Source organism: Syzygium oleosum, unplaced genomic scaffold (genome assembly GCF_021117445.2).
Source record: "Syzygium oleosum isolate NSW1041296 unplaced genomic scaffold, Sole_v2.1 Sole_v2.03, whole genome shotgun sequence".
Taxonomy (NCBI): domain Eukaryota; kingdom Viridiplantae; phylum Streptophyta; class Magnoliopsida; order Myrtales; family Myrtaceae; genus Syzygium; species Syzygium oleosum.
The window spans coordinates 17039163-17171040 of record NW_026607487.1 but is presented as its reverse complement, the minus strand read 5'-3'; the positions used below and the strand labels follow the sequence as shown (position 1 = coordinate 17171040).

General features: G+C 41.1%; 11 protein-coding genes across 16 annotated transcripts; 6 read left to right on the top strand and 5 right to left on the bottom strand.

Annotated features, from left to right (window-relative positions):
• The first annotated feature begins 3988 nt into the window (after window positions 1-3988).
• Window positions 3989-7085, top strand: LOC115672020 (uncharacterized). The gene is made up of 2 exons (XM_030593760.2): window positions 3989-4655; window positions 6400-7085. Exons 1-2 carry the CDS (start codon window positions 4105-4107, stop codon window positions 6842-6844), a joined length of 996 nt encoding a protein of 331 aa, XP_030449620.1. The 5' UTR covers window positions 3989-4104; the 3' UTR covers window positions 6845-7085.
• Window positions 7086-11701: 4616 nt separating this feature from the next.
• On the bottom strand, window positions 11702-15772 carry LOC115672028 (protein NRT1/ PTR FAMILY 2.13). Its single transcript, XM_030593769.2, has 5 exons — window positions 15368-15772; window positions 14976-15193; window positions 13580-13839; window positions 13154-13495; window positions 11702-12691 (listed from the first exon to the last, which is right to left on the bottom strand). Exons 1-5 carry the CDS (start codon window positions 15618-15620, stop codon window positions 11839-11841), a joined length of 1926 nt encoding a protein of 641 aa, XP_030449629.1. The 5' UTR covers window positions 15621-15772; the 3' UTR covers window positions 11702-11838.
• A 14067-nt stretch (window positions 15773-29839) lies between these two features.
• LOC115671761 (rust resistance kinase Lr10-like) lies at window positions 29840-30550 on the bottom strand. The gene has a single exon (XM_030593396.2). It carries the CDS (start codon window positions 30548-30550, stop codon window positions 29840-29842), a length of 711 nt encoding a protein of 236 aa, XP_030449256.1.
• A 4218-nt stretch (window positions 30551-34768) lies between these two features.
• Window positions 34769-41349, top strand: LOC115671850 (protein PTST homolog 2, chloroplastic). Of its 3 annotated transcripts, none has more exons than XM_056309592.1 (9): window positions 34769-35675; window positions 35968-36015; window positions 37366-37510; window positions 37827-37962; window positions 38115-38350; window positions 39208-39353; window positions 39436-39583; window positions 40892-40960; window positions 41058-41349. In XM_056309592.1, the coding sequence occupies exons 1-9, from the start codon at window positions 35035-35037 to the stop codon at window positions 41151-41153; spliced, it is 1665 nt and encodes a 554-aa protein (XP_056165567.1). In that variant the 5' UTR covers window positions 34769-35034; the 3' UTR covers window positions 41154-41349. The 3 variants fall into 3 exon arrangements, with proteins under 3 accessions (XP_056165567.1, XP_056165566.1, XP_030449362.1); XM_056309591.1 differs by having other exon boundaries at window positions 37827-38019; XM_030593502.2 differs by lacking the exon at window positions 35968-36015 and having other exon boundaries at window positions 34771-35675; window positions 37827-38019.
• A 54-nt stretch (window positions 41350-41403) lies between these two features.
• On the bottom strand, window positions 41404-46722 carry LOC115671851 (ultraviolet-B receptor UVR8). The gene is given in 10 exon segments (XM_030593505.2): window positions 41404-41873; window positions 41965-42060; window positions 42266-42352; window positions 42452-42583; window positions 42723-42887; window positions 43087-43245; window positions 43613-43827; window positions 43829-44098; window positions 45628-45887; window positions 46240-46722. Coding segments are annotated over 10 exon segments (1929 nt in total). The 5' UTR covers window positions 46582-46722; the 3' UTR covers window positions 41404-41670.
• Window positions 46723-55890: 9168 nt separating this feature from the next.
• On the bottom strand, window positions 55891-58266 carry LOC115672045 (homeobox-leucine zipper protein ATHB-54-like). 3 transcript variants are annotated; one of them, XM_056309593.1, is made up of 4 exons: window positions 57950-58266; window positions 57698-57875; window positions 56772-57166; window positions 55891-56408 (listed from the first exon to the last, which is right to left on the bottom strand). In XM_056309593.1, the coding sequence occupies exons 2-4, from the start codon at window positions 57828-57830 to the stop codon at window positions 55995-55997; spliced, it is 942 nt and encodes a 313-aa protein (XP_056165568.1). In that variant the 5' UTR covers window positions 57831-57875; window positions 57950-58266; the 3' UTR covers window positions 55891-55994. The 3 variants fall into 3 exon arrangements, with proteins under 3 accessions (XP_056165568.1, XP_056165569.1, XP_030449658.1); XM_056309594.1 differs by having other exon boundaries at window positions 57698-57861; XM_030593798.2 differs by having other exon boundaries at window positions 57698-58266.
• Window positions 58267-62837: 4571 nt separating this feature from the next.
• LOC115671880 (uncharacterized) lies at window positions 62838-70670 on the top strand. Of its 2 annotated transcripts, none has more exons than XM_030593548.2 (11): window positions 62838-63081; window positions 63725-64080; window positions 65353-65430; window positions 65507-66075; window positions 66705-67340; window positions 67480-67634; window positions 68714-68925; window positions 69038-69171; window positions 69246-69598; window positions 69682-69785; window positions 70197-70670. In XM_030593548.2, the coding sequence occupies exons 2-11, from the start codon at window positions 63798-63800 to the stop codon at window positions 70265-70267; spliced, it is 2595 nt and encodes an 864-aa protein (XP_030449408.1). In that variant the 5' UTR covers window positions 62838-63081; window positions 63725-63797; the 3' UTR covers window positions 70268-70670. The 2 variants fall into 2 exon arrangements, with proteins under 2 accessions (XP_030449408.1, XP_030449409.1); XM_030593549.2 differs by having other exon boundaries at window positions 63718-64080.
• A 745-nt stretch (window positions 70671-71415) lies between these two features.
• LOC115672088 (NADH dehydrogenase [ubiquinone] 1 alpha subcomplex subunit 2) lies at window positions 71416-74077 on the top strand. The gene is made up of 3 exons (XM_030593852.2): window positions 71416-71653; window positions 71766-71872; window positions 73788-74077. Exons 1-3 carry the CDS (start codon window positions 71568-71570, stop codon window positions 73871-73873), a joined length of 279 nt encoding a protein of 92 aa, XP_030449712.1. The 5' UTR covers window positions 71416-71567; the 3' UTR covers window positions 73874-74077.
• Window positions 74078-76581: 2504 nt separating this feature from the next.
• LOC115671927 (AP2-like ethylene-responsive transcription factor At1g79700) lies at window positions 76582-79707 on the top strand. Its single transcript, XM_030593623.2, has 7 exons — window positions 76582-77373; window positions 77865-77956; window positions 78070-78158; window positions 78284-78357; window positions 78444-78494; window positions 78631-78707; window positions 78833-79707. The coding sequence occupies exons 1-7, from the start codon at window positions 77102-77104 to the stop codon at window positions 79423-79425; spliced, it is 1248 nt and encodes a 415-aa protein (XP_030449483.2). The 5' UTR covers window positions 76582-77101; the 3' UTR covers window positions 79426-79707.
• A 5389-nt stretch (window positions 79708-85096) lies between these two features.
• Window positions 85097-91945, bottom strand: LOC115671928 (uncharacterized). Its single transcript, XM_030593625.2, has 13 exons — window positions 91786-91945; window positions 91587-91648; window positions 90968-91045; window positions 90803-90884; window positions 90362-90432; window positions 89495-89596; window positions 89204-89293; window positions 88548-88622; window positions 88234-88266; window positions 87552-87629; window positions 87249-87314; window positions 86662-86774; window positions 85097-85484 (listed from the first exon to the last, which is right to left on the bottom strand). The coding sequence occupies exons 1-13, from the start codon at window positions 91838-91840 to the stop codon at window positions 85463-85465; spliced, it is 927 nt and encodes a 308-aa protein (XP_030449485.1). The 5' UTR covers window positions 91841-91945; the 3' UTR covers window positions 85097-85462.
• Window positions 91946-100182: 8237 nt separating this feature from the next.
• On the top strand, window positions 100183-105843 carry LOC115666643 (ubiquitin-conjugating enzyme E2 2-like). The gene is made up of 6 exons (XM_056309872.1): window positions 100183-100445; window positions 101163-101296; window positions 101432-101457; window positions 103672-103761; window positions 104267-104355; window positions 105585-105843. Exons 2-6 carry the CDS (start codon window positions 101172-101174, stop codon window positions 105711-105713), a joined length of 459 nt encoding a protein of 152 aa, XP_056165847.1. The 5' UTR covers window positions 100183-100445; window positions 101163-101171; the 3' UTR covers window positions 105714-105843.
• Window positions 105844-131878: the final 26035 nt, after the last annotated feature.

Here is a 131878-nt window from a genome sequence, read left to right as displayed (position 1 = left end):
AATTAGCTCAGTTTAATTAGAAATGGTATGGTTTAGCTAAAAAAAGGGACGTGGGAAATAGTGAAAAAACTCGAACTATTTCGCATTTTGTCGTACGGCTAAATTTGGAAAGGGAAAGGCCGATTTTCCTCTCTCCTCCCGAGGATTTTCTTCTCTCCCTCTCATCTTCACATAACTTGCTTCTTCAACCTCCATGAAAGTTCAACCAAAAAAAAAAAAATCTCCATGAAAGGGAGAGTTTGAGCTAGATCTCTTTCTTCCTTCTCTGCTTCCTTTTTTTCTTTGGTTGATTTGGTTATTTGTTCTCTTTTTCTTGCTTTCCTCCCGTTTTACGGAACTTTTCTCTAGATCTGAAAGCCTATCTCGATCTAGTCTAGATTCTTGGAATTTTGCACGTATGATCTCGGGTTTCGCTTCCAATTTCGTTGATGGACAAATTCAATACTAAAGAAGATCGGAGCTTTGTAAAGATTTCGCTTTCACATATGTTAGATTAGTGGAAATTGATCTAACGTTACTTTGAAAAAGAAAATTGGAAAGGGCAAGTGAGACGCATATGCAAGCCCATTATTCTCCATCGAGTAACTCCATCATTCCCCCTGTTCTATACGCTCTCTTGAAGATTCATTCAGTCAATCAATTTCTCAGCTTGAAACCATCCAAGCAGATTCGACAGATCAAGTCGCACCGCGAGATTCGATCTCATTCAAGGCTCGTTTTCCAAAGCTGCAAGCCAAGACAAAAGGATGCCTGATGCCATCATAAACTATGCACGGGGTTCAGCTTCATCTGCTGGGGGCTTCAGCTCGTAGTTTAATTTTTGCTTATGGCGTTCTTAATGGACAATTACATTTGTCATGCCCCTAGAGGTGGTTTATTCTGTGCATCCACGTGATGCTTTTGCTTTGCTAAATAACCATGCTTTTCTTTAATATTCTCCGTGTTAATTAGCCCCCTAGAAATAAGCTTCCCCTATTTACGAAAATATTCTTATGAAACATCTTCCGAGCGCGCACTGCTGGTTTGAGCCCTAGCTCACCGGCCGCGCAGACACCTCGATTATCAAAAAAAAAAAAAAAACATCTCCCGCGCTTACATCTTCCGAGCGCGTTGTAATCACATTAAAAAAATTTCTTGAAAAGTGAATAACATAGTTCTATATGTGCGTGTACACGCAATAAAGAGGGTCCAAAAAGTAATAAATAATTGGTAATTTCGATTATTGATACCAAACATTTTTTTTTACCTTTAACCCGATATAAAATAATATGATATAGGAAATTCCGCTTTGGAATGTGATGTTATTTGATATTCAAAATATTGTATTTCATAACTTGCATAACTTTCCAGATATGCCTTCGCATTACTTCTTTGATTAGGTTCCACTAGATGACCCTCCATTGATTGGTCTAATGCCTTCTTCTGTATTTATCATTCCGAAGTATAAAAACATTTGATCTATTCAATATGCTTTTAATGTTTTAATAAGTTTGTTAAATACGACTGACCGAATTGTTCATCTTTTGCTATATCAATAGAAATCCACAATTTTCGAAAGATTAAGCAAAACCATTTCATTACAAATGCATGAATCGTTAAACAATGGAAATAAATCATTAATAAAAGTCTACAGCTCAAAGAAATTGCATAAATATTTACGAAAAGAAAATATTTTCAAAATTGGAAATCTTTTTAAGAAGGTTGTTATAGGAAATAAACCTATCAGCACTTTAGCATCGAAAATTTAAACAAAATTATTAATTTACGCGCTCGTTCATGCACACAGCATTTCTAAAATAACCAATCTAGAATATTCGGGGGCAAAAAGAAAATTATTGAAGTCGCTTAAAAATACGAAACCCGCTTTGTTTTATATAATAATATCAATACGATTGTGTATTTAGTGGTGGTAATACATGGTTATTTTAAGTCCATGCGAACCCCGGCCATGCAAAAAACTAGACATAATTAATGCAGTCATTAAGCGGACAATATGCTAGACATAATTAATGCGAAGCCTAAGATGTGATTTACTATTCATTTCCGACTTAATCATGCGACAAATCTCGTGTTCCCAAAGCATCCGCGGCTTAAGAATGATTGCGACGCACTCCGCCCAAAATTTGCACGGAAACTTCCACGTCCGGCGCTGAAATCAACGAAATTCCCCGGCTCGTTTCCTGAAATAATAGAAATTAAATAATATAATATTCTTTATTAACAAGTGGCACGACGATATTAATGAGCCCAATCATGTAATTGAACTAATTTATTTGTTTTTTTAAAAAAGGCGATAACACATATCGTGGATACGAAAGCGACTCGTCAGGTAAATCGCTATATTTATATATAATCACCTTAATTAATTAACATTCGCCCACGAGCACTTTCAGAGAAATTTCATAATCGAACCAAAATAAAAAAAGAAAAAGTTAATATCACGAAAAACTTCAAATTAATGTGACAACTAAAAATTCTAAACCAGTATATTTGTGACAAATTTATCCTACGTTAATTTCCGTTAAATTAGATTAATATAACAAAAAATCACAAACTGGTAAACTCCAAATCTGTACACTCATAAACTGTCATGTGTCATTTAACTTAGCAATTTGACGGGAAAATTTAACGAAAACTAATGGAAGGTAAATTTGTGACAGGTGTACCAGTTTGAGATTTTTTATGGTCAAAAAATTAGTTTGGGATAAATTTATCACATATGTATCAATTTAATATTTTTCGTAATATTAACCTAATAAAAAATATAAAAAAAAAACCCTGTAAACGACGGCGGAGTCGGCCGAGGAACGTGGGCAAAACGACATCGTTATCTACTAGGATGAAAACACAAAGGAGCTGGAGATCGTGGGCCCGGGATACATTCTTGGATCTGAATTTAATTTAGTTTAATAAAATCGGTTGCTTTGTTTAATGAGCGAGTCCAGCTCATACTACTTGTCCGCACGTTCTCTAATTTCTCTTTTATTTTTTTTAAATTCCTGAAATTGCGTGCTTTCAGTTTTAACAGTCTGTCACCGTATAACTAACGCCCACTTACTTTTCCCCACTTTTCTATTCCCTTTGTGTTATTTTATTTTTCATTTTAATTTCTTGACTCTCGTGTGCGCTTGTTATTTGCGCTGTTTAAAAATACCAGAAAAGAAAACAAAAAGGACTTTGCTGATTGATGGATTATGCCCCTTGCATCTATAATTGAAAATCTTTTGTCCGATTGGATTATTCCCGAAATATAAATGGTGTTTTTTTTTTTTTTTAAGAAAAGCGATGACATTTTAAGATATTGAATGTCTCGTGATTGATAAGATATGTAGATGACACTATATTTTTAGGAGCTTTCGAAAATTTCTATAGCTTTGTTTTCATGTTTTTGCATTCTGTACGAGCGAGTCAAGTAATAAGCAAAGATGGAGCCGTTGCCCTTTTTTACAAGAATATATAATAATTAGCACGACTCACCATTGTACATTCGCATGTGTATATATATATCAGGAAAAGGATCCAAAGCATAGATATGGTAATATTTCAACAAAAGGACATTCAATAAAAAAAAATTCAATAAAAACTCAACGCGAAAGAAAATAATTCAATAAAAAAAATTCGATAATAATTCGATAAAAACTCGACAATAAAAAACGCGTGAATTGCAATACTCATGAAAAGAAAAATAAAAGGAAAGAGGAAAGTAAAAACGAAAGAGTAAATAAAAAAAACTAACAGTGACCCGGGAGACTTCTCTCCCCGTGGGAGTGGGCTGTTACGGAAACATTATCTCCGAATGGGAAAGGGAATCCTGAGGCGCGTATCAAACGCAAAGATTTGCTGCAGCTTAACCGCGTTTTTGGCTCCCACTTCCCCAGCTGAGTTGACTCCCGGCCGACTCGCCGTTTGTCCTTCCCCTCACTCCCCCTCCCCCCTCCCCCAACAACTCGCTCACTGACTCACTCCCAACGACCCGCCCAAAAATCGCCGCCGCCGCCCGCTCGCTCGCTCGCTCGCTCGCCCCGATTTAAAACCTCGCGCCGTCTTGTTGAGATAATCCCCGAAACCGCGTTCCCCCTCTTCCGCCGCCGGTGCCCCGCGACCATGGGCGTCGATTACTACAACGTCCTCGGTGTGAACCGGAGCGCGACCGACGAGGACCTCCGGAAGGCGTACAAGCGGCTCGCCATGAAGTGGCACCCGGACAAGAACCCGATCGACCACAAGGAGGCGGAGGCCAAGTTCAAGCTCGTCTCGGAGGCCTACGACGTGCTGAGCGATCCGCAGAAGCGGCAGATCTACGACCTCTACGGGGAGGAGGCGCTCAAGTCGGCCGACTTCCAGCCCCCCTCCCCGGCCTCCGCCGGCGGGAGGGCGCGCGCCAACTCGTCGTTCCGGTTCGATCCGCGCGACGCCGACGATATATACGACGATTTCTTCGGCGGATCGCCCGGAGGGCGGCGCGGCGGGGGGAGCAGGGCCAGGGTCTTCGGGGAGAACGTGGAGAGGAACGGGAACAGGGAGGCGAGGCGGGATCTGCCGGAGAAGAAGAAGCCTCCGCCCGTGGAGAGCAAGCTGGTTTGCAGCTTGGAGGAGCTTTACAAGGGCGGAAGGAGGAAGATGAGGATTTCGCGGGTTGTCCATGACGAATTTGGGTAAGTCTTGTTAATTAGTTGCCATCTTGTTCATGATGATTGTTCGTCTCTTTTGGCATTGTTTCTCATGACGGTATGATTTGCTATCTGCTAGCTTGGTAGATGTTTCAATATGCAATTCTTGTTTGCTTTTCTTACTGTTGAATTGAGAGAAAGGGTGGAGACGTTTTTCTGATTTACGATAGTCCGCATTGACTTAGGTAATTGCCTAATTGGATCTAACTGCCGAAGCCAGGGGTTGTCTTAAAAGAAAATAGCTTTACCTTTCTGTGTGAATTTTTTGAATGATATAGGTGAGCTGACAGTGGGGTAAACTTTGAAAAGTTTCATCTCCGGTCTGCTTCTTTGAAGATATGCAGTCAGTCGCTCGCAGATATTGAACATGGTCACTGCGACTTTCCCTTGGTTTATTTGTTGTTGGGTTGCTTATCCTTCAGAGTTTCTAGCTCTCGGATGTCAGGACGATGACTTTTAGTGGGGACTGAACACATCCGATGAAGAGAGCGAACGAGTGAGGCCTGTGAATTATTTTGCAATCGAGTATATCATGTGGAGCTAATAATTCTCTGCAGAATGTGAATTTCATAGTCAGATTGAAATTTGCAGCCATTGCTAAACTTCATAGCAATTACTTTTGAATTGTTGTCTCCTCAATTCATTTACTGTCCAGTTATTGGTCAAGTCTCCAGTGTAGCTGTGTTAATCAGAGTCGTGGATGGTCGCGTCAATTGAGCTGTCTGATTACCTTTGTAGATAGTTTCACGACATTTAGTAATTGGATGGTCGTGTCAATTGAGCTGTCTAATTACCTTTGTAGATAGTTTCACGACATTTAGTAATTGGATGATCGTGTCGATTGAGCTGTCTGATTACCTTTGTAGATAGTTTCATGACATTTAGTAATTTGTTGCATACAGATTGCTCTTATCTGTCACTGCTGCTTAAATTTTCTATTTTTGTCAATTTGAAGAAATCTTTGTTCTGTGTGGTTGGTGAAAATTTTCTCTGGCTTTCTATTTTTGTTGAATCGAGCTGAACTGTCCTTCTAGACACATATACCAACATTCCAACTACAAGACTTGATAGTGAGGGAAACTAGAGTAACAGGGTTTCGTTTTCACATGGTCCACTTGATTGCACAATTTTAAATATTGTTCCTGCTAAATTTGGTTTCTCCTTTTTACATCTACAGTACATGGGGACCAGATCACATCACTTTTTGTTGATACTTGCATTTTCCAGTTCCATTCTATTTGTGTCCAGAGTAGGTTAATGGCTTAGAAAGCCCACTGTCTAGACCCGCTTGACCCTTAAAAAAAAAAACAATCCATGAGATGGTGCAGTTCAGTTTGTCAACTCAACACATACATAAGTCTGCTTTTACATTCTGATTATTCTGAGTTGATGCACATGCCGAAGTAGGGACAATTGTGTAATTTTAGATATTGGTTCCGTATCTAAATGAACACGTGGGACGTTAATTGAGTATGCTCTGACTTTACGTGGATCTTTCTTAGTTTAGTTTCATATACTGTTTGATTATAACATAACCTATGTACTTTCAGAATTTCAGAATCGTGGGAAGTATATACTTCAGGTTCTCTCCCCTGAGTTATTTTCTTTGGGCAGAAATCAGACAATATACAGAACTTTGTCTTAGGATCGCCCTCTGAATCTTTACTGTGTGTGGAAACTCTGGGATATGCTCTCTTTTTTTCCTGACATCCGAGACATTCTTATGCAGAAATCCGAAATCAGTTGAAGAAACCTTGAAGATAGATATCAAACCCGGGTGGAAAAAAGGAACAAAGATTACTTTTCCTGAGAAAGGCAACCATGAACCCGGTACCATACCGCCTGATCTAATATTCGTCATAGAGGAGAAGCCGCATGATGTTTTTAAGAGGGATGGCAGTGATTTGGTGGTCACCCAGAAAGTGACATTACTGGAAGCTCTTACTGGGAAGACTCTCAATTTAATGACCTTGGATGGGAGAAATCTCATCATCCCGGTAATGGACATAATTAGACCCGGATACGAGGTCTCGATCCCGAATGAGGGAATGCCTGTTTCGAAGGAACCTAGCAAGAAGGGAAATTTGAAAATCCAGTTTGACATTGCGTTCCCACTGAGTCTCTCTGCAGAACAGAAATCCGACTTGACGAGGGTATTAGGAACTCAAAGCTAGTTATGTTTTCCAGCTATGGCAGTGAGACTTCATTAACGCTGATTGATACAGTAAGTTCAGTTGACTGTAAATATGTCATGTCGAGCAGATGCTGTGCATAGTAGGGGTTTTGAAGGTTGCCGACAGTGTTGGTATTGTTTTAAGGCGTAACAGGATAATGAAATCTTGGCTATTTTCCTGGCGTCTTTGAGATGCATGGATTAAATTCTGTACAATACTAATAATAGATTATTATTTGGAAGCCCTTTTGTTCTGTGTCTTTGGAAATTAACTCGTTCTGTCATTTCTTTTCAATGCGCATTCGACCACAGTTCGGTCTGTGCTGCTCAGGTTGGGTAATTTCCATCCACGTGGTTGTTAGTTTTATTGATTTCGACATGCCTATTTATTGTGGTACCAAGAGTTAAATGGTCTTTGGGCGATCCATTTTTGGTCGCCTATCACTTAACAAGACGATATTAGATACACACCAACATGGCTGGATTTGCACCAACATAGCAATTGCCTAACAAGTTTTACGATACTGACGGACTTTTGAGCGGTAGGCTGTTCGACCAATTGAATTTATTTGCTCTGACCTATGCGTGGACAGAAAATTAAATCAAACGCCCGTAGTCCCAGAGAGAAAAAGAGAGCAGATAATTGCACGGTATAGGCAGCAAAAAACAAGGAAAGACGAAGAAGCGAATGTGGCCTCGGCCCCGACAGTCCAAATTCCAAACTCCTCATTTTTGGGTCCTGTGTTGGGCCCCGAAGGCTTTGTCACGGGCTCTGTGATTGCAATGTACGTCAACTTGATGGGCCTGTTCAACAATGGCGTCCTTCTTTCTTCTCGGCCATAAACATCGATTCTATTGCTAACTGCGAACGATCCAGCTCGAATTGTATGGTTACCTTTGCTGCATATTGTTGGATTGGTCCTTGAGCCCTAACTTTTAAGACATGTGATTTGTGACCATCAACCGGCAGAAGAATGTGCTGCGAAATCATACGAAAAGTATAAATTCGTCCATACAAAGACGCTCTTGCGTTTCTACTCCGTCGAAAGTCCAAGGAAGGATTGGATGAACTTGAAAACCTTTTGTTTTTTTTACTGTCAATCTCTCTCGTCGTCATCTTCCTGAGGAAAAATTATACGAAGCGCACACTCTTTATCACGTGGACTACGAACAGTGAAATGATCGAGAAATAGACAGCCGCTTTCATCAAGCATATCATTAGTAATGGAAATCCAAAAGCGTTCACTAACACTAAAAAGATATGAGGACTCGGTCAAACAGCTCAGACACTGAAAGATCCAAAACCATCATTCTATCAGAAAAGATTCTTCATAAGCTTAAATGTGTTTATGTCTGAGGCGGGTAAAACTCGATGAACCAAGGCGTCTCTCCCACGTTTTCGACACATACAAATGAGCACAACAGCGACGGGTTGTTCTCATACGTGCTTATTATCGAGCTTTCAATGTCACCGTGGACCATGTCTTCCCGCATCGTACAAAGGAGAATCCTTCGTGATCAGAGAAACGATTTCCTGTGCGATTTCAACGGTGATGGGTGGCATTTGAAGTAGTGGAGGAGGAGGAGGAGGTGGGGGGGATCGAGGACGTGGGCGGGTCATGTGTGTTTGGCTTGTTACGGAAAGGTGGGTGGAATGGTTTCAAGAAAGATCGTGCAGAAAGTGAACCTTGAATGTGAAGGACACATGATGTTCAACGGACGACACATCGCGATGCCACTCATAAAGAGTGTAAAGCCAAGGATGGATCGGTCACTCGATGGGAACGGCCGGTGGAAACTGGAAAGTGGAGGATCGGTGATGTTGATCGCGAATGGCAAGCAAAATTGGAGTTCCCCTTGATTTTCTTTTCCCCTTTTTTCGTTCCTTGTATGATTTTGATTTTGATTGTGATATGAACAAAAGTGGTCCACTTTCCCCGATGGTACCAAGCCTCTTGCGGGAGTTTCGGTTTGCTAGAATTCGATAATTAGAGATTTTATCTGAATATAGTTCCTTTCATGAAAGCATATCTCAATAAGCATCCTGATTCTCCTTAATTTGACATTGTAACTTTCTCTTGATCTATGGCATCTCATCGTGATTTCGTGTCGTAAACCCCATTGAATTTGGAAAAATATTTGATGATTTGGTTTAAATTCTTTACTTAGAATCTATCTGACAGTGTAAGTTATTCAGTTGGAGCGTGTGATGTATTTCCCGTGTCCTCTTCAAGTTAACACTTTTTTCACCGGTAAGCGGGATGGAGGACGGAAATGATTGAAGTAGTCCAAGAAGCACGATTCTCACACGACATAAAAAGGATTATATCGTCAAACTTAGTCTATTAATAAGAGGACGTGATGTGTTAGAGTCCCGCAAATAAAACATTAACAAGCGACATTCGACACTTAAAATTTCTCCAATTGCTTCATCCTTCATGCTTCCATTGTTTCGGTATCATTTGGGAGATGACTATACGAGCTTAAGACGGCTGTGCAAAAGCATCAACTTCATAGTAGGACCACATGATCTCAGCATGTGCTCACTCTTCAGTAAGCAATATGGGACCAGGTCAACTCGACTAGGTGCATCACTGACCTTTATTGTCACCACACAATCAAACTGGTCCTCTCTAGTGGAAGTGGACACTCTGTTTGGAACTCAGAAACAATCGCATGAGCGGGGTCAGATTCGATCAAGAATCTTTTACAATTCCATACAACGTCTCTTACCAGCTTAGATAGATAGATCGCCCATGAATTAATCATAGTCCAAATGATTCGACCACCGCGTGAAAGATTCTCCTTCTAAATGGCAGCGTGTCCCCGTCAAGTTTGTTTCTTTGATGGGTCGAGACATTGACATCATTTTTCGTACGCACCATAATGTGCTAAAGACAATAAAGAATTTGGGCTTCATGTGCTCCGAATCCTAACATGGTAAGGACCACAAGAGAAAGAGAATGAGGTCCATCGCATCCATTATTGGAGGCTAAAGCGCTCCGTGGACCACAGGATATCTAGTTGTTTGATCACTGTGACCTACTCGGCACCTTGTGATCGAACTATGACTACGTGCTTGGGTCCACTTATTCCTAACGCGAACGAGGCTTTGCTATCTTACCTGACCGGATTGTTACATGGAGCTTCGAGTTCATTTCCCTAGAGCTTATGATATACAAACAACTCGACGAAAGCATCATTTTGTGTTGGGTGACGTTATGATAGATCTTGTCAATTACATATATGCCATGACGCCACGTTATTTTTTGGGTGATAATGCGAATGTAATGGATGACAATACAAGAAACTTAGACAATCATCCAAACATTAAAAAGAAGAAGAAGGAGACGACATTGTTACCATTCATATTGTTCTCCTAAATCCACCATTCCAAGCGAGTGACCTTATACATGTGGAACTAGCAAGCTAGTTAGGTCAAAGTACTTCCAAGAAGTGCGTGCCTGACCTCTCAGCATATCTTCTTCACTAGTGCCACATATATATGCCAAACTCTTGGAAGGCATGCGCAGTCACACAATGAAAGTCAGATACGGCATCTTGGAAACAATAAGAAGAAAGAGACGGAGAAACTTTTGTACTTTTTGTGTTTGGTCCTAAGCATGGCATTAAAGGCTTCATCTCAATTTTCATCCGAATTTCGAGACCATCGGAACGTAAAAAAATAGATAAAGGGTATTCCCTCTTTCTCGGAAGGATAAAGATTCGGGAGAAATTAGAAATGCGAGGCGAACCAATACGTTAAAATAAGGAACGCGTCCGTGGAACCATCGTCCCTGTATATCAAACGGACAGACCGCGAAGGCCCTCATAGAAGTGAAAGCTCAGTTTCTTAATACAAATGAAAACTATAAACTTAATACGAAAGTTAGTAACTAGGTCGGTAAGTTACTAAAATGGAAGGGGACAAACCTAAAAGTTGTCGAAAGTTTACTCGGAGAAAAGTCGACGAGACAAGCAAGTGTCCCGGCAATGTCCCGGCATCCTCGTGCTGAAGATAAAACCTAAAATGATTGCATATATATAATAATATTAATACCTTTTTTGGCTAAAAAAATAATATTAATACTTATGGTGTTTGAAAGTTGTCCGATATATGCAAATGAAATAGACAAGAAAACGAATGATTGAATTTCTTGAATTGAAATCGATATATGGCAGCCTTCTGGTGCGCCTGCGTGGTAAATGACATTAGATTGTGTTGGACAGAGGTTCCAAATATAGTAAAACGGGAAATATAAAGCAAGTAAATTTGATTATTATTAAGAGATGGCGATGCTTAACAACCCTTCACTTCAGTCCAGTCCAACAAAATCCTCTCCTAAATATGTACTTGTAAATTTGTCTCTATCATAAGGGTTTCTTACGTGCTTCATAATCGTTATTTTGGGATCTCGTTTCTCACTTAATGGTATATTTCTAGGATGATAAATGTTGATCACGCTAAACAGTCGCTCTAGTCTGGTCACTACGATCGCACACCGAGGAATACGTCCAATGGAAGTATCGCATGGAATGGAGCAGTCCGATTGCATTGGAAGAAAGAAACTAGCAATGCAAGGCATAATAGGACGGGTTTACAAAGACCGTATACTAATTGATGTGGCATATTGCAAATGGTCAATTTAAACAAGTTGGCAATACACAACAGTTGATAACAATCTGCAATATCAGCTAGTATACATACTTTTCCAACGTGTCTTAGAAAATATTGCGTTTCTCAAAAGGATATAAATCATATATGTATGAATCACCCGTCGATGATGGACGACATAATATGTCGATTCACTTGGGTGTGATGAGTACAAGGAAATATTGTCCAAGGGCATGATCAAAGTACGTGTAATGTAATACAAACTGTTTCATGACCATATTAAAGTAGGTCTAATAAGGCAAATTAAGCTTATAATAGCTCTGTTACATTTTTATTTATTCCGCTTCTCTATATACTAAATCTACATAATCTATCTCCTTCTATACATTCGTCGCGCTACTTAGCTCAACATCTTTATTATGCTGTAGAGTGCTCTTGTACCGATATCGATGAGCGACGACCAAGTAGTACACAAAATTCACGATCCCCATTCCTGCCAGAAGAAAGTAGTAACAGTCCAATCTCCCGACGTTGAGATCGTTCGCAAGCCAATTGGGCTGACCATCTTTCCCGGTCACGCGGTGCACCACCGTGACCACCAGGCTACTGAGGTAGCTGGAGCCGGCAAAGGAGCAGAAGAACAAGGAATTCGCAATGCTCCTCATGTTGTCCGGGAATTGCCGATTGAAGAACTCAATCTGCCCAATTATGTTGAAGGCCTCGCAAAAGCCCATGAGGACAAGTTGCGGCGCCAGCCAGAAGACCGAGATCGGCGCGAGGGGGTGCGATTTAGCATAGGCCCTCCGGTCCTGTTCAATCAGGCCCGCGACCGCCATTGACAGGACCGAGAAGACGATCCCGATCCCGATCCTCTGGAGGAGTGTGATCCCGCCCTCGTGCCCGGTGACCTTCCTAAGGGCAGGCACGAGGAGGCGGTCGTAGAAGGGGATCCACAGCCCGATTGTGAGGAACGACATCACCATCAGCGAGCCGGCCGGGATCTGGAACCTCGGGCCGAGGTGGCGGTCCATCGTCAAGGCCTGAGTGATGGTGAACGTGCCTTGTTGGGTCATGGCCGTGAAAGAGACGATGCCCGAAGCCCAAATTGGCACGACCCTTACAAGGCACTTGACCTCCTCTACTCGTTGGACGCTGCACAAAGTCCAGCGGCTCGTCGGAGTGCCTTCGGCTGTCAGGTCGTTTTCGACGATCATAGCCGCTTTGTTTAAGCACCTGGCCACAGGAAGGGAATTTTACTAAGTTAAATTGGTGACCGTTAAAGCTAGTTGATCAGGTTTTTTAGTTAATCAGGCAGTTCCCAGCTAATGGACTAATTTTAAGCATCACAACTATGCCAAGTTAAACATATCATAATTCAAATCTTATGTACATTTATGTTAAGTGTCTAAAACTAGCAATTTCATCAAACCTTGGTGGTAATAGACTGCTATAAATGGATTGGCCAAGTGTGTTTGATAAAGAATGTCTGTCCATCTTCACGTGTATCATCTTTTCGATGATATCAGCATGTATAATATGCACCAACCAAGATCTTGTGGATATATGTACGTCACTTTTTTGCTTAAGCATCCGATCAATAGATTATTATCAAAAGTTTAGGAAATCAAAATAGTATTTATTTGAGAAAAAGACGTGGAACGTGATGCAGTGGACAAAAAGAGAGCAACGCATAACCTGAACTCATCTGTGAGCGGAAGCTTCGACAGTAACGCCGCCTCCTGCGCCGGTGGGTCGTAGTATGCCACCTTCGCCACCTCTGACCCGCCACCATCGACATCCGGGATCCTCAGCCGCCGCTTCTTGAAAGCTGCCGCGAACACCTGGACGATCTCGGTGAACACGCTCCCCTCAGGTTTCACGTGCATGTAGATCCTCGTCCCGAAGAAGAAGAGCACGATGGAACAGAGCATGAGGATCGTGGGTATCCCGAAACCTACGACCCAACTCACCGAGTCCTGGATGTAGACGACCAGCGTCTGAGTTATCAGCAACACGACCGTGAACGACGCGTAGTACCTGTTAAATGGGATCAATCCAAAAACTTAAGCGGTTAGGTTAAGAAAAATGAATAAAGGAACCACGCGGATAGATAAACGGTACCAGTTGTAGAAGCTGTTGATCCCTCTCACTCCTTCCTCGGTGGCAGGATCGAACTGGTCGACTCCGAAGGGGATGCTGCACGGCCGGATCCCGCCAGTGCCGATGGACAAGAGACCGAGGCCCAGGACGAGGACCCCCATCTGGCCTCCTGTGGGGCTGACGCACGGCGGGTGGGAGGAGCTCATCGACTGCGGTGGGGCGGTGCACCGCGGAGGGTGGAGCTGCGGTAGCCAAGCCGACAGGGTCATCATCAGCATGCCCTGGCGATTTTGAGCGTTTTAGATGGTGGGGGACATGAAGTTTGAAGAGCTCATTTTTAACCATGTATTATTGATTATGCAAGTTCACATTCACAGTACTTGGCTTCAATTTTTGTTCTGGTTTTATTTTCACTTTCGAGTTTGGTCTGACGAATATATCCTTTAGTTGGAGTTATATTATCAGAATTAATCAGCTATCACTAAGAAATTTTGGAGAAATAAATTTATGGAAGTTTTATTGGAAGGAAGATTTTCCTTTCAGGTGAGAGGAAAAAAATCATACATGCTGAGATAGTAAAATTAATGATCAGACATAATGATAAAACAATGCGAAAAATGTGAATGGAGCAAATATACACGATGGAAGCATTCGACGAAATTTCATCACATCAATCTATAAATCAAAACAAGTCTTAGTACATTCAGCATCATTCGTATGTATACCATTAAGGGTTATTTCTCCCGGTACCTCATGAAAGAAATTTGTATAAATCGCTTTAATCGGCCGAATTAGGTCATTAATCATTAGCTTAGCTCATTAATCCCATCCGGAATAGGTCAAAGGGGAAGTGATTGCATGGCCAAAGTGGAAACTCTCATCTTCCTAATTTGCCACTACACAATCAAAACACGTGAAAAGCATCGAAGTCCAAGACTCCAAGATGAGCAAGCAGATAGAATCCTTGAGAGACAACAATGAAGACAATGGGAAATATATAAAATAAAAGCCACCAAAAGTATACTGTCACTTGGACCTACTTCTCGTGGAGTGGTACCACCACGTTTGGGCTTCTTCCACGTTATGAACCTCAATACACGCATGACCAGCACATGTGGGTCAACGTGCATATAATAGACCATCAAGGTAAATATAATGGTGCGTTCGATTCACCTTTTGTCTGTAACCCCAGAAAAAAGAACGAAACGTTTTGATTATATATTAAAAACACCAGAAAACTCGGTCAAATTTTCTTGTTGTTCGTCGTAAAGAAGACAACATGCAAGAGCGGTTCTAGCTTCTTTTAATCTTTAGTGATGCACCGAAGTATGTGATGATTAGTGGACTTTGTGATATGAAGAATTCGATAGGAGAAACCCGTGGAAATTATTTGGTTTTGTCGGTGTTGGTTGAATACCAGAAAAGAGGCGAAGGATGCGAAGGCGATGGTGCGGAACCGGCCGGCATAGGCGTCGGAGATGAAGGCGCCCACCAACGGAGCAAAGTTGGTGATGCCGAACCAGATGTTGATGACGTTGGAGGCCGTCACCTGGTCCATGCGATACACCCTGACCAGGTACACCATGAAGTTCGCTAGCAGTCCAAACGTTGCCAACCTCTCGAATGTTTCGTTTCCTGTAATTCAAAGGAACAAAAAAGGAGAGATTTCGTCAGCTAATACAGAGAAGACGAGATACCACCACCCATCCAGACGATGAAATCTCTAGAAGAATGGAACTTTCACGTGATGAAACTCGTAAAAGAACATAGATCTTCGTTAGGGTACGAGAGAGAGAGAGAGAGAGAGACCTAAGATGTAAGGCATGGCTTTCCATCCACCAGGCTTCTTTTGGATGGCGGCGGCGGAGGCTGCCTGTGCACTGAGGCACGGCGAAGCTGCCCCATGCCCGTTCATTTCGTCGGAGCCCTTGTTCTCCGGAGAATTCGGTGCCGGCGGCGGCGATGAAGGTTTGACAGGGAAGCATTTGGTGGAAAGAAGCAAGGAGAGAGAAGCAGTTGAAGGAGGCTTCTTGGTGCTAGTGTTGTTAACCTCAGACCCCATCTCTCTCGTTCTTCTTCTTCTATAATCTCTCTAACAATCCTAAGCCACACACACTTTTTTCTGGAACTTGGGAGATTTTAGTGAGTTGGAATGATCTTCCCGGTCGGCCCCCTTCCCAAGAAGTCTCACCACCCGAGTATAAATAATCACAGAGAGAGAGAGAGAGAGAGAGAGAGAGAGAGAGAGAGAGAGGTGGTGCATGTTTTGTACAGTCGACAGGTACTGAGGAGGGAGAGGATGATCAAGTGGCTGACGATACCACGATGGTTACTGTCCCACGGGAAATTACGGTCCGAGGCATATGTTTTGTCTGCAACGTGACACTCCTTATCTACACGCATGGTTTCAAACGAAATCCGTTCCACTGAAATTTGTCCTATTTTGAGGTGAAAAGCAATAATTTTGATGCAGACCCATTTCCACTTATCAAGTTTTACGGGCAAAATCAATACGGTAGTGCGAGAACTGCACAAGCACTTCCCTTGGCAGGACCTTAGCGAGGATTCTGATATTCATTCATCGTATCAACTGTCATTCATTTGATGCAGTAAAATGAGTCTCGGCAATAATTTATGTCAAAATGTTCGTTTAAGTAGAGATATATATCTTCGGTGAGTTAAGTCCTTGCCGTGAGTATACAATCAAATTACATGACCAAATCTTTACCCTCTTACTCTTAGATGACATCATTTCTTTTCGACTTTCGGGTCAAAGTAGATTGAGATGATAGCCAGAGGAAAATATCTTTCTAATTTCACCCGACATGGCTAATCACGAGCTCTTAAAATATAGATTCCATGTTAACTTTAAGGTTAATACCACGAAAAACCCCAAACTGGTACACCTGTGATAATTTTATCCAAAACTATTTTTTTGATCACTAAAAACCCCAAACTGATAGATTTGTGACAAATTTACCCTCCGTTAGTTTTCGTTAAATTGAATTAATACAAAAAAAAAATCACAAACTGATACTCGTGTGACAAATGGATGGTAAAACATAAAATCGGTATATCAGTTAACTGTCACGTGTCATTTAACAAAAGCAATTGAACAGTAAAATTTAACGGAAACAATCTGAGGATAAATTTGTCACAAGTATACCAGTTTGGGGTTTTTTGTGGTCAAAAAAATTAGTTTGGGGTAAAATTATCACAGGTGTACTAGTTTGGGATTTTCCGTGGTATTAATCCTTAACTTTAATATCAAGATACATACCGAATTGATTAGACCCATACCTTCATACTTCTATACCTAAGACCTTTTCCACTAATCCTGTGCTTCAAATCATATTAGAGCAAGGATTCTTGAGCAGGTTGGAGATGGGAAAACTAACCAAAAATTTATTAAACTTATTGTAATTGTGTCAATTCAGTCCTTAAACCTTTGCAATTGTGTCAATTCAGTCCATTCGGTCAATTTTGGCCGATCGGCAGTGGCGTGGACGTCGGCTGATGCTGACGTAGATAATTTTTTAATAATATTTTATTTTATTATTTTCTTTTCTTTTATTTTCTTTTTCCTTTTCTTTTTTCCTTTCTTCCTTCTTTTTTTTCCCACTCGCCGGCTAATGGGCGGGGCGAGCCTCGCCAGGGCCACCTTCACACGCGACTACTCCTCGTGATATGGGCGCCAGGCATGGGGGCTTTGTGTGAGGCGACCTTGCCGGACTTGGGCGAAGGCGGCCATGGCCTCGCCAATTGCGGGTGAAGCCGCCTTGCTGGTCACTGTGGGGAAACAAAGAAGAAGGAAGAAACGAAAAAAGAAAAGGAAAAGGAAAATAAAAAATAAGAAATTAATAAAAAGAATTATAAAAAAATTTATAAAAAAATTCTCTACGTCAGCGTAGGTCGATCAAACTGGTCGAATGGACTGAATTGGCATAATTGCAATAGGTTTAGACTGAATTGGCAAAAAAAAAGATTAGGACTGAATTAGCACAATTTTAATAAGTTTAAGACTTTTTTGGTAATTTTCCCCTTTTCATTAAACCTTTTCCAAAATTAGTCTATGGGATAAGTGTACTAGAAGTTCTAAAACTTGTCACGAAGATGCAATTGAGTGCTAATAATTTTAAAAGGTGCAATCAAGTCCTTATATTAACTCCATTCAACTTGACAAACGGAAAATGTTAACAAGTTTTAGGACTTGATTGCACTTTTTGAAAGTTTTAGGACTCAATTGCACTTTCGTGACAAGTTTTAAGACTTCTAGTACACTTATTCAAAAAAAAAATGAAGAATTGTTTTCAAGGAATAAAATGCTCCATGTATTAAAACAGTCTAGAATTTTTTTTATCGATTTTGGCTCATAGATTTATTTGGTTTTATGTAAATGTGAACTGGACTAGTGCAACTTCAATTGCGTTGGCCAAATTAAGGCATCCTCTAAAAAAAAAAAGTGAAAAAAGGAGGAAATTGACTGCAACTGTTTATTCGCTGTGGGCATGCCACTTTACCTACCAAAATGCCATTTTCAAAATTCAATTGAGTTTCTAGCATAACCTCTCTCTCTCTCTCTCTCTTCTGAGGTGAGTAAAAAGTGCGTTTGGTAACTATCTCATCGGAATTGAAATGAAAAATGAGAGCAATGATTTTTCTCTTTGACTGTGGACAATTTGAGATTTCCTGTTCATGTTCGTTCCCATCCCCCTACTTTAACCAAGATGATATGGTGAAGAACGGGTTCTAGTTTTGATACCAATTGATCAAGAACGAATGAAGCTCTTGTACCAATTGATGAAGAAGGGAAGCATGCACTAAAGATGGAGTTAGAGTCATTAGAAAAAGGGGAGATAGAAAGAAGGGGGAGGGGATAGAAAGTGGGGAAAGTCAAAGGAAAAGAAAGGAGAGAAAAGTCAATTCAGACCGGAGAGTAGACAGAGAGATATTCCGTCGCAAGATTAATTTCGACAAACACAAGTATACGATTTTCGTAATCCACTTCTAATTGGCAAAAAAATATGAAACTTTTCAACTATACACACATATATATACATGTAGAATCATATATAGTATTTCATAGTTTTTTAAAACTTAATATTTTAAAAGATTTAAATTTTGACAGAAAAGTTAAATGTAACAAAAAGGGTTAATACCACGAAAAACCCTAAACTGGTACAGTTGTGACAATTTTACCCCAAACTATTTTTTTGACCACAAAAAAACCCAAAACTGGTACACTTGTGACAAATTTACCCCGAACTATTTTTTTGACCACCAAAAACCCCGAACTGGTATACTTGTGACAATTTTACCCCAACTAATTTTTTAATATTATTTTTTATTTTTTCGAATTTTTTTATTTCTTTTTTCTTTTTTCTTTTCTTTTCTTTTTTTCCTTAATCTTCTTTATCTTCAATTTCTGGCCGGTCGCCGGACCGGCCACCGGCCAGAGGCGGAAGCCGGCGAGGCTCGACCTCACCAGTGCTGGGCGAGGCCGACCTCCCCAACGGCCGGCGGGGCCGAGCCCTCGCCAGATCTGGTGAGGCTCGACCTCGCCTAGCGCCGGCGAGGTCGAGCCTCGCCAGGCGGCCGGCGGGGCCGAGCCCTCGCCAGCGGCCGGCGGGGCCTAGCCCTCGCTGGATCCGGCGAGGTTCGACCTCGCCGGCCGGGCGAGGTCGAGCCTCACCAGATCCGGCAAGGGCTCGGCCCGCGGTGAGCCCTCTCTAGCGGCCGGCGAGGTCAAGCCTCACCAGCGGCCGGCGAGGCCGACCTCGCCGGCTTTCTCCTCTGGCCGGTCGCCGGTCCGGCGACCGGCCAGAGGTTGAAGATGAAGAATATTAAGGAAAAAAAGAAAATAAAAAAAATTAATAAAAAATTCGAAAAAATAAAAAAAAATAATATTAAAAAATTAGTTGGGGTAAAATTGTCACAAGTATACCGGTTCGGGGTTTTTTGTGGTCAAAAAAATAGTTTGGGATAAATTTGTCACAACTGTACTAGTTTAGGGTTTTTCGTGGTATTAACCGAACTTATAACCCAATTTCCTTTTATTGTTGCATCATAATAATATATGGCAAGTGAGTATTTTAATTTTTTTTTGAAAACCGGTGAAGAAAGTGGTCCGGTTTCCATGAAATATGAGTGGTCAAGAATGCTCCATTATTGGAAAAAAAATGACGGAGCCATTAGCTTAGCAATATCCTTTTCAATAATCAAATCATCATTTAGGCTTATGAAACAATTGTCGGGAAAATTATCAAAAAAGGCCTAAATCTATTATTACGCCAATTCAATCATAAATTTTTTTTTTTTGCTAATTCAGTCCTAAATCTTTTACAATTGTGCCAATTTTGGCTGACCGACAGCCGATGCTGATTTTTTTTTATTCTTTTCTTTTTCTTTTTCCTTTTCTTGCTTTTTTTTACCCATAGTGACTGTCGAGGGCTTTGCGACCCTCGCTTGGGTTTGTGTCAGGCCATGGCCGCATTTACCTGCGCCCGGCCCTGTTGACATGGGCAAAGGCAGCCATGGCTTTGCCCGTGACCTGTGAGGACCTAGTGATGCCGGCAAAGGCAGCCATGGCCTCGCCAATCGCGGGCGAGGCCGACTTCACTCGCGGTTGGCAAGGCCATGGCGAGGGCTACGACCCTTGCCGGCCATTGTGGGGACAAAAGGAGGAGGAGGAGGAGGAGGAATACAATAAAATAACAATTATTTTAAAAATTGTGAAATAATATAAAATATTATTTAAAAATTCCACGTCAGCTTTGGCCGGATGGCTGATATCCACGTCAGCGCCGGTCGGCCAAAATTGGCCGGATGGACTAAACTGGCGTAATTGCAAAATGTTTAGAATTGAATTGGCAAAACAAATATGTTTTAGGACTGGATTGGCATAATTACAATAGATATAAGACTTTTCTGGTAATTTTCCGGGCTGGAGATCGGTATCAGCCGATATGATGCGGGTATCTGACTTAAGCCTCGATCGATTATTCAGGTTTGGATTTAACGGATTCAGGATTTGTCCTCAGGAATAACCAAAGTGGTTGGCCGTCCTGTCCTTCAAGTGGGGAGATCAACATAACCGGAGCCCACGAGAAAGCTCTTTTTGGCCAGCTAGTAGCAGTTTACACGAGTCTTTGCTTAATCGCATCGAACATTAGCCACATTCACGTAATCAAACAGTGCCTAATTTTATGGGAAGAAGGGAAGAAGTTCAGACCACTTGAAAACTTCCATTAGTAGATGGGGGGGATGGCTACTTGTTCCAACCCCTAAAATGTTTATCACCAAAGAAATTGTAAGTTTTCAACTTTTGGGCCTTCAACCAGAGAGTAGGAAAATCTGCAATGGAACAATTTGCACGAGCCTTACGGCTGGCATCCACGTTAGTAATTTTCGGCCTAAATTAACCGGATGGACTAAATTGATACAAATGCTGGTTTATGACTTTTTTTGATACTTTTCCCCTCTGATGGTATAATTACTGATATCAATGATACTGGATAATACAAGAGCCGACTAATAAAATTAGTCGATAAGCCGGATAACGACACTACTAGTACTCAGCCTTTATGTCTGGTGTGTAGTGTCATCACTGTAGTATTAATTAGTGCAACGACATCGCGCATTGGACAAAAGTTTGCGGATTGTTCGAGTTTTTTTTATCCTTTGATAAATCTAGGATGTGTCGAAACTCTATAGGGCTCTCAAATGTGACCAGATGTCTTTGATGCCAGTTACAACTCAACACATTACTTTGCGAACCGGCTTTGCAATAGCTAGCCGTAGCCTCTCTAGCATTGTTCTTTTGCAAACGAGTATTTATGTACCTAGTATTAACCTTGTAGTTTGCATTGGTATATTGATTAGTGTTATGTATACGTTCTCGATTATGAAAATACAATAAACCAATCCTTACAAAGCAGATGCCGAGTCGCACCGCAAAATTATACCATGTGTCTCATCACGTGACAATCATAGAGGGACAATTATACATGAATATGTATGGGGATTGTATTGGTTTGGGGCCAACAAACGGCAAAACTAAGATGGGCCTCGATTCTCGGGCCCATCAACTGGGTAGTTTGACAGGGCTTTTTCAAGCATTAGGCCCATAATCTTTTTGCATCACACGTCTAACAAAGAAAATACACGAACCAACGTTAAATAAGTACTATGTTACTGTCATATCCATAAATTCGAAAAGTTAAAAGAGCTTATACATAGTATATCTATTTATATGTGTATATACTACATATGAAACCAACTTTCGGAATTTCGGTGTCCATTTTTTCGAAAGATTAAAGCACTATTATCTCGTCTCAATCTCAGATCTCCTACTTTTTACGAAACACCTATCATTACTTTGGAATTCATATCCACGTTCCCTTACTAAAAATCATCCAAATTCACCTTGAATGCGAGCATGCACATAATGTGTATAAAGGAACTAGTCTTTTGTAATTTAAATTTTTTTTTAGCCAAAAAGACCGATTCATTTCGCAACTTAGACAGTATCTCAAAAAACCTTATTTCCGTAGTACAACTCAAATTTTTTTCATTATTATAATCTTTTCACAGGCAAAGCGTGTGTATTTTTGCTTGTGTAAATTAAAAGAAGAGTCCGTGTTGAAAGTTATCGATCGGAAATATTGGTTCTTAAGCATATGAAGAAGTATTTTATGTGCAAATGACGTGGTTAAAATGGCGTCGTTTTGGTCCCAATGTCAACCATGAGAATGTCGTCAGAATTGACATAATCATTATTTCTATAGATGAATTCGATAATAAACATTGTCTGACTCTTTTCACATGCTAGCTCAATTCTTGAGTTATCACAGCCTTTTGAATTGCTTTTCAATTGCAAGACAAAGCTTATCTTGTGAACCTTTCTGCAGCATGAAGCTGGACATGATCGTTCGTGGCGGGTGTTACAAGTACACGTCCCTAGTAGCACGACAAGAAAGACCAATGAGACAACGTAGAGGTGTGGAATTGAGAGGAATAACCAGTCCCTCTCAGCCTGTGGGCAATTGAGAGAGATGTTGAATACGAAGACTTGGGGTCGTCTATTGAAAAGCCCATGTCAACCGAACAAAACAAAATCAATCAAGTCAAGAATGTTACGGGAGTAGCGAGTAGAACCCAACATCATCACCATCTCTTTTTGGCAAGAAAACATCCCAATTGACAACCCATATATTTAGCCGTTCTACCACATCATTTCATATTTTTGAGAATTTTTCTTAGATAAGCAAATTATTTCACATTTTCAGAGATATTTATGATGTTCATGGATTTTCTTATTTCTAAGATGACAAGAAAGCCGTCTTAGGAATTGATGCGGACCTTGAATCAAATTGAATCCATGTGAATTATGAATCAATGGATTCTAATTATTAGGGATTGCATATATTCAATTCAGACGAAAAAGAAATGTTAAGAAAAATCGAAAGAATTATCCACTCCATTCCAGCATTATAGAAGAAAATTTTTCGAAAGTCATTAGAGTAAAAGAGTTGAACTTTATAGTTCCCTCACCATCTTTGGGAAGAATCTTATAGCGTGTTCAATAGTTTGGTATAATTAGAAGACTTCAAAGTCACCGAAAACAAAAGGTAGTAGGGTTTACCAGGAAAGAATCTGAGTCTAACTGATGCGACCTTTCGCTGGTTATTGATGTAAGTATTGACGAACCAAGATTTAGGAAGGTCCTTTCTACTTTATCTGTTTCTAAGTACTTAAAAACCATATGAAGCAACTGTAACGAAAAGAAGTTAATTGTTTTGGTAATCGGTGAGACGACCCAAGTATCGAGAGCAGCATGTGCTTTTGCTACTTTTCTTTGTATTCTCAGTCCTAATAATCAACTTGTTTTGCATCTGCCATTCAAGAGTACCACGCTAATTTGGCATCAGGTTATGGCTCTCCGTCTGCATATCTCTGAGTGACCGGGATGTCGCGCGTTCCTTATTAACATCACTGTCTGGTGGGATGTTTGCTCAGTAGGTAAACTCATTCGGAGGGGAGAATAATGAGGAATATGAGGCTTGTTAGGAAGAATGTTAAGAATGTTAAGACACCATCGCATGTCTCATCATTGAGTGAACACACAAATTCCCATCACATATAGGGATTGGGCTTTTGTAGTTGAACATCAAATTTTATGCACTGATATGATGTCCAAATTCGGCACCTGAGGATGATTGAATTACTGAAGATGATCACCTTCTATGTTGTCCTTAATAACAAAGTGAAAAGATTTGCAAATTTGAGTTTGTCTATGTCGGTCGTTGTGGTGGTTAAACTGACTTATGATGTTTAGAGGGATAAGGACACTAGGAGTGTCATAACTTTTATACGGCGCTCACTTGAGTGCCATAACTTTTTTTTTGCTCATTTAAGTGTCACTTCCGGCCAAAAAAAAATCACTTGAGTGCCATTTCTGGCAAACCATCCTACGTGGATTTTTTTTATTAATTTTCCATCCGACGAGATTTTTTAAATGTTTTTATTTTATTTTTGAATTTTTCTTTTTCTTTTTTATTTTTCTTTTCCTTTTTTTTTCAATGCCGGCGAGGGTCACCGGCAACCCTTTCCGGCTGCGAAGGCCTTGCCCAGATTGGGCGAGGGCCGCCTTACCCTTGGCCGCGAGCCTTCTTTGCCAAATCTGGCGAGAGCCTTCGCCGCCTCGCTCGCAGTCGTGAAGGCCCTTGGCAAGGCCATCGCGATCTCGCTGGTCGCAGGTGAGACGGCGAAGGCTCTCGCTAGATCTGGCGAGGCTGCCTCGCTCGCGGCCGCGAGGGCCCTTGGCGAGGCCATCGCGGCCTCGCTGGCAACGGGAGAGGCAACGCCTGCGGTCGTGAAGGCCTTGCCAGTCGCCCAATCTGGGCGAGGACTTCGCAGCCGGCAAGGGTCGCTAGTGACCCTCACCGGCATTGAAAAAAATTTGCAAAATTAAAATAAAATTCAAATTCAAAAATTCAAAAAAATATTAAAATATTGTCCACGTCAACTCCGGTGAAGCCACGTAGGATGACTGGCGTCCAAGTCGGATTTTTTGGCTGCCAAATGGCTGATAGCACTCAAGTGATCATTTTTTGCTAGAAGCGGCACTTAAGTGAGCCAAAAAAAAAATTATGGCACTCAAGTGAACGCCGTACAAAAGTTATGGCACTTTTAGTATCCTTATCCCGATGTTAAGACTTCTGTGTCGACAATCTAATTATACAGTAAGCCAAAACTTAGTCCGCTATTAACTAATATAGATATTATTAATGTGTAATTTATATGTATTATGGGGTATTTATGTAATTATGTTTCTATCTGTACCCTTTTTGTAATTAGTCACTCCTATAAATACATATCATATAACCCTAATTAGGGTTGAGCCACCATAAACGCTTTGTCGTTGTTTTCTCTTTGTCTCCAAACATCAACATGGTATCAGAGTAGGAAAACGAATTGAATTCTTCAACATCTCTACCCCAAATCAACATTTCCTTTGTTCCAATTACTATCTCAACAATGTCCAATACATCTCTAAATTTTTCTTCTTCTCTACCATCTCTTGACCCACCATCTTCTTCTTCTGTTAATCCAAATTTCCCATCGCCTCCCGATAATAGGGCGCCCACTTTCCCCCCTTCTTCCCTCTTCACTACTGCTCCGATCTCTACTGCTGCTCAAATTACGGCTATGCAATCATCCTCGTCGTCTCTTGTTCTTCCCAACATCACAAGTCTCATCTCCATCAAACTCGATGCAGACAATTATCTTTTGTGGAAATCTCAGTTTGAATCTATTTTAATCTGTAACGATCTGTTGGGCTATGTGGATGGTTCTTTTCCATGTCCGCCGAAGCTTATCAATGATCAGACTGGCACTATAGTGGTCAATACTTCATATTCCACTTGGGTAAAGACAGATCAATGTATTCTTAGTTTGATCAATTCGACCCTCACAGTCGAAATTTTCCGTGAAGTTCACGACCTTTGGACATCTCGGGAGATTTGGCTTGCTCTAGGACAACGTTTTACCGATCGCTGCGCGGCCAATGAAATTGGACTAAAATTGGATTTTCAAAATACCATGAAGAAACCCGATCAGTCAATGTCTGATTATCTCCAGCATCTGAAGTCAATTGCGAACTCTCTCACCGCAATCAATTGCTCTGTCTCTGACAAGGACTTGGTGATTCAAGTCCTCAATGGGCTCCCATTTGAGTATAATCCTTTTGTCACTATGGTCACAAACGGCCCTACAATTCTCTCGTTTGGTGATCTGCGGTCACGCCTCCTCATCCAAGAAGAACGATTTCTCAGAAAATCCAATGCATCATCTTCATCTGATATTCATCATGCTTTGCTCGGTCATACCACTTCACCCAGTCCACCGTTTCGAGGATCTCGAGGTGGACGTAATTCTAGAGGTCGTAAATCTGGTCGGGGACAAGGTGGACGATTCTCGCGTGATAAATCGAATTAGCAATCTTCCTATGATCGGTTCGGTTCGCAATCATTATCGGCTCCCTATGCCTCCTCCACCTCCTCTGGTCGGTATGGTAACAACGTGTATTTTTTTTTGGTCTCACTTCTCTCCTCTGTGTACATGTGTGTGCGATGTTCACGGGGATTAAATCTCGGACTTGGTTTTGCTCGGCCCCAATCCCCAACCCCTTTACAAGCAGGGTCACATGCCTATTGGCAATTGTATGTATTGACTCGCCTAGATCATGATATGGGTAAAATAAATGAATTATAATTAAGGATCAAACCATTAGCCGTGGTGATATACCCAGGCGACATTGGAAACGCTCTGGAATAGAATAAAACATCAATATCTAGTATGTGAAAAACTGCTTGCTCCTGGAAAATCCCAAAGGAAAAAGTGTGACTGTTTTAGATTCCATGAATCATATTGCTGAAAGATTGCGAGATCCTAGCGACATTGGAAACGCTCTGGAATAGAACAAAACATCAATATCTAGTATGTGAAAAACCGTTTGTTCCAGGAAAATCCAAAAGGAAAAAAATGTGATTGTTTTAGATTCTATGAATCATATTGCTGAGAGTTTGCGAGATTCTAGTGACATTGGAAACGCTCTGGAACAGAACGGAACATCAATATCTAGTATCCGAAAAACTGCTTGCTCTAAGAAAATCCCAATGGAAAAGGCGTGACTGTTTTACATTCAATGAATCATTTTGCTGAAAGGTGCGAGATCCATTTAAGGTCTTCTGCTTGGTATTTTAACAGTAGGAGTACTGAATCCATAAAAAATTCAGGACATGATATTTACATTGTTGGGCTTGCAAGGAGCATAAGTAAATCCCGGTTCAAGTAACATAGGTATAAAGGGGAAACATCTAAAACAGAGATTCGATGCACCCAATGAACAATACAATTCAAGAAGCATCATCACCAACTAGTAGCCATTGCATGAGCATGTTCCGTCCATAAAATGGTGGAACCTGTTTGCATCCCTTATGACTATAGATCTTCCAGTTGCCATGGAGATTTACTCGATCACAGAATGACAATCTCCACAAATGCAAATATTCATAAATACCCTGATAGATTTTGTACTAGAGATGCTTCTAAGGCCAAAAACAACAGCAATTTTCTCACTGTTCTAAGGCAAATATTGTTCCTTTTGTCCCTCCTCCACATCATGAAGAACAAATTCAGTATTCGGAACATAACCCAGTTTTTTTATATGACTGGCCAATTGTTCCACTTAGTAGTGATAGATCTCCGATGCCTTTGGTGTGAAGTGTCACCCACATAGAACTCAGGAACTATATTTTTCACCTCACTCCAGTTACAACCGGCTTCTTTTGGAAGTTTTTTCAGTTTCATCTTCTTTCTGATTGCTGCTGTATCTTCCCATAGATCAGCTGACGCATACATATTCAGTAGCAAATTATAAGCAGGAGGTTTGTCCCGTTCCTACTAAAAAATCATTGCTGCAGCTTGTTTTGCAAGTTCAACGTTGTTGTGAACTCAGCAAGCTCCAAGAAATTTATGCTAGACTAGTTTATCAGCCCTGGAAGGCATTGAATTTATAAACTGAAGGGCTTCGACAAGGGATCTGATATGCTCGATGAGTCCACCTTGAATGCATAATGTTTGATTTTGAGCATATGTTTTTTGTACATTGCCTAAAGTGTTTCAATCCATCATAAATCAAACCCACATGGCTAAACGAGCATAAAACAGCAATACAGGTGATCTAATTTGACCTCACACTGGCCTCAAGCATTTTATGGAATGTGTCCAGAGCTCTTGTAGCAAATCCATGTTTTGCAAAACCAGTGACCATTGAAGTCCAAGTTATAATATTTCTCTCTTGTCTCACTGAAAACTCGAAAAGCAGCTTCATGTGTTTCCACACCTTGAATACATAGAGATCAAAGCATTGGAAATGCACTTATTTGAGTCGAGCCCTGATTTTACCATCCTTGCATGGATCTGCTTCCCCTTACCCATAACGCCAATGTAGACAGCTCCTCTTAGTGTAAAAGCACTCATTCCGATTCCTCCCTACTCAATCTTCCAAACTTTTAGCATAGCCCTCAACAAGGATATTATAATAAAACAAATTCTTTTCATTTAGTGCATCAAAAGCTCTCTGCATCTTCCATGTGGCCCGACCGGCAATACATGCTAATTAGAGTTTTTACCCATGCAAGTATCACAGGCAAAGCCCACTTTCATAGCTAGCGCATACACATTTGTTTTACCATATCTACATCACAAGTACTTCCACAAGCCTTGAGAACACTAGCAAATGATTGCTTTGGCCTCACTGGACCTTTTGTTTTCCCGAAAGAGTTTGATATCCACCTCATTCTCTTCAGTGTGCGCATATCCTGTGATTATCGTTGTCCAGGACATCACATTAAGATCTTGCATCCGACCAAACACCTTTCTCGAATCATGAAGCATGCACTAGCTACAGACTTCACGTATATGTCCACCAAACTGCATCCAACACAGATATCCGAAGCAACCCAGACTGTATTACCCAGGAATGCAAGGGCTCCCCAGGCAATTGTAACTCCAACTCCGGCATGCCAACAAAACAGCTATGTTAGCAAATCCATCTGGCACAGGCCCACTCACCAGCATATCCAAAAAAAAATCAACAGCTTTCTTTGGACACCCCAACTGAGTACATCTTGTCATCATCAAAGTCCAAGCAACCACATTCCTCTCGAGCATTTTGTCAAACACCTTATGAACTGAAACGAAACGAAATCAGCACTATCCTTTGCAAACGTGTCAATTAATGCACACCCAACACACACATCAGAATCAAGATAGCCTCCTTTTTATTATCACCCCGAAACTCTTATCACCCATTGATGCATTCTTCGGAACCGAACAAGCCAGAGGGAAAAAATCATATGAACGAAAAGTATCGACTGCTTATTTTTTTTGTTTTTTGGTTGAAGTATTGACTGCTTCAAATGCGATGTGGTTATTAGAATAGCAACAGATCATGGAACTCCAAGAAACCAAATCCCTTTTATTACCCATGCCCCTAAAAGTCCTCGGCGCCTCAGCCCAGTCATTGGATTTTGAGTAGAGACTGATGAGCGAGTTAAGAATCACCGAGTTAGGCTAAAGCTGGGATTGAGCGAGCACGCAATGGACACACCTTCCGAGCGCTAACCCTTGGGAACGAATGCAGGACATGAGGAGGAGAGAGAAGGAGAGGAGATCGGGATGGGACTCATCACGGTACAGGAGGTCGAGGTGGGAGATTGCTCCGCGGAAGTGGCCGACATCAAGGTGGGAGATCGGGCGGCGGTCGAGGAGCGAGGGTGAGAGGTTTTGGCGGGAAGGGGAGAGCTTGATATTGGACGGTGGAGTGAAGAGAGAGAGAGCGAGACTCATTGGTCCATACAAGTCGAGCTTGGTCTGTCATATAAGGAGCACTCGGGAAACAAGAAATGTAAACAGAGCCATGTGGCAGCTCATCTGCAAAACACAGGATGTAACAAACGCTAAAATCATATACGTTCACGAATTACATGGTCAATTATGCTCCTGACGGAACTATGTTTATGTTACATACATTCAAACATGGAGAAAAGAAAATCATACAATGCATGATTCCGTAATTTCATTGCTATTCTAAAATCGATATCGTTCACAAATTGTTGGAGCACTTAATGTGGTTGAGAATGATTCAAGTTCTATTTCAGTGTCCATATCATCAACTGGCTTCTCGAATGGATACAGAAGCGGTTTTGGAGGCAGTCACAATATATCAATATCTCCTTCAAGCATGCTCAGGACTCTACTCATTGATGGCCGATCATCAAGGATTAACTGTATACACCAAAGGGCAACTATTACCATCTTCCTCGATGTCTCCCTTTCCCCTTCTACTTCTTCCATTTCAACCTCGTTTTCTTTGCTGAGTTGATCATAAACCCACAAAGGAAAATAAACTTGACTTGAACGCTCAATATTTGCCTTAGCGTTTTTCCTCCTACTTGCCATTTCCATCAGCAACATTCCAAAACTATAGACATCAGCTTTATACAAGACACCACCAATGTCCTTGTAGAATAGCTCATGAGCCATATATCCCAAGGTTCCTCTTGCAGCGGTTAATGACACTATGTCGTGGTCCACAGGATAAAGTCTTGCAAGCCCGAAGTCAGAAACTTTTGGGGTGAAATTTTGATCTAGAAGAATATTGTGAGTCTTGATGTCAAAGTGTAAAATTTGTATATCACATCCCCGATATAAATATTCTATCCCTCTAGCCACACCAAGAGATATCTCATATATTTTCTTAAAATCAAGAGAATCATCCCCATCTTTAGAGAAAATGTGTTTATCCAAAGATCCGTTTGGCATGAAATCGTACAGGAGAGCTTGTTTAGAGTTGTTAAAGCAAAAGCCAACAAGTTGCACCACATTAACATGGTGGATCTTTCCAATAGTAGTCACTTCGCTCATAAAATCTTGGCCATTAGATTTTGGTTTGTTCAAAATCTTAACTGCAACTTCATTGCCACTTCTAAATATTCCTTTGTATACGGAGCCATAACCTCCTTCCCCTATTTGTGTTTGAATTTTTTTTTGTGATTTTCTTAATGTCCAAGTAAGAGTACCTTATGGGAAAAAAGTTGTTATGAGCTTGTAAGATACAATTTTTATTTAAATTTAAATAAAATAAAAATAAGTTAAAAAAAGGAGGAAAAACCAGGCGGCAAGGGCCGCCCCACCATCACCGAGAAAGGCCGACGCGACGGTCGAGGAATGGTCAACGACGCAGATCGGGCGAGGGTTGCCGGCCCTCACTTGCGATTAGCATGGTTCGCCGACCCCTAGCCAGGGCTTGGCAACCCCCGCCGACCACTCTTCCACTATCGCTAGCCTTTCTCGGCGATGGTGAGGCGGCAACAACAAGGGCTACAAATCCCTAATCGCCTAGTTCTTTCTTTTAAAAAAAAAAATATTTTTCAATTTAATTTAAATAATATTTGTATTAAAAACCAGATTTGGATTAAAACGAGGTCGTTTTAGTATTGTGTTTTGTGTTTTAGCCACGTCATTACCACATAGGAGAAAGAAAATATTTAAAAAAAAACTACATCAGCATTTGCTGTTAGCCAAGTTGGACGGAATTAATGGAAGCATTCAATCGAACCAATTTGACAAGTTTAATAACTTGATTACAATGTTCGTAAGTTTTGAACTCAATTGCATTTTCGTGACAAGTTTTAAAATTTTAGTGCACATGTCTCATTCTTTTTTGGTTGTCCCAAATTAGGGATGTGCAAAACGGATCGCCCAAATCAGGAACCACCCAGACCGGACCAGCTGGTTTGGTCCGGTTCTCGGGATTGTCAGTCCAATTCCCAGTTCCAAAGGGAACCGAACTGGACCGACTACATATATATTTTTTATTTTTTATTTCTTCAAAAAAATTAGTAAAATGTGAACTAAACTTTAAGTGAATCACGTTTTTTTATTCGCTTTTTTCAATTTGAGAATCATTACGTACATATCACTTAATTCAACATGAAAAGATAGCATCACGTAGTGAGATAAAAAAAAAGTAATCGATTTCATTGGACTGGACCGGAACTGGACTGGATTGGACCGTCAATTTCATTCTTTCTTTCCATTCCTCCATTACAATTCCCACCACGCCACGCACTCCATCACAATTAGGCTGCGCATAGCAACCATTCTATGCCCGGGAACGGATTCTGCTCAGAAATGATTCTTTTTTTATTCCGTACCCGAAAATAATTTCTAAGCATTTGAAAGCGTTTGGTAACTGCCCAAAATTTCTATTCTTAGAATAGAAAAAGAACATAAATGCGTTTAGTAACTACACAAAATTTCATTTTATTAATAATATTTTGAATTTTTTAATATTTCTTTCTTTTTTTTCCTTTTTTTTTCTTTCTTTCCCTTCCCTTCCTTGGCCATGGCCGGCGAGGGCATCGCGGCCCTCGCCGCCGCCCTCGCTGGTTGCAACGGCGAGGTCGGCCTCGCCTTGGCTGGGCGAGGCTCGACCTCGCCGTCGCCTGGGTTGGCGACGATGAGGTTGGCCTCGCTAGATCTGGGCGAGGCCTCGCCGTCGCGGTCGCGAGCCACCCTCGTCGGCCACCAGTGAGGGCCACGATGCCCTCGCCGGCCCTGGCCTGTGGCCTGTCGCCGGCGGCCGGAGGGTGGCGGGCGGCAGGTCGAAGAACAACAACAAACCAAAACAAAAAAGAAAATCAAGAAGAATCAAAAAAGGAAAAATTGATCTAGAATCAAGAAGCTCCTTTTTTTTGCTTCTTTATTCTATTCCAAAACTGATTCTGGAAATAATTTTTTTCAAAATTGTGTCCGGGCACAAAAAATTTAACAAACGGATTTCTGTTCCCAAATTGATTCTGGGAATAAACAAACAGAAATTTTTACTATTTGGCAAGTTGCCGAATGGGCTCTTAGCGACAGACGATGCCGGAGGGGCGGGACCGTCACCACGTGACCGCACGGGTGGTTATGTCCCCGAATTATGAGGCGAATCAGGAGCTAATAATGAGCTCAAGATCCGGCGCCGGTCAAATCCGAGAGGAACCGGCGCCTCGTCTCGCCGCTATTGTTTTAAAACAGAACGGGAATCTCGTCCTGTCCCCACGCATCTGATCTGACCACTCCATTGCCACGTCACGTGCCTCTCCTTCGCTCCCAGCCTCCCGATGGATCACACTGACGGCCCTTGAAGAGAAGCAGAACCAAACATAAATTCATTCTAGAGAAAAGAAATTCGAGTCCGTGTATTTCTTTCGTTCGGTTTCTCGAAAAAATACCGTAAAAAGATTTCAAATTATACCTACTATGGCACATTTGCACTAAACTTATTCCTATAACACAAAAAATGCCAAACTTGTGCTTGTATAACACATTTATCCTTCATTAATGTTCCGTCAATGAGCACCGTTAAAAATCTACCCACATAGACACTGGAAAACAAACAGTATTGACATGGCGCTCACATGACTTAAGTGAAATAAAAGTGACGTTTTAATTGAAAAATCATCTAACGGAACCTTTACATGTACATAGGTACAAGTTTTGAGTTCTTTATGTCATATAAAAAAGTTTAGGATAAATGAGTCAAATTGGGCATAGTTTGGAGTTTTTATGTAAATTCAAAATAAATGTATTACAGTGGATATAATTTGAGATTTTTAGTAGCTTTTTCCTAAAAATCAATTAACCAAACTCTTAGGTAATGTTTAATTTAATTTTGAGCACTTAGCTTATATTCTCTTATTAGAACCAAAATCCGATCAACCGCAAGGCCACTTTTTGCTGTTGTGATTGTAGACATCAATAGCCATGTCAACCAAATTTAAAAAGTACTAACAAAGAGCAACACGGGGAGAGAAAAAGAGCAACCATATCAATTAGAAGAAATAAATTAGTTTGAATCAAAGACATGACTAAATTGATCAAATTGAATATCATCTAATGACATCGTGAAACGGTTTTGACATTACCCTTACGTAATCAATTTACTTTTATCTAATGATGTGAAAAGTTTATAAGTTATGTACGTTAGGATTGAGCATTGATTTGATTCAACTCGAGAACTGGATTGAACCGGCTGGTTCTTGCGGGGATCGTTCGGTTCTCGATTCTAAATTTTTGGAACCACTCTTGACCGATTCGATTCCAGGTTCAGTACCTTAGAGTGGATTGAGACTAACCCTACTTTCTATCTTGTGGACCTCTTGTTGCCACCTCTTCCTCTTTCTCTCTTTTCATCTCATTTTCTCTATCTCTTTCGTTCGTTGCTCAATTGCTTAACTCACGACTCTTTCCGTTTCTCTTGTTCGTTGCTCGCCAATTGCACCCCAATCAACACAAGGTTTGGGTTTGTTTGTTGCTCACCAGTTGCTCGCTCTCTCACTCTCTCTATCTCTCTCATTCCCCGTTGCATAGATTTTGATTGTTTTGCGCAAGTGTTTTACTTCTCCGTTTTATTGTTTAGTATCGTGGTTAAAACATTGCATACTGATGGATACGCACATTGAAAGAGTAAGAGCCATTTTTTCTACTATGTTCAGATAATTCAACCAGTGTACTAGTCAAGCAATTAGAACAAATCTCGATCTACCTCTGAACCTACATCTGGGTTTTAAGCTTTTGATAACTAACATGTAAAATTTGCCATTTCAAGGAATAAAGAAAAAAATGAAACAAAAAAATGGGAGCAAGACGGTTCCCGCGTTGACTCTGGAATCGAACTGGACTGGTAGGTGCAGTTCCATGGTCAATAGGGTCGGTTTCAAATTTCAAAAATTAGATACCAACCGTGACAAAGTGCATTCCGGGTTTGGATCTTGGAAACTACCGATCCGGGAGCCCATCACCATTAGTGTTCATGTCAACGAGCGACCATAACGTTTTGCATCGATTAGTTTTTTCTTTTATGCATCGCACTAGATAAAATAAATGCATTTTTTTTGTGTTGGATTTTCTTAACGAGCACTTCCAGGGCACTTATCGTGCTAATTTCTCTCGGGCTATGGTAATTAATGTCTTGAAAATCGAATCGGTTCATAATTAATTTGGTTTTTAGTAAGGGTTTCAGTTTCAGGGGCATCTGCTTCCAATCCAAACATAGAACAAAGGGCTTCGATCAATTAGTTAATCGATGCTTTATCAAACTAACTATATATATCCTGTGGCTGTGACTCCCACGCAGCGCTCGTCCCACGGTGCCTTGATTAACTGTCACGCTTTTCCGTAGCCATTGTTCGTTGCTTGCCCCGCTCGCTCTCGTCTTGTTCCGTAGTACTGCCCGTGGGCCGTGGCTTCTTCCCATCTCCTCTCTTTGCTTCTCGCGCGCGCTTTTCTTGTGGCCACCGCTGTTTCAGCTCCCCACTTGTCCGGCTCGCGCACCGACTGTTCGACGAAATGCCTGAGCCATGCTCTCCTTCAATCCGGCTTCCCCCCACTTCGTCGTGCTGCGCCATTTCTTCCTAGACGCCGGCGCTCGCGCTTATCCGCCTCCTCTCCTCTTGGTTTTCGACCCGAGAACCAGAAGAAGGAGAGCTGGGGCGGAGGTCTTGACGTTGAATCTCGTCTCGCCTTCGAAGAGCGGTTCGTTGCTGGGGAAACCTGATAACGGTAGGAGGAAACGTCGTCCTGTTCGTGGGGGTTCTGGGTTTGCGAGGAGGTGCAAGAGGAACGGGGAAAGGGAAGGGGATTGGGATTTGGAGGCTGAGATTTTTGAGTTCATGAGGGATTCTGGGAACCCCGACTTGTTTCCCACCAAGAAACAGCTGATTGATGCGGGGAGGATGGATTTGGTCGAAGCCATTCTGCGGCAAGGTGGATGGCTTTCGTTGGGCTGGGATTTGGATGGCGAGGACGAAAGTATGGTTCAGGATGACTGCGACTTTAGGGATTTTGGGTCTGCGAAATCGGACGATTTCGACTACGGGATACTTCAAGAAAGGATTAATGAAAATCAAGAGAGCTTAACTTTGGAGGGCAATGGCAGCCCGGGGGTTTCTCCATTTTCTTCTAATTTCTCTGGTTCAGTTTCTTCGTCCTGTGGATCCACGTGAGATTCTTTCGTGATTTCTATAGCTAACAATTCTTTTTTCTCTTATATATCTCTAGTGCTCTGTAACCGCTTGCAAACTTTGAGAGGATTCTAGATTGGCATTGCGTTCTATTTCTATATCTAGAACACACTATAGAAAAGGACATAAGCCGGGGAAAGTCCTTATATTACTTTTATGTGGCAAGCTAGAGGCTTCAGATTAGAATTTTAATATGCAAGTCTGAAGTTGCGTCAATCTTGTTCTTCCATTATCCTGAAGTGTTTTCATTTCAGTCTCCTTTGTTAACAGAAAATCCGCTGTTCCTCTCCCGCCTGCTGCTAGTCCAAGTTGTAATCGGTAGTCATCTATCACTTTCCACGTTCGTAGTTTTGAAAATTCATAGAGACATTGACATTTGCTTTTGTCAATCAGCCGATATCATGTTGTATTATAGCCTTTGAGCAGTGGGTTAGCATTTGTCAGCATCACAATTGTGACAATGAATAGCAATGTGTTTGGACTTCCTGAATTTATTTTTTTCCCAAAAGAGTAGGAGGAAAGGAAGCGTCTCGAAGTGAATTTTTTTTCGGAGCAGAAAAACATCTCACATGAATAATCGGAGCACGGATAGAATTCTAAATAACTCAATAGTGACATGGAATAATAGTTATGTTTCTCTATTGTGACCTACAGGTCATAGGTTTAAATCATGGAGATAACATCTCTGCAAAAGCAGGGGTAAGGTTGCTTATGTTTAACCCCAAACCCCACAATGTGGGAACGTTGGCCTTGGAATGCCCAAAAGTGACAGAAGAGGGGGTTGTTGGAACTTTGTTGAGTGACAGAAACCAACGTCCTTAGAGCTTTCTTCAAGACTTGTGATGAAATTTGGGAAACACAGGAGTACTACCATTACTGATAATCGTGCCTTCTTTTGAGCGAATGGACGATGAGGAACGGCGCCCTTATATTCTAGGAAAAATGAACTATTTCATTAACTTATGAATCAACTAGGATGTAGGTCCAAACCCAAACATGTGGTCCAAATATGATTGTCTGCATGGAAGTATGGGGAACTGACTTACCAGTCCTGTGAACCACTAAGGCAATGCCATGGGATTAGATGGTGTTTGGTGGTCTATCAAATAGCTGCATGACCATCCCAAGCCGATCAAACGAGCCTGAGGGTCATTCTCTACTCCTCAAACGATTCATGGGGACGGAAGGAGCTATTAATAATGTTCAAGTCACATAGCCATGGTTTACCCAACAGAATTTGGTTTGTGTTTATTTAGGACTTAAGGCACAGATGTATGAGACTGTAGAAGTGATTCTGTTCAGGGGTTTTTTAGCATCTATTATGCTTGTAGGTGAATCTTCAAAAAAAAAAATAGATTGGTACAACGGCACTTTTTTTGCCCCTTTTTGAACTTATAGCATTAGAAAAAGATGTGGTATCATGTATGGCTATATATGCTGTTGGATTCGAATGGTCTGCTAATTTCGTCAGATTAGCTGGTGGCTTTTTGTTCTTTGAGCTAGTTGCGTCTTTCAATCTTTTTATCCTCTTCTATGGCTTTTCTTTTCGTACGTAGGTTTTGATCTTCTCAACTATCTCAAATGTACCTTTCAACATTTTGGCTATTTTCCGCGAGCTCGGATAGCTGGACAAACAATTAATATGGTTGGCACTATCTGTTACTGCAGGGGATCTTTATCCGAGGATAATTCTGGAATTGAAGGCATATTGAGTCGGCTGGAGATAGAGAGAGATATAACATTCGGTGTTGGATTGAGAGGGAAGGGAAGTGATGTTAGAGATGATTGGCTTGTCAGAACTCAAGCTGATGAAGTATGTCGATTTTGATTGTAGATTCATTAAATTGACATCATCTTTTCCAGCTATGTAGTGAGAAATTGTTTTGGGCATGACATGATTTCCTTCTTCCGTGTCTTCTGTTGATGCATCAATGCACAATTAAATATGCTAGAAAAATTGCCCGTTAGAATGTCTTCATGGTTGTATAATGTCATAACTTTGAACTGCTCTGAATTTCAATAGGAGGCTTTCATTTCCAAAGGCATGCTTTTTATGTATCTTTTAGTAAGTTGTAACTTCATCCATAAGATACTAAAATTTCTTGTTTATGCATGTTTTCTTGTAAAAGACAGTTGCTAGACGTGAAAGTAGCAGCGAATCTACCTCATTAAACTCCAAGGACATCATCAATGAGACAGGGAGAAATTTCAGTCAACACAGGACTTCTTTGGATATTAATATTGCGAGAAACTCACTTCAGCCAGGTACATGGAGAACATGGAGTTCTCAAAGGGTTGGATGTGTAAATTCTGATTTTGAAGGTGTGCTACCTACTATTTTGAGGTGGGAATTTGGGTCAGGTTCTTGCCTTCTAACGTGTAAGTTAATGTTATTTTCTCGTTGGTGCAATCTGCAGCTGCTGAAATAGATGTCGCAGCATATAGACTCGATAAAGACAAGGAGTTCAAAAAAAGTGATATTCTTAAATTGAGGGAGATAAATGGTGATCCTTTAAATAGACAGAAAGAGTCTAACATTTCTGCTGGAGAAGCTAATCATAATTTCATAAAGGATCGGCTTCAGCACTTAGAGTTGGAGCTTTCGTCTGTACTTAGTTCCTTGAGATCTAAATCTACCATGGACGAGCAGGAGGTGGGTAATTGCAATACAGTGCTCTTTTTGTACATAAGCTTTTGTGTGCTCATTCGCGCATAAGTTCTCACAACTTCATAAATATAGTTTCTGGAATCCTGTAGTTATGGAAGAGATTAATAATTACATGACAGGTTTACACACCCAGCTATCTTTCATGAAATGCTTGTTTCATCTGTCATCCACATGCACGTGGTGCACTGATCTAGCTTGTTGTAGCATATTACTGCAACGGGTACATCAATTGATACTTTGCTGAAATAGTCTCAAGCTAGGTGTATTATATGGCTCTAACATTATTATGTGAGCTGCTGAGCTTCATCTATATAGCAATAGGAGCAAGTTTCTTTGTTTTTGTATGATTCTAAGATTATAGGTAGTTTCACTTGATCTGTAGTGGAAACGTGCATGTAGTTGACATGCACAAGGAGTTCAGTTCCCACTACTTGGTCTTTTGTATGGTTGCCTCTTGCAATGGGAAAAAGAGAATCTCTCTCTCTCTCTCTCTCTGCAATGGGGAAAATGATGGAGGCAATCACTTAAAAGAAATCGGTTCGCGAGAAGTTGCCTTCCTAGTGATATGGTGACATGGGATTTTCGTCATATCAGTGAGTCAACATCAGCTTTTCTTTTGTTCAAATGGCAGAATCAATTGTTAAGAAATAAAGTGCAGTCAGTGAGAGCCAACCTAATTTCTCCGAGTGAATGGACTAAATTTTCACCTCCATGACTTATGTTTCCTAGCTTGAGTGAGATTAATGGTGCCTTCATTTTATGAGAAAGCATCTCCAGAGCAAGTCGATCTATCTTACCAGATCTCCATTTCATTTTTGTCATGCATTGTTTCTCTTTTGCAGAATCTCGAGAGCATCTCTGATGACCTGCAGGAACTTTCTGATGCTTGGGAGTTTCAAGAAAATGAGATCATGAATTCCAAAGACAAAATGCGTTCTATGCGTGCAAAGTTAGCTGTTCTTGAAGGAAAGATGTCTCTGGCGATTATGTGAGTTAGATTTCCCTTCAGCTGACAAATTTTTCCTTTTTCGTGATCCTAGAGAATAACCTTTTTAATTCCTGTTACTCAGAGATGCTCACAAGATTGCAGAAGAGAAACAGAGGAAGATTGATGATGCTCGTAGAGCTCTACAAGTTCTTCGGACGGCTTGCATAGTTTGGCCAAATTCAGCCACAGAGGTGCTTTTAGCTGGGTCATTTGATGGTTGGGCCACTCAGGTTAGTTCGCTTTGTTGTGATCTACGTATTCGTTCACGGTAAACTTTGAAGTAGTTGTGAAATTCTGTCGCGAACCTTTTGCTTTTGCCCCATAAATTTGCTTTGACGGTTTAGCTAGTGGATTTATCGAAATCGAAATTTTTTTATGAAGATATGCGTGAAAGTTAATAAATCAGAGTAGGCAGACATCGTCTATGAGCTAATTATTAAACTTATATGCAAATTTTATGTCACGTTTCAGAATATTTTACTGAGACATTTCCAGAGAAGTGGAACATTTTGTTAAGGATAATGACTCGATTGACAAACCGCCAGACACTTATGTTTCCTGGAAGAATTGCCTCTTAAACATCTAAAAATATCAGGAAGGACACTCGGGCATTTATTACATCATGTCACTTTTTCTAATTAGTTTGTAGATCAAGACACATTCCGAGCCACCTCAGAATTTAGGATGCTTAATTAATCAGCATGGGTGTTTTTATTAAAACTGTGAAACTATGCAAGTAAATTGTCAAAAACGAGACTTTACCGGGCAGATTGCAAAATGAAGGAAGTTTGGTACTTTGCAACTATCACTTCACTTCAAATACGACATTTCTATATAGTGTTCAAAGCTAGTAAGGACTGGTATTCAAATGGTTGCGGATGAAATGGGCAGTCAAATTAGATTCTACCTGCAATAACATGTGAAATGCCCGTGGAAGTGTATATATGAGTCTTATATTTCAGTTTTCTATTCAGTTTGCTTGTGGAAGTTTGGTACTCTGGCCATGAAAAAGCCTCATGGCTTTATATCTTTTGCACCCAGATTGGATAATATCAAATTGATTAGGGCACATGAATCAATCTTTGTTACTCATAATCTTCAAGTTTATTAAATTGTTGTTCTATCCATGCCGAGTAGGAGCACGGAGCATTTTTGTAGGATGCTAAAATCTGCGTGGTCAATGCATGTCAGGTCCATCTTGCCCCAAAAAATCACGCAGTCAACCTTTTGTTTGAAGGATCATAGTGATTCTCAAGCCTTTCGGTGGCTCAACAAATAACGTGATAATGTTTCTTCTTTTTGTCTTTGTAAAAGCTTCATTTTTTTAATAACACGGGATCTAAACATTTCGACTTGACAAATCCTCACCGATATGGATACGCATATTATCCCCTCCATCTGCACTGGTTAAAAGAGAGCGAGTCAAGATCTGCTATGTATGAGTTGAGAAGTTCTTCAGACATTTTAGATTTTCGTTCTGTTGTGCATACGTATGAGTAGCTTGTCTAAATGATGCTCGGTAATGTGCTTCATTGCAGAGAAAGATGGAGAAGTCAAGCACCATGGTTTTCTCTGTTTGCCTCAAATTGTATCCTGGAAGATATGAGGTAGGTCTTCTCCCAGTTCAGTCTGAGACGGTCTAAAATTACAAGCCCTTGCTGTCTCTGGACAAGCTTCCCAACCTTCATGATCTTTTTGATGCAGATAAAGTTCATAGTCGATGGAGTATGGAGGATTGATCCATTGCGGCCAATTGTTCATAACAACGGATATGAGAATAACTTGCTCATTATCACATAGCCATCCGAAAGAGAGAGCTGACACAAACATTTGCTCGAGAAGATTCAATATCCTTTAACCGATGGAGGATGATTACATAGATCTTTCTGCCCTTTTCTTTTACACAATTGTAAAGCTATGCCAGGCGTTTGATATATATTTATATCTCTTTTAACCGCATTGATTGCCATCTTATTCTAATGAAGGAATTTCTACATGTTTCTCTGGGAAAAGAACTTTCCATCTTGTACCTAGTTCAAATGTTACAGTCTTGAACGGAAGTTGGTCGATGATTAATGAGCAAGTGTCACAAAGTCAAGAAGAAAATAAACAAGTCTGATGCTAACATCTGCAATACAACTATCTGTAACTTGCGCAAGAAAGAAAAAATGCCAAAACCGAATCTGTCTCTCATCAGTCAGAATTGCATTGTCGTTGTGGAGATTTCCCTCCTCATCCTGTACATTTATAGGATGATTTCTATAATTTGGCAGATTGATGTAACGGATGCCTTAACAGCCAACCGCCAAGAGATTGACTAATCATCTTGATGAAGACCGTTCGAAGTGCGACTCATTATCACAAAGGTAAAGCCACTTCCACAATAAATACTACATTTTGCCCAATGATCTGAAAGTGTGTCACCTAGACTCACTTCTTGAGGTTCAATCCAATCGCAAGTACTTCCCAAGCCAAGCTGGCCATGCTCACCCCATCCCCATGTCATTACTTCCAGATCCTCTGCATTTCAATCAGAACAAAAGCAAGGTATTGGAGTTTCGAAAATGTGAATGTCTATTTCTTTAGAAGGAAAAACGAGCCGATATCTTGCCTGTCACTAGAGCCGAGTGTTCAGCTCCCGCAGCAATCTGCATGACCTTTTTCCCATCAAAACCAGGGACTCTCTCTAGAACCATCGCTGATACATCTGCCAAAGCAAAAGGCAATGTTAGTCTTCAAGATCATTATTACCAAAAAATCCGACGAGGGGTGGTACTGTCAACTTGGACAATTTTCTTTGGCGCCTTGTGACTAATAATTCATAAAGTAAAGTCTAGTTCATGAAAAACCGTGTGATCATATCAGTAAAAAATTTGCACATTTCTCATGTATTTCATCTCAAAGTGCACTACCGGGTGTATGATTGGCCAAGCCCAGCTTCTCTGGGTTTCCCAGAATACCATGGCGATTTCCTCTGAGAATAAAAGCTTCACCTCCATCTGTGTGATAAATACAAACACAAGCTTGTCAATGATGCGCTGTCGAGAAATGTCATGAATAAATAGGCTGGATTTTGATGCAAAGTTGACTTGATGTACCCATTAACACCAATGCGTGATTCCATCCAAGTGCAATCTGCTTGATCGGCAACGAAGAAGGCAACTCTACAGGAGAATGAGCATCAGAAAAGCCAGGGAATCCTCTTCCCCAAGTGTATGCTCTTCCATCAGCTTGTAAGATGAATCAAACATGGGAAGAGAAAAAAAAAGTACTAATCATCCCTCTTTTTAAATACACAATTACATACATAAATGATGAAGAGAATACGTGATCGAACAAATCAAGCAAGATGCAGTGCGAAGTACTTACAGGATAATGCTGCGCTATGATCTCCACTGGCGACTACACTTATGATCTCAATGTTCTCCAGTCCTTGGATAGACTGAGGTAGACTGGTCGATTTTGTATTACAGGTAGGACCAAGCTGACCACGTTTACATGACCCAAATCCATAAACTTGGCTTTTGTGATCGCCTGCATGGATTGCGTTTCATTTATAAGACAAACAAAAAGAAAGTGAATCGAAAAAATCATGGCCGACTAGCCAAGATATTTCGACAGTCAACTTCGACTCGACTACTTGATTACCCAGAAGAACAAGTCTTTGTAGAGTAGCTGCCTCTTCCCAGCAGATTTAGTATCATTCATTCAACCAGATAGTAACTCTTCATACCTTTCAGCAAGACAAGCGAATGGCGCATGCCGCAGGTTATCTGATCAACGTGCATAGACAAGAAATATGAGACCTCGACAGGAGAGGAACGCGACTCATGGTCTCCGTGACCGAGCTGACCGAAGGAGCCATCTCCACAAGTGAACAGGCGTCCGGTATCTATGCAAGGGAAATAGATCAAAAGATGAAATTCAAGAAAATCAAATCTTGAACCCACAACAGGGTATGTACACAATTGAATCGCAGAAAACACGGAATCCTACTCACGTTCGACGAATTAGTTAGTGAGACTAAATGAGCTCAGAAGTGAATTGGTGTTCTTCGATGATGCCAATTAGTCTCTGAAGAAAGAATTGGCGGTTACTGATACATTCCATCCATTACTCTTTGACACCAGAGACCCACTTAGATTCTACTCATCGAACTTGGACATGACAGACAGATCTCCCAGGAAAACAAGGAATTTGTCGCTTCACAAAACTCTCGAATGAAATGCCGGAAATAAGGAAAAAAAATAGCTGATCACCTGAGACAAAGCCAGAGTGGCTCCAACCAGCAGAAACACCGGTGATGAAGTAACCCTCCAAGGACGTAACGGCCTTCGGCGTCAAGCAACTGCTCGTCACCTCACCGTGCCCGAGCTGCCCGGAGCTGCCTCTTCCCCAGCTGAACACCCTCCCACCTGTAAAATCCCAGAAGGCGAATTGCCTCCAAAAGGGAAATTCAGAAAAGCGAAACGATGTCGAAGAGGGAGGTGAGGCGAGTCGAGTCGAGTGGGGTACCGGAGGACAAGGCGATGACGTGGGCGCCGCCGCAGGCGAGGAGAGAGATGGAGGAGGGGAGAGACAGGGAGAGGAGGCGAGGGAGGTGTTCGTCGCCGAGCCTGCCCGTCCCGAGCTGGCCGTCCGTGCCTGCCCCCCAACTCCACACTTCCTCTTCTCCTCCTGCCGCTGCTGCTGACGGCGATGCTTTCGTTGCTTCTTCCATCATCTTCTTCTTCTTCAATGGTCGGCTCGATTGAACAGAGCTCAAATTGCGACAGAGAGGCGCTACTAAGTGCTCGCCCATTCATAAGCAATTTACTGGCCCAGCCCAGATTAGAAGTACGCCCATTATTTAATTTTGACTAATTTGCTTTTATGGGAAATACGTCAATGAACCTCTCTTACATATTCTTGTTTTTTTCAAGCTCTCTAGTCGATCTCATATGTTCTTCGAATGAATCGGTACGATGAACAGCTGTGTGCTCTTTACCAATTTGAACTTGGACCTGAACTTCAGGATGGAGAGCACTGAGGAAATAAGTTCATGGGTCTATCGATCATCTTACAAACTAAGGAAACAGAGCATCTTTCAAATTCGAATTTTTTCACACCCACTTCGTCTTCTTTTCGTATTACCGGCACCGTTGGTAAAGGATCATGCTCATCTTCTTCCCATTCGTGAAACACTCTAGTTCAGCCCCCTGCCAACTCGTCCGGTTTGTTCTTCTTCCTTCTGCTGCCACTGTATCTCGCCAGGACCGTCTTCATGCATATGATCCGCAAGCATAAGGACAAGGAAAACACGTGAAATGCGACTTCTTTTGCCGGTACTCAACTGGGATGCGGAGTCATAGATTTGCGCCGGTAGATGTAAGGGCAACTACAACAGCTCGGGAGCAGCTTCAACCACCCTCCGAACAACCCATGTCATCAAACTTTCTCGGGTAAACCGCGAATGGAATGACTTGCGTAAACACAGACAAACCATTAGGAAAGTAGGTAGGAACAGGATGAGGAAATGCCCAAGTTCAAGCGGTCAGGGGTACAGAACTCGGCGCCATCAAGAGGACCTTAAAAATGCAATCCCCAAAGACAAGTTCGTCGATACTGAATTGTGATGCAACAAGTATGTCTGAGAATCCCTCCTGGGACGGGACTGCAATTTTCTTTTCGGGGCACCAAATGAATGGAGGGTCACATATCAAAAAAGGGTTCAAAACGGAAGACATTAATCGATTATTTATCACCATGAGGCAACAATTCTGCCGGCAATGCTCCACAGAACCACACAATATTGCAAAACATCTTCGACCTTTCTGTTCCCTGGGGAAAATGCCCATGTCCAGACTACCTGCCAGATAGAGCTCGCATGGATATTAGATTTACTCGGTGAAACCAAACTTCTGTCATTCTGTGCGACCCCCTCCTTGGCCTTGAACCCTCTTTCATGAGCACATTTTCAACTGAAAAGAATTGGCATCATGGTGGCACAAGTAACGTGTCCGTACACCTCGGATAATGCAACTACGACAGAATTAAACATTCCATTCCATTCCATAAGACACCAAACACCTTGAACTAATTTACATCAGAAATAAGCAACTCAATTTCAACCATACAGACAGAACCTCGATCAATAAAGAAGAGGGCACTTGCATTTCTAATAAACTATGAAGCATCACAGAAACTAACAAACCGTCTAACATCTCCTAATTCTTGATGCCTGCACTTCCTGCTCAATCGCAGACCAAGTCACATTCCCATCTCTAACAATGACTCGCGGATTTAGAGGATGTCGTCATAAGCTACGATTCCTCTGCCTTGGAAAGGCGCTTCGAGTGTGGATTCGCTGCCACTTCCCTTTCGAGAGTTCACTATAGTCGAAGCGAGCTTATTACCTCGTCCATGTCTGCTCAGAGGTACCTCGGCTCGCAAGAGCTTCGACGTAGAACCATTCTTCTCCTCCTTCGTTCCAACACCGGCTCCAACTCCTTCCCTCCATTTGGCGAGCGGATCGGTCGCCCATAACACTTGTACCTGCACCAAATTCCCCATCTTGAATGACAGGTGCGCCAAACAACGCAACGTACAAAGAAACAAACGGAATTCTGAAGCACAAGGAGGTAAAGTTTGGATTTTTAACAATTGCGCACCACGAACGCTCGCCAAACATGAACGTCCGGTTGCAATTAAATAGATTGTGGCCCAAAGAAGACAGAAACAGCTGACTTTGATAGCATTCGTAGATAAATATTCACGCTCAACGTCTCGCATAAACCAAATTCAAATCAACCACGCCAAAATCAGATGAATTGCCGAATTGCGTCCCAAAAACCCGCACTTTATCACACCCCCACGCAGTAAACTAGGCCAAACGGGAAAGAGCTACCTTCTGGGAATCGACAGAGACTCCGAAAGAAGGGTCGCGGGAAGCGGCGATGGCGGCGTCGGCGGAGTCCTTGGACCTGTAGGTGACATAGCCGACGTCGTCGCCGTCGATGCGGATGCGGGAGATGGCGCCGTAGATCTCGAACCGGGACTTGAGGTCGAGGACCGAGCAGTTCGGGGACAGGCCCATCACGACCAGCGCCGGAGGGGGCGACGGCTTGGGAGCCGGCGGGTCGTCGGGGGCGGAGGAGGGATCGGGGCGAGGGAGGTGGCGGCCGCGCTTGGAGATGGGGGAAGAGGCGGCGGGCCGAGAGAAGTAGGGCTTGTCCCTCTTGCGGCCCATCGTCCCTCGTGTCGGCGTCGGCCTGAACCTCGGGGAAAGGCGGAGGGGGGGGATGAAGGAGGCGGCCGGCGGGCGGAGGAACGCTGGCGTTGTGCGGCGGAGACCGGACTGGCACCGGGAAACGAGACTGCTTGACCAGGTAAAACAGATAGTTAGATTAACCAAAAGTTTTGAAGGAAACATAAAAATAAAAAAAAATAAAATGAAAAAGTTAAAGTACTTCTTCCTTTCTTTCCATTCTCAGTACAGGGACAGTTTTGAAAAAAGTTTTTTCCTTTTTTCTTACATTGTTATAAAGTGCTTTTAAATGATACGTGAACCGAAAATTTTAACACTTATCCCGAAAGTACAATTAAGTCTTGAAATATCAAATCTTAAAACTTATTAAATTGGTACAATTCGAATCGTTCCGTTAACTCCGTCCAATTTAACTAGCGGAAAAATGCTGATCTTACGTGACAATTACGTAACTTGTCCAAATCCGATTTTTAATACAAAATTTATTTAAATTAAATTAAAAAATAAGCTAAAACAAAAGGGGGGGCGGGGAGGGAGTTGGAAGGGCTCGTCGCTGCTGCCCCACTATCCTCGGGAAGGGCCGGCAATGGTGGGGGAATGGTTGGCGAGGTAAGCCAAGCCTCTACCAGGGGCCGACAACCCTCGCTAACCGCAAGCAAGGGCCGGTGGCTAGAACCGAACTGGCAAAGGATATAGGCCCAATTCCCTAAAAAACCCCAAACTTTAACCTTTGTCCCAATTATATCCCAAACTTTTTTTTGTCTCATAAAAAACCTCAAACTTTTACTTTTGTCCCAAATCTACCCCGTTTACTATTCATCTAATTTTTTAATATTATTTTTCGAATTTTTTTCTTTTTCTTTTCTTTTCTTTTCTTTTTTCACCCTCAACCTCCGTGGCTGGCCGCGGTCCGGCTGACCGGCCAGAGCGAGGAGCCGGCGAGGTCGGCCCCGCCGCCGCTGGCGAGGCTCGGCCTCGCGCCGTTCTTCAGGCGAGGCGAACCTCGCCGGCGGCCCGGCGGAGCCGAGCCTCGCCAGATCCTGGCGAGGCTCGGCCCCGCCGTTGCTGGACGAGGCCGACCTCGCCGGGCAGCCGGCGGGGCCGACCTCGCCGACCCTCGCCTCTGGCCGGTCGCCGGACCGGCGACCGGCCGGAGGTTGAGGGTGAAAAAAAGAAAAGAAAAAAAAAGAAAAAAATTCGAAAAAATAATATTAAAAAATTGGATGAATAGTAAACGGGGTAGATTTGGGACAAAAGTAAAAGTTTGGGGTTTTTTATGAGACAAAAAAAAAGTTTGGGATATATTTGGGACAAAAACTAAAGTTTGGGGTTTTTTAGGGAATTGGGCCAAGGATATATATATATTGAAAAAGAGACATGAATATCTATCTCAGCTTAGAGTCAAGAGACATGAGGTAGACATTGAAACTAGCAAGAAATATTGAAAGAGAGGAAAACAAAAATCTGACTTTATAATAGAAAAAAGAGAAAATACCACCAAAAACCCCAAACTATACCACTTATGATAAATTTACCCTCAACTTTTTTTTGTGGCACGAAAAATCCCAAACTATACCACTTGTGACAAATTTACTCTAAACTTTTTTTTGTGACACGAAAAATCTCAAATTATGCCATATGTGACACATTTATTTACCCCACAATATATTAGCCCATGGGCATTTTCGTCTTTTTCCTTTTTCTTTTTTTTTTTCTTTTTTTTTCTCTCTTCCCTCCGCTGGCCATGGCGGACGGAAGCCGGCGAAGGCAGCACTCGCCGGCTTCCCTCCGCCATGGCCGGCAGAGGGAAGAGAAAAAAAAAAGGAAAAAGACTAAAACACCCATGAGCGAAAGTATTATAGGGTAAATATGTGACATCCCAAAAATTTCGTCCGTTAGTTTAACGAGCGTACGTAACGGAACGTTACGTGGGAATTGAAATAATCGACGATGAGCTACGGAAGCATCAACTTTGGAAGACGCGGACGCTATTACGAAATCACCGTACCGTCACTTTGTCAACCACCGCAGGACCATCCTACAATTAAGTTCAGTCAACCAGCGAAGGAGAATCGTCCAGCAAAGCCCCAAGCCTCTGATTTTTTCTTCGCTCTTGCCGACCTATTCTTCTTCTTCTTCTTCCCTTCTCATTCTGTACTGCCCAAACAGAACCTCTTCCTCCGTTGGTTTTCTTCTGTTCTGAATTCCAGACCTTCACGCCGCCAAGTTCCTTCTCACCGTGGGCTTGAGGTGCAACGAAAGGCTTGAGAAGAATTTTCTGTGGTCCCCTCTCCATTTCCGAACCGCGCCGCGCCGTATTCAGCCGTTAAGGCAAGTGAAATTCTGCCTCCCTATAATAGATCGGAATGGGTCGTATGTTGGCGTGGCTTTAGGATATTGATGGAAATGGATGGTGGTGATGGAAATTAGCTGCTGGTTTGGGTGTTTTTGAACACCAAATTCGTGTGGATCAAGTCATGAGTTATTCTTGAACTTGAGTTGTGATTTCCAGATTCGGTTTCTACTGGACCTTTACTGCTTTCCAATTTTGTAGAGATTTCTGTGGTTATAATTTTGCAAGACTCCCTTCATGAAAGTTGTTCAAAACATCTGGACGTATAACATATTTTAATTTCAGAATTTTTGGAGTTGTTTTGGGTAGCACGAACGCCAGATCTCTAAGCCGTGCTTGACTGCCCTGGTGCTCTGTTTCAGTGACCTTTCCACATTCTTGAATTTTTATAAAATTTTATAGAATGATTCTGAACAAACGTCCTTCACAAAAGTTTTTGAGGATATATTTCTCTACAACATATTTAAATTTTAGAATTTTTGGAGAGGATTTGGATACTGAAATGGACTCATTTTGAGAGGCAAGGATTCTGTCCCGATGAACAGTTTTTAGTCTGACTTTAAGCTCCCGAACGAGGCATTTAAAGAAATAATTAGACTTTGAATCCTTCATCAAAAATGTTTATCAAGGTGTCTTCGGTGACATATCCAAAATTTAGAATTTTTAAAGTTCATTCACTATCTATTTAAGTCTGATTTTAAAACTGGTGCAAGGCTACCCAGTTTTACAAATTTATAAAGATTTACTATTTTCCACGTGAAATTGTTGGAATCTCAATTTGATATCTTCAGGAGATGAAATGTATAAACTCTGATCTTTCCAATGAGTCATGCTAGACCTTGATGTGATTAGCCACGTGTCGTGGGATGTGTTGTTGACGATTAGTCAAAGCGGTGCTTTAGTGAACAAGACCGCGAATGCGACTTACAATATGTCCTACTAAAGTGGTAAACTGTGAATGATGTGATATTGAGAAAGGATGATTGTTGTTGATGAACTGTGTACTACACGAAATGATTAGTTTGTGTGGGCTTGCTGGGTTATTAAATGCCGTCAGTCAGTGAACCAACGATGCCCCAAGGAGCCGTAGGGAATGCGGGATGCCGTGGTCAGTGGACTACGATGCCTAGGATGAGAATGCCCTAGATGCCCCGGGAGTTTGATCGGAATGCCGTGGTCAGTGGATCACGAAGCCTGCGCGGGCCGTTGAAAATTCCGGCGTACACCGCGGCGAATCGGAGTGCGCACCGAATCCCGCTAGACGAGAGTTTTCCTCCTTGCGTGTCCGGCGAGCACACTGGGCCTGTGACTTGGAATGAGATAATGATACCCAAGCAAGAGTGAAGTTGTGTGTGTATGTTTGAATCATGCTGTTGATAGGATAGTGATGGGAGTAGCACTGTACATAGCCTCCTTAGTATGAACTCACCCTTGTATCACCCATGTTTATAAATAAAGAAATGTTGAAGTTTAGTGCCAGTGATATCTTTATTGTTTTTATTAGTTATAAATTCAAGTTTTAAATGCTATTTAAAAAGAAAAGAAACGTTTTCGTGTGCGAACTCTTACAATCGCGTGAGGTTAGAATGACATATAGGAAGGGGCGTGCCTGGGATGCCACAAAATGTGTCACAGGTGGCATAGTTTGGGGTTTTTTGTGTCACGAAAAAAAATTCAGGGTAAATTTGTCGCAAATGGCATAGTTTAGGATTTTTGGTGGTATTTTCTCTAGAAAAAAATGGGGTTGGAACAAGAGAAGAGCCTCTTTTTTTTTTTTTAAGGACCATAAGGATACTTATCACAACTTTAGATGATTGGGTACACTGATCAGAAGTACGGCTTCTGGGTGACATGTAAATTAACATATCTAATAGGGTCGCGCATAGGCTCCTTAGAACGAGAAACAATTTATCGATCGTCGGTCTTCGTTTCCCTCGTTAAATTTGATGGAGCGTAGGAATATGGACCCTTCGAGGTAGGCATTACGTGGCTCACTAGGTAGGTCGCTCATCCTTGCACTAGTGGATCATTATTCAATACGAGCAGCTTAAAAGTCGGGATAGAATTAGACGGTTCGCCTCAAGGATGGAGGGACCGGATGTTTGACCGACCTGACCGATGGCATGGCGGAGATCCGATATAAATGTGGTGGGTCAAAGTTGCTTAAGGTCACTTCAGAAACCACCCCCGTCATCAGCCTTGGACGGAATCCAAAAACCTGTGCAGTGTTACATCCAGAAAACGTATAGAGGCCCAGGACTGAAAGTCCAGCCAACCTCAGCTCACACACACGCTCTCTCTCTCTTCTCTTCAAAACACACGCGAAACGGAGTCTCCCACCTAGGAAATCTGAGGACCCAAATCGCAATTTTAGGGCGCACACGAAATCATTTCTGTTTTTCTATTTTTCTATTTTTTTTGTTTCCAGGAACAGATTTGGAACAGGAATTGTTTGGTAATGCATATTCATTTTTCTATTTCTGTAACAAATTTCTATTTCAGAAATAGGTTTGGAACAGAAATCAAAACTAAAAAAAATTTACTTTTCTATTTCTGAAACAGAAATGAGAAATATAAACTCTTCTTATCGCTAGCCCTCGCTACTAGCCGGTCACCTTTTGCTGCTCGCTATTATTGCTGGCCGCCTCCCGCCACTGTCGGCCGCCTCCCGCCACCGCCGACCGTCTCATCCCACCGCCATCTTCCGCCGTTTGCCGCCGCCCAACGCCGGCCGCAACCCGCCCATCGCTGCCTCCCACGTCCTTTGCCGCCACCTGCCCGCCGGCTCCTGCCCGCCGTCCACCGCCGGTCGCCTCTTGCCGCCGACTACCGTCCTAGGCCGGCCGCCACCCGCCATTGGCCGCCGTCCTCCGCCGCCGGCTACCGTGCTCCACCGCCCGACGCCAGCCGCCCTCCGCCATCGGCTACCTCCTGCCGCCGGCCGCCCCCGGGTGCCCGGCAGCCACCCACCACCGACCTCCGTCGTCCTCCGCTGCAAGTCGTTGTGCTCCATCGCCTGACGCTGGCCACCCTCTGCCGCTGGCTGCCATGCTCTGTCGTTGGCCGCCGTGCTCCACCACCCGACACCAGTCGCCGCCCGGCACCTATCGCCTCCCTCCGCCACCGGCCGGCCATCGCCCTTCGCCCCCCGCTGCCACCCGCCGTCCTACGCCGGCCGCTCGAAAGGGAGAAATTTTGTGTTGTTATCAAATAAATTTTTATTTCGAAAATAGAAATTTTGTGTCGTTATCAAATACGCATTTTTGCTTAAAAACTCATCCATAAAATAAAAATAAAAAAATTTATTTCTAGCTAGAAATTGATTTCTGAAACAGAAATGTTACTATGCACGTCCTTAGCTTTTCGCTTGAATGTGTATGAAGCGATGGACTGGGCTGTGTACAGCCCTTCATCGGCCGTTCAAGTTGAACGGTCCAACGCTGAGGAGCAGCAGGAGTTAACAAAAAAAAAAGAAAAAGCAGCAGCAGCAGCAGCGACAGAGATGGGATCGGGGCACGTGGACGAGGGGGCCCCGCGAAAGCGAACGGCCCCTGCCGCGTGGGTGTCGGAGTCGGGTGGGCCATCGCCATCGACATCGACATCATCATCAAGTTTCGAGCGCTGTGGGGACTGCAGAAGAGTCTGGGGGACTCTGTCAGACCCAGACCAGAGAGAGAGATGCTCGTGGGACGCTCGTGCGTCGTCAGTGCGCAGTGCAGCTGCAGAGGCCCACTGGGCCTTCCTTTCATTTTTTTAATCCTTACGAACTGAAACCCCCCCTCCCCCGGGCGGCGACTGCTCGGACATAGACGAGTCCGCGTCCGCGTCCCCACGGCGTGGCCCGCAGGAATCATCTCCGTCTGCACCATGCATCGGTCGCCACTTTGCATGCATGGGCGACTCGCTCTCGCGGTGGGGGGGGGGGCCCGACCTGAGCCCGACTCCTCCGAGCTTTCGAGTGGTGAAGGACGACCGGGGGTTGCGTGGCGGATTTGGGATGACCAGTCTTGGACGACACGTAGGTCGTGGATGGTGGGATGCGCATCGCAACACCATGCTCTTGCTCTTATCTATCTTTTGGTTCTTGGACGCCGAAACCGGGGCGGGCGCATGTCAATCACAAGATCGCGTCATAAAAATTCGATTTAAAACATGGCATGATCTGTTGAGAGCGCAAGGCTTCGGCTAAATCACCGAAGAAAAGCCCAAGTCCGAACCTATTAACATATTCAGTTGAGCTTATCTTCATTTAAAATGTTAAGTTAATAGATTATGGGCCAACTATGATATATTAACCTCGGTTCTCCGATATTCACACGTGCAACCTAACAATCTCCCACTCACGTGTGAGTTTAGTGTTAGGCCTTCCGCATTAACTTATATCAACTTAACCACATTGATTCCTGAAAAAACAACCAATTGGAAAAGTTATATTCATGTCTCTAATCTTCCGATTTACCAACAAAACAAAAGAATTATAACATTTGATCCCTTTATCAACAAAAAAAAAATTGTGATATAATGTTTCTAGATTCCTTCATTTAGATATTAACAAAACACCATAATAGATTGGGAGGTCCATCAATCTTCTATCGGCTCTCACACCAATATCTTTCGCCTTTGAAGATTGCTGAAAGGGAGCTCAAATCTGAGCCTACTGAATTTACATTCACTCAAAAACTTTAGCCAATGAGTTGTGGGCCAACTACAAAATATTAATTGCTTCATATTACATTAATTTTCTAATATAAGACTTTTTCAACATAATTTACTCGTGTATCCTAACACGATCTGATAATTGTGTTTACTTACACCATACGAACATGACTCGAAAATTAACCGATTGATTCGACGTGACTAAAGTAACAGAGATTAGACGAAGCCGAGTGGACACAATCGCATGGTACTAACTCGTTCATTTAAATGGGCTATAATGGTGATCGTAGCGTGACGGAAATTATCACCCCCGGCCGCAACAGTCAAACTATCTACTGTGATCCGCTTTTTTTTCTTTCTACCAAACGAACTTAGTCATCAGTTTCCCACAATAAATACGTACGGCTTTTTCTTGGTTACCTATCCTCCTTGGACACGAAACACTCACTTTCATACGCAAGAAAAATGTATGCTTTGAAACATGTCTCACCAATCTCCCAAACGGGACGAAATTCCCACCGGGACACGAGTGATTCAGATGTGATGTTTGTTTTCGCAGCATGACCTGCACCGGACTTACGACATTGCACCCGACTTATGACGTCGTTTGTTTATGGAGTTTATTTTGCGCACTCGACTTTCCATTCTTAGATTTATGTGCGTTTAGTCATTCACTATTATTTCACTTTGCACGGACCTTAAAAGTGTTATTTTCATGTCATCTCCCCTCTCTTGGTAGCTTAAGACTTTCGATTGGACTTTCTAAGAAGCGAAGCAAGAGCTAGATGTCCACAATGATCGAGGGAGGAGTTTGTAAGGCTATGCAAAACTTAGATCGTGACGATGTCAACATAGTCAAAATTCGATCAGAAAGAGGTGCAATAACATATCGGGTACGCCCAGCGAGGATTATTTGTTGCCCTCCCTAGCCACTTAGTGCGATTATTTTACAGATGACAGATAATTTATGAAACTTTGCGGGAATTTTTTTTCCGCTTTCTGAATTAGGGAATTGCAAATCTGAGTTTCTACCGTCTAATCGAGGTCGAATTACCATCGCTAATCTCTGGTCACTAATCACGCGGGACCTTCTTGTCAAATCAAACATCGAAACAGCACCAGAAATGGGCATATTCTTCTGCCCGGATGTGCAAATCGAATCAATCAAATGACGCGGACACACCCTGCGGATCTCCTTCCTCTCCACGAGATCCAACAAACAACAAGTGGGGTCGTTTTCCGTTTCCCTCAATATACAATCTCGAGCTGCGATGCACTGCACATTCGGTGACGACGACCTAAGGAACACATTGCATCACCAGGTTCACATGCCATCTTTAATGGGCGAGAGAGAGCGAGGTTAGCGTTATTCCCGGGCGACGACTCAGCGTCCGTCCAGCGACCGGCTTACATGAGCGAGAAAATATCCGGTGGCGGACGCAATCTCGGTTCACACTGACGGTTCCATGTGCACCATTATAGTAATGGAATAAAGTAAGGGCGGGGGGGGGGTGTCGATTATCATATTCCATTTGATTAATGCCCCAAAATGACAGAAGCTGTCGACGTCTCTAGCATAAATGGAGGTGCTTGAAAAATGCATCGCCGATGGCAGAAGCTACAGAGGATTTGCATAAGCCCATTCCCATTTCTTGACTTTTGAGTCCCTTTCCCATCTCTTTCACGCTCCGTGGCGGGGCCTGGGACTGCGACAGAAGTGTTAAAGAAACTGCGGGGAAAATGGTGTGCACCATTTCTTGGGGACTTTTATAATCCCGGGTCGCTTTCACCAGCTTCGTTTCGCGATTTGTCCTGTTGTCGCCTACCGAGCGAGTCCATGGCTCCCAGGTTCGTCAATGGGTTTCTGGAGAGCAGCACCCGGTGTCCGACCGCTCAGGGCTCGTTTTCCCCCGGCTCAAAGTAGCTTTAAAATCAGCGGAGATATTTCTTTCCGCAGATGGGTTGTGATCGTGGTTAAGTGTACGTTTTCGTAATGAATAGCTACTTGATGCATGCCGACATTGGAAGGTCGGTCCGTGAAAAGTCCCGAGCCTTGTTTTCTAGCGAGAAGTTCTGAACATGTTTGTGCATTTGATTCATTTCTATGGAAAGGGGGGTTTATTCAATGGCGAGACTTGAATTCCAGATAGACATCAACTGCATCAGAATCTGGTTTAAGTGAAACTAAGGCCACAGATTCAGCAGCGGAAAGTTGTGATGCGCTTGTTGCCTTGATTTTGTACTGTCAAGACTGATATTATCGACTCACAAAAGATGCCAACTCTAGAAACCACCAGAATTTACTTCTTCTACTTATAGCTAGATGCATCGTACCAGAGCCTACCCTTAAGATGCATGGCATTTGTCCTGTTAACATTTCGTTTACTCAGTAAGACGAGGACCAGAAGGGGTTTTCTTCAGCTGGGAAAGTAAAATTGCAAGAAATTGAAGGTGGGTTCTGGTGGAAGGTGTATCCATCTTCAAATCTGGGAAGGAATTCCAGGGGCAAGAGGATCTTGGCGAAACTATCATCCTCGTCCTGCGAGAAGTCCGAGCAGTCTGGTTCGAATACGTGGGAGGAATTTGCGGGCTCTAGCACCGACTCCGAATCGAACACGTCGCTCTTGGCCGAACTCGCGTCCTCCTGCTTTAAGATCGTGGCATCCTCGTTCGAAACATCCTCGAGAGTTGAGGGCGTGGTTGTTTTCTTAGTCACTCTGTGCAATGAATCATCAACTTCGAGCGATCTCTCCTCGCTTCCTTTTGCTCTGCTCCTCAGTTTGTCTTTGAGAGAGAGGACCTGATCAACAAGCAAAACATAGACGAATTGATGATGAAATTGTAGCGAAAATGATCCCGAAGCCAACCAATCCCGAATCGAAAGAGGAACTAATCTCACAATGTGACTTGCCGGATCAGTTCTTCGACTCACATCTCGCACGTTAAAGTTTGGCGCAATTGATATTTTACCAAATCTAGACCCATAAATGTTGCATTCCTCTATGTTGTTATCCTCCTCTCAAAAGGCAAAGATTGATTCAGAATGTCACCCCAACCATATTATAGATTTTATCATCTGACATACCTTCTTGCAAGCTTTAATTCCCACGTGACATTGCTATATTCAATGGTTCATAAATTAAACTAGAGAACATTTCATTACCTCCCCTTTCAAATTCTCCTTTTCTTTGATAAGCTTGTTGTGATCAGCCTTGAGGCTCTCGTAGCGAGCTTTGAGCGAATCGAACTCCTTCTCCAGCTGCTTGGTCTTGTACCGGGCTCGCCGATTTTGAAACCAGATTGCGACCTGCCTCGGCTGCAGGCCGAGCTCCTTGGCAAGCTGGATCTTCCTCTCAGGCTCGAGCTTGTTCTCCACCTCGAAGTGCCTTTCGAGGAAGTGGACTTGGTCAACCGACAGTCGCCGCTTCTTCACAGGGGGCTGATAGCTTCCTTCGCAATAGTCCTCTTCGATGGTTTCTTCCTTCAGATCAATCTGTCGGAGGTACTTGGTATCTCCTCCTCCAGAAACGTCCTCAAAATTGACCATTGATTTTGAACCTGATATTTCGACAAAAGAAGAAGAGCATTACATTTAACATAATCAGCAAATTTACTGAAACCCACATCAATTCGAGGTAAGAAAACAGAGTGAGTGCATGGATGAAAGAACCCTCACTTACTAGACGCAGTGGCACATTAAAGTCAGGGAAGATGAAACAACATTAGAGTAAAAAGTGAATCTTTGGACTGTTAATGTGATGGTTAAGCAGAAAGCTGGCATCTTTTCTTCAATAAAGTAAAATACACAACAGGGCCAGGGATCGCTCTGCTTTTTCAAGAGGAAAAAAGAGATCAAGAAGAGGACTGGAGCGGAAAAGCAGCTTTGAACTTCTCCAGTTCTCCCAATAGAACAAGACCCAATTTGCCACAGCTTCCACAACCCAGTAGGGCTTGACGGATCGCAAGCCAAAGAAAGAAAAATGTGCTTAAGATACCAACGGAAACGAAACAACAAAAACCTGAAAGAGAATGAAAACCCAGAAAGCGACCAAAAGAAAATTCGCAGTTCCAAATGTACAGGCTAATTACCATGATGAGCCGTCGAAGAAGAAGGAACCCAGACGGACTCAAGAGCCTCAGAAGAACTTGGCATCAGCGTTTCTTCATTAGCGAAAGCGTCCGGGTCTGTGTCGGCAGAATAGGGTTCTTCACTGGCCATCATTTTTTTTTTTCTTTTGTTCCTCGTACCGTGCCTGTGAATTATGGACTTACGAGAGAGAGCATTAAGTGGCCATGATTGTGGTTCTAAAAGCAAAAAGATCTTTGCTTTTGTGGGACAACCTTGGGAACGTATCAGGCCTGCACTGGAGACTACTATAAGAGGCAGTCGTGCGCGCGCGGAGAAGAGCCGAGTACTTCGCCCACAAGAGAAAGCAAGGATTGTGGTGTGGGGAAGTATGGGATTCGTTCTTTCTTTTCTTTCCTTCTTTTCTTTCTGGTTGAAGGAGAGCTCGAAAGCTGAGACCCCTTTCTTTCCTTCTTGCTTGTGTTCTCGGTCTGTTGTTGTTTTCCTTTCCTTGAATCTAAAGATGAAAACTTGAGGTGGAGGAAGAGAGGAGAGGAGAGGAGGGGAGGAGAGAGAAATTCCTCCTTGGGAAGGAGAGGGTTGCAGATTCTTATATATTGACTAGCTTGTTGAAGGTACATTGGGCTTTCTTTTCTCCTCGGGCAAAATCGACAGGTTTGGCGATTTTACGATTCGGCCCCTGCTGCTAACCCCTTTGGTTAGTGAAGAAATTAAGATATGTGTAAAAACACGGGGAAAGTTACTTTGATTTGTGTCGCTTGTAAGGGATAGAAAAGTGACCAACATGAGGACAAGCCCGTTCATACCTTTGTCCATCTTAATGTTTTTCAACCGAACACGAGAAGCCAAACTCATCCCAAAAAGATTAGCTAAATTCTACGATAATTATGTCAAGATAGACTCTGATTATAATTGGGTTGACATCTAATATCCAAGGGTCTTAAGTTTTATATCGCGCTCAAGAGTTATCATGAGTTCACGACGGCGCATTAAATAATTGCACCCATTGGTTTCTCAAGAAAAACGAGCATCCAATATCAAGATGGGAACCCGACAAAAACAATGGTTTTTGTCTCAATTTGCACACGAGAGATCCATCGCTAATCGAACTGAAGATTTCTTAAACTGTATAAGCACGAGTCTTGTCGAGGCAAATGTCGTATCAAGTCCCGATCATCTCGTCGAATGTCGAGTTTGGTATAGCTAGTCCCTAGTTCTTAGAAGTTAAATTGGATCTGGTAACTACAAACCAATGTCTTAAGCAGCATTTGAGCTAATAAAGTGGCTCATGGAAGTGACCACGAGCACTACAACCATCTCAATCAACAGGCCTCCGTTGCTATCTTTAGCAAATCCGTAATCATTTGACAATGAGATAATGATCATTAAAGGCGACACCTTTCCTAGCGAAATTGAAGGATGATCAATGAAGAACCGGATGATTAGTTGAGCTAAAAGCTCGTGATTAAGATTTATGGGTTTCATTGCATAATCCTTCCCCCCTAGGAGAAAAATGGACTAGGGGCAAAGTGGTAAAGTGGGGGGAGGGTGTAGCGGGGGTGTAGATGACAACGAGGTGAGGGGAGAAGAGAGAGAAGACAAAAGCAACCCGTCCAATCAATCGCTATCGAGGGGTAGGATCGTAATTGCATCGGGGGGAAATTGAAGGCGATGACTCATCGCCCCCCCCCCCCCCTCCCCTACCCTGCCTATGAGCTATGATCCCTTTATTTTCCTTTGTTGGCCACGACCTATGCTTTTTAATTAAGGGATATGATTTTGACAAAAAATAAAATAAATAAATAAAATTAAGGGATATGATCAATGGGGGAGATGATTCTCGGGTTCGTAATAAATTGTAATATTTTTTTTGGTAATTCTAATGTAAGTATAAAAATACATAAAATTTACAAATTTTATAGGCAAATGATCAAGAATTTACCCTTTTTGGCGATCTGATGACAGCCGTCGTCAAGGATCTGGAAATTCGTTCTCCAAGGGGCCCTTAAAAACATTTCAAGAAATTTCTTCATTTCTTTTTGGGTGATGCATTTGTTCCCGTCCAAGTTCACACAATAATTCCTTTTTTTTTAAGCTATCTATAATCATTCAGGTATCGGAATCTCTCGTCATCCCTCTTTACGAGTTAAGGCTATCTTGATTACCATATAAAACTATCGTGATATAGAAATAGAAGTTGCGATTTACATTTATATAAAAGCTAGACTGAAAATGAACCTTGATTGTGATAACATGTGATGAGAGATCGATCTCGGGGGGCCATAGTCAAGTTCCATTTTTGGGGGATTCTTTCATTTCTTTTAGTATATAGATCCATCTAATTTGGAAATCCATAGCATCATGCACGTTGCAATGAAGGATGGTCAGTAATGCCACAAGAATTTTGAACTTTTGTTTGTTTTTCACAGTTAGATACCATAATTTCTTTTCGGTTTAATCAAGTGTCTCAACTTTTTACATCGAGCTCGATGCGGCGCTTTTATTCAGTGAGGCGCCTGTCATTTGTTAAAATAAAATAGGAAACCATAAGCCATATTTAAAAATAAAAAAATCCTCAAATTCTTCTCCTGGTATTTCCAGAGAGGCGGAGATCAAGTATTTGGCTGGTTTTACATGGTTAATTTACTCCAATTTTCCTTTTGTGCATTGTCTACGGTGGGAATTTCTAAAGAGGGTATGATTGAGGAGTATCACATATAACTATTAAGCATTTTTTTTTTTTAAATTTTAGCAACGGGTGTCTGGAATTTTTCGAGCGCACGATCAATTCCCACTTTATATTGAGATATACCACAAGACAAAATAAGTTGATCGAGAGCATGGCAATCTCTTATTCCACACACGTACAGTAATTTTCGGACGATCACAGGCCCGTGCTCGTAAGGCGGCCCCGCCTCAGGTGAATGCGCAAATTTTTTCATTCGAACCTAGGTTTAAAAGGAAGAGGACAAATATTCTCATCATTCGAGCAATCCCTCAAAATTCTAGACAAACAAACTCTAGAAGTAACATATTGATTTTCCAAACACTGATTGTGCGCAAAATAAGAAGAAGTAATACGTCGAAAAGTCGCAATTTTTTTCTTGTTTACCTCATTAATCAATCAGCAATTTGGAGGGCATCTATTAATAATAATAAAAATCCCTGTGGAAACAAGTACAAAGGAAGCTTTCATTTCTCCTTTATTTCTTTTGCAGACCTTTCCCGACTCGATCGGCCAAGGCCGCTCTGCGACCTACCGACCCGCCGCATCACCCCGCACCCAGTTTTGAATCGCTTCCCCGATACGGCCGCTCAATTCCCGGTCGGATACGACCGAACCGCGACAGCGACACGGTTGGAATCCCGGCGTCGCGTTTTGAAAAGCAGTTTTTTCACAGTGCATCAGAAGCCCCATCTGAATCATCAAAACAACCGAGGCGGCGGTCGGTCCGAGGAAATGAAAGACGGAGCAACTTTCGATTCCTCAAGAAAAGGGAAGGGCGGGAGAGAGGGAGAGAGGGAGAGAGAGAGAGAGAGAGTCTGCTCGACTTTATGGAGTTGTTTTTAAGAGCTCGTGCAGGACGATCGTTTGCCTTGAGGCGATGGCTTTGCATAGAAGACAAAGCAGATCGACTTTAGACGATGAATAGTTTTTGAGTCTCTAGTGAGGACCATCCCAACCTGTGCTGTACAAAGAATTCAAAAGATGATGCTGGGAGTGGGAGGCATGCCGGTCATTGGGCGGAAACTGGCCCTTTTTGGTAGTGGTTGGTGGGGAAGATGCGGAGCAAGTAAAAAGCTCGGAAACGTCAGGAAAATGTCCCACAGACGCTCGTGGGTGCGCAGAAACTTCGTTCAGAACGTTAAGTGGGCGGTCGTCGTGATGGCGAACGAGGACGTGGCGTAATCGAAATGGTCTAGAATCACCGCCCGTTGAATGGATGATACACAGGATGACGTACATACACAGGTCTTTTCGAAGAAAAGACCTCGTAAAGATAAAAGAACGAATTCTGTTGCCCGGTAATGCAATGATGGTACAAGGTTATCGTCATTCTTTTCTTAGCTAATGTTAGACGTGTAGGTTGTAATTTCAAGGAAACATATTTTAGGTTGCGTATGTCAATTATTTTGTATCAGACAATAGATTCTGTTCAGAAATGATTCTTTTTTATTCTGTATCCGAAAATAATTTCTAAACATTTGAAGGCGTTTAGTAATTGTCCAAAATTTCTATTCTCAGAATAGAAAAAGAATAGAAATGCGTTTGGTGACTACACAAAATGTCTTTTTATTAATAATATTTTAATATTTCTTTCTTTTTTTTTTCTTTCCCTTCCCTTTCTTGGCCAAGGCCGGTCGCCGGCGCCGGCGAGGCCTCACCGTCACGGCCGCAAGCCGCCCTCGCCGGCCTTGGCTTGTGGCCGGTTGCCGGCGGGTGGCAGGCCGAAGAACAACAACAAATAAAAAAAAGAAGAAAATCAAGAAGAATCAAAAATGGAAAAATTGTTTCAGAATCAAGAAGCTACTTTTTTTTTCTTCTTGATTTTGTTCCAAAATTGATTCTCGGAACAATTTTTTGCAAAATTGTGCCTGGGCACAAAAAATTTAACAAATGAATTTCTACTCCCAAACTGATTCTAGGAATAAAAGAACAGAAATTGTTACTATTTCGCAAGTTGCCAAACAGCCCTTAGTAGCCTTTTCTGTTGTCCCGGGGAAAAAAAAGGGAAAAATAACACAGATGGTTCATGAATTTTAGTCTAATGTATAATGTGATTTTTGAACTTTTAATTTATTTAATGTGATCCCTAAATTTTAGCCTAATATTCAATGTGGTTCTTGAACGTTTGGTACATGCTCAATTCAAAATTAAGGACTAAATTGAACATTTTCATGTAGTTCGGAGATTATATTGAACATGTACCAAATGTCCAGGGATTACATTGAATATTAGGTTAAATTTCTGGGATTAGGGATCACATTACACACCGGACCAAAGTTCATGGATCGTTTGTGCCATTATAAAAAAAAAAAAAGAGCCTTCATGAATCCGAACCGGCCCATATGGCATTTTCGGGTCGGGCCCATTGGGCTCTGCACCAGCATCGGCATCGGCCGAAACAGCAGCTGAAGCACGTCGGCTTTCGCTTTCACGTTCACGTTCAGATCCCTCCAGCACAAATTCAGTCGCAGGGCGAACTCGACGTACATCTCCGAGCAGGTGAAGCTCGCGCTCGCTCATCTCCGCGCTCTCCTCCACCGGCCGGTGCGCATTTTCGCCGTCGCCCGGCTCAGATCGCGTCCTCCTCTTCGCAGCTTGCGCTTCGGTTTCCGCTCCGCGAGATTGGTCGCCGATCCTCTCTCCGGGGCTCCGATTTCGGTACGTTTCACAGGCGCAACCGCATTTGGTTTAGATCCGGTTGGATCCTCTGGCGCTTCTGATCTGTTCTAGAGGCTCCTTTAGTATCATTTGCCCTGTGAATAGTTTTTTTGCTGCTTTTGATCTTCGTTCTGCTTCGGTCTTGGTTAGCGGACTGTAGATGCTTTGCTTGCTACAATTCCGATGCGTACGGGCGTGCCTGTTGACCTTCTTAGTCAAATTAAGAGTGTTGGGGATGAGGATGCTTAAGGGAGTTGGAGATCGGGCTTTGGTTGTTACCTATTTTTTCCCATTGGAGCGGAGCAGATGCTGGGTAGCCATTGATGGGCGCTCGATATGAGTTCATTTGAGCTAAGTAATGTTTGAAGTTCATTCTCTTTGATGTATTCCGCGGAGGATGCATGCTCTGGCTAATTTTGGGCAGATTAGTAGATAATCTATATCTAATTGAAATTGGCATTGGGTAGGCTACCGATCAACCTAAACCAAAAGGCGTCCACTGCCTCTGATTAGATGCCGATTGACGATAACTGGATGAGGCGACACCTCTTTGAAGCATTAGATTATGCCAATTAGTATGTGCCTTTTACTATTGGTCTATAAACCTGACGGATGTCCTGTCTTCTTCTTCTCGAGGTGCCAGGATACTTACATCTGCCAAGCTTCATCATAACCTTCAGGCCCCGATATTTTAGCAGCGTTTTGCTGTCCAAGCAATGAATTTTCTGCTGCGGCCCTCACCAACTGTTGCTGCCGAACAACCGAGTGTCAACGGAAGCAATACCGACATGCATAAAATGTCAAGACCTGTGGCGACTTTAGAGGGTCTGATAGCTGAAGATTCGTTTCCACCGTTTGATAGCGCTGAGGATTCTGGCGGGGAGGCTGCTAGATATGAGGATGTGAGCATTGTCGGTTCAGGTACAAGCAGTGATGCTTCTCTCCTGGGGAGCCATTCAGATGTTTCTGAAGAAGAAGGATGGATAACCATACCGTCCAGTAAGTCCTAACCATCACACTGGTTCTTTTAAAGTATATTGTTTTACATGACACTAACTTGAACAAGCACACGAATTTTTTTATTGCCATGTATGAGCTTACGTGTTCAAGAAGTGCCATCCTTCACTTTCAATGATCTTTCGGCATGTATTATCAAGAAGAGTTTTGCTTCTCGTTTAGTCTAATGCTTGCTGAAGATTTCAAGAAATTTTTGAAAGTTTTGGACTTTCATTTGCCTCATGGAAAGGGCATTGAACGAGAGTGGGAAAAAAACATTTAATGAGATATTGAGTGCCACTTGCACCTGATGAAAAGGCGTGCAAAGATATAGTGTAGCTCAAATGACTAGGGATTTCAAACAAGGTCCACCTTATGAAGTACATCCTCGGGACTTAGTCCTATATCCATTGCGCATGTACACATCGATATAAATGAGATGAGCAACCTGTCTTTCTTTCTTGATATAACCCTAGGTCTTTAGACTCATTTGATTATTTGGATATGGACCATGGAGGGTAGTTTCATTCCCATTAGTTGACGTGTGTGGCAAAGTGAAATGAATTTTAATCAGTATGAAGTTCCAAATTAATGCCTCCCTAGTTACTGCATTTTTGTAATAGCAGGCAATTGTGGGTTTGAATTATTGCCACTCGTTTGATAAATTCCGGACCTTATATATAGTATGTAGTAAAAAAGAAACACAAGAGTAACTTGGAAAAAAAATAGTTCAAAAGTTAGCCTTCTCTTGCATGCGATTGAGACTTTTACATCTTTGTACAGCACTCTATTAAGATTTAGAACAAATTTGTTTCAGCTTAAATTTTTCATCTTGTTAAACTGAATTTTGTAAAGTTATAGGCTTAATATTCTAAGATACATGTGACATTTAAGAAAATTTGGAAGTGTCCAATCTGATTCCGCGTCATTATTAACTGGAAGTGAGATTGCAATTTTTGGTTCCACATCTATCATCGGGACTCCTCCTTTCCCATTCTCCTGCATATCTGCTAATTCAACAAGGCATATTCTGATAACATGAGATGGAATGTCCTGCAATTATGCCATTGACTAAGAGTCTACGAATGAGGTGGCAAACATTTAACCATATCAAAGTTATTTAGGATAACTAGTGTGAGGAACATCATCTTGCTGACCTCCTACATTGCTTGAAGTTCTTGTTAACTGAAGCTTTTGTCCTCTACCATGATTGACACATCAAAGCTTCCCAGATTTATTGATTCTCTTGCATCGATTCTTAATCTCCTCATGCAGAAAAACTCGCCGAGAATTGGATTGATGCTCAAGATGTACATTCATTGCGCTCTTTGGACCGTTCTTTTGTTTTTCCAGGTATCTGAATTTGTAGTAATCTTTCTTCAGCTCATGTGGATATTGTACTCACTGTGTTGAAATCAACTTCATCCAGGTGAACAGATTCATGTGTTGGCATGTTTGTCAGCAAATGAGCAGGATACTGAAATTATTACTCCCTTCAAAGTTGCTGCCGTTATGAGTAAAAATGGTATTGGACAGAGTGGCAGAAAGGTGAATGGACTTCTTGGGGATGGCATGGATGCAGTGTCGGATAATGCAGAAGTGCATGCAGATGGTCAAGATATAGAGCAGAATGGCGTAAACCAATTAAAAGGGAATTCTGATGCTCAAAAGGACTTTACTGCTGGTGAATCTCTGCTTAGAATGGAAGACCAAAAACGAAAGACAGAAACGTTACTGCAGAAATTCAAAAGTTCTCATTTTTTTGTCAGGATAGCTGAGTCAAATGAGATGCTTTGGTCAAAGAGAGGAGCTCATAAGACGTCTTCTCACACTTCTGTCAAGGAAGATCAGAGTTCTACCGCAAATGAGAGCAGCATTGCAAAAGATATGTCACGGCTCAATGCAATTATAGATAAAGGGAATTTTGATGCCAATGTCTGTGGTGGAGTGGCAAGGAATACCGTTCAATGTCATTCTCTTGCTAATGGGGATGTAGTGGTATGTTTGACAAGTCTCCTAGATTCCTAATATGTTTTTCTGGTCGTGTTGCTTCTTAGATAATTGGAGAAGTTAGATATTTTTTCACACATCGATAGAATGGGAATTATGTCTCTACCTTGACAGTCATCCCGTCAAACCAAGCTTCATTCAAGTCCAAAGCACGATAAAATATGCTTCGATTCAAGGATTGTTTGTCGGACTTGATTTTTTTAGGGCCTTTGAGATTGTGAACTATGCCTTGTATGCGTGACATGCCCCTCCACTATAATTCCTTACTTCCGTTTTGTGCTAACATAAATTATACTAGCGCCGGGATGGTTAGCACATATGCAATATGCTTCTCCTCCTCTCTGGGCAAACATTTCAACCCTTCATTTGGTTTGTGAACCCTACACAATGATCTCTTGGTAATTACTAACTTTTCCTGAAACATACACAGGAAGTCTTTTATTTTAGTGTTATCTTTGTCATGGTGTGCACCAATCTCCAACTTACACCAGAACTTCTGGAAGCTGTCCCTGTGATTTTTTATCAGTGTCATATATGACATGCTGGATGGATTAACTACTGGAACTAGCTAGTTCAATTGGTCATTTTCATTCTGTTTCTTCTTTGGAAGGATGCAGGTTCTTCTCCAAGTGAATGTTGGCGCTAATTTGTCGGAAGATCCTGTCCTCGAGATTCTTCAATTTGAGAAGCATCAGACCAAAAATGTGTCTTCCCATAGCAGGGATGATGTCTTTCATGCAAATCAGGAACCTTGTGGAGAGCTATTGACTTGGTTGCTTCCCTTGGACAATACTCTTTCTCCACCAGCTCGTTCGTTATCTCCCCCACCTTTAATTACCAATCCTGGAATTGGCAGTACATCTCAAAGGCCCAACCTTGCAGGCACCTCTGGCTCTCAGCTCTTCTCTTTCGGCAATTTTAGAAGCTACTCCATGTCTGCAATTCCCCAAACTACTGCACCACCACCGGCACCTGTCACAACGCCTAGCTCTAAGCCCAAATTTGAACTTGAAGATTGGGATCGGTTCTCATACCAAAAATTTGTGAAGAACCAAAAGACTGATAAAGAGGAGCTTTTATCTTTTAGAGGTGTCTCACTGGAACCGGAGAGGTTTTCTGTTTGTTGTGGGCTAGAAGGTGTATATATACCAGGAAGAAGGTGGAGGAGGAAACTTGAAATTATTCAACCCATTGAGATTCACTCTTTTGGTGCTGACTGCAACACTGATGATCTCCTTTGTGTGCAGATAAAGGTGTAACCTCTGCCTCTTAACTTAATCATGTTATAACTAGCATTTTATTTCTTATAGACAACTGTATACCTTGTGATGTGTTTTCTGAAATCATATGAATCGGAGGATTCTATGCTAATGCTTGAACTCACTACTGCAGAATGTTTCTCCAGCACATGTACCAGAGGTTGTGGTGTATATAGATGCTATAACAATTGTGCTTGAGGAGGCCGTGAAAGGTGGACCCCCACTATCCTTGCCCATTGCATCTATTGAAGCTGGAGATGAGCATAGTTTGCCAAATCTAGCTCTCAGGTTTTCCTTACAACGCCTATCTCTTTGTGCCATTAATTTCTTGTGGTCATAACATTTCTGTGATGGTCATCCTTTTTGCGATTGGCGCAAAATGATAAGTGAATCTGCTATTCAGTAGAGAACTTGTCTTGTAGGATTCCTAAACTATTATTCTCAATCACGCTCCAATGTGTGCTCTAGAAGAAAAGTACACGCTAAAAAGGAAGATTTTGCCTAATCATTAAGTGACAGCATGCAGAAATGCTTTGTGGCTTTTCAAGCTTGTCTCACGTCTTTCATTGAAGTAATGCTCGTTCAGTCAAATAATTTTGGCTGATAAGTTGTGCGAATGATTAGTAGATAGCCAAAGAGATGCCTATGCTGGCAACAAGGTTGTCAACTGGGTACGTTGGGGCCACAGACCATTTTTAACTGATCAAACTGGGTCAAAACTGTTTCTACTTGTTCACCTAGGTAGTTTCAGTTCAGAGAAGAAATGGGCTTAGATTGAGGTAAGAACCCTTGACCTGGCGACATGGATTCATCAGAGGTTGGTGCTCCGTTGATATAGCTGCTATAGCTTCTATCAAAGGATCACCTTACTGCCATTGCAAATTAATTTTCCCTATCTGGTCGGCTGCAATGTGGGGCTTGCTGTTCCCTTTGAACCACCATGGTACCAAACTCATAGTGAGATTGCATCTGATGTCATTTCTCTTGACGCAGTACCAAAACGACAATATAAAATATGGCTTGTTGGTTCAAACTCTCAGGGTGGGGTTGGACCAGCATGTGGACCCTTGATTGTTTCGTCTCTGTCCAGTTTCAAAAAGTATTGGCTTTCAGACTCTTCTGAGTTTCACCATTCTAATCTGGTCATGCAAGTGAGAATATTTAAGACCATTTTTTTTGGAAAATGAAATGTCAGCCGGTTAAATAAATTTAAATGCTATAATTTTTTTTCTGGTTAAATGATGACATGAGGTTTTTGACCATGCAGAGTTCGGTAATCGCTGATGAATTTTAGACATTTAAATTACTACTTTATTATAGATCCGTACTCCCATCTCCTTATGTAGAGTCATTGATTTTCATTGCAGGAGAGGTGAAGAGCACTCTTTCATTCTTAAACCAGCAATTTCTGCATGGAAGAGGTTTAGTGCTCAGGATCGAAAAGGTACTCAGTCGTCACAGCTTATGGGCGGAACCGCATCAACTCTGCGTGTTTCCTCTAAAATTATAGAAGGGAAGAGTAGTCCTTCAGCATCCGATCACTATGCAGTAATGGTATCATGTCACTGCAACTACACTGGTACTTATCATGCTTTCGGATTAATTTTGCTTCTCAAACTCTCATAGAATTTTTAACTGCTTCATTTATTTGAACTTCCTTTTCTTTTGCATAATTTACGTGCTCTATGCAGAATCAAGATTATTTTTCAAGCAGCCGACAAGTTGGCGACCTCGTATCTCGAGGGATATTATGATCTCTGTTGCTTCTGAGATGTCAAGAGAATGTCCTGGACCAAATGGTGTGGTCCCGCAGCTTCCCGTGCAGGTGTGACATAATCTGAGGAACTCTTTATTAAATCAACCGTTTGTTGACACTTACCTGAATTATTCCAATTCCAGGTTCTAACACTCCAGGCCTCAAACTTGACATCAGAAGATCTAACTATGACAATTCTTGCACCAGCTTCATTTACTTCACCTCCTTCTGTACTCTCTTTGAATTCCTCGCCCACGTCACCTATCAGCCCATTTTTAGGGCTTTCTGAAGTTGCTGGAAAATACAGCAGCCACGCACATGGCTCTACAGTGCAGAAGTCAAGTGTAGTGGCTCCTTCATTAGAAAATAAGAGCGACGTTCACAGTGAAACCAAATTAGTATCTTTAAATGAGCAGGCTTCCCCAGTATCAGATGCTATTTCAACTTCCGGTTTCGGTTGCACACATTTATGGCTGCATAGTAGAGTTCCATTGGGGTAATCCTTCAATTCACTTATACTTTATTTCTTCCCATTATTAGTCACAGTGGTGATTGAAAGAGTCCTCATTTTAATCTCAGGTGTGTACCCTCTCAAACAACGGCAACCATCAAACTTGAATTACTTCCTTTGACTGATGGTATTATTACGTTAGATACTCTGCAGATTGATGTGAAGGAGAAAGGTAACTTCATTATCTCACTCTCTCCTTGCCTTTTGATGCATGAGTTGTCGAAAGGAAAGCATAACATGGCCATTGTGGCACCTTTACTTTGTGTTTGGCGGTACAATTGCTAGCATGTCTTGATAGGGCATGTCGCTTAATAACCAGACTTTGGGAATCTTGTGTGGAGAACGAAAAGCACTGTATGGGTATTTATAAGTCTTTGCAGTGGTGTCATGCATTTATCAGGTGCTTCTTGTTGCCTGCTTGACATTTGCTGAGCATCTAATATTACTGTTGGGAACTTCTTGGTGAGTGTTGATGTGAAGATCGAGTGTACTCATACTATGTTGTGTAGCCGTCCTCTGTCTTGCCCTTGGATTCAGATGAGACTTGAAGATCCTATCTATCTGCTTCTTTCGAAATTCGCAGGTCTTACGTACATTCCAGAGCACTCACTGAAGATAAATGCCACTTCCAGTATTTCCACGGGGATTATTTAGAATCCATATACTACAGACGGTTATTCTTTCACACCCCTTATAACCGAGTGAGAAAATTCAAGATTCGGCGCCAAGCCATCAGGTAGTTGCATGGCGTGTTCACGCTCTCGACGTGTAGCCTGATATGTGCCTCCTTGTTCCATTGGTGCTTCGGATGGTGTGTCGCTGCGTTGAATTGAATATGAAAATGAGTGCATTTTGGATGTATCGCTTGGGATCACGAGTTGTATAGCAGGATATGAGGAGAAAAGCATTCTTTGTAATACCCCATGGTGGGATGGGACTTGGCATTGTAGATGATGAACTTGAGAGTGCGTGGATAGTTACCTCATTGCAGTAATATCTCTGAGAGACAGAATGACAAATAGCAAAGAATACTCGATTCTTGCCGTTCGGCTTCGAATCTCCAGGATCTCTTCTTTTCAGTTACTGGACTTTTCTTCTTTATTCGCTCGGATCGATTTCTGATGGACGGAAGCGGCATTTGTCCACGAATAATGGATGAGCAGAAGGTTTGCGATTCGAGTGCTGTTGTCTGTCTATGGAGTGCGGAAGTTTTGTAAGGAGTTTGAAGACCGTTATGCAATTACGAGGAAGATATACAGTTGCCTACTGAATTCATGTTTGTTTATAGTGAATGAAAGGGCAAAAATCAATAATGAAACTACGACTCCGGACGTTTTACAAAGAAATCACGTTTGTCGTACTATTCGCAAGAGTAAATAGCTATCAACTTGTTATGCTCGTCTATCGCGCCCTACTTATTCTACTAAACCCAATTTTTGGTCATAGATTCTAAACTCAATTGTTTATTAACTCGCATATAATGTCTTTATAAATATAATCAAACCTTGAAGTTAAGGATGTATCGTGTTTATTACATTAATAGTACATTTATGTTGCGAAAAACGAATTATTTGAAAAATATTTTTTATAGAAATGATCACTCGAATTATTTACAAAAATGAATAAACAAAAAATATGTTCATCGTTCTTAAAATTATTTTATCGATAACGAAAATATTATTAATTGGTTAATTATTTGAAATAATATAAGCAATCATATTAAAAAAAAACTTTTACATTTTTTATTTTTCGCAAAGGAAGAATTAATTGCCCAGTTTCCCATTCATTTACGAGACGAGTGTGGTGGCATCTCAAGACTTACCGCACGCAGAAACAGCGAAGCGAAGCGGAAGAGGAAGAAGAAGCAGAAAGCGCGAGCTTCGTCTCCTTCGCAGCAGCACATCCGTCTTCTTCTTCTTCTTCTTCTTATTCTTCTTCAGAGAGAGGGAGAGAGATGGCGTGGAGAGGGCAGCTGTCGAAGAACTTAAGGGAGCTCAGGTTCCTCTTTTGCCAATCCTCCCCCGCCAGCTCCCCCGCCAGGTTCGTGTTTCCTTTTGCCCTCGCCCCTCACTCCGCGTCGTTGAGTTCGTCCGTCGATCGTTCATGTGTTTTGCGGGTTCGATTTGGTGGTTTTGTGGGGGTGGGTTATTAGGTCGTTCGTGGAGAAGAATTACAAGGAGCTGAAGACGCTGAACCCCAAGCTCCCCATCCTGATCCGCGAATGCCGCGGCACCGAGCCCCAGTTGTGGGTCAGATACGGTAATTGCGCCTTTCGCCCCCTGCAATCGTTTCGCTCCCGTTCAGTTTAATGTGATGTGCAATCCTCAAGAATTCGTAGTATTTCGCGTGCGTTGCCGTGCGAGAAATTCGACTCGTCGTCGGGTAAGATTAAGATCGAATTTTTGTGGCTAAATTGTTCGGGCTTCCTAGATTAACAGCTGGGTGTACTTGTGTTTAGAGCGTGTCCGCGCTGAATTGGTGGGTCAGGGGTCGGAATTTCGTGGTTAGTGATGGATCAGGGCAGGCATTGTCTGGAGAAGAGGAAACTGGCTATTTTGTGATTAGAATAGATGATAGCCCGACATGCTGCCTCCGTGGGTTGTAGATTGGGGCATTTTGGACAATAGAGCCGCTGCCGGCTTGCCATTACATTTGTAGATGCGTTCCCTCTTCTAAATGATTTTGTGGGTTGCTCCGCCTTGGTGCCTCTTATTGAAATCTTTATATATGCTACACGAGAAAGGAGATTGGAATTGCTTACCATTTTGCTGTCGGTACTTGGTAGATTTCCAAATGCAAGTTGATTCGGTTGTCTTTCTGAGGGAACTTATGGCCTCTGTCTCGTGCCAAGTTAGTTCTACTTGTTGGTTATATAACTTTGTAGTGAAATGTCCTGGAACTTGAAGGTCATTAATGCTGCGGATTATGACTTGGAGAATTGCGTGGAATTTTGAATGAAGCTAGAAGTACGTTAATGATTGGCCCAATAAGTGCCTTATACTTTTTGCTAATTGTCTATTGGCGGTTGATATTGTGTAGCAACTTAACAAGGGGGATTCCTGGAGTTGTTAATTACAACTCTTGAAGTGGTTGAATGATTTTTTGAAGTTACTACTGACCTTTAGCAGTTCCTTGGAAAGATAGTTCCCAAGTTTTGCCATGTATGAGGTAGAAATCTGTCAATTTAATCGTTTTCAACCACTATGGTATATCTAGTCATTTCATCTTGCAGAAGCTTCTCTGCGGTTGGGATTTCTCTTCATCCTTTGTCTCACCTTTACTTGCTATATGTGCAAATATGAAACTGCATTTACCAAAGTTGTGTGAGTTTTGATGTCTCATCTTCCCTCTTTCTTCTTCATTAGAAACTTTTCGACAGGCTTTATATGAGAATATCAAACAATAACTTGTTACCCCGAGTTAATTTTTTTGCTTTTCAGTTGGATTATTTGTATGAATATCCAAAAAATGTAGAGAACAGGTCGACAGATATGATTATCTCTCATCATGGCACGACAACTAACTTCAGTCGATGCCACTGTTATCCTCTAATCGATAATAGTGGTTTGCTGACTAAAGGATTTCTACGAATCCCATGTATTGCCCAAATTTCATGCCATATTATGTCAAGCTTGTAGTTTTCAATGTGTTCTTGTATTTAAGTGTGCAGCTTGTTGGTTTATTGATGTTGTGAAACAAGCTAGGGCATGAACAGCAAAGAAATACTCTAACAGAGTATCGAAGTCCTTCTTTTTATTATAATTTAAGTATGATGAACAGTGCCTTAAGAGAACATGGTTTCAATCTCAGTATAGAGGAGGTATGCCGTAGGCACAACCAAAAGGAGATCGGAAAAATTTAAATTCAGTCAGACAGCTTATTAATCCATTATGGAACTATGAAATTTTCTTTTTTGAGAAGCAAAGCAAAGATGACAATTTTGCTTTTATGATAAAGGTTTAGCTTGGTATCTTAATTATCACTCCTAATCAGCACATCTTATGATAATAATTTTAGCTTTTTAAGTGACCCCGGTGATTTACCGGCTGTAGGTGCCCAATTACTATCCAAAGGAAGTTTTGCCTTTATCTTCTGTTTGTGTTCCTTTCTCTTCTTGCCTTAATTGAGTATTCCTGTGAAACCATTAACGTATTTAATTTCTTGTTTAATTTAGACTTCGGTGTGGAGAAGGGCATCCGTTTGGATGGTTTGAGCGAGGAGCAGATCTTGAAGGCACTCAAAGAATTTGCAAAACTGTAACCCGATAGTTTTGGTTGCGCCGTCCTGAATGAAATAAATCATTTTCTGTAAGGACCATCCTGTTAACTGTTTGTCCTTTCTGGGATGATTGCCGGGTGTTGGAACTTTTCTGTTATTGATCTGTTTGCAGAATCAATCTGCACATCTGCTGCAAGTTCAACAGATATGGATTATGGCTAATTGAAAATGGTCTTTTGGGGACTCGAGCTTGGTCGATGATCTTGATTAATGTGCAGCTTAAACTTGCTTGTTATTGGAATTATCTCTCTTACTTAGGGCCCGTTTGATTCGGCTTTTCAAATACAACTTGGGAGAATGCAAATACCTTTAGGTGAAAGCCACTTGGGGAAATGCAAGTGGTGTTTGGTAAAAAAAAATTTGTGAAGCTACTTTGGCCTAAGTAGTGTTTGGTAAATTTTTTTTTGCAAAGGGCTTTGGCAATTTGTATTTTTAATATTCCGGTTTTGCCCCTATTACTATTCATCTTCTTCACCGGCGAGGGTGGCCGGCGAGGGCGGATCTGGCAGGCGAAGGCCCGGCGAGGGGCCGGCGAGGTCGCCTGACCTAGGCGACGGTCGCCTGGGGTCAGGCGACCGCCCAGGCGCCGTCGCCTGGGTCGGCGGTCGCCCGGGGTCAGCGATCGCCCAGCGACCGCCGCCCGGGTCGCGCAACCTCAGCGACGGCCGCGCGACCCGTGCGAGCGCCGCCTTGGTCGCGCGACTCCTGCGACCGCCGACCTAGGCGACGGCGCCCCGGGCAGCCGCCCGACCCCAGCGGCCATCGCCCTGGTCAGCGACCTCGCCGGCCTGTCGCTGGCCAGATCCGCCCTCGCCGGCCCTTCGCCGGCCACCCTCGCCGGCCACGTGAAGAAGATAAACAGTGACAGGACAAAACCGGAAAATTGAAATTTGAGTGAGAGCAATTTGGGAAGGAAAAATAGGCTTCAGCATTCCACAAATGCTGGCTTTCGGCTTTCCGAGTCCGGAAAGCCGAACCAAACGGTTCAGTATTTTGGGAAGGGGCTTTGGAGGCCGAAAGCCCCTTCCCAAAGCTGAACCAAACGGGTTACTAAGGTACGGCCGATTGGGCTGTCCTGCTGCCAAATTCAGCTAAAGTATCTTCTCAAAGATGAATGTGCGATGTGCTACAGCTTACCTTGAGGTTAATAAGCAAGCGCAGCTTTTTCAACCTCCGTCGAAGAGCCTAAGGAAGAACGTGAACCCGCATGGAGTAACTTAGTTATTTTAGCGTACGAAGGATGCTTCACAGGAAAATGCAATTCGCCAAGGATTGAGAATAGAATCGTTTTAGTTCAGCTTTCGAGTGGATGACAAATCAACAGGGGCAAAAAAAGGTGTTGAACTGTCTTCCTGCCTCATTATCTCCGAAGTGTCGACTTACTCTGCTATGTTGCAGAAGAGCAATGCTAATGCATTCGTGTACTGAGATGTGCACCATCTGACTTGACTTAACACAGGCGACATCTTTGTATACGGATCGATTAGGCCTAATTTATGGATATATTTGAACTATCAACGGATTCTCCGGGCTGTATTCTTGCAACTTATGAGATGCAATGACTGATCAAGCGGCTTGACTACAAGGAATCAGCGGAGGAGAAATTTCGCGTTATGTATGGTAATCTGTCCGACATTCAGAGTTCGCCAAAAGGAAAAAGGGCGGGTTTCCCCCCTCGGAACTCCCACAAGAGCTCTCAGCGAGAGAAACTCCCACTTCATAATAGATGATTCATTATTATCTTAAAGAAACTCTCAACAGCAATCCGAGCTCTCCACGGACGAAGAATCCTAAGGAAACGAGAACGCGTTCTGAAAAAGGTGGCCGAATCGGTCGCAAAAGGTTGTCCTCTTTCTTCTCCTGGCGACAACATAGTCCATTGGTCGCCATCCCTAGAAACAAAAACCTCGCAGGCTCCTTTTGGAGTTACTAATCCTAGAAGCAAACGCCACATCGCATTTCTGTTTTTATTGTCTCGTCGCTAGTTCGCCCGTGGGTCTTCATTGCTCAAGGAAATCAGGCAAAAAAATCAGGAAAAACAGAGAAATTTAGCAGCGTCCCCTTTGAGGGGTATAACTCTTTACTATTCTCTTGCGCTCCCTTGGGATTTTAGACAGACCAATGATTAGTTTCGTCATATGATAAATAGGAGCTTGATTTATAATTCTAGGTAAGCAAGCCGCTTGACTGAGAAACCGAACAAGATATTCTCGTGCATGCTTTCCTTCTTTCTCTGGAGGTGATGTGATGGCTGTTATAGTACTACACAGAGGGGAAAAGGCCAAAAAAGAAAAGAGAAAAGCGGCATTAATTTTATATTCGACAAATACTGCTTTTAGAAAGTGCAACCCAATCGGTCCTAATTACATTATACATATGCCAGATCGATCATGAAGTTTTCAATTTTGCTAATTTAATCATAAATCTTTGCGAAATTTCAATGTAGTTCATCCAGCCAATTTAACGAAAATCACTGACATGACGGTCCAGTCATCACTGGTCCTCTTGTACGACATACGGCCACGTCCTTCATTTTCAATGAAAATTGATTGAAATAACTACATTAGAATTTTGTGCAAAGATTTGGAACCAAATTGATAAAATTGAAAAGTTCATGACTGATTTGACATCGATACAATAGGTTCGAGACTGATTGGACAATTTTCCCCTTAGATTGTCATTGGAACTTTTGACCTCCTATTAGCCTCTCCTAGACAACAGAGCGAGCATGAGGGTTATATTTTCCTCGACCTCTTCTTATTTGAGAGGATACAAATATAGGAAATCGCCCACATGCATAAATGAAAAGAAGAATGAAGTGCGTATTTTCTATATCCGTAACCCACCAATCAGAAATTTGGCAACAAGAAATGCCTCCTCGGTTAGCATCGGATTCAACGGGCAGTTGTGGAGTCCGATCACTGGCATGGCAGGCGGCGGCTCCTAGTGACCGTGGAGGCACGTCAGAGCTCTCCGTCTCCATCCCTGCACCCTTTTGTCCCCAGTTGTCGTAGGTTTCATCGACGCTCCATTTGTCTCCACCCAACCAATCACAATAAGTACAAAGAAGCAAGAGAAACAACAAAAACACTGGTATCGTATATAAGCACCCTCCATACCTGTTCGGTCATCCATTACAAAGAAGCAACAGCAGCAAGAAATTAAGCAGACTGATCTGGGACTGAGTGTGCCAAGAAGGAAGAAGATAAAATGTCGGTGGAGAGCATAATCGTGGTGAAGTCGGAGTTGAGCCCAGGAATGAGCGTAAGGCGACCCTCGTGCATGGCGGAGTGCGACCCTGTGAGCGCGATCGGCAGGCGCGTCAAGAGGAGGAGGCGAGTTCACGTCAGTGATGGCAGTTCTGCTGCCGCGGGAGTTCCAGCGGCGGGAGATGATCAGAAGAAGCATCATGAGGTCGATGGGGTTACCGTCGCCGCGACTGCGACCATCAAGAGGAGCTCCAAGTACCGGGGCGTAAGCAGGTCGAGCTAATTATTTGTGTGTGCAGATTGATATTTGTCTTTTGAAGAATGATTTGGAAATAATTTCAAGCCGTCGTAACAATTTCATATGTTACTATCGTGTATATGAATGGAATGTTTTCTTGAGGAAAGTACACTTCCATACCTATGTCTCGTTGTATGAACTCACACTTCTAACACTGTATGTGATCCAACATATTATAATTGCCTCTGATGGTTTTGGAAGTCTGCTTGACAATAAAATTACACAAACTTATGCACTTTGATCCATGTATGCTCAATTCTTCCTTTACTTCCCTAAAGTTTGTGATACTTTGCCTCAAGAACTAGAGCTGAGTCCTTATGACACGGATAATGTCAGATTCAAATTCAAATCACATTAGGGCCACATAGCCATTGCTTTCTACTGGGGAAGTAGGTACCTTTCTCTTTTTCATTCTTGTGAGTGTTAGTTGAGACATGAAGCTAAAAGTACATTGTTTCTTAAGCAGACATAGATGGACTGGGAGGTATGAGGCTCATTTGTGGGACAAAGGGTGTTGGAATCCAACACAGAGGAAGAAGGGAAAGCAAGTTTATCTTGGTGAGTGCTTGGTCCATCCAATTGACTGTTTACCTTTTCATTATTTTCTTTCTTTCAGTTGGGTTTTTGTTCTTGATATATTTGATATATCTGAAAATATTGGCTATGAACAGGCGCTTATGATGAAGAAGAATCTGCCGCAAGAGCTTATGATTTGGCAGCACTCAAGTACTGGGGAAGCTCAACCTTCACTAATTTCCCTGTAAGATATAAATTAAGAAGGATCAGCTTAACTTGCATCCCTTTTCCTTTTTAGTTTGGAAGTTTGAATTGGGAAAAGGAAAATGATCATTTGTTTGCAACTCCTGTTGCCTCCTCAATTTGCAGATATCAGATTATGAGAAGGAAATTGAGCTTATGAAAACCATGACTAGAGAGGAATATTTGGCTTCGCTAAGAAGGTAATTAGCCCTTCAGCTGAATAAGTCGACCCAGTTTCCGTCATACATTCAGCTATCATAATGTAAATCGATTTTCAAATGTACAGACGAAGCAGCGGTTTCTCAAGAGGTGTATCAAAGTACAGAGGAGTTGCAAGGTAATAGAGTGCACCTGGAACTAATTTTCGTCTTAACGCTCTTTGAAGTTTGCTGCGAGTTCAATGGATTGACTACTCCTTTAGTTTGAGGAAGCTCCATAATCGCGTCATATGTTCTTGGATGATGAAATTGCAGGCACCATCACAATGGGAGATGGGAAGCAAGGATCGGCAGGGTGTTTGGAAACAAATATCTATATCTGGGTACTTACAGTTGAGTTTTGCGATCAAAAATTTTTCCTTAGTTCTTTGACTTTCCATTTTTGTTTAAAGTTCTGTTTGTACGTTGAGGGAATTTCAATCTGACTGCTTTTGCTAATTCTGTCGCCCTTCTGAAGGTACACAAGAGGAGGCTGCTCGTGCATATGACATCGCAGCAATCGAGTACAGAGGGATCAATGCAGTGACCAACTTTGATTTGAGCTCATACATAAGATGGCTGAAACCAGGACCAAATAATTCTCATGCTTCCCAGAAGCCTCAGTTAACCTTGCACTCTGAACCCGCACCGACCTCCTCGAACCACGTCCATGGGGAAGAAGAATCCAAGCCGTCCATCCTCTTTCGCTCCAATTCTTTCGTGCTCAATGATCACGCCACTCCGATGAAACTAGATGCAAGCACAAATGCAGTTTGTGTCTCCGCCAAGTCAACTTCTCCAACTGCACTGGGACTGCTGCTCAAGTCATCGGTATTCAGAGAGCTAGTCGAGAAGAATCCACGTTCGCTTGACGAAGAGAAGGAGGACCCTACCAAGGACTTCATGCAGGCGGGCGGTAGGGCTAATATCAGGGGAGGCTTTGGCAATGAGATTGGAGGTTTCCCTTTCATGTTTACACCAGTGGGAGAGAGTGAGAGTATGCCGGGTTTGGAATCATGGGAAAGTACGATGCTTGTGGGCAATAGAACAGAGCCATGGAATTGGAACTAAAGTAACATCTGTCTTCTTGCAAGCACAAGCTAACCGCTGTGCGCTTGTTGTATCAATTGACTCGAAGCAGCTTATGCTTTACTCTCTCTCTCTCTCTCTCTCTCTCTCTCTCTCTCTCTCTCTCTCTCTCTCTCTCTCTGTCTCTCTATGCACATGCAGCTGTACCGGTGCCGCAGTAGCATTTGATTCTGATAATGAACAGTAAAAATGCATTTAGTTGTCAATCAGTTTTCTTACAGAAGGTATAAAGAGAGCGCAGTCATTGGTATATGGATGATCTGCAACTGCATTCGGTAATATAACAAACAGAACAGTCCGCAAAGCCAGTGGACTATTATTAGACACACTACGGAATAAATTCTGCAACAGACTCTGGTAAGAGCATGCACATCAATCAGGAGGTGTAATCCCAAGATGGTTGCTGTTAAGTCACGTGGGCTTTCCCCCTCCTCTCTTTCTTTTTATTTTATTTATTATTTTATGGTTGATTATTGGTGTTTAGGGCTTGGCCCATCTAATGTATTTTAAATAGAAGAAGTGTGTCAAACCTAGTGACACACCGTATTCTCTCTAACGCCGCTCTCTTCTCTTCTTCTTCTTCGCCATTTTCATGGTATCAGAGCAAGGGTTTGTTTCATCCATTGTTTTGATTGGCCCTCACCTTCTTCTCCTTCTTCTTTTCTTTTTTTTCTTTTCTTCTATAATGGACATACAACATCATGGCTTCTGAGCCACAGATTTGTGCAGCCTGCCCAGTGGTGTAGGCTGGTCTCCTTGTTCCGGTCCAGGGGTGCCGGTTTCTTTGCGTAGAGACCTAGCAAGTGTCTCCCTTTTCTTTTGCAACAACAATGGCAGGAGATGATCGACAGAAGGAGGTGAAGACGGGTGATGTTTCTACGAGCTCCAGCAGTACCGAGGGTGTTGTCTCTTTCCCAACGAGACTGTCCGATGAAAAATTGGAAGGAGCCCTAAATTTTCAGATTTGGCGAAAAACTATTCTTGTCTGTTTAAAAGGTATGGGTAAGGCTAAATACTTGACTGATTTGCCTCCTGAGTCTACCGACCCTAATTATTTGAGTTGGGAGATTGAAGAGAACCGTATCTTCGGACTTCTTTTAAATTCCATGGATCGCAAAGTTAAGGTTATGATTGCTAATTGTCCGACGGTTCGAGATGTGTGGAATCGTTTGGCACTACTATATTCAAACACCAACAACAAATCTCGTGTGTGTGATGTGTTGAAGAGATTATTTCAACTCAATCAGGAGGAGCGGCCTATTCAAGAGTTTTATACTCAATCAAGTTTCATGCCCTGTTTGATGAACTTGATTTGTTGTGGCCGATTCCAACTAGTCCTGATGAGATGATTGCACAGAGGGAGCAGCTTGGTGTTATGTGTTTCTTGTCGGGTCTTCATCCCGGACTTGAGCCAATAAAAAATCAGATCCTCTCCGAGAGGGTTCCCATATCTATTTCTGAGGTCTATAATCGGCTAAGTAGTGTTACCATTGGGGCTCATACTCCGTCTGTGCAACCAGAATCTAGTGACAAATCCGCACTGTTCTCTTTTTCTAGGAGTGGTGGATCACGTGGTGGTCGTGGAGGTCGTGGTGGCCGTGGTGGCCGTGGAGGCCGCGGTGGTAGTAAGGACCAACGTGTTTGTCATCATTGTGGTATGCCCGGTCATCTAATGAGCAACTGTTATAAGTTGCACGGTTATCCGAGTAGTAACAAGGTGGCTAATGTCTCGGCACTTGCATCTTCTGAGATCCAGGAGTCCTCTCCTGCTTCCGGGAGGAGAATGATTGAGATGACTGATGAGGAGTTTGCACGGTATACTCAGTTTCAGGTGGATGGGCAGGCTTCTACTGCTACATATGCACAGACAGGTAATCATACAGCACGTGTTTCCATGTCTCGTGGCAAATGGGTTGTTGATTCAGGTGCTTCAGATCACCTGACAGGAACAGTAGGTAATCTCACAACCTATTCCTCTTCATCACATGTTAGTGCTATTACTGTGGCGGATGGTTCTTCAGCAATTGTAAAAGGGAGTGGGACTTCTAGTCTTACATCAAATTTAACATTATCTTCTGTGCTTTATGTTCCAAAGTCACCTTTTAATCTACTATCGGTTAGTCAGATCACAAAACAATTGAATTGTTCAGTCTCATTTTTCCCTGATGGTTGTGTTTTTCAGGATCTTTTGACGAGGAAGGCCATTGGTAGAGGAAGGGTCGAAGGAGGAGTCTATGTTATTGAAGCCACACCACCGTCAGTAGCCTGCTCCACCACATCCCCTAGTCCATATGAGATTCACTGTCGTCTTGGCCATCCAGCTCCTACCACCCTCCAGAAGTTATATCCTCAGTTTAAGAACGTTTCCTTTGAATGTGAGTCATGTCAGTTTGCTAAGCACCATCGTGTGTCTTATTTTCCTAGAGTCAATAAAAGAGTCTCAGCTCCGTTTGAGTTAGTCCATTCAGACGTATGGGGTCCTTGTCCTGTCCTGTCAAAGCTTGGCTTCAAATATTATGTAACTTTTGTTGATGACCATTCACGGATGACATGGGTCTATTTAATGAAAAATCGTTCTGAGGTGTTCCAAATTTTTTGTGAATTTTATGCTGAAGTTCGAACTCAATTCTCCACTTCTGTTAAGTGTTTGCGCAGTGATAATGGTCGGGAATATTTATCACATCAATTCATGTCGTTTCTTTCCCGTAATGGTGTTGTCCATCAAACTTCTTGCCCTGATACACCTCAACAAAACGGTGTAGCAGAACGCAAGAATAGGCATCTGTTAGAGGTTGCTCGTGCTCTCTTGTTCCAGCACAATGTCCCTAAGTCATTCTGGGCCGATGCAGTTTTGACCGCTTGTTATCTTATCAATCGTCTTCCTTCTGCTATTCTCAATGGAGAAATTCCTTTCCGTGTGTTGTTCCCTACTAAATCTCTGTTTCCTCTCTTTCCAAAGATGTTCGGGTGTGTGTGTTTCGTTCGTGATACGCGACCTCAGGTCTCTAAACTCGACCCTAAGTCTCTTCGTTGTATTTTTCTGGGCTATGCTCGGCATCAGAAAGGTTACCGTTGTTTTTCTCCTGATCTAGGTCGCTACGTTGTCTCTGCAGATGTTACCTTCCATTAGTCTCAATCTTATGGCACCAAGGATGATTCTCCATCTACTTTCTTGGAGGATGTTCTTGTCCATCGGTCTCGATCGAGTCCTACTTATGAGACATCATCCACCCCCACAGCTCAATCCACTGACGTGTGGTATGGTCGTATGTATCATCGGCGGCCGACTCCTGTGATTTCTTCTACCCCATCCAATGTGCCTTCTGATGACTCATTGGATCCTCCTCCGAATGCATCTTCGCCAACGCCACCTCCGCTGGATACCTCTGCATTGATACCGGATCTCCCCTCAGATGATGAGCCTATCGCTCTCCGTAAAGGTATTCGTGCTTGCCGTGATAGACCTGTTTATACCGACTCTTATAAGGGTTTATCAGTTCAGACACAGGCGTTGATTGCCACTTTGGATTCCATCTCTGTTCCACGATCAGTTTCTGATGCCTTGGCTCATTCTGGTTGGCGTGCTGCAATGGTGGATGAGATACAGGCCTTGGTTCAGAATGAGACCTGGGAGCTTGTTCCTCTTCCCACGGGTAAGCAAGCTATTGGTTGTAAATGGGTTTATACTGTCAAGGTTAATCCGGATGGCTCGCTTGCTCGCTTGAAGGCTCGTCTTGTTGCTAAGGGATATGCTCAACAGTATGGTGTTGATTATTTTGAGACTTTTTCCCCGGTGGCTAAAATGGCCTCCGTTCGGTTATTTATTTCTCTGGCAGCCTCCCATGATTGGATCCTCCATCAACTTGATGTCAAGAATGCTTTCTTGAATGGACATCTTGACGAGGAGGTGTATATGGAGCAACCTCCTGGGTTTGTTGCTCAGGGGGAGTCTCATAAGGTTTGTCGGCTTTGTCGCTCCTTATATGGTCTCAAGCAGTCACCTCGTGCATGGTTTGGCAGGTTTACTACAGCTGTTGTACGGGATTTTGACATGAAGCAGAGTATTAAGGATAGTTCTGTTTTCTATCATACTTCTCCTGCAGGTTGTATTTATATGGTTGTCTATGTGGATGACATTGTGATCACTGGCAGTGACTTAGCAGGCATTTCTAGGCTCAAGGAGTTTCTAAACAGTCAGTTTCAAACCAAAGATCTCGGTCCTCTAGGATACTTCCTTGGTATTGAAGTTTCTAAATGTAAGAATGGTGTTTTTCTGTCTCAGAGAAAATATGTGTTAGATTTATTGCAAGATACAGGGTTGTCTAGGGCAAAATATTGCGAGTCCCCTATGATTCCTGGTGATAAGCTCATGCCACAAGAAGGTGCCCCGATTCCAGAGCCTGAGAGGTATCGTAGATTAGTGGGAAAACTCAATTATCTCACTATGACTAGACCTGATGTTGCCTTTCCAGGTTAGTGTTGTTAGTCGGTTTATGGCCGACCCTCGTGTTCCTCATTGGGAGGTCGCTCTGCGGATTGTAAAGTATCTAAAAAGGATCCCTGGGAAGGGTGTTATCTATCAAAATCATGGACATTCCCGCATCGAAGCATTTTGTGATGCAGATTGGGCTGGATCTCCCGCTGATAGGCGATCTACATCTGGTTTTACTATATTTATGGGTGGTAATCTTGTCTTGTGGAAGAATAAGAAGCAAGATGTGGTTTCTCGGTCTAGTTGCGAAGCAGAGTATCGCTCAATGGCAAGTACGACTGCTGAGATTATGTGGCTGCAGCAGCTTTTGACGGAGATAGGTTATTCCGTTGATTATCCTTCTAAATTATGGTGTGATAATCAGTCAGCCCTACATATTAGAGATAATCCAGTTTTTCATGAGAGGACTAAACACATTGAAGTTGATTGTCACTTTGTTAGAGATGCTTTGCTCAGGAATGTCATCGAATTTGGATATGTTCGGACCAGTGATCAACTTGCTGACATCCTTACAAAATCGAGTACTGAAAAGAGGACAGAGTTCATTTGTAACAAGCTGGGCATGATGAACGTCTATGCTCCAGCTTGAGGGGGAGTGTTAAGTCACGTGGGCTTTCCCCCTCCTTTCTTTCTTTTTATTTTATTTATTATTTTATGGTTGTTTATTGGTGTTTAGGGCTTGGCCCATCTAATGTATTTTAAATAGAAGAAGTGTGTCAAACCTAGTGACACACCGTATTCTCTCTAACGCCGCTCTCTTCTCTTCTTCTTCTTCGCCATTTTCAGTTGCGAAGTCACCATCAATGAACTCAAACCGACAAGACAGTCGATTGAAGTAGACGCAGTTGATGCAAACCTACGACCAAAATGAAACACTATGTACCAGAATCAGACATACCCATCTTGAATATTTACATTTCAACAGGTTATTTCCCTTACTTGGAACGCCACTTGATCTACAATGTAAGTTACAAAGAATTTCCAGCTGGCTGCATCCTGTGCGCAAATCCAAAATCAAATTTAATATGAAGAGAGGACGAATCTACTATTGCAGGACCTTTTATAATGTCTTCCCATATGTTGTGCATGTGTCTACTAAACAGAAATATAATGTGAATGGAGAGAGAGAGAGAGAGAGAGAGAGAGAGAGAGAGAGAGAGATTGAATATGCTAGAATTATTTCATTATCATCTCCCAGAATCCCAACACAAAGGGGCAGAAACCTACTGCATCAGAGGTTTTCACACCATAACTGAAAAAATAATAAAAAAGAGCGGCAAAGAACATTCGGTATGAGATTCACTGAATTATTACTTTGACGGCACCAATCCACAACGCCATAATAACTCTCATTCTCTCAATACTTCGGAAGAGAATTCCATTTATATACCAATCCACCATTAAATCTGCAATGAGGACTAATGCTGCCAAAGTCCAACCTTGAGGAATCAAAAGGTGGCATAACAAGCACATGTACATCCATGGTTAAGAACCACAGTGCGAGGTCCACTTAACATTACTCTGCGATCAACACCTGGTTGAGCTAGCCCTGCACATAAATAGACAAATTTGTCTATTAGCTAAGACAAATAAATATATTACATCCATATCGCAGCATCATCAGTTCTAAAAGGCACATGGCAAGTGAGCCAGACAAACAGAACCAGTACCATGTAGTGGTAAAACGAGCACAAAAAAGACAAACTCAACCAGTATCTTCTGGCAATAAACAAATCACTGACAAGATAAACAAGTAGTCAGCATAGTTTTAATGCAACTATTCAACCAAGTTTGGACTGCGCATAAAAACAAATCAAGTCTGCTGCAGCATAATAAATAGCATTACATAATAAATAGCATGACAAAGTCATCCTTGACCTTTTCAAACATGGCCAGATAGCACCTTAGTGTAAACAACAATCTTTCCTTAGTGTTTCTGCAAATGACCATGGTAATACTACAAGTTTAGAAATTAACTATTTCCCAGTCATGATCTCTTCAGAAAGGACAGTGGACATGTAACTTCTATAAATTCCAGAACCTTCTTTTTCCCAACTATGGCAGCTTTATGATGCAACTACTCATAATCCCCAGAAAAAAAAGAAGAAGTGGTTAAAAAGACAGAAGAAAGAAAAAGATCTGACACTTCATTGCATGACATTCATCCATGCCCACACCATCAAATATGAGTGATACAAAGCAATTCAGAACGTTCTCGATGCCAATAAATCTCAAAGTGAACTTTACGCATATGATACAAGGTAGATAGATTAGTCCAAAAAAAGGGCAACTTGAGAGTATTTGCTGAATGGAGCTGCATAAGCAAGCCTAAGTCAAATCATCTAACCATCTTACTTAGTACTCTTCACCAACTTTCAATGTAAACCTGATAAAGTTAAATATGCAAAGACCACAAAACACGACACAACTGGGGACTGGGATTATACCCAAACACAAGAATACATTGAAAATGGTCTATGCTTTTTATGCACCTCTGCACTGCAATACCACAGTAATAACATGCAATCTGCGTCTGTGAGAGTAATAGATGCTGCAAGTGATTTGCATACGAAATATAGGCTAAAGTTGAAATGAATCCACACGTGTAAAGGGAGGAAAGAGTAAAAAGATCAAGCAAAACAAGTATTCTAGGCATGTGCCCACAAAAGGGAAGCATTATATGTGTGATGGAGCAGTAAAACATCAAAAAGAGTTCTATATCATACCTTGGCAATGGCTTTGGTTTTCCATTTAATCTGTCGACTCCATCTTGCACAACAGCATCTGAAGCTGATATATCAATACTTAAGGTCAATGCATCAGCAATGTCCTTCAGACCCTGAGAGCAAGGAGCAGATTATTGATATCAAACGCCATAATACCTAATTCAACCACTTTTGCAGAGGCATAAACGACATAGCATATTATCTGCCACAGGAAAAGAGACTTCTTGGGAGGCAAAAATTCCAAACTATCAAAAAAAGTCTTAAGACTCTTAACAGACCATGTTTAATTCAAAAAAAGATTCTTCCCATAAACCCAACACTATTTGCAGATAGACCTTTTCTTTCCTACTACAGACCAAGAATGACGTTTGTTAGCCTTGAAAGAATGAAGGTCCGTGCAATGTCTGCCATTTGCACTCACCACTTCATCCATTAACACTTTCAACACCAAATAAAAAAAATTACAATCTGACAAATTGTGCATCAAAGACAGCAGGGCACAATATCAGAAAACTTAATAGACCCGAAGAACCCTTTTCTTCACTTGGTAGAAGTCAAAAAGTCAAAGTTCAAGGGAAAGCAGGAACCTTAAGACTTGGAGTATCCGCATATGAGAGTAATCCTCGAGACGATCCTGAAATCTTAATTTGCTCCTGTAAGAAATATTTTAAAAAACTGTCAGTCGATAGACAAACTCTTTAAAATTCCTTTCTATAAAAAGGTTCCAACAAATGAAGAACTCTTTTCTTCACTGGGAAGTCAAAAGGGAAAATAGGTGGGGAAAGCAAGTCAAGATTCTATATGCTGATATATGAAATATCAGAACCGTTGGTCAAAATGATTAATTAAACAATTGCAGAGAGAAGGTAGGAGGAGGAGGAGATGACAACCTGCAGCATTTTTGGCATTTCCACCTTCTGTCCACTGGCCACACCACAGAGATACCTCACACCCTCATTCGCCCAATCCTGTCGCCACACAAATACATACTTGAACTTCCATGCGGGTAAAGAGGCAGGACTGAGGATAGCAGAATAAATTCAGAAATTTCACACCAGAAGAATCACAACACTAATACTAATCGAACGTCAAGATAATTAGTTAAGCTTAAAAGTATTTAAGCCTAATCGAGCGTCGAGATAACTAGTTCAGCTTAAAAGTATTTAAGCCTGTAATTTATTGCATAGCAAATAAAAATATGTATGATTCATACCAAATTTTGTCCAGAGAGATTGGTAGTGCAGGAGCTATACCCAAAAACATTGACACACATAGCCTTTCCTCATTAAGCAACACCAAACCAACAAGAACATGACAAAATATGACATCAATTTCAATACAAAAGATAGATAAAATACACATTACAATTACTCTTTTTTTATTGTGTTGGATAGTGTCCAACCTAGTCCGAGAGAATCCCAAAACAGAATCTCCCAAGTTCAACAGTTATAATGACGCATACTGATAATGGATACGCTACACACACACGAATAAAAAACAAAATGCTACATGATTCCATGTGCGCGTGTGCATGTGATCACAGAATTTCATAATAAGAAAGGTTATTTTGACCTGCTTGTACTCCAGTGATCCCATTCGTACATCCTACAAGCACAAAAATAACAGCAATGAGGAACTTGCCAGATTGAGATTACCATGTACATACAGATGCAAGTTGCTTAGGGATCAATCAGAAGCATTTGATTCTCCCTTCGAAAAACAGTTATTGATAAGGGGCAAAAAGTATATTAGCAGCAACCAATGTAATTTCACTTTGAAAATGTTTAAATTGGATCTAAGAAATATCGCATTTCAAGATCCTCAAACTGTTTCATGATTTCATCACTCTGGAAAGTCAATGAGAATCTCAGTAAACTAAAACTCACCAAATTGGAAACCATTCTCTGCAAAAAATCCAGGTCACCACCCAGACCATCAAGATTGGCTTTAACAGAAGAAACCTGAGTCAGAGAACAAAAAATAGCTGATTAAGAAACTGCTAGAATAGAATAAGATGCTCTGTTTGTTTCATGGAAAATTAATGATTTGGAAAATATTTTCCCAGAAATAATCGCTTATATCACTTACAGAAATGAATGAATTGCAAAGTATTTTCATCATCCACAAAAAATATTCAGACATAAATTATTGTCGATATTGAAAATATTTTCATTGACTAAATATTTCAAGCGGTACAGGCGATCATTTTTAGGAAAATATTTTCCAAATCATTCATTTTCCACGAAACAAATGGAGCTTATAATTAAAATTCAAAATTTGAACAGAACTATAAAGCTGTAATCCATGCCATGATATGTACCTGACCATAGCACAATAAGAACTTTAGAGACTTAACAATGTCTAAAAAAAAATAACAAGACTTATATGGCGCTTAAAAGTTGTCAAGTACAACCAACCAAAACCTTAATGAATTACTTTTCCAGAACAAAATGGTACCAAGTAAAGATGATCTCATGTTTTCTGGATATCTACAACTCCAACAGTTCAACTGTGCATATAAATCAACGAAGAGAGAAGATACCTCATTCTTTATTTCTTTCGATAGCTCCCTCTGGTCATCCATTTTGCCATCCAAGTTCTCAATTCGCTGGGTTAGATGTCTCTTTGCCGCCTGTCACAAAAGAATGGTGAAAATTAGCCCATTAATAAGCATCAGAAGAAGATGAAGAAATCAGATGGTAGAAAATCAAAGAGGAAATAACAATTAAAAAGCTCTTAATGCCAACTAATAATTTAAATTTTGAAGTCATTCAAAGCAACGTACTGCATAAACTATTTCCTAAAATCCACATAAACTAAAATGCGAACTTACGTTGAGAGCCTCTGACACATGCTCTAGATGTTGGGTCAAGTTTGCCACAGCATTGGCCATACTGCGCTTAGTTACATACATGAGATCTGAGAACGAAAGACCCTGCAATTGAAAGAAAAAGAAGATTACTCCATGTAGAACATTGCTTGTAAGTTAGATGACAATGGGCATTAGAAAAGTGAGTTTAAAGAGAAAAAATGTAAATCTCTCAAATCAACAAATAAGATTGAGTAATGAACGTTATAAAAGTGATTGATGAAATCAGAATATATGGAATGCGATCAATGAACAGTTTATAATGCAGGGATAACTACCTTCATGCAGAGTGATTAAAGATCAAAGTTACAATAAGCAAGTCAGCCATTCTTATATTCTATCCCTGGGTTGGGCATGGGGGGTCGGTGCAAGGACCGCAAATGAATTTAAGCTTAACTTGGAGTATACCTACGGTTTTTTTGATAAACAGAGTAAGCACCGAAAATTAAATTTTACGGCACTTAATGTCATTAGATGCGGCTGATAACCTGTAACTGCACATAACTTAATTGGTTGTTTAAATAATAAATAACTTAATACAGTAAGTAAGAAAGGGCTTACTTAACTGGTTCTGTAACAAATTATTCATGAAATTGAAATCTTACCAATTATTGGGTTAAAGACATGGTAAGTAACTAGTAGAATCTATTATTCAATTTTCATCTGTTATCAAACAACTTTTTATTTTCGTTTTCAGTGATTAAAAACTTCAACATCTAATATTCTGTACTTAAATTACCAAACACTTAGTATTCAATTTTAGGAAACGAGCCCTCGGAGATGTGCAAAAGAAGCATGGAAACCTGAAGCAGTTTTGATATTCCTAAATACCTTCCACCACATGTAGCCATAACCCAGTGCCCCCAGTGTAGCTGCTGGAACAACCATAGAAGTTAGGTTGCCTGGGGAACAGTGAAAGGAAAAGTATATCAGAGATGCTTCATTAGTAGCATAAGGTGAATGCACGTGATATGGAAAGATAAAGAACCTTTAAGAACTTGAATGTTAGATAGATACATCATATATATACCACATCAAAATTTTGGATGCATGATAAAGATAAATATAGCGCATTCTCCGACTAGTTTGACTTGGAAGGCAATGCCTGGCTATGGGCTTCAAAATCTTTAGGGCTGTGTGGTGAAAGGGGAACACATATGTTGCAAAGGAGTGTGTGTGTGAGTGTGTGTGTGTGTGTGTGTGTGTGTGTGTGTGTGTGTGTGTGTGTGTGTGTGTGAGAGAGAGAGAGAGAGAGAGGGAGAGGGAGAGTACCCATTTGGCTAGAATTTCCATTCAGGACAGTTATTTGACGTGCAGAGGCTAGCTGTCGGACCTCCATTGCCAATCGACGCACCTGAGCAGAAGGTCAAATACCCAATTGTTAACCCCACCACGAAAGCCATTCATAAGCAGGATGTTTGTATTTATGTCTATTACCTGTGCGGCAACAGCATCAGCATAGTCTGTATCTCCATCTGGTTGGCTACCAGATTTTTCTAATCCCTTCACCAAACCCTGCTTAGGGCACAGGAAGAAAATGCCACTAAATCCCAACAGAGTGGATCGCAAGAATGACAACAATTATCACTCATACTGGCAAAGTACTCATCTTAAATACCAGTGTACAGGTAATTGCATAAAAAATGGCTATGGTCTTCCACTCCTTACCCTCTATGTGCTAGATCAACATATTTACCGAACATAGATGAAGTCATAGAACGAAAGAAGACATTGATTGCCGAGCCCAACATTTCCAAGACCAATCCAGCAGAGACCCAGCTCAAACTTAAAACCTATTCCAAGAACCTCAAATCTCAGGCACGCTCTTGACCAATTCCTCCCTCTCTCCAGCTCCCGTAACCCCATCTCGAACCCCCCCCGCGTAAAAATCAACACAAAGGCCGTGATCAACGGGGGCCGAATCGCACTCAACGAAATCGACACAAAACAAGAATCGACCGCTTCCCTTTCTATACTAAACACTCAAAGCTAAACAATACGAGCCGAACTTTGACCGCGAGAAAGCAAAAGTAGCCGGTTTTTTCGGCATCCGTACCTGGAGCTCGCCCAGCAAGTCGGACAATTTCCCGTTCTGGAACAGTACCGTGCCAGTGTAGCCTGCAGAAGAGAACGAACCACGCAGCGCTCTCAGATCGCGAGGACAGGATCGCACTACTAATCTACAAGTAAGCGATTAGCGAGCGCCGATAGAGAGAGAGAGAGAGAGAGAGAGAGAGAGAGAGAGCTGAACCAACCAGCTCCGACGAGGACCAGGATCTTCGAGAGCCCTATCCCAGTTTGCATAGCCATGGCCGCTCTCCTCCGGTGGTGCTGCGGATTCGACGAGAGAGCGAAACCGACTTCGGCTGGTCGTTGCGGAGCAAGGGAAAGAAGGCGAGCGGAAGAACGCTTTCGGGGGGTGTCGTGGAATTTTTATGGCGTTGTGCAGAAGCATGAAAAATTCAACTCCCGAAGCTGCAGGTTCCGGCCCGGACGAAGACGACGTCGTGCTTGCAGCTTCCCCTGCCACGGACGAGACGACGCCGTCTTTGAAAGCGATAAAGCGACCCCAAAAAAAAAAAAGGGATAAATTTATATTATTAATTCTACAGAAAAATGTTGTATACCTTATATATACAGTTATATAAGGTATCTCTACATTTTGGTATAGGTGATCATCCGCGAGACCGGCCTTAAAGTTTTCGACCAAATCCTGCCATCATTATTTTTATGAAGCATATAATTTTTCGAGTTAGGCTTTTCATTGAATACCCTTATCCAAGTTCACACGGAAATGCTTTGGGCCTTTACAGCTCGAGTCGGGCTTGGGCAGGCTCGTGGCCACCCGGAACCACGATCGGGTCTATTTTTCAAGTCTCGCGATCCCTTTTTCCTCTTCTTCTTCCTTAAAATATACTCAACCGGCTATTTTATAAATATCCTATTAACTGATAAATGTGTTAATTATAGTTCTGTTTTATCTCTCGAGTATTTTGATCTTAAAATTTTGAATATTTCTCATCTTATGAACAATATTGTAATTTTTCTCTTTTCAAATATACGCACCAGTTCTCAATACCGTGTAAATAATTTCTTTCCATTGATGAATGCCTCAAATATTCCGTAACTAGGCGATTTTGCATAAGTTCCCAAATGTCAACTTTTGCATGCATGAAAAACGCATACACTTCTGCTAGTGTATCCAATATTTTGTTACTTTTTTTTGGTCGAAAAATATTTTGTTACTTAGGGTGCGTTTGGCAACCATTTTATTCCTGAAAACTGATTCTACTCAGAAATGATTCTCTTTTATTCCATGCCCGGGAATAATTTCTAAACATTTGAAGGTGTTTGGTAACTGCCCAAAATTTCTATTCTTGAAATAAAAAAATAACATAAATGCTTTTGGTAATTGCATAAAATTTTTTTATTAATAATATTTTGAATTTTTCTTTTTTTTCTTCCCCTTTCCCTTCCCCTTCCTTAGCCATGGCCAGGTCGCCAGCGCTGATGACCGGCCACAGGCCAGGGCCGACGAGAGCGTCGCGACCCTTGTCGGCTACAGGTGAGGGCGTCTTGAGGCCTGGGCGAGGGCGGCGGCGAGGGTCGCCCACATCAGATCCAGCGAAGGCCACGATGCCCTCGCCGACCTTGGCCTGTGGGAGGTTGCCGGTGATCGGCAGCCGGCAACCAACCAAAGACCAAGAAGAAGAAGAAGAAGAAGAAAAAGAAAAAAAATTTCTTTTCCATTTCTGATTCTTATTCCCAGAATCAAGAAGTAACTTTTTTTTTGCTTCTTGATTTTGCTCCAAAACTGATTTTGGGAATAAATTTTTGCAAATTTGTGCCCGGGAATAAAAAATTTACCAAACGGATTTCTGTTCTGAAACTAATTCTGGGAACAAAAAAATAGAATTAGGACCCGTTTGGAAACGTGCCAAACAGTGAAAATTTTTGTTCTTTTGTTCCCAGAAATAGTTTGGGAACAGAAATGCGTTTGGTAAACTTTTTGTTCCCGGGCACATTTTTGCAAAAATTTGTACCCAAAAACAGTTTTGGAAGAGAAACAAGAAGTAAAAAAAAGTTGCTTCTTGTTTCTCGGCACAATTTTGAGAATGAGTTCTTTTTCTTCTTTTTCTTTTTTTTCTTTTCTTCTTTGTGTTGTTCTTCCCTGGGCTGTGGCCGGTCGCCGGCGACCGGCCAAAGCCCAGGGCCGACGAGTAGGGGTGAGCAACTTGGACCGCCCAAACCGGGACCGGACCGGACCGACGAGTTTGGTCCGGTTCTCGGGACTATCGGTCCGGTTCCCGGTTCCTAAAAGCGGAACCGGTTTCGGGCGGTCTGCCTTCCGCCCAAGGGGAACCGGACCGACCGACTATTTAATATATATTTTTGTTATTTTTTTCTTTAAAAAAATAATAAAATGTGAACTAAACTCTAAGTGAACTTCATTATCATAAATTCATTGATAAAAAATAGTAAAATGCGAATTAAACCCTAAGTGAACTTCATTGACAAAAATTAGTAAAATGTGAACTAAACCTTAAGTGTTTGACCAAAAAAAAAACCCTAAACTCTAAGTAACCGGTTCCCGGTCCTAGAACCAATCGGTCCGGTCCGTGGTTCCCAAAATTGGGAACCGGTTCTCTCGGTCCGGTTCCCGGTTCCACCTTGGAACCGGACCGGACCGGGAACCGCTCACCCCTACCGACGAGGGCGTCACGGCCCTTGCCGGCGAGGGTGAGGGCTGGACCCTTGCCGGCGAGGGTGAGGGCTGGACCCTCGCCGCCTGGGCGAGGTGGCTCGCCGTCGATCATGGCGAGGTCAGCCTTGCCCAGATCGGGCGAGGCCGAGCCTCGCTGTCGCGACTGATGGCGAGGTCAGCTTCACTGTGGGTCGCGACGACGAGGCTCGGCCTCGCCTGATCTGGGCGAGGCCGGCGGTGAGGCAGGCGGCTAGGGCGGCGGCGAGGGCCGCGACGCCCTGGCCTGTGGACGGTCGCCAGCGCCGGCGACCGGCCATGGCCAAAGAAGGGAAAGGTAGAAAGAAAAAAAAAGAAAAAAATATTAAACAATTTAAAATATTATTAATAAAAAGAAATTTTGTGTAGTTACAAAACGTATTTCTGTTTTTTTCTATCCCAGGAATAGAAATTTTGGACAGTTACCAAACGCCTTCAAATGCTCAGAAATTGTTTCCGGACACAGAATAAAAAAGAATCATTTCTGAGTAGAAATAGTTCCTGGGCACAGAATGATTGTCATGCGCACCCTTAGTCACTATTTGGCAAGTTGCCAAACGCAACCCAAGAAGAAAAAGAAGAAGAAGAAGAAAAAATTATTTTCCTTTTCTGATTCTTGTTCCCAGGAGATTCTGTTCCAAAACTGATTCTGGGAACAAATTTGTGCAAATTTGTACCCGAGAACAAAAAATTTACTAAATGAATTTCTGTTCTTTTTTTGTTCCCTGAAACAAAAGAATAGAATCAGTTACTATTTGGCCAGTTATCAAACGCACCCTTAGAAGGAATAAAGTCATTTGTAATTAATGGCGATAAACACGAGCTGCGTAGGAAAGAAAAGTTGTCCTTTGATTTGATCCGAGAAAACGAAACTATTTTTTTTTATTTTCCTTTAAGTAGTAGCGTTTTTAAAGTTATATCATTTTTTTTTTGCGTTACTTCGAATTAATTATTATTTTTTAAGTTGCTTCGCACTCCAATGTGTTCAGAAAGCTGAGATGTCATGATTTTTCCACGTTTGCATCTTGCTAGCTAATGATATCAATCAGGTAATCATGATCCTAGTCATCGATAACTAAAGTAAGAATATCATGAAAAATCTTGAACTGGTATATTTATGATAATTTTATCCAAAACTAATTTTTTGATCATCGAAAATCCAAACTGGTACACCTGTGACAAATTTACCCTCCGTTAGTTTCCGTTAAATTTTACCATCAGCTTATTGAGTAAAATGACACGTAACAGTTGACGGATGTACTAATTTGGAGTTTTATCCTCCGTTTGTCATGGGTATACTAGTTTGTGATTTTTTATTATTAATCCAATTTAATGGAGAATAAATTTATCATAAATATACCATTTTAGGGTTTTTGGTGGTCAAAATATTAGTTTTGGGTAAATTTATCACAAGTGTACCGGTTTGGGATTTTTTCGTAGTAAAAAAAATAGTTTTTGATAAATTTGTCGCAAGTATATCAGTTTGAGATTTTTCGTAATATTAATCCTTAAAGTGAATAAGCGATATTAGATATAATGTCCCCCGTCATTAGCCTTATCACTCAAAAGATCAAATTCAATTAGTGGAGGATTGGTGTAGGGCACTAATGGCCCACTAGGATTTTGGTCATCGATCGCTACCGCACGATTTATATTCGATGCTAATTTGCATCTTGACCACGGTCATATCAACGGGCCTACAATGTCGGCCCAGTACAGCAGATTATGACGACAAGGGTCCCACACGGCATTAGTGCGGGCCCACCTCCACACGATCGGCGGACTCGCATCGAGTTTTCTTAAGATGTAATAATAGGAAAAATTATCAAAAAAATCTTAAATCTATTATATTGCGGTCAATTCAGTCCTAAAATTTTCGATTTTGATGATTCAGTTCTAAAATTTTTGACAATTTTTTAATATAGTCATTCCGGCCAATTTTGATCAGCAATCACTAACATGGATATCAGTAATTTTCGATCAAAATTAGTAGGAATGACTATATTGGCATAATTGACATATTGTCAAAAAGTTTAAAATTGAATTAGTAAAATTGAAAAGTTTAGAATTGAACTGCCCGTCGTATAATAGATTTAGGGCTTTTTGGATACCATACGAAATTACAACGCTTCGTCAACTACACTCCTTCCTCACACTTTCATAATTTCAACATAATTCGAACAAGCTTCAAATTGCAAGGAATTTCCATGTGTAAACCTGGAAACAACTTCTCCCTTTTTAAAATGCCTTATTTAATTATTGCTTATTGTATAAAAAAAATTATGGTAATCCCAATTTGAAAACTGAGAGTTGAGTAAAAGACCTGTCAAATGGATGAGTCGGGTCGGGTTTGGGTCGAGTCACAAATAGTCCGATCCAAATTGACTCATTAACCCATTTATGCATAATGCAATTTTCTTGACCCATACCCGATCCAACCTATATTGCCAAAACACTTTGATATTTAATTAAATCTAGAAAAACTCATACCTAAACAGATACGAGAGTGCATAGTGAGTGAGCGCGAGATTGAGTAAGAGCGAGAGAGATCAGTTGAGTTTAAATAAGTTATAAACCCATTTATAATCAATTTACGACAAACTTAACACTCATATTATACATATACCCATTTATGACCTATTTGCTAAGGGTGCGCATGACAATCATTCTGTGCCCAGGAACTATTTCTACTCAGAAATGATTCTTTTTGATTCTGTGCTCGGAAATAATTTCTGAGCATTTAAAGGCGTTTGGTAACTATCCAAAATTTCTATTCCTGGGATAGAAAAGAACAAAAATACGTTTGGTAACTACATAAAATTTCTTTTTATTAATAATATTTTAATAATATTTTAAATTGTTTAATATTTTTTTCTTTTTTTTTCTTTCTACCCTTCCCTTCTTTGGCCATGGCTGGTCGCCGGCGCCGGCGACCGGCCACAGGCCAGGGCGTCGCGGCCCTGGCCGCCTGCCTCATCGCCGGCCTCGCCCAGATCGGGCGAGGCCGACCTCGCCATGATCAACGGCGAGCTGCCTCACCCAGGCGACGAGGGTCCAGCCCTCGCCTCCGCCGGCAGCTGGCGAGGGCCGTAACGCCCTCGTTGGCCCTGGGCTATGGCCGGTCCGCGGCCCACCTGTGGAAGAACAACACAAAGAAGAAAAGAAAAAAGAAAAAGAAGAAAAAGAACTCATTCTCAAAATTGTCTTAAAAACAATAAGTAACTTTTTTTACTTCTGTTTCTCTTCAAAACTCGTTTCAAGGCACAAATTTTTGCAAAAATGTGCCCGGAAACAAAAAAGTTTACCAAACGCATTTCTGTTCCCAAACTATTTCTGGGAACAAAAGAACAGAAATTTTCACTATTTGGCACGTTACCAAACGGACCCTAAATATAATTAACTTATTTATGACTCATTAATTGATATATGGGTTAAGATATGAATTTATGATCCATTTTGATAGGTCTAAGTAAAACGAAAAAGGGCAGTGGAAATTTTGGTTATTCCCGTTTAAGATTGTTTAGATTTTTACAACATATCTGCTTGAGTACAACCTTTGGAATAACAAGCAGCTGATCCGAGGTCAAGGGAAGATGAGAGAAATGGAGGAAGAAGCACCTCTCCCGTTTATGCAAATAATATATCTGAACATGGACCAGACATTATGCATTTGAAACAACCACTTCTTTTTTTTCCCACCATATGATTTTCCTACTCATTGACAATAACAAGATAATGCACCACAATTTTCCAAATATTAAAAAAATATTACTAAGTTAAAAGAACAAATTCGGTACAGTTTTTCCACGACAATTTCAACTGCGAAGAGGAATTTATCTACTTCTTCGAGATAGAAAGCATCTCATAATTGCAACAGCTTTTGAGAAGCCGCCCATTCAATTTCTAACAAACTCGCAAGTCGCGATACTTCGAAATTAGGTCACATTGCAGCAAAGTTTTAACTATTAATGAGCGTTTTCGATGCAATTGTCCGATGTGTTTAATGTAGAAATATTTGATTTTCTAAATACCGTTTTCATATATTACTAGGAAAATCAACATATTCAAAATCGTAGTATTTCTTTATCAGTTATTTAACAAGTGCTGAGTGCACTTTTTAGCAAAATCCTACAAAACAAGGGCTGGAATAGGGGTGAGCAGAAGAACCAGATCGAACTGGTCCGCTTCCTAGGAGAATCGGTCTACTTCCCAGTTCCTCAAAATTGGAATCTATGAATATTGATATGCTTTTTGGTTCCAGGTGTGGACACACCAACTTGGACCACTCGGAGCGGACCGACAAACACACACATATACTTTAATTCTTATATTACAAAAATCAATTTGTTTAGTTCGTTCAAGTTAGGAGCAGCGAATGTGACGTATTGGCAATATATAAGGTAGTATTTATCAAGTAGAGGGATTTGTTATTGGATTATTCTTCTATAGAGACATGGCAATTTATAAAGTCCTCGCATACTTGCATGTGTGAATCTATTCCGATTATTTTTTTGAAGCATCTTAATATTCGTGTTGTGATGTAGTTGTAATTTCACACACAATTCACATACCAATGCTAGCAGAGCAAATATGGTAATGAAGACATCATAAAAATTTTTATTTGAGGTGATATATCACATCATTTACATAGAAAAAAAATTATCACGGTCGGTTCCCGATTCCACAAATTGAGAACTAACCCTTCTAGTCCGGTTCTCGATTTCATGATGGGAATCGACCCACTTTGAAACCAATCATTTTGAGGTTGGAGTTTAATAATTAAAAGAAATGGTTGATACTACGAAAAACTCAAAACTAGTATACTTATGATAAATTTACTTTAAATTAATTTTTGGATCATCAAAAATCCTAAACTGGTACATCTGTGATAAATTTTTCCAAAACTGATATGGATGCTACATAAACTTGCCATGTTATTGATAAGCGTTATTCAACTTAGCAATTTCACGATAAAATTTGATAGGAGCTAGCAGAGGTTAAATATGTCGCGAGCGTACCGGTTTTGAGTGTTTGATGACCCAAAAATTAATATAGGCTAAACTTGTCATAAATATACTAATTTGAGATTTTTTGTTGTGTAAACCCTAGAAGAAATGATTCCACAATCGCGGCTTTGATGTATAAAATATTCCGTGGAATGTTGGGTGGGTTACCCATTTAGGAAAAGGGTTAATATCACGGAAAATTCCAAACTGTGAAACTAGTATACCTGTGACAATTTTACCAAAAACTATTTTTTTGATTACAAAAAACCCCAAACTGGTACACTCGTGACAATTTTACCCAGAACTATTTTTTGACTACCAAAAACTCTACACTAGCACATCTGTGATAATTTTACCATGAATTAATTTTTTAATTACCAAAAACCCCAAACTGGTACACCCGCGATAAATTTACCCTCCATTAATTTCTGTTAATTTTTACTGTCAAATTGCTAAGTTTGATGACACGTGGTAGTTGACGGGTATACCAGTTTGGGTTTTACCACTATGTTTGTCACAAGTTTATCGATTTGTGATTTTTCGTGATATTAATCCAATTTAACGGGCACTAACGGAAGGTAAATTTATCACAACTGTACCAATTTGGGGTTTTTACTGATCAACAAATTAGTTTAGGATAAAATTGTCACAGGTATACTAGTTTGAGATTTTTAATAGTTAAAAAATTAGTTCGAGATAAAATTATCATAGATGTATCAATGTAAAATTTTTAATAGTCAAAAAAATAATTCAGAATAAGAGTTTTTGATAGTTAAAAAATTAATTTAGAATTAAATTATCATAAGTATATTAATTTGAAATTTTTCGTCATATTAACCTACAGGAAAAAAACAAAAGGAAACGGAGGGCAAGCCCGGGACCCGCGTGAAATGCTGTCCATTTCGCTTCCTCTCGGGCATTATAATAGTCTTCCCACCTGCAGACGGAAATCCCCTCTCTCCTCCTGCTGCTGCCTCGAGCTTCGTTCTCGAGCCGCGCGATCCTGCTCTCCGGTCGATCCACCGATCGCCGCCATGGATTCCTTCCTCTGACACCGCCGTCTTCTTCCTTCGCCGCCGCCGCCGCCGCCCCCTTCGAAGGCCGAGGATCAGTTTCGCCGATCGTTTAGATCCTGAAATTCCAGATACTCGCCGCGGTCTGCTAGCAAGTAAGCCCTCGCTATCGGTACGACTTGTCGGCGTTGGTTTAACCTTCTGTGGTCACTCGATGCTTCAGATCGCGTGGTTTTGTGGTTCGGTCGTCTGTGGTTGAGCCGGTTTTGGTCGATCCCGCCGAGTGAATGCTCGTCGGTTTGGCGATAGGCTTGCGCGCGTAGTGGCTCGTGATGGATCTGAGCGTGTGTATACGTGATTGCTTATCAGTAGAAGTGTTTGGAGTAAGAATCCGTGCTCCGAGCTTTTGACCTTGGTCGTACCGTGCGTTTTGCCTTTTGTTAGCTCACCGATCTGATCTTGCCGCTGTGTTGCTGGCGAATTCTTAAGGATTGATGGTCGGGCTCGCATCGATGTTGCTAGTGTCTTGTCAATTGATAGCTGATACTAATAAATCCGGGGAAGTGAAGTGCTTTGTCCTTCATTGCATATTCTAGCTGTTTACATAGAGTTGGGGAAGATACCCAGGTGGTTGTAGACTGGTCTTGGTTGCAGAGCGTAACTTTTGTTTTGATGTCGTATGGCTGGGGCTCTTGATAAGCTTACATCAAGCATTATAAGAACAAAAATAATTTCTTTTTGGCTATTCTCACCTGCCACAGTAGCTGATATCATCGTATGACTTTAACAAGCAACAATGGTCGTGTGTTTGGTTGATTCTGACTGATGCTTGGTGAGGAGCGCATTCATAATGGCTTTTGGTCTATTAATAGGCGGTGAGGATGTCAACTCCTGCAAGGAAAAGACTGATGAGGGATTTTAAGAGGTTGCAACAGGATCCTCCAGCGGGCGTTAGTGGTGCCCCTCATGAAAACAACATAATGCTGTGGAACGCTGTTATATTTGGGTGCGTGGTGGTAAACGGAACTGAATTGCACACGAGTTCTTTTTTAGTTTCTTCTTGTTGTTTACACCGTAATTGCCCTTTTAATCTGGTTGGGGAAGGTCTGATCTAACATGACTTGAACATTTTCTGTTGCAGCCCTGATGACACTCCTTGGGATGGAGGTAAAGCTTAATGACTTCGTTTTTGTTCTCTTGTGATTGCATAGTGTTGGGTTATGCTCTTCTATTATTCCTCTAATACCCATATCAAATGTTTTTCATTCGCGATATGCTTTTGTTCTTATCATGGAAGGTTTATGAAAACTGTTGTATTCATAGTTGGGCCAGTGAATCTTGAAGTTTTATTTTGGATATATATTGTTCCCAAGGCTGTAAAAACTGGGACTGGACTAGTATGATGGGGGTGTCTGAAGGATCAAATTACGGGATTCAATTGAGCATTGTGAGATTCTAAAATTTTCAAAGAGTATAATAGTATTGAATAGTAATTTGAGATTTACATATTATGACATCTCGAGAGCTCAAAACTCCAATAAAGTGCGATTTTAAAGGCTCACACCTTTTCAAAGCCAGAGTTAAACAATAGTCAATGTTTCTATAACCTAAAATATCAAGATACAAATACTTCTAGATGAGGACTTTTCAAAATTGGATTGGTAGGATTGCACCATTTCTAATATTTGGGTAACATTTTTTCCTTTGTTTTTAAAATCATTGAACTGAACTACTGGGGGCTTGCCCCAGTGGCCATCGTTACCACATAGGAATGGGGAGGTGGGGAGTTTGAAACACCCCTCCTCTGGATAGGGAGTTTATGCGATATAGGGTTTCCCCAGGTGGGCCCACTAGGGGCCTGCCAAGCTCCTCGCACAGGAGCTCCAAAGTCCAGGAATACACCTAGCAGACCAAGAAAAGAAAAATCATAGAACTAGGAAATGCTACTATCTGGGTTGGGATTTCAACAACCATGATTGTTCCCTTCTGATGATTAACGCAATACCAATATTTATTTTCTCTTAAACTCATGCTAATTTATATGAGAATTTCTTTAAATCTTGTGATTAAGAATGAAAAAACTTGAGGACCCCTTTGCCATCTCTAATTTGATTTGGTACGTGGACAATAGTGCCTTTTATGAATCCCATAGATGAGTTCCTTTGGGGTGGTGCAGATTATTCATTGGACCTGTTTGAAATTGCTTCTAAGAATTGGTGAATCCATAAGATCTCATCATATTGTTAATGACATTTTGTGAACTTGCTGTAATGACTTTCCTGTATATGGGATCTATCGGCCAACCTTGACTGGCCTACCTATGCTTTTGGGTGGGTTTAGTTTAAGCTACATATTAGGTCCACTGTCCGGACGTATTTAAAAAATTCTGCTCGGTGCATCCGGTCCCTAGTACATAAATGCTTTATCACTGTTACTTGCTCACTTATTAGGTCTATGCTTCTGTTATATGCTGAGATTGATGTTTGTGAACGCAAAAGATGAAAAGGATCAGTTTTTAAGACAAATTGAACTTAAGTATTTGGATAATGGCGATATTCATCCATCTTTGGTGCCGGTAAGAATGTTGGAGGGTGATTGAAAAGTATTCTATATGTGTGCACTAATGAGGACTTATTTCTTGCAAAAAGTTTGACTTTGGTGAGTGAGAGTGTAGTGCTGAAGAAAGGAATGCCTATACGCAACCACTTAATTTTCTTTCTCTTAGTAGTAGAGAGTAAAGCACATGACTATCCATTTATCTTGTGCCTTCTATTTAGTGATACAGTGCAAACACGTCCAGACCACATTGAAACAGTTTTTTGACTTGAAAAAGCTTAAGAAAGTAGCAAATTATGATGTTAAGCCTAATGTTTGATAAAGGAATTCTTATCCTTGTAGATCTGATGCTTAATTGGTGTAGTCACAACTATCTCTGTGGATTTCTTCTTTGTACTCGACCATTTTTGATCTTTCTTGCATGGGGTATGTAAAGTCCAGATCACACCTACAACTTCTCCATGTGAGATGTCATCTTTCTGTATCATTTCTTTTGTTTAATTCCAATTAGCTTTGAGAAGATGAAAAAAGAATCTTACGAGTGGTAGAAACCAGTACTAAGCAACAACGTAAAGCTAGAGTAGGAAAAGGAATATGTGATTGAGATGAAGTTAGAGGTGTTGCAGTAACTGTTTTCTGCAGACATTCCACGTGTAATTTTCTCTTTTCCCGTTGCAATGATCTTTCAGATTTAATTGCCTTGATTTCAACCAATGCTTGACTGGAACTGACTAAAAAGCTAATTTGTCACCTGTGCAGTCAATGCTTAATGTTTATTCTTCTCTCTGCTCCTCATGACTGACCTATATCTTTCTGGACATGCAGGAACGTTCAAATTGACGCTTCAGTTTTCAGAAGAATATCCTAATAAGCCACCAACCGTGCGATTTGTTTCAAGGATGTTCCATCCAAACAGTAAGTTCTACTCATATCACAAATCATATGCCAGTTCAGATGCAGGCTGTAAATGGTTATTCTTAGTCTTGAGCATGCTTATGGAGTAGCTAATTGCAAACTTTCTCAGTTAATGTTCTCGGATCCTTTTCCTTGTTGTTTCCTCTTCATAAGTTTATCCATGGGTCACACCTCAAATACTAATGATTCTATGCCCGATACTCATATCTGCAATTTGGCATCAAGTTAAGGACAATTGTTTGCCTATTGATCTTTCTGTCTCTCTCTCTCCCCTCTGTCTCACACACATTCAGGTCTGATCTTTTACTTATACAGAGTCTAGTCTCGCACAAATGCAAATTTAATGCTACTGTCCTGTTATGGCCTTGCTCTTGCTCTTCCCACCCCCCCCTTCCCCAACACCCCACACCCCCCCCACACACACACACACACACACACACACACACACACACCCCACAAAAATAAAATAAAATAACAATCGTGATAACTTGTCCACCTTTTACAGTTTATGCAGATGGCAGCATTTGTTTGGACATTCTACAAAATCAGTGGAGCCCTATTTACGATGTAGCTGCTATTTTGACCTCTATCCAGGTACTTTATTCATTATTTTTTTTTTAAAGAACATGTTCAGTAGCAAAAATATATACTAGAAAAAATGGATTGTTTGAAGTATATCATATGGCCTTCTTCATAACTCTTACTGATGCAATTTATTCCCGTGTACCTAATGCCACATTACTGTCACCAGTACGTTGCTTACCTCTAACTCCATTAGTCAACTTTCTTTATATATGCCATCCTCCTCAAGTCTGCTTCATTAGTTGGAGGACTTACAGGTCATGTTGGACCTCTTGGGGCATGGAGTGTCATCAACTTTCGTACCTTTATTGATTGAACACAATTCGATGAAGCACTTGCACTGACTGCTGAGTGCCAGAGGAGATGAGAGGCTAAATGAAGTGCATGGTTTATTGAGTGAAAGTTCATATTAATTTAAATTTATTCACATAATCAAAGCTCGGTGCACTACTACTAGCGATTGTCACAGATTGATCTTGATAGCAAGATCCTCTCTCTCTCTCTCTCTCTCTCTCTCTCTCTCTCTCTTTCACCTCAACTTCGCTTGGGGCCCACCAGCGATGGTCCTGGACTAGTTGCCAACAAATTAAGAAATTTAGTTTGTTTTCCCCCCTTCATATCCGTGCTTATTTTACAATGATTATAGTACATTCGGTCCTATCTGATGCATGCCAAACATTGAATAGGATCAGGTGTCTGTCTTAACCGGTTCTATGATATATCGCTCTTTAAATAAAAGATTAGGTATGAGATTCCAGATACTGATGTTGATCTAACTCATCCAATCCTACTTATGTGGGCAACCAACTGCAACTCTAGTGTCAAATATAGGGAGTGTATCTGAATTCAATCATCTTTCCTAAAGTACGATGAAGTACATAATCACATGTTCTAGCGAAAGCTTGTCTACCACTGGAGTTTATGTAAGCCCAAGGGGCAAGTACTGTGTTTGCAGAACCACTTAATGTTACAATTATATCTATAGCAGTTCACTCTCTTCCCGTTTGATTATATTTGTGGATGGATTATATTGTTTAAATGATATCTGTGTCAAATGAATGATGCCCATTACGGTCACCCAATAGTATCCTTTATCTTATTGATTAAATCTAGAGGTCGTCTTTAAGACTTTCTTTTTTGTGAATTTGGCATGTTCTGACATTAGCTTCTCTCTCTTTGTCATGCATAATCTGTTTTCCAGAGCATTCACATCGTGTCTATTTTTGTTTTTATGATTGCAGTCATTGCTGTGTGACCCAAACCCAAACTCTCCTGCAAACTCAGAAGCTGCCAGATTGTTTAGTGAGAACAAACGTGAATACAATAGGAGAGTTCGTGAGGTAGTCGAGCAAAGCTGGACTGCTGATTAAAGTGTGCCTTGTCGGATGCTCAATTGCTTGAGAAAATAGTTCACTTGCCTGTTTAAATAACATTGAGAAACCTGAGAACCATTGCAGTGTGAGCTTCTTATTAAATGAATATTTGACTGGCTTGAAAGCAGTGTGAATGGGCAATGTCTCCTCTCTACACTCTATTTTTCCCTGCGCTGATCAGCAAAGCATCTTCCAGCGCATGTAGCTTGGACCGGGGCAAAATTGACCACCTGTTTTGGTCGGGATGCTTCAGAAACCACAACAAACTAAAATGATTTGTCAGTCGAAACAATTTAGCTCCGGATGTGTTACTGTTCACTCGGTAAGTTAAAATGTCCAAGGATTGAGATTTTCAGTCCTTCGACCAACCTCTCGTTGTTAGCTGCTGCCATGTTAGGAAGACCAAGGTTCTGAAATGTATGTGGGTCTACCTGCTGTCTGCAACGTTAGAAAAGGAACTTAGAATGTAGAATTGAATCAAGTATTATTTCATTTTTAATTGAAATAGCAGTTCTAGGGAATGCCTATTGTGGATTTATCTGCAGAGAGCTTGTGGCGCGTGGAATTACTATTTGGGCTCTTTTTCCCCTGAAAATTTGAGATGGTATTTACTTCTGGAAGACAAAAGCTATTTAGCGAAGGCTATCATATATAAGTGGTTGAATTAGCAGTAATTCTCTAGGGAAGAGACAAACCTCCCGGTGCTAAACATCGCCAGACGATCGCTCTTGTCTTGCATAATTAGTTGAACCGAAGACTCAGAGAGCCCAATCAATGTCACATGCAAGAGCCATACCAAAATTATAGTAGGGATAGTATTTGTGAAAACATGCCTACTTTAAAGGAGTGCCAGACAATGCAAACAATACCAAAAAGGGGGGGATTTAAAAGATCTTGAAACTCGATGCATAAATACAGTTTGCACAACTGTGGGGGAATTAAATCTACAAAGCACGCAACCAGACAAAATCTTAATTTTCTCAAAACAGGTGGGAATATCTTCAGTTCACAGTACGAGCTTAAACTAGAAGAAGAAATTCAATTCTACGCCAAACTCCATTTCTGCACGGTTAACTTTGGAGCCTTCGAGTGGATAATGTCTCGAGACTCGACATAACGAGATAGAGACCTTACTTAGAAAGCTCAAGACTAAACTCAAGTCAGTCATTTCTTGCACCACTGAAACAAACGAAACACACAGCACATTCAACAAAGACAACACTCTGGTGATCAATGTCAGATGTCACCCGGTGTTCCCCCAAACACTTCAGTAGGGATGTAGTTGAGACAATCCTTTATTTTGCATAACGGATCATGTGCCCCAATGAAGTGGTCAGAGGAACTCCAGGGAACACCCGACTCTTTTTTGCTCTTCTTTTCCTTCTTTCTTGTGTTTTTGCCTGGGCATTGAGGGTGTACTAAGTAAGAACTGCTATTTATAATGATAACTTATTACTGGTAATTCCATAGAACAAGAAGGTTGGGTTTGTGGAGGAACCTGGAAAAGAGGAGAAATTCGTCGATTCTTGATTGGCGGAAATGAACCTGGCCAGATTTGCTGGGTAGATTGATAAGGGAGGGAGGAATCACATCAAGTTGAATGTCCACAAGTTTTGTTAATATCCCTTTTTTTTGGATGTGAAAGTTTTGTGTTCAGATTTCTGGCATTTAACGTGCTGGGTTTGCTTTCGATGCTTCTGAATAAGGATGGCTTGCTCAGGTAATGTGGCGGAGAATATGAGCAACTGAAATCCACATGTTTGGTGAATGACCTAAGAAACAAGTTTCAGGGAGTAACTGCATGCTTTACATCAAAAGCAATGTTGGAGTTTTAAGTAATCTGATAACTTGTTTCAAACGATATGGTGATTAACCGTATGCAATGTCGTGTATTAAGCGAAACGCCAACTACTCTAGAAGTCAATTATGACCCAAGTTATGTTTCGATTTAGAAATTTTAGTCAGCCAAGAATTCCTGTGGTGCAAGGAATAATATGCTTTTTGAGATAAGATTTATGTGGCAAAGGTAAATCTCATGAAAAACCTAAAAATGTAAGTGAAGATTCTGTCTACGCAAGGAATGATATGCTTTTTTGGTCCTGGACCATCTGATGTGATCAGATCCATGCAATTAACAAAAATGAATCCGGTCGTCTTCATGCATCAGATGAACAGCGAGAATACTATCTGATGGCATGCTGCCACAAGCCCTTTTGCACCATACCGGCCTTGTCTTGCTTGCCTCACCCACTTCAGTCTTCCCTTCACCCTTACACTTGAGAGGGCTCTTTCATGCTTAATTAGGTATTGGAACTAAATGGGGGTGTTACCACGAAAATACACAAAATAACCACTTTAAAAGGAAACAGAAAGAGCTAGGACTTCAGTAGAATTACGAATCCATTGATACAAATTATGACCTCTCGTCGTAAAGGATGTCTCGAGCACTGTAGAATTACAAATAATAGATACTGTTTATATCAAATATTGCAGTTGAGGATGTCTCAAGCACTTTAAAGGATTTCTGACTTTGAATCAATAGAGATTTTCAGTCAAACGACTCACCACATCTGAACATCTAGATCATACATTTATGTAGTATGTCCGGTTCACAGAACCCTCTCCTTTCAGGAATTTGGTGCTAGGTGAATTGGAATTTCAGCCACAAACACTCTTTAATCATCTAATGAAAACTCGATTCTGAGGGCCAAGAAAGTGTATGCTCGGTGGCAGATGAAGCAGGCCGAGAAATGGGCAAAAATTCTTGCTAAGCCGCGAATTAATCATCGCATTGTCAGAAGATGAGGAAAAAGCGATTTGAAACTAATAAAGAAAGAAAAAGGAAAAGAATCGCATACCACAATAATTCACGTCAATGCATTCCAGGGACTTCCATGTTGCACAGAGGTGTGTCTAGGTACATGGCAAGAGCCTTATCCTGACACGCGATGTTCCTTCCTCAAGTGGAGCAGTTCCTATATATATAGAGCACTGCATTGTTTCTTTTGCTCATCCACTCAAGGCAGATAACATACTAGAAAGGAGAGGAACATTATGAATCGGGTGTCCCCTAGAGTTCTCCTGAACACTTCAATGGGACTTTCATTGAAAGCACTTCCCAATGAAGTGTTTGGGGGAACTCCCGGTGTCGCTTGATGCTATGCCCGGAATTGAATACCACACAAAAAGCTCTTTTCAGGGAGTGTGTACACTGTACACTTATGTCACTGCTACATCAGACTTATCATCCTTTGATGTTCGGTGGCTTTCCCCTTAATGCTTTTCAAAGTTTCTCTCGTTCTGTTGGCCATATAAATAGTGAGCTATGTATGTCACACAGGCTGCTCTCATAAGTTTTTTCATTGGATTCTGCAGGGAGAAAACTTCAGGATCTTCCATTGAAGTATAACCATGACAATAAGGTGGAGCCCGACAGCATCCAAAATAATTGAGAGACTGATATGGTTCTATTTTTCATTTAGTTAGTCGGTGTTCAAGTTCCTTATTCCCTGGGACTCCAGTCACTGGAGGAGACTCTTTGCATGGATAACTTGTTGAACTGAATCTGAACCGTTTCAATTGTACTTCATTCACAAACGAACTGGGAGAGTCAGAAGAGCGTTCGATTTTCATTTCATTGCTAATTTCTCTTTTGCCTTATGTGCCTCCCCCATGATGGAAGTGGCAATGCAGCTGGCGCATCATCTTGTTTGAAATTGTGAACATTGAAAGCTGATGAAGACAATTGTGAATATTGAAAGCTGATGAACTGATGATGTTCACTGGTCTAATAATGCTACTTTGGGAGGTCTTCGCAGCCTGCTTGCAACAGAAGATTCACAACATAAGAATGGTTAGAAAGAACTGACTCACTAGGGGACCCAGACTTCTCTCGTTTACATCTTGTTCTTTTAACCAATTCTGGTCGTGGACAATTGTTTGATATTTTCTGGAATGTACATTGACCGGTGAAATCAGGCGAAAATCTTCGGGATGTGCTAAGAATGAAGAGAAAATGGCCCTAAAGGAAAAATTTAATCTTTATCAGCCACTCTCTTTCCGAACGATTCTCCAACTGATAGGGCGAAGCTCTCCGACTGATACAGTGAAAAAATACACGGGTGTAGATCTGAAGCACATCAAGACTTGGTTGACACTCTTCTGTTCGTTTTAATGCGCACTTGTTTGCCTGTGCTAGTGAGTGTAAGCGCGCACAGAGAGCGAGAGAGTGAGTGAGAGAGAGAATCACAAGAATCAATTACTGAAACCAGTCGACAAGCACAGCAAAAGAGAAACGAAGCTCATGGAGTGACAGAAGATACATCGTTGATAAGCACAGTTTAACTGACGGTGCAAAAATTTCGTCAAACATTTTATGCTCGTATAGCACACCTATCAAAACCACATTATGTATGTGGAAGAAAGAAGACATGCACCCATAAAGGAAAATTAGAAAGAAGACATGCACTTTATCTACGAAAATTTCCTCAATATTTTGTTGTACTTCACAAAGAATCCAGCGTTATTTCCTAAATTTGAATTTTAACTTCCAAAGACGTAAGATATATAGCACTTGAGACATGCCAACCACTCCTTGTGGCCTTAAAATTTAGACGAAACTAAAGTTTGTTCTGTAACAATATCGTGTACAATACCTCTGAGGAATTGACTATGGACCTCCTGTTGAACGAGTGTGAAATGAAACCACCTTGCCTTCAAACCAAAGGATGCGCCACAGGTCGTTTAAACCATTTTGGAGCTATCAGAGTTGCAGCAGCAAATTCATTTTCCCTGACACCATAGCAGCTACAACCCTCAACATTGTAGATGCCAATATTCCATCAAAATTTCCTGCCCCATGAGCAGAAAGTTTGCATCTTCTGGTCTTTGATCAATTTATGAAAAGGAATGCATTTGAGAAGTCAAAGAAGCAAATTCAAAACATTATGCTCATGGTTCTGAAGTTTAAGCTAGCTTACAAGATGAAAGGAAGTGACAATCCTTGTAATTGCAGGTGACGATATTGGGTACAAACTCGATGCAGAGTCTCTGCATGTTTATCGGGATGATGGCTGTGTGAAGCTAGGAATTGAATAGTACCTTTGTTCGGAGCCCCTCATCAAGCAGAATAGTGCTCGTCTTTATGTCACGGTGTGCATAACGATCCATTGTGCGGTCGTGTATGTACTCGAGACCTTTTGTTGCATCCAATGCTGTTTGTGTTCTTGCTGTTCGAGGCAGGGGCTGCCTACCTGGTTCAGGAATTTACTTGGTGAAGAGGTGGCTATAAACTTGGGTTATTGTTAGTAATAATGTTGCTTTGAGATTCTTCTGTTGAAGTTTCTAATTTCACCATACTACAATTGAGCGTAAAATTTTGCAATTAGCTAGGTCTTATGCATGCCGCAATTGCTCTGGTCTACCTGCTGTCTGCAACGTTAGATAAGGAACTGAGCACGTAGAATTTAATCAAGTATTGTTACATTTTTAATTGAAACAGCAGTTCTAGGGAATGGCTATTGGGGATTTATCTGCAAAGAGCTTCTTGCGGTGTGCGGAATGACTATTTGGGCTCTTTTTCACATGAAAATTTGAGTTGGTATTTACACCTGGAAGACAAAAGCTGTTTTAGCGAAGGCCGCCATATACAAGAGATAGGATTAGCAGTGATTCTCCAGGGAAGAAACAAACCTCCCAGTGCTAAACATCGCCAGACGATCGCTCGTCTTACATCATCAGTCGAACCGAAGACTCAGTGAGGCGAATCAATGTCACATGCAAGAGCCATACCAAACATTATAGAAGAGATAGTACATGTGAAAACATGCCTTCTTTAAAGGAGTGCCATACAATGCAAACAATACCAGGGGGGGGCGGGGGGGGAGGTGGTGGTGTGTGTGTTGGGGTTGCTGGGATTTGAAAGATATTGAAATTTGTGCGTGAATACAGTTTGAACAACTGTAGTTGCATTAAATTCACAATATTTTCAGTTCACCTCAGGAGCAGAAACTAAGGCTCCGTTCGTTTGGCGGAAAATATTCTCGTTTTGGAAAATATTTTCCCGGAACATAATTTTCCGGTGTTCGGCGACCAATATGAAAAAGTTTCGGAAAATATTTTTCGCCGGCGGCCGGCGACCGACGGCCAACATCCGGCGTCTGGCGGTGGCCGGCGGCGGCGGCGTCCGGCGGCGGCGGCGGCGGCGGCGGCGACAGCCGGCGACCTTCGTGAAGAAGAAGAAGAAGAAGCTCCGGAAAATGATTTCCGCTTTTGAAGAAGCGGAAGTCATTTTCCGTAGACTTAGGCTATTTTGTGAGGGGGGAAGGAAAATATTTTTCCACGGAAAATGTTTTCCGCCCCCCGAACAACGGAAAACCCGGAAAATATTTTCCGGGAGAATATTTTCCGCCAAACGAACGAAGCATAAAAGAAGAAATTCACTTCTACACCAAACTCTATTTCTACAGGGTTAACTTCGGAGCCTTCGAGGCACAACGTGAGTGTTGAGAGTATTTGGTCAACGGGGCATCTTTATAATTGTCCTTTATTATTTTATATACTGCGGCAATAAGAGTTACATTGTAATTATGGCCTCTTGACTTTATTATAAATATATAGCTTGGGGCATATCGATCTAATTAAGCATTCAGTTCAATTTTTTGTCTTTCGACATGATATCAGAGTAAAGGCTGAATTATAACCCTAACCCAATCTCTTCTCTGCACAACCCTTCTTTTCTCTCTCTGTCTTCTCGCCTTCATCATCTCCCACCGCAGTTCCTACACACATTCTCTTTTTCTCTCTTTCTTAGTGTAGGAAAGCACTGATTAGGTGATTCTTTGAATCCAGTGTCTACCTTAAACCTCACTTCTGTGAGATAGACTAAAGCTTCTTTGCAATCTGTGATATGTGGTTCAACTTCTTCTGCAATTCTTTTGGATCTTCTTGTTTGAGATTGTTCTTTCCTTGTCGCTGGTCTACAATTCTCTCGTGTGTGAAGAACAAAGTACTGCGGTTTGTGGACCACCATATTCTTTCTGTTTTTCAGGTTTTCACAACCCTTAAAAAAATCAAATTTTGCCTTCCTTGATCTGATTTGGCCGATTTTGTTAGGACAACTTCTGCCAACTACCAGAGGACTTCGATCCAACTTTTGGCCTTTTCTGGCAAGTTTTTGTGGTTCGATTGGTCCTTTCACACTTTTCAAGTCGATTTCTAAGCATAATATCTGAGAATTCAACTCTGAGCTCTCCACCTACATGAAGATGGCCGTATAGATTATCTTATTTTTTCTACGATCTTTGCGAAGCTTGACAGTACAAATTATTTGATATGGTCTTGATTTGCACCCTTCACCATTGCAGGCTGTGGGCTTACAAGATATATCAACAACACTTCTATAAAGTCGGTTAAATCAGGTATTACTTAGGACAAGTGGAATTTCTAATTTTTTTTGCTTTACTCGATGCAGCCATATATTGCAAAAGGACAATTGCTTCTTGATATTGCGGTACAGATTTGGTCGGCTGTAAGGGATACTTATGGTTAACTCGGGAATGATGCATGTGACGCCCCAAAACGTCACGTGCGATACGAGTCTTTTCTAATTTTTACTTATAATTATTAAAGCACGCGGAAGCATATTAAAGCATTCACAAAGTCCCATACAAGTTTAAAAACAGACATATGTATCTTTTTATATACATTATCACAAGTTTTACAATACAACATTCAGCCGAAAAAAAAAAAAAAAAAAACATAATTCTTGGGAAGGGTCAGGGTCACCTAATTTCAACATTATCCTTCTACGCCCAAAAGCCTGCCTATACACTGTCGGATCATCAACTAAGGATCGACAATTTCACCCGACGACGAGCCATCATCGCCAAAACCCGGAAGACCATCAAAACCTCTAAGCGGTCCAAGTAACTCGCCCTTGATGTTAACATATCAAGCGACATAACGATGGAGTATATACTCTGGTAACCCCACGTCGACCAACATAACGGAAGTACACTTAGTATAAACTACTGGTGATCCATGTATAACTATATCTTCATAACTATAATAAAAAAACATGGGAGCTCCAAAAGGCGGCGGCGGCGAGGGATCCATCTTACATATCTGAAAAATAAGGAGTGAGCCGAGTCTCAATAATTGAAATCTCTAAGTCTAAGATAGAAGATTCACTCATCACTCAACCTGGTATTAACAATAATTGTGAGTTTAAGGCAGTGCAAAATACATAAATAATGGTACTACCCTTCCAATCATGACATGTCAATGAAACAACAAAACATTGCATAAAATCAATCACTCATGTAAGCGGATGGCATATTATATATCATAAATATCACGTAACATCTCATCGATTCACACATACGAATTCATATTCGTCACTGGCCAAGACCATCTCGATTTACGAGGCATCTCGACTAACTAGGCATCGTCATCACCAACTCATGGGGAACGAAAACATACATACCCATTTGCCATGCCTTTTAGCCTATCTATCATGGGTGTCTTTTACATTAGTGAGGATAAATACACCACCGTACATCCGCATGATGTTGACCATTTCTTAGTATCATACCATAGCTACACAATCCATGTCATACCACGACTACACGAGTCATGTCATCATAAAATTTCATGTTATCTCAACCTTGCAGAGGACCGTCTCATACGATAGAGTATCTGGCTAACGCTAGAGTCTCATATACATACTCGTACAAGGGAATTCGCTCAGTGGCGAATAGGCCGTGGCAAAAGTCTTAATCATGTAGCATTAAAGATATACACAATTAATTACATCACTATAAATGCCACATATTTTCATAATTACGAATGCAAACAACTATACGTTAATATCTTGGCATTTCACATAATGTATAAGACAATTGATGAATATGCATCTTTCAACGTGAAAACTTTCCTTTTCTTTTCACCAGCCAATATGATTTAGAAGAAAACTTTTACAAGTTCTATAACATTAAACACTACTACTTCATTCTTACCTTACCAAAAAAATAAAAACACACTACTACTTCATAATTGAGTAACTCATCTAATTTTCATTTTTTTAAACCATCCTTAATTAAGTTCGCTTTTACCACATATACTAGAGATTATTTCTATAGTTCCAAATCCTTACACTTAGAATAGTTTCCTAATAATTTTTTTTTGTAATTTTACCCCTAACTAATGATTTTCAAGCAACCAAGCCATAATAATTAAATTTAAAACTAAAGGATATTATTTTTGTTCTTTAAAACACACAAAAATTTTATTTACACTATAGACACCACATATTTTACAAAATTTTCAAAATTGCCCACTTTTAATTAATTATTACAAATTGCTCCAATTTTGCATAGTTAGACATATGTCCCGATTAAGCAATTATTTCAAAAAAATAACTTAACCACTTATCAAAATGAGGTTCCACATGCTGTGAACAGTCTCCAGAACTTCCAGTTTTTATAGATTCGCCCCCTCAACTTGGTGAAATTGCAAATTTGCCCCTAAAGGTTATAAACTCATTTTTTTTCAACCGGTTTGATTTCCTTTAATTAATAACCCGCTAATTAACACTAAAAATCATAAAATTACACTGTTCACAGCGCCTTTTCATTTCTGTAAATTCGAAATTATCCCTTACCTTGACAAGAAAAAAAAAATACCAAAATAACCTTTTTATGCCTAGTTTTACCATTTTCACACTTTTCCAACTCAAAATGCAACAAAACCTTTTAGTAATCTCTCAAAGACCACCCAAGCATGTGAAAAGCTTTTTACTTCAAGGTCAACAATCACCATAGCTTAACATACATTTATTGAAACTTGCTCACACATAGAATAAGATCCAAACTAAATAACAAACAACCAATCAACCAAGATCAAGAGTACTAAATAAATCATTCTAGCTTAGTCCTTAGAGTTTTCACTTACCCAAAGTGAAATATTCAACAAAGCAAGCCTCTAACCACCTTGAAATCAAAATATATACTAAAAAAATTAACAAGTCTTATTCTTTAGAAAACCATAAAGCTTATTTAATAAAGAAAAAGGAAAGGGAAGTCTAACAATATACCTTGTCAAGAAACTAGATTGAAAGTGAGCTTGAACTTTGAATTTTTTTTTTGTTGAAAGGGAGTGGGAAAAAGAAAAATTTGCAACTTGAAGAAGTGGAAGGAAGTGATGTCCACGCCAAGAAGAAGAAGAAGAGATGCTTTTTAGCCTCTTGTCTTCCAAAGTTTTGCCACAATGAAGAGTATTTTGGGGTCACATTAAATGGCTTAGGTTAAAAATAATAATACCAAATAACTAGAGTTACAATTAGATAATAAGTTACTAGAGTTAAAAATGTAATATGTCATGCATGAGGTCATAGGCTTAGGTTCAATGCATTCAATTAGGCATGTGGCAAAGATAGGGTGAGAGTTAAGACATTTGTCCATGATAATATAGTGACAAATGGCATAACTTAATTGAAAAGAGGGAGATATTAGGTTATTTTGGGTAGATATTATACATTGCGGTAAATAAACAGAGAAATCGGTATTCGTTTGAAATGCTGGTAAATCAATTTTTTTTTTTGAAACCGCTAAAATCATTAATAAAAAGTATAGAACAAAAGTGACACATTAACTCAATAAAATTTTAATGTTTGAAAATCATTCGATACGTATTTTGGAGTGTATCGGTCCCCGTTGACAATTACTAAACTAATTTTATTACCTTAATAACTCTCACTACTTAATATCTTAAATATCATAAACTACAAAGAAAATTTCTTATGTCACAATGCACAAGTGTATGAACTTCGAAAAAAGGTTCACGACGCCACTCCGAAAGAGATGACTATATCTCAATATTATGCTGAGCTTCGGAATTTGAGGCAAGAGTTAAATCATTATTTCGATTATCACCTAATCAATACTGTAGACATTGTCGCCTACAACAATCATGTGGACAAGATTATAATTTGTGATTTCTTGGTAGGATTGAATATTGAATATGATCATATAAGTGTTCAAGTCCTTAGGCGGTCTCTATTCCTTATTCTAGAATAGTCCTAGGCCCTAGTTCACTTTAAAAAAAGCCATAAGACAACAATGCTCTATCCCTATGCTGTTGATCGATTTGCTCTACAAACCAGTGCTGGCATTATTGCCAAATCTTATTCGACATCTTGATCTAATGATACCTCTAAGAAGGTTGTCAAATTTGAGCATTATCTTAAGCCGTATCATACTAAGGCTACCTGTTGGAAGTTACAAGAAAAACATGTAGATTTTGAGGCAAAAAGGGCATAAAGAAAGGCAAGAAACATGGCAATCTTACTGCACCTACTACTGATATTGGTTTATTCTAGGAAGAACTTTCGGCATTTCGATGTCTATCGAAAGCTTTCGTTGCTGCTGCCTCCTCCATGGTTGCCAATTTGTCTTCCCCTTCTGCTTTAAAGCTAGCTAAGGGGTTTAATACATGTGTTATTTCCAGCCTACGGATCGTTGATACGGGTTCTTCTAATCTCTTTCATTAATACACCCCTATTTTCGGTAGAGACAAAGTTCGCGTAGCTGACGGAACCCTCTCTTCCATTTCTGGAAAATGGTCTATCAATTGTTCCTCCACTCTTCCTTTGTCTTCTTTTTACACGTTTCTTTATTTTCTACCAATCTCCTTTCTATTAGTAGTCCGACTCAAGACTTAATCTATAGAATAACGTTTTATCCTTCTTGTTGTATTTTCCAAGTATCTGGTAACGGAGAAGGAGATTAGATATCATAGATTGGATGGTGATCTTTATTTGCTCAAGGGTAGTGGGTTTTCTAATTCTACTTTGTCTTCTACGCCTCATCAAGTTAATTCGGCATTAATAGATCCCTGACACTATAGATTAGGTCATCCTCCTTTAGCATCTTTAGAAAAAAAATTTCCTAATCTCATATCAGTTTGTGATAAAGATGAATTTTTTTGTGAAGCCTATGTTTTGGCTAAACATGTCCATTTTTTAATAATAAAGTTCATTTCCCTTTTCATGTGATTCATACTGATGTGTGGGGTCTTTCTCGGCATACTTCTATTTCTAGTCATCGATGGTTTGTCATTTTTATCGATTGCCATGCTCGTACAACTTGTGTTTATTTGTTGCAACATAAGAGTGACGTTTTTGCATTGTTTTCAAATCTTTCACAAAATGGTTCATACTTAGTTCAACACCACCATGAAAATTCTTTGTAGTGATAATGGCATTGAGTACACCCAGGGTCAGTTTCAATGGCATCTCTCTGATCATGACATTATTCATCATACCATTTGTGTTGATACCCCAGCACCGTCAACACAAAATGGTGTTGTCGAAAAAAAGAATCAACATTTGTTAGAGTTATTAGTTCTCTTATGTTTGCTTGTCATGTCCCAGCTCAGTATTGGAGTGATGCTATCTTAACTGCTACCTAATTTAATCAATCGGATGTTGACTAAATTCTTGATTCTCGTACATCAAATGATGTTTTACCGGGATTGTCGACTTTATTCTTCCCCCAAAAAATTTTGGTTGTGTTTGTTATGCTCGTAACATCACCTCTAAGAGTAAGTTGGAACCCTATGGCCTCCGCTGCATTTTTCTTTGGTATTCGGCTACTCAAAAGGGTTATAAGTGTTACCATCCTCCTTCTAGGTGTGCCATTATATCTTTGGACGTGAATTTTCACAAGTCTAATTCCTATTATTATGACATTCGAAATTTTCTTCGTAGTTCATGATATTTACGATATTAAGTTAGTGAGAGTTATTGAAGTAAAAAAATTAGCTTAGTAATTATCAACGGGAACCGATACTCTCCAAAATACGTATTGAATAATTTTTAAACATTAAAATTTTATTTGGTTATGGTGTTTCTATTGTTCTATACCTTTTGTTAATAATTTTAATGGTTTCAAAATAATTTTCTGATTTCCCGACATGTTAAACGAATACCGAATTTCCTGTTTACTTACCGCAATGAAAAATATCTAACCAAAATAACCTAATATCTCTATTTTTTCAATCAAACCATGCCATTTGTCACTATTTTAGTTTCGACAAATGTCTTAATTCTCTCCTCATGCATGACATCTTATATTTTTAACTAGTACCTTTATATTTACTATTAACTCTAGTTAATTAGCACTATTATTTTTAACCTTTGCTAATAAATGTGATTTCAAACTACTATTTAATATGAAATAAATGTGGAAGACAAGAGATTAAATACAGAATCGCTTTATAGTAGCAGAATTCTAATGCACAGGTTCCATACCATGACAAGTGCAGAGCATACTACCAGGACTAATCAGCGCACGTACGTTTGTTTAGAGAATCATACAAGGCAGAAAGGTAGAAGCAAAGATTTAGAGATTCATAACATAAGTTTTATTTCTTGAGGCTTTTTTCTAAGAGCAGATCGTGCCTCCAAAATTTACAAGTGTGGCCTTTTATAGGCTCGAACGATTATACAAAAGAACTAATTATTGTATGCAACTCTGGGTTGGGTCTACAGGCTGAGGGAGATAGGATGAATGAAAGGATATTCTGGATACAGCCCACTAGGTCTGAGACTCCAGAGATTTTTGTGCTAATACAATCACGTGATACCACCAGAAGTACGACCAGCTGATACCAAGAAAAGGCTCTAAGATGCAAATCAGGGAAAACGAAGACAAGGCTTGTGACAGGCATGCTATCCCATACACAAATGGCTCTCCAGGCCTTTATAAAAGGGACTGCCTTTTAGCCACCAAGCCCCTCTTCGAATTTTGATTCGCACCTTAGAACTGCTTTATAGTAGCAGAATTCTGATGCACAGGTTCATACCATGGCAAGTGCAGAGCATACTACCAGGACTAATCAGCGTACGTACGTTTGTTTAGAGAATCATACCAGGCAGAAAGGTAGAAGCAAAGATTTAGGGATTCATAACACAAGTTTTATTTCTTGAGGCTTTTTTTCTGAGAGTAGATCCTGCCTCCAAATTTTACAAGCATAGCCTTTTATAGGCTTGAACGATTATACAAACGAATAATTATTGGTGAGGCTCTGGAAGTCACCAATAATTTAACACTCTACGACGGACTCTAAAGACTTTTACATCGACATATGACTTTTTCAACTTACAGATGACTGACAAACACATAATAAGCTTTTGAATGACACTTTTCTTTATTGCTACAGTGCTGCTACAGTACTGCTACAGTGTCAAACAGTGCTTGAACAATGTATGGATAGTGTGCTACAGTGATGAACAATGTATGAACAGTGCATGTGAATAGTCATGAACAGTATTTTCCCCGACAGCGGACTGATTTTTAAACGCGCTTGTCACGGCTTCATCAGTCATATTTATGGATAGTTTCTTTGGTATTGTCATCATCGGAGCTGTTCGAATTACCTCCGTCCTTTTGTCTCCTGTAATTTCTAAGGATTTGTTCAATTTCTGCAGTCTCGATATCCACATCTTCATGAAGTTCTGAAGACTTTTGCATTTTTCGTGAAGACTCCGGAACGTCTGTAGAACTTGAGACGATATCAGTGGAACTTGATGGCATATGTGGCTGAGGAAAATTCTCTAAATTATCTTTGTCATCGCCTAAACAAAGTGCTAGTTGTAGCTCACTGTAATCATACGGGTTTTGCGATAATGGTCCTCCCCATGGATCTTGTGATTGAGGGGCCTGAGATGAGGACGAGGCTTCTTGGGATCATCCAGCTGATCACAGCTATCAGGCAATAATTGATATAGCATTAGGATAATATTATGACATAGATATGCAAGTAGATATGGATGTTGCTGCTGCTTTAGTGCAGAATCTTTTAGCTTATTCTAACCAACGCTCAAATTTACATTGATGATATCCTTCTCTATAGCCCAGATGAGGATTCTCATTGTAAATTGTTAAGCTAATTTGCCGAATTGGTCTTAACAATTTATTGAATTGGTCAAAAAATATGGCATCATGCTGTCCTAGAAAAAGATGATTATTGCCCAACGGGAAATTGAATTTCTCGGAATACATCTTAAGGACGGGATATATTATCCCGGTCCCCATATTGCTAAAGAATTGCAAAAATTTCCTGATGAAAATCTTTCTCTCAAATAGAGCTAACAGTTTCTTGAAATAGTCAATTATCTTAGAGACTTTGTTTCAAAAACCACCAACCTGGTGAGTCCACTGCAGCAGATGCTAAAAAAGGATGCCCCTTTTGTTAGTGGTCTGCCCTAGGAATCAATCAAGGTTGATACTCTAATATTAGTTGTGGATTAGGTTGTGTCGGAAAACCGACTTTCACTATACTTAGGTAGTCATAATGTCTTGCTAGAGACCGCTTCTGACTTGTGGGCCAAAAAGGATTTTGAGCACACTGCTAATGTTTAGTGAACCTACAGGGTCGCACACAATAGCGAACTGAGTTAATATTTTCTGTGCGCCGGGATCTACTTAAAATAAGAAGTAGATTTTAATTTATTCTCCTATTCAACTTATCTACGCGGTCGTGCACGTTATAAGATAACGATTAAACGTACGATTAAAGGTGGATATTTTGGCGGGCCCAAATCGCCCAGCCCCACTTCTTTTAATTCGCGTAGATAATGAGGCTATATATATAGCGTGTGGGTGACGAATAAATAAAAAAAAAACCCTAATAAGAAAATACGAAGAGAATCGTTTTCTGTTCAGAGATCTTTGAGAGAGTCTCGAAGATCAAAGGCGATTAGGAAAAAGAAGTCCAAGATCTTTAGCCTAGTACTTGGATCGTTGGAGACTTCCGTTCGTGTGTGTGGATACCGGTAGAGGCGCAACACTTGGGGCGCTAATCCAGACACAATCAATTGTCAATTTACCTTCGATCCGTAAAAGGTACGTGTCGAACTTCTGTTTAGATTTCAATATACGCATGGATCCTGTCTAGGGTTTCGGTTTATAAATTCTGCTACGTTTTTAGCACTTGAGGAACCCAACACCTTTATGGGGACCTCAGCAAACTAAATCAATCCGCCACCTTAAGGAAGTCATGCAGCATCTTCCTCCCTTACAAATCCCTTTTACTGGAAAAGAGTTCTGTAAACAGATGCCAGTGATGAATATTGGGTTGCTGTCCTATTCGAAGAAATTGATGGCAAGCGTAAGATCTGTGGATACAAAAGTGGAAAATTTATACCAAGTGAAATGCATTATCACTCAACTTTCAAGGAAATCTTGGTGGTAAAATATGACATCAAGAAGTTTGAATTTCACCTTATTGGACATCATTTTCTAGTGGAACTAGATATGTCCTCATTCTCCCAGATGCTGAAGTTTAAACAAAAGCAAATTCCTTATCCTCAACTCCTCATATGAGTGGAATGGTTTTCAAAATATTCCTTCGAAATCAAGCATATAGCTGGAAAAAAGAACGTGCTTGCTGATTTTTTATCCAGGCCAAAAGAATTTGCTGTACCAGTTTCATCCATAAACAGGTATATATCGCGAAATCCATTTGGTGGATTCAAACCCACCAAGATGAAACCTTCTTGGCAAAGTAGGCAGTACGCGCCAAAAGTTCCTGAATACATTCAGAACAACACGCTTTATGAAAATTTGCCAGCATTCGAGTGAAAATATCAACAACTGATTTTCAGCAGGTTCGGAGGATTAAGTCTCAGACCTAGTGGGCTGTATCCAGAATATCCTTTCATTCATCATATCTCCCTCAATCTTGAAGACGAATTCCCAAAGGAATTCAAGTGGTTTTGTTGGTATTTATTCAATCTTTATACCATTGCCATTGAATTTTCAACGATCAAAATTATTCTCATTATTGGCAGAATTCTCTCAGGAGAAAAGAAGTTTAAGCATTTGGGTGACATGCTTAATTGGTTCAAACCATTGGGAGCTTGGAAATGCATATTTCAGGAGCAGCTTAGAGCCTATAGACCCAACCCAGAGTTGCATACAATAATTATGTTTAGCAGACCAAGGGTTTTTATTCGTCCAAACGGATATGTGAGCAAAACTCCATCTGATGTAGGAGCAACTACCTACAAACTTTAACCAGTTCCAGAAAAGTTATACAAAACCCTTCCATGCAAAATCTCGGCACTTCCCCAGGAATATAGAGAACTCCAGAGATTTCTATGCCAATACTGTGACGCCCTAGAACGTCACGCGAAACACGTACCAATTAATAATATTAATTAAAATGGCCAGCGGAAGTCAAAGTCTGAACAAGTTGTCAAAATACTTTTGCTTCTCATTAACAATACTTGTGAGAATTACAAGACCAGATAATACATCATAAAATCACAAAGAACAACATCTGGGTAGGTCGAGGTTGCCTATCTCCATGCTACAATTTACTCCAAAGACGGCCCGCACAAAAGTAGACCTTACAACAAGTTGTAGATGTCGTCGCCTTCGTATCAACCTTTATCCCGCATCAACCCATATAGTAGATATACATCTTGTACAAACTATATCCGCCCTCGGGACAAGCATATCAACGTACTGGCATTCATAGTATTTAGAGAAAAACCAGCAAGCATTGGTAGCAGGTTTGTCCATTCCTACATGTCTGAAAAATAGTGGGATGAGCCGAAGCCCAGTAAATGAAATCTCTAGTTTTAAGTTAGGAAAATCAGCTTACCACTTTACCTGGCATAAACACATACGCATGCATAGCAAGCGATATGCATAGAACTTGAGTGCAAGTTATACCTTTTCCGTCTGGATGTGCCGCAAAATCTGAATAATGCAACATATCATGATATTTCCACTCAGACGCAAGCATGAAGTAAAACATTTATGCTCATGCGATTAAGTTCATTACTTCATCCTCCCGAACACTCCCGGGGCATCCCGACCAACGGGGCATCCCAACTCCGAGGCATCCCGGCACACACCCGGGGCATCCCGACCAACGAGGCATCTCGACTCCCGAGGCATCCCGAAACACTCCCCGGGGCATCCCGATACACGGGGCATTGTCACACACCACTAAATGGGCGACGGAATTAATATTATTCCCATGCAAGTCATGACAACCAAGTATTTGTATGCAAAAGTCCGCTTTGGCCCGTCCCATACCGAGCCATCACGATTTTTGAACTTTAAAGCCATGAAATGCATCATCCGAGCAATTTAAACATGAAACAATACATTTCAAACTCAGAAGCAACTCAGCTCATAAGCAATTTCTGGTTCAGAAGCAAATTCGAGTAATCAGAAACAAGTTGGACGAGAAACGTATTCGATTCGTAACCGAATTAAAACTCGAAGTCAATTCGGACTCGAAGTAAATTCGCACTCGAACCGAATTCGACTCAAAAGTAGGTTCGAACAATAAAGTCCGAATCGCTTTATAAGTAAGTCTAAACAAGAAATATGAACAAGAATGAATAGTAAATCAACAAGAAAATCTGAATAGTAAGTATGAACAAGAAAAATCTGAGCAAGAAAGTCTAAGCAATTTTAAAAGTAGAGTCTGAACCGCAAAGTCTGGATGTTAAATCTGAAGGTAAAGTCTGAAAGTAAAGTCTGAAGGTAAAGTCTGAAGTTAAAGTCTGAAAGTAAAGTCTGAAGGTAAAGTATGAAGTTAAAGTCTGAATATTTTTCAAAAGTGGACAGAACCAGATTTTGATAGCAAAGTCTGAGCAGGTTCAAAAGTACACAGAACCAGATTTTGATAATAAAGTCTTAGCAGTTTCAAGGTACACAAAACCAAATTTTGAGGATTAAAATCTGCCCAGATCAAAAATAAACAAAATCATCCCTTTGAGTATCAAAATAAACATCATCATCACTTTGAGTATCAAAATAAACATAATCATCACTTTGAGTATCAAAATAAACATAATCATCACTTTGAGTAAAACGATTTTCTACCCTTTTTAAACATACATAAACCAATAATAAGAATCCAACAATCACCTCAAAATTTACACTTACTCATTCCGATTTAATCGTTCCGCTTGCCGATTATCGCCATACTTTAAGGAAACAAATCACATCCATTTAAACTTGCACAGAACCAGCAAAACAGATTCAACCATCATCACAACCTCACTATTGCACCTCAAAATAACCTTTCTCAAGCAACTAAGTTGCAAGTGCCAAGTAGATTTACTTAGCTTAAACCTAGAGTTTTCACTTACCTTGTGCAGAATCTGAACACCCCAAAGATTAAAGCTCTCTCGGAAATTCTGGATCGGTGATGGTGGAAGTAGAAAGTGAAGGAGAGAGTGTAGGTTTGGTAAAATTGTCTTCGGTAATTTCCCATACGAAGATGAAAGCTGAGAAGTATACGAAGGGGTGGGTAAATTCAATGCACTCACAGGTGGCATCTTCTCCTTCTATCATGGCCACGTGTAAGAGATCAAAGAAGAAGTGATGGCCAAGGAAAATCATTACTTAGGCTAGGTGTCTAGTTGGGCAGAAGATGACTTAAGGGGTCAGGTGGCTTTCGATCAAGCTTCCTCTTCAATAATCACGTGAGGAAATAGGAGAGTCCAGAAGATATTTTCATAAGAATATCTCATCCCTTTTCCTTAACGACCAAATAGAAAAAGGCTAACCTTACTTTACCAAAATTAATCAATACTAATAATCCCCACCAATATTGCACTACGATTAGCGTACACGATAACGTTTAAAATATTAAACACGTCGAACTCGGAACGATTTCATTTCTAAATCCGCACTTCGCGAAATACGATCCGATGAAAATCTCTACGCGTCCGTAAAAATACCAACTTAAGTAGTTCTTGGCTTTATAATCCTCGTATCATTCTCGATCATAGAAAATTCCCCACGTCAATTATTTATTATTACGAAATTTCCGGATGTCACAAATACAACCACGTGATACCACCAGACGTATGGCCAGCCAGTTCTACCGGTGTGTCTTGGGATCATCTAGCTGATTATAGCTATCGGACAATAATTGATATAGCATTGGGATAATATTATGGCATAGATATGTAAACAGATATGGATGCTGCTGCTTCTTCAGATAAAGTTGCCTCATCCTCATCCCAAGAAACCTCATCCTCATCTCAAGCCCCTCAGTCACAAGATCCATGGGAATGACCATTATCGCAAAATCCGTATGATTACAGTGAGCTACAATTAGCACTCAGTTTAGGCAATGACAAAGATAATTTAGAGAATTTTCCTCAGCCACATATGCCATCAAGTTCCACTGATATTGCCTCAAGTTCTGCAGACGTTCCGGAGTCTTCACGAAAAAAGCAAAAGTCTTTGGAACTTCATGAAGATGTGGACATTGAGACTGTGGAAATTGAACGAATCCTCAGAAATTACAGGAGACAAAAGGGCGGAGGTAGTTCGAACAGCTCTGATGATGACAATACCAAAAAACCTATCCATAAATATGACTTCTGAAGCCGTGACAATCGTGTTTGAAAAATTAGTCCGTTGTTGGAAAAATTACTATTCATGCACTATTCACATGCATTGTTCACGCACTGTTCATATAATGTTCAAGCACAGTTTGACATTGTAGCAGTACTATATCGGCACTGTAACAATAAAGAAAAATGTCGTCCGAAAGCTTATTATGTGTTTGTCAGTCATATGTAGGTTGAAAAAGTCATATGTCGATGTGAAAGTCTTTAGAGTCAGTCGGAGAGTGTTAAATTATTGGTGACTTCCAGAACCTCACAAATAATTGTTCGTTTGTATAATCGTTTGAGCCTATAATAGGCCACACTTGTAAAATTTAGAGGCACGATATGCTCTCAGAAAAAAAGCCTCAAGAAATAAAATTTGTGTTATGAATCTCTAAATCTTTGCTTCTGCCTTTCTGCCTGGTATGATTCTCTAAACAAACGTACGTGCGCTGATTAGTCTTGGTAGTATGCTCTGCACTTGCCATGGTATGGAACCTGTATATTAGATTTCTGCTACTATAAAGCAGTTCTAAGGTGCGAATCAAAATTAGAAGAGGGGCTTAGTGGGTAAAAGGCAGTCCCTTTTATAAAGGCCTAGAGAGATATTTGTGTGTGGGATAGCATACCTGCCACAAGCCTTGTCTTCGTTTTCCCTAATTTGCATCTCAGAGCCTCTTCTTGGAATCAGAGCAAGAAGAGTATGCTAGGCAATGTGAGTGGGGTAAAGCTCTCCAAGCATCAGTGGCAGGATCACCTGTACAAGCTGTAATAAAAAAGAAATCATAGAGAAAAGATCAGAAGGAGGAAAAGAAAACCGGTGGGTCGTTTTTCCAGTTCAATAATAATGTTAAGACTGGCAAGAGAAAGAAAACAAAAATAGAGACAAGGCTTACCACGGGATGTTGGTCTTGGTTCGCATGTTCCGCCGGTGATGAAAAGGGAGAAGGAGATATTCGCCGGAAAAGGTGAAGAAAGAAGGGCTGTAGGAAGAAGAACATCAAGAGTAGAATGAACATGGCCGCGACGCCATAAGAGATCCCATTGAAGTATAGCTCGAGTCTCTTCCACTCAGCTCTGTCCTCCTCCCACTGTTCTCTAGTGAGTTTCCTCTCCCAGGAAGTCGAATTTTCCATTGCCGACTGCTTTGGCTCTGCACCACAACAAAACGTAAAGAACGAAGATGATGATCACTTTCCCTCTTCTTATTTTTTGGACATCAATTAATGCACCCAACCCATTTCCTTAATCGACATTTCTTTGGGAGCTCCCATGCTAGTCGATTGTGTTCGTGAATATGCGTTTGTACTTGAATTCACTGTAATATATGCTAAGTGTAGTACAATCATATGGGTCGAGATGGGATTACCAGAGTGGATTACCAATCAATATGTCGCTTGGTATGTTAACATTGAGAGCGAGTTGGTTGGATCACTTAGGGGCTTTGATGGTCCTCTAGGTTTTGACGATGATGGCTTGTCGATAGGTGAAGTTGTCGACCCTTAGTTAATGGTTCAACAGTGTATATGCAGGCTTTTGGGAGTAAGAGTATAATGTTGAAGTTAGGTAACCCTAACCCTTCCCAGGAATTATGTATTTTGTATTTTACTTAGACATTGTATGGTAATGCTAATGTTAATATAAGAAGATGCATATATATTTTATTAAACTCGTGTGATCATTTTCGTATGGGATTTTGTGAGTGCAAGCTTAGGTGTCCCATGAGTAATAATAGAAGGGGTGACTCACCTTACCAATAATTGGAGTGTCTTGAAGAGGCAAGAAGCCTTACACGCCCAAGAGGCCTTTCACACCCAAAACGTGGGAAACAAGAAGCCAAAGTGAGTCAAGTCAATTGGAGGCAATTATTGGAACTTGTCTTGGAAGCAATTATTGAAACTTGTCTTGAAAGCTTAGCCATAAATGAACTGATAGGGCATCATGACCCTATTTAGAGATTTGGGAACCAAGTTTAGAGATACCTGACCCAAATAAAAGGCTTGTGAGACAAGCTTAATCATTACAACGACTTTTAGGCAATCATAATCATTAGATAGGACTTTAGGCAACCTTTCATCATTAACCTTAGGAAAGGCCACCAATAAGGCTTGGCATTTAAATAGGTGTGTCCCTACCTTACCTCCATTTTTCTCTCGCCACCACCACCACTTCCTCATGCCTACCTCTCCCTCAGTCACCACCCTTCTAATGCCCACCTTCCCTCTCATTCGGCTCCACTCATCTTGCCCTTTTTGTCTTTACCGAAAACACTAGGACCACCTCTTTTGGTCTCTAGTAGTAAGTAGATTCCCTAATCTTGGATAGGATGTTGAGATACGTTGTTGACTTATGTTTTACCCGATCCGTGATTGGGACTTGCTTGATGTTTGTTTGATTATTTTGTCATTTGTGTAACATAATCATGAGCCGAAGCATGACTCGGCCGCGAAAAAGGGAACGTATGGTCTTGTATGCACGCTATGGCGTTACGGACCGGACCTTGCTTGGTAAAGGTTCGATATTGAGGCGTATCGAATCCGAGCTAAGTTGGGTTCTAGTTCGACGTTTGGCACGTCGGATCAAGCCACGAGCCCTAGACCGTGGCCGACATACTAGAGGATTACGGATTATTATCCATGAGTTACACTAGCACGCACGCCTTCGGGCCCTTTTGTTTGCATGGGCTAATAAAGAGAATATAAAAATCGGATTGTGTGATTTTGATGCATGGACACAATAGGGACTAAAGCTGTCGCTGATGGATTTTGGGACGTTACCCAATGGATTTCGGATGCCTGGTGAATTCTGGATGTCCGATGGATTTCAAAAGAACCAATGGATTTCGATTAAAAATAAATGAGATCCCATGTGCTTGTTCTCGCATAATCGAGATACCGTGTGTTGATGCTTGTTTAATTCTCCTTCTGAAGATACTTTTGCTACAAGAGTCCGAAGCAAACCCATTACCCTTCAGCTCTTCTCACAGTGTTTCCTCACCACTAAAATCTTTGGTTCTAGGTCACCGGACAAACATATCCTCATTGGATGGGATTTTTAGCAGTTAGATGTAAAGAATGCCTTTCTTCATAGAGAGTTATAAGTGGAGATGTATATAGAGATTCCTCTAGGTTTTTCTTGTGACAAAACTCAAAATAAAGTGTGCAAGCTAAAATGCGTACTCTATGGTTTAAACAGTCACCTTGAACTTGGTTTGGTAGGTTTCAAGAAGCTATGGTCTCTGTTGGGTATAAATAGAGTAATGTTGATAATACTTTATTTGTGAAAAGATCGGGTGCTAGAGTCGCTATTCTCATTGTCTTTATAGATGACATTATTGTCATAGGAAATGGTAGTGATGAAATCAGCAAGTTGAAGAAGTTTCTTGGACAAGAGTTCGAGATGAAGGATCTTGGACAGTTTCGGTACTTTTTTGGGATTGAAGTTGTCATATATTCGAAATGTATCTTTCTATTACAAAGGAAGTAATGAAAGGGTCTATGTTCAGAATAACAACTTAGCAAATTCGGGTATTCAGTCTCCTCGCAGTGCCTCTCTTAGGCCTTACTCTATCGGGATCGACTTTTAGCATCCAACAAAACCCTTATTCCAAACATAAGGCCTTCTGGCCTCAATTTTTGATGCGCAAGATCCTCATGAAGGCAAGTGCAGAACATACTACCAGGATATGATGTTATCATACCATTATAAAATCTCTAATACCGGACAGGAATTTGAAGAGAAAAATAAAGAATTAGCTTTGCATGATTTAGGCACTCAAACACATGATTTTATTATCGAAGGCTAGTTTTGCCCATGTTATTACAAACGATGCCTTTTATAAGCATGAAGGAAAAGAAAAGACAAGTAAAGTTACATCATCGATGACACAGGCAAATTAATACCTAAAAAAAACACATAGATCACATTAGGACACCTAAGACCGTGACTTATCATAAACAATAATTACGATACTGTGACTCACCTTATATATTGATTACAACATTATGATTCAACACGTGACTCATCAACATAACGTAACTCATTATTGTGACTGATCAACATATCATTTATAATATGTGAATCATCCGGACACCGTTTTTTATTCATCGTCTGATGACGAAAGGGATGGGCATCATGTCTCTATTGCGTTTTTTGAGTGGCGCATGATAACTTCCCAATCACACATTTTTCTCATTTCTTCGATATTTTCCTTAGCAGGTTGCAAAAATCCATATGGGAGGATCTCAATGCAGATTCTTATCGCGACTTTTTAGGAGGAGACTGATAAGAGTTTGATGGAACATCATTAGATCATGAAGGGATATCACTTAGATCTATAGGAATATTACTGAGAGATAAATATGTTCCTAACATAACATGTTGGGGCCAGCTGTCCATATTTATCATTAATGAGAAGTCTCTAAGACTTAATGATGGTCCAAATCAAAGGGATCTTGAAAAAGTGGTCCACCCAATGAGTCATGTGAAGATGATAGCCGGTCTGATTTATCTTTTCTGAATTCCGCTAAAGCAGCCTGAATAAGGGGTTTTGTCTTTTGATAATCGGATAAACAATCTCATGGCACATCAGTATTGTCTTTTGGCCAAACTCCCAGACGAATGGTGTAATTATATCCATAAAGTATTCGCCGGATTATTCTATATTCTCGTGGATTAACTCCAATATAACATGACAATGTCTTACAAAACTTGACAGGGACTTCCTAAGCTTTGTAGGTTGTGACTCCTACATCCACCGGGTATCTAAAAACATTGCTGTTAGGCTTGACAAATACCCACGGCCTGTAAAAGAGAACGATTGTATGTAACTTCTACATGTTCTCAGTTGTTCTATGAAAAAGCCTTTCCATGCTCCCAAGGATTTAAATTAACAAAGCATTTCCGCATGATGGTATTTTCCACCGTCACAAATTTTTCGAATTGTTTGACTGATAATTCTTGGCATCTTTGCTATTGGAAATTGAATGGCAAAAATATGGCAATTAAATGTATACCAAAAAAACCATTTGAGTTCTTCCGAAAATTCATCTTTTGGGGAGAAAAACAAAGGATGAATAAACGGATATTCCGAATGTATGCCACTTGATTGAAGATTCAGCCCATCATATTTCCTGAAGATCTTGTACTAATATTCCCACATGAGGTTTGTAAGGTTATCGAAAGGAGTGTTGGATCCGATCAAATCTGGAACTTCAGGAGAACACATTCTACTAGAGAATTTGGGCTTCATATCTTGTGTTCAGAATCCACTGGTCGGACTTTTGGAAACATACATTAATAATGGAGAATCTTCTTTGGGCCTGGAAAGGAGGTATGCAAGGACATTCTTTATGATATACCTATTAAGCCTAATACTTGTGACATCCACGGTTCGGACCCCGAATTAACAAAGGGAAATGGCCAGGGAATTGGTACGCGGACCGATCCGAGGGTTGGCCATAGAACAATCGGTTTGGTTGGAACAGGCAACTAAGAGATCGATCATGGTCCGATCGAAGGATCGACCATGGATCGGCAGTGAAATGACTTCCCAATCACGTAAGTTGATCAGAGTGATTCGACCATGAATTGATCGCTCGACCATAAGGGTCGGCTGTGGGATGATCACGCATCGAGTCGATTGATGGGCGGTCATGGATCGATGTTGCGTGGGCATGAGCCGATCGCAGGTGATTCTGCTCGGCCATGCACTGGTCACGGGCGACCATGG

Coding starts and splice junctions, on each gene's coding strand:
- LOC115672045 (XM_030593798.2), bottom strand. CDS start 57,830: ATGATGGCCAGTGAAGAACCCTATTCTGCCGACACAGACCCGGACGCT. Junction 57,167..57,697: donor TTCTTCGACGGCTCATCATG/GTAATTAGCCTG, acceptor TCGAAATATCAG/GTTCAAAATCAATGGTCAAT. Junction 56,409..56,771: donor AGGAGAATTTGAAAGGGGAG/GTAATGAAATGT, acceptor CTTGTTGATCAG/GTCCTCTCTCTCAAAGACAA.
- LOC115671927 (XM_030593623.2), top strand. CDS start 77,102: ATGTCGGTGGAGAGCATAATCGTGGTGAAGTCGGAGTTGAGCCCAGGA. Junction 78,159..78,283: donor CAACCTTCACTAATTTCCCT/GTAAGATATAAA, acceptor CTCAATTTGCAG/ATATCAGATTATGAGAAGGA. Junction 78,358..78,443: donor TATTTGGCTTCGCTAAGAAG/GTAATTAGCCCT, acceptor TCAAATGTACAG/ACGAAGCAGCGGTTTCTCAA.
- LOC115671880 (XM_030593548.2), top strand. CDS start 63,798: ATGAATTTTCTGCTGCGGCCCTCACCAACTGTTGCTGCCGAACAACCG. Junction 67,341..67,479: donor TCCTTTGTGTGCAGATAAAG/GTGTAACCTCTG, acceptor TCACTACTGCAG/AATGTTTCTCCAGCACATGT. Junction 69,599..69,681: donor CATAGTAGAGTTCCATTGGG/GTAATCCTTCAA, acceptor TTTTAATCTCAG/GTGTGTACCCTCTCAAACAA.
- LOC115672020 (XM_030593760.2), top strand. CDS start 4,105: ATGGGCGTCGATTACTACAACGTCCTCGGTGTGAACCGGAGCGCGACC. Junction 4,656..6,399: donor GTTGTCCATGACGAATTTGG/GTAAGTCTTGTT, acceptor ATTCTTATGCAG/AAATCCGAAATCAGTTGAAG.
- LOC115671928 (XM_030593625.2), bottom strand. CDS start 91,840: ATGGCTATGCAAACTGGGATAGGGCTCTCGAAGATCCTGGTCCTCGTC. Junction 88,623..89,203: donor CGAAAGAAATAAAGAATGAG/GTATCTTCTCTC, acceptor TCTCTGACTCAG/GTTTCTTCTGTTAAAGCCAA. Junction 86,775..87,248: donor CGGATACTCCAAGTCTTAAG/GTTCCTGCTTTC, acceptor CCTTGCTCTCAG/GGTCTGAAGGACATTGCTGA.
- LOC115671761 (XM_030593396.2), bottom strand. CDS start 30,550: ATGAGCGAAGTGACTACTATTGGAAAGATCCACCATGTTAATGTGGTG.
- LOC115672088 (XM_030593852.2), top strand. CDS start 71,568: ATGGCGTGGAGAGGGCAGCTGTCGAAGAACTTAAGGGAGCTCAGGTTC. Junction 71,654..71,765: donor CCCGCCAGCTCCCCCGCCAG/GTTCGTGTTTCC, acceptor GTGGGTTATTAG/GTCGTTCGTGGAGAAGAATT. Junction 71,873..73,787: donor CCAGTTGTGGGTCAGATACG/GTAATTGCGCCT, acceptor TGTTTAATTTAG/ACTTCGGTGTGGAGAAGGGC.
- LOC115671850 (XM_056309591.1), top strand. CDS start 35,035: ATGCTCTCCTTCAATCCGGCTTCCCCCCACTTCGTCGTGCTGCGCCAT. Junction 35,676..35,967: donor TCTTCGTCCTGTGGATCCAC/GTGAGATTCTTT, acceptor CTTTGTTAACAG/AAAATCCGCTGTTCCTCTCC. Junction 37,511..37,826: donor TCAGAACTCAAGCTGATGAA/GTATGTCGATTT, acceptor TTCTTGTAAAAG/ACAGTTGCTAGACGTGAAAG.
- LOC115666643 (XM_056309872.1), top strand. CDS start 101,172: ATGTCAACTCCTGCAAGGAAAAGACTGATGAGGGATTTTAAGAGGTTG. Junction 101,458..103,671: donor TGACACTCCTTGGGATGGAG/GTAAAGCTTAAT, acceptor CTGGACATGCAG/GAACGTTCAAATTGACGCTT. Junction 103,762..104,266: donor AAGGATGTTCCATCCAAACA/GTAAGTTCTACT, acceptor CACCTTTTACAG/TTTATGCAGATGGCAGCATT.
- LOC115672028 (XM_030593769.2), bottom strand. CDS start 15,620: ATGGGGTCTGAGGTTAACAACACTAGCACCAAGAAGCCTCCTTCAACT. Junction 15,194..15,367: donor AGCCATGCCTTACATCTTAG/GTCTCTCTCTCT, acceptor TTTGAATTACAG/GAAACGAAACATTCGAGAGG. Junction 13,496..13,579: donor ATCAACAGCTTCTACAACTG/GTACCGTTTATC, acceptor CCCATTTAACAG/GTACTACGCGTCGTTCACGG.